Below are 144,179 nucleotides of genomic sequence, written 5' to 3' on the forward strand. Positions count from 1 at the left end.
ATACAGGAAGCACTTGTCAACTACCAGGTTTTAATGGTAGACAACCACCTCCTTCCTATATTCTCAAGCACTGACAAACAGTGGAGTGGACTTATGCAAAGTGATCTCTGAGAGTTGTTAATGGAGTGGTTTTACCATATTTTATTTAGGAAGGATCTACAATAGTTTGAGCCCAACACTACAACTGTTGTAGTTAAAACTGTGTTTGGTTAATCATGATGCTTTTAAGGGTTAGCTTTAAAAGTACCTTTGTAATGTCTCCTCTTCTAAGCCACAGGCACCAAAGCGAACCCTAGAGTATGTTGGATTGGCCTGTGTCCAAACTAACGCCTTATTCAGAAATTCAAGTGCAGAATCAATAATCCTGTGCATTTCTTGATGTTTCCTGGAAATTCTGGTACTTCTGAACAGCATCGCTTCATCCAGTTTGATCCAATTCCCTGTTGCATTATTGTTAATCAACAAAATATATTTTTAGAGGTAAGACCTGAATTTTTTTTAAGAATACCAGGTAGGAATTCAAACTTTCATCCAATTATCCACTAGTAATAGTAGTGAGATTTAAATGCTGTTGTAGTTATATCGCTTTAGCAGCTAACATTTAGTAGTTTGGGTGCACAGTAAGGTAATGCAACGTCTGTAATAATATATCTGTAATAGCAGGAAAACATACATCTCCCTTTTTCTTCAGAAGTAATAATGTATCTGTTTTCTGGACAGACACGTATTGTTTATTTTAATGTTCTATATACTAATTAGTTCTGTTTGGAGCCTAAAATAAACACACCTAAGAGTATAAATGCATTTCATTAAAACATTTTCTCTTACAAGTTTCTCTTGCTTAATGGTGAATATTAGGTGATACTGATGTAATCGTGGGATTAAGAGCAAAGAGTCTGAGGACTATTCCACTTGATTTAATTTTTGCCCACTGCACTGCAGGGAACCAGTGGGTCTTGAGTCATTCCTATCTTCTCTGTACTGGTTTTGTAAAGTTTATTCTAATTACTAATAAGGCAATTCTCTGTAATAATTATTATAATAATTAGTTTGAGGGAATTCTGGGAGCCTTAGGTGAACACTGTTATTTAGAATAAATGCTAAATTATAACATTGTAATTCAAATGTAAAATGAGATGTCCAGCCATTTTTATAATGTCAGGATAAGGTATGTTAGTAATAATAGTTCCTCATACTTAATACTCTTCATCTGCACATGATGAAAAATCTGTACATCAAAGAAGTTATCAAGGGGTGTAAACACTTTATACATTTTACAAAAGGGCTCTTTGAAGCACATAGACTATCAAGCCCAAATTTTCCAAAGCAGCTGCTATGTTGGGTGCCTTCATATTGGGGGGTTGACTTGAGACACGTTTCAGTTGAAAGGTTCTGTTTGTTTAAAGGTACCAAATGGTACCGTGGCATAACGTGTAATAGAAGTTACATGGCGTGATTTTTATCTATTTAATGAGAACTTCTGTGGAGAAAAGATATTCTATTAATTTCATATTTAAATACACTTTGATTAAATATTGTCATTTTTCATCCTGAATGGTTTTCAGAGTCATAAACATACAGTAATTTTTTCCTGTTTCAGGACCATCACATCAACTTCCCAAAGCAAGCATGTCAAACATGCAGTTCACTTTGTTGTTTATGAAATTTGGCTTTGGTCAGATTAGCAGTCCAGTATGCAGTTTGTTTACTTTTGCAGTTTTACAGTCTCACATTAACAACACAGTGCTCAGAAGGATGGCTTTCTGCCTCTTGCCCTGTATGCCTGTGACAGCCTATCTTCTACTGTGCCTGACCTGGGGAAAGTCCTCGTGTTTCTAGCAAAAGGCTTTTAGTTTTCCATTTATAGTTTCAGACTATCTGCTTTACCCAATGAAAAGAACCCCAGTTTCCTAAATTTCAAATGGCATGACAAGTTACTTTTAGGTAGCTAGAGACAGAGCTGCTGAAGGACTAAAACACTTAGGTGCCTTAGTTAGTTAAACTAACTCCTAGGCATATTTCCCTAGACTGAATTAAAACTGCAGGACCTAGGTTTCCTACCTAGTGCAAGCAGAGAGCGAGACAATCTATATCCTGCATCTGCTGAGTGCTTAGAGCTAGCTAACAAGAAAGACTGGGCACAGGAGTGTATTAGAAATCCTGTCTTGCTCTTGAGCTACATGCAGAATCATGTAGAGATGCCCAAGCTAGCCCAGGAGGAGCCAGCTCAGTTAGCCAGCACAGAGTAGCCACATCAGTGCCATGTTTGGCAAAAGCTAATAATATATGTGGCTCCTTAGGATTATTTCCTCTTTGTCCCATAATCATTTGATGTAAAAATGTATAAACAGTCTTGAGAAGACGGATTAGAGTATCTGGAATGAGATCCAAGGATTACAATGAGTCTGACAGTTTTAATAACAATTTCCACAGTCTGATTTCAAAGGTGTTTTCAGTGTGCATAATTTCTCTTCTGGGAATATATATCAGTTTTACTGTATCTAAGTGCTTAGCAAAGAAATAAATTCAGATTGCTGCTTAAAATGCTTTTTCTTGGATGAGAACAATGCAGAATGGAAAACATAATGTTGTCACTTGTGCATTTTTAGCTGACCTAACCAGCAGTTTTTGTTTGACTGTAAGCTCAGTAGTATTAGTGAAAACTATCAGTCTTTGTCATAGTACCTGATTTTGGGTTGCTCAGGGAATTTACTGATGCTTTTATGAAATTCTTGCATGGGCTCTGAAATGCTGCAATACTTTTTCAAATGTCATATACTTTCAGGACTGTGGAGCTCCTATTGACAGCAACAATTTTGTGTGAAAGCAAGGGGAAGAGATCAAGACTGATGGTGCCTAAGAAAGAGCTGATTTCCAGAGATTTATAGCTTAGTCTGTCATACAGACACTCTTAGATTTGCAGCAAAAGAATCTATTTCCCATCTCCAGCAATTATACATAAATACTTGATCAAAAAGGAAGTGGGAGGTGTTACCATGATCTATAAATCTAAATTAGACAACTTATGTTAAATGTATACTTACCAATACACACCATTTAGAGTTAGTGACAGGACGCTGTACGCTCTCACAAAACAGAAGAGACACCTACACACCTAGAAGAAAGAGACCTAGTAAATGCAAAACCACTTATGTAACAGATTCTTTATCATCCTGAATTGCATTCAGAATTGAAAAAAGGAAAGGGGTTACATTTCTTAGTTGTGGCTTCTGGTTAGGGAGACCTAAAAGACTTCCAAGCTCTTCTCTTGCCCTCCAAAATGCTTTTGTCATTTATCCTCTATTGCTCAACAGAAACAGTACTTTCAAGTTCCTGTCTCTTAGACAAAACACAGATAATATGTTTATTTTCACTCTTTACTTCAAAAGAGGTGATGTCTCAGTGAATCTTTACACTGAGTAGATTATCTAATGATACAGCTCTGACCCAGCAGCAAGACTCTAAATCCTGAGAGCAAAGATGTGAGGCTAACTCATATCAAACTTTCTCACTTTCTCTTACATTGAAACACAAAGAGTTACAAGTACAATAATTTATGTTAATGCTATTTTTTGCATATAATTTTATTTCTGGAAGTCTTCCAATTTCAGGAGAGTTTAAATATTCTCTCAGTTCTTCAGTGTTGAATGATCCCTGCTCCTACTTTTGGTGCTGCTTGGTTTTTGCTTTTTCAAATCCCTTTTTTAGTATCTTTTTCCACAAGTCACTAGTAGAATTTAATACACCAACTCAGGAAGCCGAAGAACCAAGGATGCCTGCATAAATCAATCTCTTGCTGAATAAAGGCACGAGTGATTTTTTTTCCTTAGCCATCTTAAATGTGGATCAGAAAACAGTAATCAAGGTTGTGAGAACCAACGTGTGTGGTATATTTTTTCTACTGTTGCATATCTACGTTCTAGTATTGCACGTTAATTAATGCACGTAAGGCATTTGCCCAACACTAACTTCATAGTTCTTTGCAACAGGTTCTCTGCTTCTGTAGAGGTGCTTACTGAAGGACTTGCTGCCACCCTTCTGCAGCTCTTTCTCCTATCCTCTAATTGAGTCCCTTTCATAGTTATAATTTGTCTGCCAAATGACTTATCAGTTGGAAAGGCTCAAGTCAGATACTACTTCCTTTTTTGCTTGTTTTTAACTGAGTGCTGCCAGAAGAAAGAAGGGGTTAAAGCGTGGGAGGCTTGCTAAGAAAAAGGGTTTGGTTAATGACACACAGGACTGCATCTCACACACCATAGTTTGTTTATTCTTCTGTAAACAGCAAAAAGAATTATCATCATCATGGTAAGGCAAACAGCACTCTTTTTTTCCCTCCTTAAACCCCACCAGAAATCTTTGGGTTAATGCATGATTAATTTTTTTAAATCATAAAATCAACTGATCTCCATTAGTTTTATAGAGCGTCTCTTTAACTGACAGATGCTACTGTTGACAGAACGGGAGGGGGTAAAGGTTTTAGTATATGGAAATAACTAGCTCTGGGGAAGAGGAGATGGGAGCAGGCATGCCCTTTCTGACATGCCTGTTCTTTTTTATTAACCTCCTTTCCCAAATACTCATGTAAGAATCTGTCCAATTTTTATTTGTTTCTTTGTCTTTCCTGAGCTTTTTCGAAAGATTTCTATTTATTTGATTTTGCATTATTTGCTTCTTTCAGTTTTGCTGGGTTTTTTTGATACATCCAATATCTAAATCTCTGTGTTTTGCACCTAAGAAATAATATGGGATTTATACTTACATCTGTGCTTCTTGAACTGATGATTTCCTTTCAAAAAATCAATTAAACATGCAGGCTTAGGACTGTCATTAGTCTATATGCTGTTGCAAAATGGTCAATTTTCAGTGTACATTTGAACTAAAAACTTAGTTTTACAATGAAAAAATAAACTGGAAGCAGATGGGTCCTGTTTCTGTTGAAGACATGAACTGCTTTGCTAAAATATCCTGACTTAGTAGAGAACAGAAAATACAGTTTGTGGAAAAATATGACTATTAAGAAAACTTATGTTTGTTTCACTTCACTTTGCTCAACAGTCTCACATTTATAGCTCCTTGGTTATTCAGGTAAGCTCCCCCATCTAGATAACTACATTCCCTGTATACAGAGCTCAGGTAAAGCTGAAATGGTTTAAAATCCAGCTATTGCTGTTTATATCCTCTGTAAGTGTAGCAGGCAAAGAGCTGGAAGAGGCAGGGAGTAAATTCCGTGCTAGAGTGGACTTGTTAAATTTAAAGTGCATTTCTTTCTCTGCCTCTGAAGAGGACACTGTCAACGTGGAATCTGATACATTTAAAAGAAATGCTAAAAAAGTTTATTGTGTATATGCCAAACTCTTGGTATTCGGAAGAAGGCAGTGTGTGGGTTAAAATAACGTAAGTCATACTTTTCATAATAGTAACCCCTCTTTTGTGGCTTTGTGAAGGGTCAGCATAAACAAGGAAAAATTATTATAGTGAATTGAAGTCATTCAAATCTAGTTGACTGACGGCAAGGTAACTGGTTAAGTTTAGAAATCATTTAGGTTAACTTGAAATATAATTGCTTTTTTCCCCTCAGTGAATCACAGAAAAAATAGTTTAAGGTCAAATGTTTTGTCAAGTATAATTTTTTCCCATGCTTTTTAAATAAGAACACAAGCAAAACCAGCAACCCTTTATTTCTGTCTACAACTCCTTCTCTCTCTGCCAGTAGTTAGGGCACTCACCTGTAGGAGAGCAGTATGAAATCTTCTCTCCGTAGGACTTGAAACAGGGACTTGAGTGGGTCTTGTGCTTCTCAGACTTTTCTCTCTTAGCTTTGATTTGTACATCCTTCCTTCTAGTTTTCCTACTAATATTTTACAGCACGTTGTGCCAGCAATACTCCAGATGAATTTTCAGCCTAACAAAGCCTGGCACTGCTAGTGTTGAATATTTGAGTCTCAGTTGCTGCAGAATGCTAGAGCCTGAAGAGTAGTAGTTTATTTATTTAAATGTTTTTGGCTAATGCACTTTTTGGGATATCACGTGACTGCTAGAACTCCAAGGGTTTCTGTTTCTCATGGTTGTGAGAATTACGATACTGTGATTTAAAGATACCCAAAGTTACTGGCATTCTAGTATGAATTTAGAAGGGTCCTACATTATCAGAATTGTTAAAGATAGAAGGGTCTCAGAGGTTTTCATGTTACTTGAAATCCAGTTATTTATGACCTTCTAGTGAATGATAAAGCTCAAACTTACTCTTCACTAAATATGGTTTGTTGCTTTTTTCCTCTGAAGATGAACATATGCTAGCAAATAAATGCATAAATTACAGAACTGTCCACACTAGAAATTACCACCTATTAGTTACCACAAAGTTGCTAATGACTAGTAAAAACACTACTTTTTTCTGTAATGTGTGCTCTAAGAAGTGTTTTCAGTCATGTTCAACTGACTCAGATGAACTAATCTAAGAAAATAACATCCAGTTGATCCCTTGAGACACAGCCTGAGGTTCTGATTCAGCAAATCACAGTAGCTTATGCTTTCTCTCCACTGGAGACCAGCAAAGCACATGTTTAATTACGTTGTTAAATTAGGGGTTTGGCTGTGGCAATTTACATTAGCTAATGAGAAAAAGCCCCAGCCAAAAACAGAGGAAATATTTTAATGCTAACATAAACAGGTATGAATATAAATACAAACAAGATTTACATTTCTTGGTTAAGAAGAAGGCATTTTGCTTTCAGATTAGAACACTGCTTTAAAGATTCATGCAGTGTACTTGAAACAGCTTCCTCCATGCTGTCCGAGGAATGGATAGGCAAGCCCTCTGTTTTTTTTAGTTGCCACCACCTTTGATCAGGGATTTCTGAAACGGCTAATGTCTCAAGGGTAAGAATGCTTGGCAGAAACACGTTGAAGAAGCCTGATCTGCAGAGCAAGGATACTTCTTGCTTTCTGAAAAATCAAACATTTCAGTGCTGTGCTCTAGAAATCAAGCATTCCTGTGCTGTGCTCTGTCAGGCTGGGCCCCCCTTTGGAGCCTCTTGAGAAGCTTGGTCTCTGTGCCCTCTTGCACTGGCAATACTGGCTCACCTACATTTATCTGAGTTAGAATACAAGCTCTTCAGGGCAAGTACCTGGCCTTTTATGTGTTTTGAAAGAGCTGTATATAATTAAGGTACTTTGTATGAAGAAATTACTTTAAAACAGTTTACATAGGGCAGCTATTTCAAGATCAAGAAAAAAATCTTTAGCCTCGTTCCCTGAGGAAACAAGGCTTATGGGACAGGACTGGTTGGCTGTCCCTCCTCCCTTCCATCCAACACCTTTTGAACTTGTTGGACAGTTTAAACTACATTTTAAAGGGGGAGACATCTCAAAGATAATTAAGTTCCCATGGACTTTATGAAAATCAGCTGCTGGGAAGAGAGAAATCCAGATCCACAGTTCAAATAACTAATTTTTTTTCCAAGCGTAATCTTGCAAACCCAAAGCTTGACTGCAAGTGTAATAATGACTGTCAGGTTGATAATGTAATCCCAACTAATTTAGAGGACTGACAGCTATTATGCATCCAAATATTAATATGCAGATTGACACCATAATGAAATTAAATTTCCCTTATTTTGGTGTTTCACCGGTTTTTAATACGAACAATACAAGCATCCTCCTCACACTTGTAGTTGTTATGAATTTTCAGAGAAAGTAGTGTCACTCATTGCTCATTGGCTTGCTTTAAGTGTTCCTGAAAATTTCATATTTTTATTTTTTTTAGCTAGCAGTGTTCATTAGTGTCTCCTTATTCTTTCCCTATAATTAGCTAGTACTGGCAATACATATGTAGAATCAAGAAATTAGATAGTAATTGGGCTGCATTACTCATGACTTTTGCATCTGATAGGGAAATTCATAGTTGTTTTTGTTATCGTAAAAGCACTTTAAGTGTCTGAGCTGTATGAACTCAGCGCAGCCCTCCATGTTCCTCTTTGAGTGTTTTGGTTCTACTGGTTGAAAGAAGTCAGCGAAGGGAAGGAAACAACAGACATCAAATTTTCTCATTTGCAGATTATTTCACTATCTCAAAAAACCCCCCCAACAACTCAAAAACTTAAGCTCAAGGTCATGATCATAGACTTGCATATGTGAAAGCTGCTGGGGGAAGATCACTATGCGTGCAGAGACAGGACTTCGTTGGTGGTACAGTTGCTTATCAGTTGTATAACACACGTAAGAAAGGTAGGGAAAGACAGGGGTTCCCATGGATTTCTGTTTGGTTGTGGTATGATAAGCTGACTCTACATATTCCCCAGTTTAGGTTTTCTGTATTTTTCATGTGTTTGGGCAAGCCTTGCTATTGTACACTGTTTCACTGGCAGTAAGTAGGCTCTGTGGGGCTCTCCTGGAGCCAAGACCCCCTTTCACAACTCATGTTTGGGGGAGTTTTAGAACAGAGGCCAAATGTTAGTCTGTTGATGAAGCAAAAGTAACTAACTTAATACTTTTTCACCCTGAGGAGGAAGTGACCGTGTAAAAAAAGGCCCTTATTTTCTTCAATAGCCAGAGGGCCAGACACGCTGCGGGCTGGGCCGCCTGGCCAGCCGCAGGTGGGTTGACCTGGTGTCTCTCCCGCCTCTGCACAGAGCCTTCAGAAGCGCCCAAGTGAGACTTGCGTGGTCCTTCCTGTTGAAGCTGTTCCACTTCATATAAGTAATTAAGCGTTAATTAGAAGAGGACTAGTTTGGCATTCATTAAACATTAAATACTAATTGAGCGCCCGGGGAGAGCGCCGGCACCATTAGGCCGCGGAGTCATTCTCACGCCGCCCCGGCCAGGAACGGGGGCAGCCGCCTCGGCGTGGGGCGCCCGCCGCCCCGGCCCCCTGCAGCCCGGCCCCCGGGCGGCAGGCCAGGGGCAGGCCGAGGCTGAGGCGGCAGGCGCAGACGGCATTCAGCCGCGCCCGCCGGCCCCGCCGCCCCGCGGTTGCGAGGTGGAAAATGCGGGTTCATCTCCCCGCAGGGCTCTGCACCGAGATCTCCCACAAGGGCCCCAGCCGTCGGGCGGTGCCGGCCCCGGCATGCTCACCAGGGCAGGTCCTGCCGCGGGGCTGGGGAGGGCGACGCCTGCTCCCGGGCCCTTGCAGGGTCTCGGCACCTCCGCGCGGCCGAGGCCGGGGAGGGCAGGAGGGGCCTCCGCCCCCGCACACCCCACGCTCCCGCTCCGCAGCTGTCGCGGGCGGCGGCAAGAACGCGCCCGCTGGCAGCCGGTGCGCCCGCAGCCCTCGTGGCAGGCGGAGACAAACCGGTGCCTCTCGGCCGCGCCGCCCCTTCCCCTCGCCCTGGCGGAGGGAGAGCGCCGGCCCTCGGCCGGTCCGGGCGCTCGTTCACGCCGGGCAGCCCGCGCTGCAGCCAGCCGCCGCGGCGGCGTGAACTGCCCGCGCTCAACCCTTGGCGCTTTTCCCTCAACATCAAAAGTTTGTCGGTTTCGCCCGGGGCGGCGTTTTGCCCTCAATAACAAGGAAGCCGCCGCAGCGCGGGCTGCTGGGGCACGTACGGGATGCGGCGCCCACTCGCGCCCCGCCGCCCCCTCGAAGGCCTCACCCGTGGCCGAGGGCGCCCGCTTTCCCCCGCTTTCCGCCGCCCCTCAAGCCTTCGCCCTCGCTGGGGGCCAGTACAACGCCACCGCCCCTCCCTCCGCGGCCGAGGGAGGCGGCCCGGCCAGGTGGGGCCGCTGCCCACGGCGGGGGCGGCGGCGGCTCGGGGCGGGCCGAGGCGCGCTGCGGGGACGGGCCGAGGCGGAGCGCCCAGACAGCTGGCGCCGGGGCAGCCGCGCGGGTAGCGGCGTGGTGGGCGGCGTGTGGGGCAGCTCCGCGCAGAGGCCGCTGAGGCGCGCCGGGCCGGGCGGTGAGTGTCGGGGCCGCTGGTGGGGCGCGGAGGCGAGATGCCCCGCACCTGCACTTGCACCTGCACCTGCGGAGCCGGGCGAGGATGCGGCGCGGCTGGGGGCGGGTGAAGTCCGCCGCGGCTCCTTCCTGCCGCGCGTCCCGTTCTGGGACGGGGCAGGACGGCGGCAGCCTTGGGGGGCTTCTCTCTCCCGGTAACGCGCGGGCCGGGGGCGGTGGCGGCTCCGCGGGGCTACGCTGCGCGGGGCGGTGGGCGGTGAGGTGGTACCGGCCCGGCGCCGCCGGCTGGGCCGGTACCCCGTAGCCGTCCCCGCGTGTAAGGAGGCGGCGGCGGGGACGTGCCGGCCCTGCGGTGGAGCGAGGGCGGCCGCGGGGCTGCGCGGAGGGCGCGGGTGCTTCAGCGCTGGGCGGAGGAAGAGACGCCCGGAGGCTGGCAGGCGGTCGCGGCGTCTGCAGCAAAAAATAAGTTTAAAATGCGCCGAAGCAGCCTCCCTGCTGCCGAGAGGGACCCGCTGTCCTCGGGAGGTCTGGTCCGCCGGAGTAGGAAATACTCGCGGTGTTTTGAAATAGGCATCTCAAAACAAGTATTCATCGTACCGGCATGTAAAAAGTGCTAATATATTAAAATGTAAATATGCATGTATACTCGGCAATGCTGTTGTGTGTTTCCTGTTTACCATGTTAATTAGAAGTTGTAAGGGAAAACTTCACCAAGAGTAATCCAGGGCAGTATTTGACCCAGTAATGCTCATTGAATGATGCAGTGGCTTTTATAGTTCTGGGTTTTCTAGCCCAAAACACAAGCCAAGTATTTATTGGACTTCATTAATGACAAATGTATGAATTGTAATACAACTTACGCCTTTGAAACTATTCTCTAGCAGCAAGTGTCAAAACTAACTCAGCCAGTATGGAGAGGAAAGTTAAACTCTCTCCACTCTTGTTTTTGTAAGGAAAATTTTGACCAAGCAGTTTGTCCCCAGTCTTGCAGACACCAGGATGCTTTCCTGTATTATTTTGGGTGACGTTAACTAATAGTGCAAAAGTTTGAGATTTGGGACATATAATGTGGGTATTGTTAGGCAACATGAGCGTACTTGTAAACAAACACAGGCATAACCATACAGATGGATCTTGGGTTTATTTGTTTTTTGAGGGTTTTGTTTTTCTTGTCCTTTTTTGAGAGCTAGTATTGTTCAGTAAGCTGTTTTGTTCCCATTCACTGTGTCCTTTTAATTTATAGGTGGTGCTAATGCAAACAAGTGTATTATAGAAACAATTTTGACATTAACCAAATGTTTGTTTGTTTGTTTTTATAGTCCACCTCACAATTTCCAGATTCTTCCAGAGAAGAGAATAAAAAGAAACCAGTTTTGGAAAGACTTGGAAATTTGTTTGGTACAGGGAAAAGGAAAAATGTCAGAAGTTCACTAGAACACACTTCACATCGGAAAGGGGAAAGGTCAATTTCTCCTCACAGAGCGCAGCCAATATACTGTAGGCACATAAAGGAAGGGCCCGAAGTTCCTCAAGTACAGAAGCAAGTGAGAAACGTGAGTGCTGTTTCTGAGACACAGGAGTATAATTGCAGTGGGGAAGTAGGACCGCTGTATCGCGATACCATTTCAGAGTGGAGTAGTAGAGGAGTCTCTTCTGACAGTGAGTGGTCAGCAGATTGGAGCAGCAGCAGTGAAACCATTAAAAACTCTGTCTTTGAGAGTAGCCTGAATGTGGAAACGCTGGAACTGGAGAAAGAATCCATCGCAGATATAAATAATTCCACAACTCCAGATTTCATAAAAAGCTTGAGAAATTTGTCTAGTGAAGACTTAGAAAAGAGTATCTTAAGCCACAAGCAGCTTGTGAACACGTGGGTGTCTGAGGAGCCTGGGCATGCAAAACCAAAGGATTTGCCATACGAGTTGGGATCTGCGGCGAGTGAACACACACATTCTGCTAGAGTGTTAACAGTTGATATCTATCTAAGGAAAACAGAAGAACTCCTTAATGAACCTGTGACTGTTACATCAGAAGAAAATTGTAGTGACTCGGACACAATGGATAAAAAATCTGCTAATAAAAGATCTGGAAAAAGGAGAAAATCTCAGTCGTCTAGTGACATGCCAAATGGAGAGAGAAATCAGACTGAGACTACTGCAAGAGAAGAATCTGTTTTTGAGGATGATGTCCCTTCTGAGGTGTTTTCAGACAAGATAATGAACTCGGAAAGAAAAGCGAAGTCTCCTCAACAGACTCCTGAAAGGAATTCCTCTTCCCCGGGTAATAATCAGGACCTAAAAGCTGGATCTGCTCACAAAGGGGCATCTAAAACTGAAGCTGACAAAGGCAAGCAGCAGATCTCAAACACAACCCCTGCAAGGAGAAGATCATATAAAAAGAATCAGTCGGACGCTGTCCCCATTTCCCCTACTAGCTTGAAGGGTCAGGTAAAAGATTACTCCTCAAAAAGGCAACCTTTAGCATCACCAGAGAGTAACCCAATGACAAAAAGAACTTCGGTGGAAAAGGGAACTATACCTGTGGCTTTTGGGGAAGATAGCTTGGAGTCTTCCAAAGTTTCTTTGGCTGATAAGACAGAAGACACTGCCCTGGTGTTTGCTGAAGGCAGAAATGAGACCAAGGCAGTAAAGCATGGTAATGGTTCGGATGGAAGAGCTTTCTTGCGTACTGATGGGATTAAAAATGGAGACCTGTGTATGTCATCTGAGAGACAGACGAATTCTGATTTAGACAGCTCGAAGCTGAAGAGTTTGGATACTTTGAGAACAGTCACGACAAAGATTAGCCTGTAAGTAACATAAACTAGTTTACCTTATCCCTGTAGCAGTAATTTTGCTTGCGTCTATGTTTAGGATTCTATAGGAGCACTAGCTACGTGTCTGTTATCTATCTAGATTATTTTCAATTAAGAACTGCCTTGTCTTTTTAAATTTATCATAATTACAGTTACCACTTAACAAGCACTGTAGTTTACATGTGTTAGAAAAATATTTTTTCCATTTTTTTTTCTTGATAGGGAATTTCTTTTTATGTCAATTCCATTATACGGAATAATTTAACATACATAAAAGCTGCTCTGTCGTCATCATCAGCGCCCCTGTTGTTGCTCAGATTAGCTCAGCTGTCATTGATCTTAATATAGTTTTGCCATCTGTAACCAACTGAGGACACGGCTGAAGATTTTGTATGTGAAAATCTTTGAATAAGGAATGTGTTCAAGTTGTTCTTTGAAACAACATGAGTTCTGCTATTATTTTATGAAGAAACATAGGATGCAATGCAGAACTTGATCCTTCAAATGATATGATAAATCACACTCCAGAAACTTGAATACGTATAGTTGCTTTTGTAAGTATGTGCAGGATGAATCACATAAATTTTTATGCATGTGAATAACATCAGGCATTTGCAGAATTATGCATATATTAGTTTGCAGGATTTGGTTTTACACTCAAAGAAATTGTCATCTGTCAGACAGAGGTGATCACTGCTTTCCTTGGGATTATAAAGAAGTGGATGGATTTATAACTTTCACTGTAATCACTAGTATGAGTCCAGCAATTGATTTCCTGGATTCTATTATGTTCTCTTCTACAGTGAATCATTTTATTACATTTGGCATTTCTGTTGTTTGATTGTCACGGCTATGTACTATGCGCTATTGCTTTCCTCATTCTGGTACATTCATTTACAGGTATCAGAGTACATTGAATCCTGTAGGTCCACCTGAGGTACACAGAGTGTTCAGAGTTGTCGTTCAGTTGTGTTGGAGGGATGTGAAGGTTCGACATTATGGCTTAAGAAACACATATGTTTCCATTCTGCTTCCCACATCTGAGAAGCATAGGAGCATTAGGAACAATTTCCTTTGCACAATTTGTAATACTCTACATCTGATTTGTTCATTCATAACTGAATTAAAAGCACCTAGTACTGAAAGCTAAATTGTGGTGGTCTTGTACATGGTGATGCTTTGCTGTCAGGCAGTATAGATCACAAATCTAAAACGCTAAAGTTTTGTATCTTCACAACTTCAAAGCAAAGGTAGCTGTCGTTTTTTTCTTTGTGTCACTGTCATTAGTGATGATGCAGTTATAAATGCTTGTGTAGCTGGATTTCAATTTTCTGGATATCTCCTTGGCTTGCTGTACAGTGAATTATCTTCTGCTGTACTCATAAAATAATAGACAAGTATCCATTCTGACAGATTTAATTTTAATGAATAAACAGCCTGTTCTATTTCACCTGATTTTGTGGGGTGTGTGGCACTCTGTGTCTTTGTGTGTCTTGGCCTTATCTGCTGCTATAGGAACTTTAGCCCTGGGTGGGGGCCACCATGTTGCATGCGAGGTTCCTGATGCATCTGATGGCTGTTACTGCAAGGTACCACACAGTTTATTTAGCCAGACAAATTGATACAGTCAGATTACCTGGTATAACTTGTAGTTATTCATCAGAACACATGAATTATAAACCGGGGTGTGGATTAAGCTGCTGTAAAATGGGAAAGGAAAAGATGGTGCCATTATTAGAAGAACGTGTGTTTTTTGTTCTCTTGTTATTGCTTTGAACTAGAGAATAGTTAACTTTTCCATTTTCAAAGGTTAAACAATTATTGTTAGATACTTCACATGAATCCCTTTCAGCTTGAAAAATACTCATTTACTCACAGACTCGTTTGCCTCCTATAAGATGGATTTTGTATAATCAAAGTTGTTTTCACTTCAAAATGCATAATGTTTCTTACTAATGACATTGTGCCAATTCTGGGAATCAAGTTTCTTTAGAAACAATTTTAAAAGAAGTCAGTTTTGCTGGTTCCCTGCAAGTAATGATAGCATTTTCTGTCTTTTCTCCTTTTATATCTGTGTACTGAGCAACTTGGAAGTCACAGGATACTTTGCTTCTAGCTTATGAAAGGGAAACCTATCAGGTTTGAGACTAAACTGAGGTTGATGGTACATATTAATCAGCAAATAAAACCTGAGGCAGTAGTTACTTTGATGTGCTTAGCGGAAAACTTGGCTTCAGTTGTCACATTTGATGTTCAGACATGGTTTTGTAGTTGCCTTTGCATTTATGCCCACTTGTTGAATTATTCTGCTCTGCCAACATGCCATTTTTCCTTGCTCACCTCAATCTGATGTTTTGGCATCAATGTTTTTTGGCATTAGTTATGTGCTTTACATGGTCGTTTGGACAGTATGCTTCAACTATGACTCACCTTCCATTTATGACTATATTGGGAGAGGTTTAGCTGCTTGCTTCCATAGGTTAGCTGCAAGGTGTAGCAGAAGAGAAGGACATCAGTATTTCTCTTGTGCCTGCTTGTTCTTGGCATTGCAGATCAGCAATGGGCAGTAGGAATCAGCCACACTGGGCTGTTTGTAAGAAAGTGTTTGCACTGTTAAGTGCATCCATCTTGCAATGTTTTTCCCCCATACTAGAGGGGAGGCTTAAAGGATACTCAGACATCTCCTCCTTTTAAACAAGCTTAGAAACTCAGTTCTTGCAATAAGGTACATCTTTTGGCTGTATTTAAAAATCAGTATTTCCTAGCGTGGAAAAAAGTGTAATGAAAAGATTAGTTAGAGGAGGTCAGCTGTGGTGGATGGAGCTCCAGGGCTGAGCTTTCTATTGCTCTTCGGTCTCAGCTGTTTTTCTGCTGCTGTGCAGAAATACTGCAGAATGTAAAATACTAAGTGCTGAAGTGGTTGTTTCTGCATAAATTTGCAAAGCTTGAAACTATACCTTTGAGGTGTTAGCTGTTCATTTAAAACAGGTTTTAGGTGTGGCTGATAACTATCAGCGTTAACCATTAAACTTGCTTGTGTTAGGGCGTACAGGGAGAGACGGGTTTTATTAGGAAGATACGTGTTGTTATGTTGAAATGCATATAGTAGTGCAAGTGACAGGCTGACAAAAAGATGGTATGGAAATGAGTCTGTTAAGATAACTAGGCTGTTAGCGATACCTCTTGAAAATACAGGTAGAAGGAGAGGATAAGTACCTTTTTCTGATCAGAAGATGACATGAAGGGTCCTGGTGAACAGCCAATTCAGCATGTGTCAGTAGTGCATCCGTGTAGCAGATAAAGGCTAAGTCTGTACTGGGCTACATTGGCAGGAGCATAGCCAGCAGGTCAAAGCAGAAGATATTTGGTGCTCATGAGGCTGCATCTGGGGCATTATATCGAGCTCTACCCCTTCCTCCTCTTCCAGCTCTCTTCTCCTGATACAAGAGAGATATTCACAAATTGGAATGAGTCCAGTGGTGAGCCATTAAGAAAGTGATGGCACTGGAGCATATCATGTATGCGGAGAAGCTGAAACAGCTTGATTTGTTCAGCTGAGAGAAGAGAAGGATATGCGTAGACCTCAATCATCTCTTGCTACCTATAGAGGTATTATAGAGAAGGCAGAGCCAGATTTGTCCCTGAGGTGTGCAGTGAAGGGACAATGGCCATGGTTGCAAGTTACAACAGTGAAGTTTCAATGGGATATAAGGCAAAAATAATTCATGGTGACAGTGGCTGACCTGCTGCAATGCTTCCCTAGTAAGGTTGTGAAATCAGGACCCTTGGAGGTACTCAGGACTTGGTCAGACAAAGCCTTCAGCAACTTGATCTAACTTTGAAGCTGTCCCTGTTTTGAGCAGGAAGTTGGACTAGCTGACCTTTAGGGGTCCCTTGCAACTTGTATTCATTTTCCAAAAAGAAAAATCATAGAATAATTTAACTTTTAAAAGTTTAGGAAGAACAGTCGTACTGCAAATGAAAAGTAGTATCTAAATATATTTAATTTTATGCTGTGTGATAGTTCCCTCCCTGCCTTCCGCCTTTCAGGAGTAATTTTTTTCTGTTTCTAGACTTAAATTTTCCAAGTGTGTTTTATCATCACCTATCTGAAATATGGCCAGTTGTTTTTAAGTTTACTATTTCCTTTTTTATTGATCACGTGTTCTTTGTAAGAGCCTTCCAGTTATGAACCAACGCGAGCAGGCTGGTAGTTACAGTGAGCGCTGTTGGGAAGTCTTCTCCGAAAAGACATGGAGATTTTTAGCAGTTGCTTTCTGTATAGATTCTTAGGCAGCTGATTTTGGGTTCCTTCTGCTATTTTAGTAAGTTCCTCATGCTTTTCCCAAGAAAAGAAGCTTGTACAATGGAGACTCTTGCTTTAGTAGGGTTTACTTTTTCCCTTGGGATGGATCTCTTGAGGAAGAGGAGAAAGGAGTGATCTCAGTTTTTGGGTGGCTCATGTTAACTCACTTGTACCTTACGCTTCTTTCTTGGGCTAAAGAGCTGTCTGAGAGCTCAGTTAACACAGTTTGTGTAGGTAAAAAAGAAGAAAGCACTTAAATACTAGAATCATCCATTGATTGATAGAGCATTTGAGGCCCTGGAGATTGTTGCTGCAAGCTAGTTTCTTTTCTCTCCCAGCATTGTCAGTTTTCATGTAGTGCAGTTTCTGCCTGTTCTCCCACTGCTGAGTGTCTCCAGATTCCTCTTTGGAGAACAGGCCTGCCTATGAGGTGGTGATGGGCTCCTTGACACTCCTGATACCTGACTGATAAATTTTGAAGACACGTGCCCTGCATCTTCACAGCTGTTCATACTGTTCCTGCAGTAGCAAGTGACATGGAAAAATTATTTTTCCTGGATGTAGATATTCAGAGGAAGGAGGCTTAAAACCCTCAGCTGCATGTCATCAGCCTTCTGCCATAGTACATGAGTACTATGTGCTATGTACTTGTACACGCTTCTCTATCCACTCTGATGGAGAAGTTTCTATAAGTGTTTCCTAACTCAAATCTTGTAAAATCAGCAGGGTTAGTTTACACAGTTGAAATTGTTAGCTGACTTTACCTGAAGGTAATGGGAGAGTCCTCACATGTGGTCTTTGCTTAGCCAAGTGGCGATGCAGTGATTGGGGACAGTTACCTTTTCCACCAGCACTGAAGCCAGAAGAGGTCTTTCATTTGATTTAAGGTTGCTTCTGCAGTGTAAGGGCTGCAAAAATCTGGGCAGATGTCTTCCAAACTTGTTGGAGAGGTATATTTAAATGCTAACCAACTCATTATCACCTTAATGAATTGGGATTTGTTTCCTAAACTCTGTAGGGAATTGCATGCGTATAATTTATTCTGCCTATTCACTATTAAATTTTCATGTCTGTCAGTCATAAGTAGTTAAGTTGTCTGCTTCAATTGCAGATGCTGTAGGCTGCTGTGTTTTTTGTTTTACTCAGCATTAAAGAACTACGTAGATTTTTGAAATATATTATCTTATTTAGTGTCTAATTTTTTTGTCGTTCATATAGTTACTCTTTTTTTTAGTCAACTCCTTTTGAGATACAAAAATTTAAACTGAATATGACTGTGGAAAATTTCATTGTAATGCTACATTTTATTGTTTTGAAAATTGTTGCAAGGCTTTTCAAGATTAATCAAAGATGTAACTCTGTATCACTTTGCCTCCTGTAGTCCAGCCAAACCGAAGAACGTAGAGCTGAATTTTAAAGCACCTACGAATCAAGACAGTTTAGAAAATGAGCAGGATACTCTTGAAAAACCAGTTAATAAAACTAGCAGCAACATTGCCAACAAAATTTCCTTGTTTGAAAATAAATGTGCTAACCAGAGCCAGAGGCCTACTGACATCCCTGCTTCAAAAAATAGTACTGTACCAAGCACATTTGTTGGCAGAGCAAAGCTGAAATTTGGAAAACAACCTAAGGAAAGTGAACAGCCTGATAAAACGTTAAATAAGCAAAGCAGTCGCCAGAAGTTATTTGAGAATGGCACACCAGAGAAAGAAAGCACTGTAGAATTAAAAGGCAAAAATGAAGAAGGCTCTGCCTCTTATGAGGATATTGGGAAGATAACAGAACTTAAAGTAAAAGCTGCAATATCCCTTTTTAACCAAAGCAGCAAAATTGATGCTAGTAGTGTCTCTCTGAAGCAACCCGATCCAGAATTAACCACAGCTAAAAAAGAAAGTTCACCTTTTAAACTGTCTTTGCACTTGCCCAGTAAAAGTGAAAATGCTCAGGATACTTCCTACCAAAGAAATAACACGAGCTCAGAATTCCACAGAAATGAAGAAAAGATGCTGCCAAACACAGAGGTTTTATCACCTTGCAATTATGATAAATATCCTCTACCATCTCATCAGGTTTCTAGATCAGAATTTAAGAAAATAGAAAATGGAGATAAAAAGGCAAAGCCAGGAGATTTGAGCTTTGCAGCACTGCAGTATGATGACAGCAGTCAAGATAGTATATTGATATCGGAGCACAACCTCAATACACAAAAGAGTCCAGGCAAAACCTGTAATGGGTCTGCTGAAGACGATAGCATTTTTGATTCCCCATCCGACATGAAGAAGTTTGCTGAAACGATAAAAAACTTGGACAGCTCGGTTTGTTTACCCCAGAAAAAGAAGAGGTCAAAGCTTCCCAAGTCCCCAGCACCCCACTTCGCAATGCCTCCCATTCATGAAGACAACTTAGAGAAAGTATTTGATCCTAGTGTATTTACTTTTGGTTTGGGACTGAGGAGGGAAAAAACACAAGATCTGTTACCGGCCCAACAAATTAAAATGCAAAGCCTGGAAACGATAGCCAGAGTCAGGCCCAAGCGTGCATCAACAGAGCAAAGTATCGTATTCAAAGCCCTGCAATCATGTAACAGGGAGGAACCTGTCTTTACTCAGGAAATAAATGGAAAAGAGAACATTGATGGTACAGATGGTGAAATTAAGAGATCCCGGCTTGAAAAAAGCTCCCTCTTCTCAAGCTTGCTGTCTTCTACATCTAAAGAAAGGTTTTTTAATCCTTCTGTCACCTCAGTAAATAACACCGCAACAGCTTTTACAACTGACTCCTCAGGGATGCCTCCTTTACAACAGGATGCTTCTGGGCCATTTGGCATGCCTCAAAAATCTGAGGTAATAAAAGATCATGCATGAAATGCAACCATGTAAAATTTTGTCTACCTGCTGAATGACTGTTAATTTTGATTTTGCAATTCAGTCTCTTTCAGATATGAAGTTTCCAAGTTTTGTGGAGAAGTACATGCAAGCTGATAGTGCAAAAAAAGAGCTAAGTTTACAAATGCCCAACTATGGGAACCCTGAGAAAAGTTTTTCCAGCTGGTTAGGGACAAGCAGATATGAATCAAATGTCCCCACTGGTTTATTAGAGGTGGATGTAAGTATTGTGTTATTTAAAATCTGCCTGGAAAGTTATCCAGCTTTTATATTTTCTATAGATGATGTGCATACATTGTTTTGTTTTGTTTCCCCTCTTAGGGACATACATAGATTATAAATACCTAGAGGTGAATGTAGGTATGGTACCAGTTTCATCTGATGTTGGCTACACATGAAAATGAGATGGCATCTGTTAATATGATTATGTTTCTTCATGGTGCCCTTATTTTGTGACTCTTCACAAATATATATTGAAAGTATATGTTAGAATATGTCTTCATACTTGATTTTGTACTATTTTGAAACAAATGTCATGCTAACTTCAGGTTTTGTTGTAAATTAGTAGAATGCTTTCTGTGAACTTCAGAAAACTTGTGCCTGCTTCTTCTGTTGACAGTAATCTCTCTCCTCTTCCAGCAAGACATTCGGCCATTGCACTGTTAAATGAGTAACAGGGCAAATTTTTTTTAGCCCTCTGTTTTTGTTCGCAGTATTCCCATGCATTTGATAGAAAATATATGTTCTTCAAGAACACTTTAAGAAGTGGATAGTAGTGATTATTGAAAGTGCTACTACAGTGGAGGAGCATCTATTCATCATGAGTGAAGGCAGACCTGCATTGTCCCTTTGAGGCAACTTTACCCTAACATGGGAGAACTTTGTAATTTCTATTTTTAAAATGATGAACCAATGCCCTGTAGTATCTGCTATTTCTGTTGATGTGGGCCCTTACTGTTACCTGAGAGGAAAACTATAATCAGGAGATCTAAGAACCATTGGAAGAAATATGTTCTCCAAAGTTTAATAGCTGCATTAATGTGATCTGTGGAATTGAAGCAGCATATAAGAAGTTTGAGAAATACTTTTCCAAAGCTAATGATTATCTGCTGTTACAGTTCTACTAAAAGGGGTGGGGGAGAAACTCCTTTCTTCTTCACCTTGCAGAAGGAAGTCATCCATGCTACCTTGCAATTTTGAGGATGTAGATTTTTCTCTCATGGGAATTTTTTAAATTAGTGTGGGGATGAAAATTAGGGGAGTTATTTGCAGTGGTGTAGACTTATGCTGCCAGTTAAAGGGGCTCTCTTACTCCGGATGGTCCTGCTTGGATTTCAAAACCTGAGTTTAAACGTAAATTACTAGTACTGATTTTTTTTTTTTTTGCTACTTAAACTGTTGTCCCTGAGCGGGCTTCAATTTTTCAGTAGAGTGTGGAGGCCTAATATGGCAAGGGGGTATTTACACACACAAGACTGCTCTTGAGAGAAGCCCCTTAGGCTCTGTAGGGTTCCAGGACTTCTGCAGCACTGTTGCTGGCTCTGAAGTGTCTTGCTCAGGTTAGACAGGAACTGAGAATGTATGATGTGTACCTACTGTGCGTCTTCCACTGACTAAGAAAATGATGATGCAATGGCTAATGGGTAATGTGAAGGAAAAGAGTGAGGGCAGCCCAAAACAATGACTTTGGCATTCCTTAAAACACAAAGCAAGTTCTAACTGGTATTGAAGCAGAGGCTAAAAAACCAGTCATGCTTCAATGAGTCTTGATGATGCCTACAAAAATCTGATGGTGGTTAGGAACTCTGTCCTGAGACCACTGCCTGCCCTGCGTGCTGACTAATATGTTCTCATTAGTTCCTTGCATGTGTTGCTGGTTATCTTAGGCTGCAACCTATTTAGGGGCAGGATCTGTTTGGGTTTTTTTGTTTGTATGAATAGTTCCTAGAAGATTGGAACCCTGTCCCAGAATGAGCACTCCTGTCCTTGCTAGGAAACCAAATACATAATTGCAATGCTTTCTTTATTTATTTTAAGATGATGTGATGCAACCACAACTTTCCCATATATTCTATATCATATAATTTACCACTGATTTCAACATTGTTTTAGATGATGTATACCTCAATGTGTTTTATTTGTTCTCAGCATTTTTAGTCTATCACTTATTGCAGTCTCACGCTCTTTGAAGAAACCTATCTTGTTACAAGGTGTTCAGCACAAAATCAATTATGCTAATTAGTTCATAAATGTATATGCCATCATGCCTTCTCAGTCTTTTCATATATTCCTTCAAAATTATTTCATGCTTTACGGTTACCAGACCTTTAAACTTTCTTTAATATCTTTATCATTTGAGAGCATGTACTTTATTAATGACAGTTTTTTTAAATAGTGTCTTGGTATGAAACTCCTGGAATATATAGGAGGCTGATGAGAAGCATTTTAAAGCATTTCAAGTCTGAGCTTAGTTGGCTTCAGTGAGATAATTCAGAGTTTAAAAAAAAAAGTGTGTAAATTTGTACACTTGTGGCAAGATATTGCTCTTCAGGAGGAAGAAGGAATTGAAGCACTAAGTACGTGTAGTTGAAGTGTTATCAGCTTTTTACTATTCAGACTAATTTTTATTTTGTTTCACTAGCTCTTTTTTTTATAGCTGAGCATCTTTATTGAGTATGCTTTTCGTTTGGGGTTTTTTTTGTGACTTTTGTCTCCCCTCTGTCTACTAGGCACTTTCAAGAAATGGACAAAGTAAAATCAATCCCAGACCTGGCAAGGTAAAATCGATTTTATTATCTTTACTGTTCCTCTCTATATTTAAAGCATGGCAAGATAGAATTATATGTTGTTGGTGTTTGGTTTTTTTTGTATTTTTTTTTTAATACAGCTGGTGATATACTGTGAATCAGACTATCAAAAAAATGCTATTGAAGTTTTCCATGATGTTCTGGATTGCAGTTCTTGGGTTCTGTCACCAACAATTTTAGTTAAAGTCATCAGAGGATGGTAAGATAATAATTTTTACTCTTTGTCATTGGTCTATCCAAAAATCTTTTGAAACAGAACCAGCATGTAATTCATGTTTTTCTTTTTTTTTTTTTTAATATAAACTAAATTTATACTCAACATGAACTTTAGTGTCAAACCAGCATGTAATTCACAGTAAGTCTGCCTTGCAAATGGCAATGTAGCATAGACACCTATGAGCAAGAAATGATGCATTTTACCTCTGCAATAGGAAGTTCTGGGCCAGGAAACTTACTTTGCTGACAAATTGAGTGAGTGTTACCATCTGGAGGGGTGCAGCATTTCACCAGGCATAGGCATGGGATGAAATGACAGATTCTGTCCAGCTATGCTGCCCTTTGACTCCTCTCCCCTTTATGGGTTCTTGCATAGTATTTGGATTGGGCTAGAAGGCTAGCAAAGGATTTTAAAGCCAGGTCTGACATGCGTTTGGGTGCAGAAGATTAATTCCATGTCCAAAGGTATAAGGTGGTGCCGTACAGATAATGGACTGTTTCTCTGATAACTCCAGAGGGAATTTTTCTCTAAAGCTAGATTGCCTAGGAGTAATTCAAAACAAGCTCATCTCCTACATTCTTCGTAGCATTAACAGAACAGCCATTATTAGTGTGGATAGCATGACAAGTTAAGTTGTGGCCAGGCTATAATACAGTCAAATAACAGGTTCTCAAAAGTAATGATCTGATAGTAAGCTGCAGAAACAAGGGCTAGCTGCAGTAGGAGGTACTGGGAAGCAAACTGTTTGCTGTTTAGCTTCAGAAAACTGGTATGAAAATTTTATCTTTGTGAACCAGGTCTTCTTTTCCAGCATGGACTAGGGGACTGGGGTTCCCCCCCCGCCCCCGCCCCCCTTCGACCGAGAGCTCCAGGGAAGGGTTTTGTATTTGGAGATGGATGTAGTTTTTATTTAGTTATATATTCAAACCTGCCATTAAAAATAAAGTTGTGCTTGTCTTCTGAGCGGTCTTATCCTTTGGCACATCTCTACCAGCCCCTGTGGAACTCCAGGCTGCTGTTCACAGGATCGAAGTAGCATGTCTGTTTATACATGACGCAGCAGTCTGCAGTGTCAACATTTTCTGACCTACAAATTGGTTCTGATTAGTATCTATCTCATGCAAAAGTCTGGTATTCATAGGCAGTAGTCTTGCTGCCCCAAATCATCAATTTAAACAGGTGGAGGAGTTTTTGATGAAGTTACAGAGTCAGCAGTAGACATCTTTGTTTTTATCATTGCTTTTAAAAGTATCACAGAGACCAGAAATGGCTTGCATCAGCAGTGTTGGGCGGATAAGCTGTATTGGGGTGGCGGGAAGGGCCTGGAAATAATGCGTCCTGTGAAAGGATTTGTTAAATGAGAGCATGATTTTTGAAAACCACACTTGATAAAGCATTATTAAAAATGAGAATTTTTTTATTTTAAGCTGGATACTCTATGAGAAACCAAATTTTGAAGGCCCCTCTATTCCCCTGGAAGAAGGAGAGCTGGAACTCCCAGATATTTGGGGTGCAGGTAGTTCTGAAGAGCAAAATGAATGCAAATCTCTAAAGCCTACAGTGATTGGTTCAATAAGACATGTTGTTAAGGCAAGTAATATAAGTAAAGAAAATTTTGTATAGATCTTAATGTTTGGTGATGTTTTATATTGATACAAAGTATGATTGGTGTATTAGGGCACAAGTGTAATGTGAGTTGGAAGATTGTTTCATGCATTTACATGTTGAATTTCTTGTTTAATCACAAAATAAATGTGGGGGCTTTTGCACAATGGGGATTATGGTAACATCCACTGGAAGGATAGGGCAGGAAGAAAACTTAAGTGTTTTTTATTAGAATAGCCTCCAAAATGCTATGTACAGCATATGCTTTTTAGCCGGGTCAGTCTCTCAGGGAAAATATCCCAGAAAACCATCAGTAATTCCACAGACTCATATTTTCAAAAGATGTGTGGGGGTTTTTCTTTTCTTTTTTTTTTTTTTTAATATAAGCCAACTTTACACTCAACATGAACTTTAGTGTCAAACACCAAACCTTGTTTGATACTCAAAAATAGCCCTGTATGCACCGACTTATCAGGGAGTTTCACACGTGGTGGAACAGCCTTCCTACATGCACTTTTAACCTGCCATTAAGTAGTTACCTTTGCAGGTTGCCAAAACAAGCATGAGCTATAAAGCTACTTGACTAGGAAAGGAAAAAGGAGGAATATATATTGCTTGTAACTACAATTCTTGTTTAAATTGCAGTTCTCTTCAAGAATGGCTTGCTTGGTGTTACCTTAGGATTTAATTTGCTAGAGGAGATGTTAACTGGTGAAAGAAGATGCATTCCTGACTAGATGGCAGAAAGTAAACAATGTAAATGCTGATTAGAGATTGACTGACTGTCTTGGTCCAAACAGAGACAGGCAAACTGCCCTAGTTATACTTTTATTATAGGCATCTAACAGCAGTAGTAATTGACAAGGGGGGGAAACAAAATAAACAGGTGTTTCAAAACTGATTTAGTTATCCACATTAATTACAGAACTCGCAGCACAGATTAAGTGATTATGGCAATCTTCATTTCTCAGGATTACAGGGTTTGCAGAATTGATTTGTATACAGAACCTGAAGGGTTAGGAATCGTGACTTCCTTTTTTGACGACACTGAAGAAACAGGGGTGTTCGGCACCACTCAGAAGACTTGTTCTATCAAAGTACACTGGGGCATGTAAGTGCGTAGGTCTGTATGAACGTGTACTGCTATGAAAGGAATTTGTTTTAAACCATTGCCTGCATGTATCAGACATGCAAGCAGGCTATATTTATTCTAGTCCTATATTTTGGTAGTACTTGTTGACAGTAGCATTAGTACATCATTGTAATGCTTCACCCTTGGAGAAGCTGACCTCTTAAAATGCTTTGTTAGAGCTAGTTTTTCTTCTGCTTGCATGTAGTAAAGACAGAGTAACCCTTGTGTATTTGTAGCAAAGGAATGAGTTTGCCTCTCCTGCTCTTTCTCATTCAGGCAAACTTATCGTAAGTGAGAGTGAGGGGATGAACTGTTATGATAAGATCACATTTGCTACTTGCTTTCCTCTAAACCTGAAATCATTGTACTAAAAGAAGAACATTTTGAAGCCCCTGTGTTACAAAGTAAGACTTAGTGTCATGTGTGGACTCTGGAAAGCATTCTTGTATTTCACAGTGCATTTTAATCAGTGTTTTTATGCTGATGTTTAGGACATGTATGTTATGTCACCTGAAAATATCTAGCCATCTGAGCTAGGAGTGTAATGTCTGTCATGAACTAAGCAAGCTTTTACGGGAAAGGAGACCTCTAAGGAACAATCCAGACACTGTACCAATGGTAGTTTTGATAACTTAATAAACAAACTTGTAAATTGGTACTGAAGATATGCCTCACAGTGGTACTGGGAAAAGTATGCAGAAGAGGAAGGCTGCTTTCAGAAAAGGTGAGAGTGTGGAACCACTTTCAGTGATGTTGGGTCCTGCAGAACATTTTACAGGGTGTACAGACCTTGGTTGTTACCTGTTGGCCATGTTGTGTTTGGGCACTGACAGCATTTGCCTGCTGCAAATGGCCTATTTAACTATCAAAAACTGCCCAACTAAAGACAAGCATTACATACCACTGCAAAAATGCATTCAAATATGCCACATGATGGATGGGGCATTTTAGTTGTTGGGTAAAGGGTATTTTATCTGATTAAATCTTTACACCTTGATTTGGGGAAAAAATGAAGCACTCGGGTATATAGGGAAATTTTCAAGATGTCCAAGTAGTTGGTTGTCTGACAGGAGGTTATTTCTGTTGAACTGCAAGCTTAATCCAAATTACATGTCTGCCAAGAGTAATTAAATCAGATATGTTATTTGGAGGTTGATTATTAATTGACTTCATCTACCTCTCCACTTTATTTGTGTCCCTCACTTAAAAGCATTCTGTGAATAGTGAAATTACAAAATTTTTGGAAAGGAAGCAGAGCCTGTGCACATCTCTCAGACTTCAGACTGGTCCTTACTTTGCGTCAGTGTGACAGTGTTTTTTGCACTAGATCTGTGTAAACTCTTACAGTCTTAATTTCTCTCTGTTGCATTTGGATCCCTTGAGAAAAGGCAGACTAATATTTGCACCAGGAAGCAAAACAGACAGTTGAAAAATAATCTTTCTCAGATGTCAGTTCATTAGTCCAGTGTAGAATGAAGTCACTTCTGCCAATTGCTTGCATGAGAAATTCAGAAAATTGTTACTGCTTTTTTGCATGTTGCAGGGTCTTGTCTTTCCTTTAGTTTACAGGCATGACATAGTTCACTGTATTGGCAGTTGAGGGAGGCTCTGCTTCTGAGTCACCTTGCCATGTGGGTGTGGTTGTATCTTCTTAAGGTTTCCCAGTGTTCGTGCTTAATTGTTGTTTACCAAAAGCTGCCAACAAAAATGAGTCAATTCACATTTATCTTCTGATTGTACTCTCTCCTTGGTGTTCCATGTGTTTAAATTCTTGCAATGAAGTTGAGGGCTTACTGAGCGGTGCGACTACAGGACACACACTATGTCAAACGTTTGGCTATAGACAGCAATAGAACTAAAGCTCCTTGTTTATTTCTTGGAACTGTATGCCTGCAACAAAACTACCAACTTGTGCCAGTTTACATCAGCTTGGAATCTGCCTTTTAAGCGTGATAGAGTGATGGATTATTTTAACATCTTGAAAGTTACATCTTTCAAAGCAGATTTAGTAGCAGATACAAACCATGAGGAAGTAGATTTCTAAGGAGTTGTCAGGTTTTTCTACATATCAGTAAATAATATAAGTTTAGAATTCTCTATTGAACAGATTTTGCAACAAATCCAAGTCTAGGTTAGCAGAGATCTTTCAACTTCTTGAAAATTGGTTCTGCATATTTTAAAACTATTCTAAAAATAATACAGAGTAACCTTAAGTCTTGAAACTTTAGTCTAAAACTTGGGTTGCCCTCAGATAGGAGAGAGTGAAATTCCTAACTGTCTGTTCATTGTACTGATTTTTTTTTTTAGACTGTTCAAAAAACCACATGCATTATTGGTGGTTCCTGCACAGGCACAGAAGTTTGCCAGTATGCCAGCTTGAAGTTGGCAATTTTGATGGTAAAGAAACAAAGTTTTATTAAGGGTACAATGATGTTTTTTCTAAAGTAAACGTATTGTCTTGGTCTTTACTGTTCAGAAATGTTCTGGAGTTTTTATCTTTTGCTTTCCTCCCCCCACCTTCCCCACCTTTAGATGGCTAATTTATGAAGAACCTGGTTTCCAGGGAGTCCCTTTGATGTTGGAGCCTGGTGAATATCCTAATTTAGTATTCTGGGAGAAGAAGGAAGCCTACATTAGGTCCATGAGGCCCTTGAAAATGGTAAAATACTGTTATTACTTGCAAGTTACATGACCTCTGTTTATGTGTTAGAAATAACGTGTTAAGGTGGCTAGATTTTTCAAGACTCACAAAAATGTAACTCTTTAGAAAACAAGATTTTAGTCTATAAAATTCTTGAACTTTCAACATTTGGTTGCATCCATTTCTGCCTTTAATCGGCCTTCTTATTTTCACTTGTGTTCTTCAAGGAAGGTTTCATCTTAATTCTGTCTTTTTATGAAGAGTTGATGACTTACAGTTGCCTGTAAGTTGTCTAACTAAGTATAGACAACTTATTTTTTTCTTTTTTTTTTTACCTCCCCCTTTTTTTTTTTTAACAGGGTGGTCGCAAAGTTGAATTCAGTGGAGAGCCAAAGGTAAAAGTCAGTATTTATTTGATTGTCCACAGGTATTTTACAATACATGAACTACACATGAGCAGATAAATATATCTTGATCATGTACCAACTACTGATGGTTTAGTGGCTGGTCCTATTGTATGTGACCACACCATGAAACTGCAATTTCTGTCATGTTTATGCATCCATCACACACATATATGACGGTATTAACAGCTATCTGTATAATGCAGATGGGTAACAAACATTCAAGCCCTCATGTTGCATCTCTAAGGGAAAGACCTCTTGAAGAGACTAGAAAGATCCCACTAATTAGTTTCATAATCTTGCCTTCTCCCTCTATGTGCCCATGCAGAAGAAACTGTCTGTTGTCAGAATTTATCATGCTGTCTGCAACTTTTCTTTTACTTCATTTCTGCTACAGATAATCATTTATGAGAAGCCTTTCTTTGAAGGGAGACGTGTGGAAATAGAATCAGAGATCTTTATGCTTCATGACAAGGAATCAGAAGAAAAGACAAGACTTCCACTTACATCAGTAGGATCCATGAAAGTACTGGGAGGAGTGTAAGTGTGGGAAAACAACAGCAGTGTTTCTCCTTCAGCTGAAGTAGTAACTCCGTAGGCTGGAAAGTGCAGTGGGACAAATTCAGTACCCGTTTATTTTCCTAGTTTTGGGGTCTAGATATATGCCTGGGTTAAAACTGCAAATAGTCACAGCCAAAGAACAGATTTCACACATCTGTATCTGCTCCATAACAACATGGAGTGGCAGTTGTCTGTTTTCACATGGAGACTCTGTTGTTGTTGTTGTTGTTGTTTAGTTGGGTCGCTTATGAGAAGCCAGGGTTTGAAGGCCATCAGTACTTGCTGGAAGAAGGAGCGTATCGGGATTGGACAGACTGGGGTGGCTATGATGAACAGTTGCAGTCACTGCGACCGATTGTTGGCGTAAGTTCCAAGAACATGTAGTAGGCATTTCCTGAGTGCACTGAGATGTCATGTCACATTTTCCTTATGATGCTTCTCTTTGTTTTAACAGGACTTCACAAGCTCCCATATGATAATGTACAGTGAAAAAGACTTTGGATCAAAGGGTTCCAATATTAATGTGTTAGGAATTATTTCCAATTTGAAAGACACTGGATATGGGCTGAGGACACAGTCTATAAATGTGCTAAGTGGCGTGTAAGTGATATTTTTAATCACTGTTCAATTTTAAATGCACTATTCTTTTTAGAATTTGATAGTATTTGCAGATTTTTTTTGCAGATGTTTTTTGGCACTCTGACTTTTAATGTCTGTGTGGAGTCTTCAGATAAAATTTTCTGCCCTTGACTGCAGAATGTGAAAAGTAGTGTTTGTGAATATGTACAGTAAATCGGTTTTCTTCTCATGATAAGATCAGATGGTCTCAGGAAATGTTAACTTACTGATACACAAAGTATGAAAGTATGACATGACATTTTCATCAGAGAGGTAGAAATAGCTTGTTCTCGTGTCTCTATTTTTTTAAAGCGTTTCAACAGCAAAATTGTTATGGAACTAATTTCCAGTTTTGAATCTAATTTCCAGGCTTCTTGTGTTTGACCAGAGGCAAATTCCTTGCTCTTTCTCTCAGTTGTGTGTAAAATGGAGATAACTCTTACCATGCTCACTAATACATTCTGATATTAAGGAGACTTTAACTGTTCTGAAAAGTAACATTGCTTTTGCAGTGAATACTATAGGTTAATAGTGTTTTAGTACCGTGGTGTTGGTTTTTATTGTTTTTGTTTTTTTTTTTAGCACAGTGGTTCCCCAAACTTCGCATTGCCATGGCCATTAACAACTCTTACTCTTTGTGCCATATATGTTGTCACATGCGGTTGATAAGTTGATAGACTTTGCTGTTTGATTTGTTCAGTACATCAATTGCAGATTGAGTTTCACAGCCTTGCAGACTGCATCAAAGTATTTTGGAAATACAAACAAGTACTAGCAATCATGGAAATAAAAAAAGTATTAGCAATCATGTCTCCAAATGTACAAAATTACTTAAAGTAGCAGAACCAAAAGAGTATGAGACATACAGTCTCTCTCCCTGCCTGGTATGCAGGTGACTTGCTGAAAGCTCTGCCTTACCCAGCCACACCCTAAATCTTCCTGTGTGTTACCTGTGTGGTATCTCTTCAAGTTTTGTCTGGATGAAGACTGTAGAATCAAGCTCAGTGCATTCCAGGGGAATGCTTTTAATTTTTATATGAATATGGTGCGACAGCAGGGTTTTTTTCTGCCTGGTGACCTTTGAAGTCACTGTACCCTTTTGTCTTCTGTAATATGCAAGAGAGATTCGTGGGAAAGAGTCACCTCTGAAGGCTGGGAAACAACTTGTGGGTTACCTATCGTGTCCTTTGTGTAGTTGTTCTAGTAAATGTCTGTTGCAGCTGAGATAGGAATCATACTTGAGTTTGAGTATTCTAGCAATTACGAGTGACTCCAATACTCTGATGGTAAAGGCGGCTAGAAGTCGTTACCAACAAAACTCTTGTCTTACAGACTCTGCTGCGGCTCCTGTAATCTCACCTTGTAGTCTCTTAAAGATGTAACTTGTAGGAGTAAGCTTTTTAAAAATTTAGGTTCATTGTTCATAACAGGTGACTAGCACTCAACTCTTAACAGTCTTGTATGACCCTTTTGTTTCTAAAGAGGTTGTGAGTGTTTCGGGGTTTTGTGGTGGTGGTCTTACTAAATGCTAATGTGTCAGAAAGGTTGAATGATTCGCATTGTCATGCTTGTTAATCAAATGCTTTATTTTAAGTGTTAAGTAACTGTTCAGGTAGAAATTTTTTATATCTTTCCTTCCAAGAAATCAGTCATAGAGTGATGAATAATCCATTGAGCAATTTCCTGAGCTTAGACTGTAATGTAGTTGATGTCATAGTGAACTGTGACAGATTCAGTAAAACCTTGTCATAATATTTTGAAGTAACCTTCCTGGTATCATACTGAAAATACTTAATTTAAAAAAAAGTAAAAAATGTAAGAAGCCCTGAACCTTTCATAGCAGTTTTTTAACTACAGGTATCTGGGGTAAGTAGTTATAGGAGTAACAGATAACAGATGATCTGTATTTCCCATATAATTAATTTGATTGCTCTTTAATTTAAAGGGTATATCAAAGAAAAGAAGGCCTGACACTGCAGTGCACAGATAGTACTGAACAAGTTCTAAGCTAAACTGCATCTCTAAACTGTATGCTGAAAACAGCCCAGCTCTGCATTTGGGGAGTGAATATTCCATTTTAGGGTAATTGAGTGCTAGCTGCATTAAAATTTTCAGCTATTCTGTTTCTGAAGAATGTTTCCAAGCAATATTTTAACGTCTTTGCTAAATCCGTTGTAAAGACATCCTGAAAAAAATATCCTAAGGTGATGAGAAGTGACTTCTTTAAAAATGAAAATGTTTTGCTCTTGAGCATTCTTCAGAGATTGGCCAAGCATAAAATCCATGATATTTTATTCTTCTGCCATTGGGGCGGGAGAAAGCAATCCAAACTGAAAATAGGAGAGGCCTTTCTTCTTTTAAGTAGGGTTTGATCTTTACTTCCAAATTGGCAAGAATTTTAAGTGGCGGAAAATGGAAGTATTTACTAGCAACAGGTAACACCCTTTGCAAGTTTAAGCAAGTACTAAAGTCAACTGTTGTACAATTTTGATTTCCTCTCTGCTTAAAAACTCTTCAAGCTTATATTTAATAGTGATCAAAATCACAGGAATTGCATGTTTGAAATATGCCTTTTCTTTATCCATAAACACACCAAACTTTTGCCAAAAATACTGAAAAAGCCCCTGTGATTTAGTTGATCCTTTTAGAACTTGGTGGAAGAACTTTTCTAGGTTTGTTTTTTTACGTAGGCGTTTGTTTTATTGTGGTCCTGTAATCAGCCTGGTTTTCCCCTAATTTTCAAGCAATTAGTCCACAGTGCAGATTTGGCTGCTTCTAGTGTACGTATGGATGATATTAAGGAAATGGATGAAAATTATGGATGGATTAAATTGAGGAAATTAAGTGATATTAAGGAAATCATTAGGTGATGAGTAGTTCATATACAGGAGCCAGAATGTAGTAAATTTCACCTAGATGCACTCGGGAAGGTAACATGGGTGAAACTAAAGAGGCATGGCGTACAAGAACAAACCTCCACTGGGAGCTGAAAAGGGCCGAAAAGCCCTTGGGTACCCTGTGGGAGAACATTTCAAACAAAGCTTCCACTTCCCTCCGTCTCTGAACCGAGCTGAACTGACATTTGAAAAAACCTTTCAAGGAGTCATGAAATTAAAGTTTGTGGGTCCCAGGGATACTAGGAATCACAAGCATGAAGGGGTATGATAAAGAACCTGTTTTCTCTCTTTCCTATAAACAGAATTTTATTACCTCATCCTCTCTTTTAATCATGCTACAAATCTGCAAGTGCCAGTTAACTTCCTGGCCCCTCCTGGTCTATCTGGTTAGCATGTACAGGCCAATTTAACCCATTGTCTCCATGTAGTATTTAAGTGTTGAAGATTGTGGATTCTATTTCAGACCTGAAGGAGTGCTTCTGTGCCTGAAAGCTTACTTTTTACAACTATGGCATTTAGTTTAATGAAGGTGTTGCCATTTCTTCCATAGCTGAGAGAGAAGGTCTTTCCAGGACTTAGGTATCTGTCCTATCCTAAAATGAGTCTGAGCAATGCAAAAAGGGGGATTACCCCTTTCAGCTAACGTTAGAAGGAGCATACATGCTAAGAAGTGGCCGATGTTTTAAAAGATAAAGTTAGGTAAGATGAATCCTGGGCTAACCATGGGCAAAGCTGATTTTTGGTAAGTTATGTGTGTTTGGGTTCTTTTCTTGGCTGTTCTTCCAGACCCTGTTTGGAGCTGTGCGTCCTAGACGTCGTATTTAGAAGGCTTTGGGGAAACATACTGTGCGTGTAATAGTGCTAACAGTATATAAATGACGCTTTTCTCTATGCCTCTGGTTCCAGGGGCACGGATGGTGCAGAGGAGTGAAGGTCTCCAGCACCACCCTGCCAGCAACCTGGGATGAAGCTGTTGCTCAGCCTAACTAAGGCAGCTTGCAGGGCTGGGATTACAAAAACTGTTGTGTTAGAAGAACTCACTCCCTGTGGGGCAGGGTTGTTGTTGCCATGCTGCAGAGCAGTACTTCAGTTTTTGTGGTGCCTGGCAGCTGGGATGTGACTCTCTTGCTCAGATATGGAGGTGATGTCTTGCTCTCCGGGCCTTTATGTTAAGTCAGAAGTTGGATTAAGGCAGTGCTCCTTCCTAGGGATAGTCTTGAGGTCTGACAGGTTTAGCTGGTACTGAATTCAGCTGCCTGCCCTTGATGTTGTTGTTACTACTCTCAGCAGCTTGTATGGGCTTCTGAATGAAGTGGAAAAGCACAAGTATTTCACCGATAAGCTCTGACTCTAGAAACTCTCTAACTGCATGGGCTGACTTGCATGGGAGAGTGGTAATTATTTAAATCCCACTTATTTCAACATAAACATGTGCAAGAGAGACACGTTGATTACTTCTGTATTCAGGCTTCTTTTTAGATGGGGGAAACGAAATAACTGCTATCGAGAGATTCTTAGGAGGTATCTGGCATGTTTTATCATTCACTTAATATCAGAAACACTTGTTTACATAGATGTCAATCAAGTTAAACTGTCATGCACTGTAGTTGTACCCTGGCATTTGTGCATTGGAAAATTTAATGAACGTCTGCTAAAGAAATTGGTTAAGGAAACCTCATTTTCACAGCTTTTGGTATATGTGGTATACAGGTATAGACACACCTGAGACATTTGAACTGTCTGCTCAGTTTATTGTACATACCGATGTCTCTCTGATGAATTACTATGAGGTGATTTTGAAATGTGCCTTGAAATATGCCTTAAGTAATTAGTGCATAACAAGTTAGAATAATTGATTATGTCTGAGGCAAACCAAGAGATGTGAATAGTGATAAATGTGAATCAGTATATGAGTATTTGCCATGGACAAATAATACAAATTTCATACTCTCAGCACATACATGTTGATGCAGCTTTATTTCAGTTTGAAGTTGTCCCACTTCTTACATCTGCAGAGACTCTGGCATTTGTTCTTGGAATAAAACTGCAGCTTAATAGAATCCAGTTGCTTGACACACGTAGATCATTTTATGGTGAATTTCGATGGTGAGAGTTAGCCTCCACTGCAAATTATAAGTTCCGTATAATTTTACTGCTATATGATGTGAAATTTGTGTTGAAACACTATAAGAAGACTGCACTGAAAGTGGGTTTTGGCATAACCTAGCATACACTCGTTACGCAACGCATTGGCTAAAATTAAAAGCTGGTTGACTGTGAGTAGAAGATTATCTTGTAGAACCAGGAACCAGCAAGATGTCCTGATCCCTGCACGAATATAATGAATGAAACTCAGCTGTTACTGTGGCCAGTTCTAATATCAGCACTCAAAGACAAACAAAAAGGATGAGTTTAAAAAAGAGCCAGAATGTAATTATGGGAAAGTTTGGGAAGTCCAGCAGTGAAAGGCAGCAGAAGTTATGTAGGTTATCACAAAACCAAAGGTAGTGCCGAGGAGGGAATGCTTTATCTGGGCTTTCAGTATGGAGCCAGGGTTAGAAGGACGCTGTAATAAAAGGTTTATTAATGTAGTAGGCTATGCATAGCAAGACTAGCTGATAGCAGGTACTTCAGACTAGAAATAAAGCGCTGCAGGGGTAACTGACATTGGAGAGATACACTCCAATGTAGTGATTTGGTTGCTTTTCTAATACTTCAAATGTGTATCTCAAAAGTTCAATGTCTTTCAAAAAGGCATCTTCTGACTGAGACACAAGTTATGGGCTTGATGCAGAAATCTGAGTTTGTGACCTGTGTCAGGCATGAGATCTGACTATAATAATGGCTGTGAATTTAAATACATTAATCTGGTCAAATTTGTGATGGTTTTAATGCTTAACTTTCAAGGATGTTCTTCCTGCTGATGTCTGTGATTCCTAGCAGGGAATAACCTGCTCTCATTAGCATATATGCCTGTTGTTGCAACTCAACTTTCTTTTGGAGTGTGTGTTTGCTTAAACACAGCTGAACTGTAGGTACAGGCAACATTAAAAATCAGTATTCCTATCTTTACTGCCCAGATGACTCTGAAAGTTAGTTTTATCCAAAAAATTGTATTCTGATATCTGTCTGTTTTTCTAGGGAAGAACTTGATCTAGATAAAGTAATAGAATTGTGAAACATCTCAAAATATTCTTACTGGAGACAGCTTTTAGGATATCTAGCAGATGATGTATTTGAACTTGTGGTCTGCTTTAGCTAATTCACTCTGATTCATATCGATATAGTAGGGTGAATGGAAGTGAAATTTGCATTGGTTTTGGAGTATCAGATACACGGGTTTGTTTAAGGAAATAGCATGACAGTTTAGCACTTGAGGGGAGAATTTTTTTATTTGTTCTTACATTAAGACAGTAATTTATATACACATCTGTATTTTGGGAAAGTAGTGTGACTTCTACCCATTGCCCTCCTCTTCTGTCTCTCTTAGGTGGGTGGCTTATGAGAATCCTGAGTTTACGGGGGAGCAGTATATACTGGCTAAAGGGCTATATCCCAGCATTGAGGCATGGGGGGGAAAAAATTGCAAAATATCTTCAGTTCAACCCATCGTTATGGTAAGGAGTTCATTTTATACTTGTTTTGCAAGTTTCTCTGAAGTATTTGGAGCTATACTTTTTCTATCAAATTCAGTTTATTTACATTCTTTAAATGATAATTAATAGTAAACTTTTGTATGTTTGTTATTTTACCACTGTTTAAAATATTTTTTTTTTCCCCTCCAAACTTTTGCAGGATATTGTTGGAAGCAAAAGGGGTAAAGTCAAGGTAAGATACTTCTCTAAGTGCATGAAACATACTGTGTAGTGTCTGTAACATGTATAAATAAAGAAATGGCTTTTTGTCTAGTGTAACACCCACGTATTTGCATAGATGGTTGACTAGTCAGGCAAAGAATGAGAACTGCAGGTGAAGGAAGGCTGCTTTCCAAACCTCTTAAGTAAGGCACATTAAGGCCCAAGGAAGGTGGGATTTAATACACAGCTGCCATTAGAACTTTCTCAGGGCACAGGCAATGTTTTGGTTCAGCAAGCGAGCTGTTTTGGGGTATCGGTGATTGCTCTGAGGAGCTGGAGCCCGCAGCCCTCTATGCAGAGGTGCAGGTACCTGGATTCTGTTGCTGAGGCAAGGGCTCTACAAGTTAGATGATGTTGTTCAGGGTACAGTTGTGACTTAATTCCTTTTAAACCTAGTTCTTTGGTTAACAGTTCTGCTAATGGTGGTTGCACTTTAAGGGAATCTCTTTCACTCACAAATACTGCTGAGTTATGCTTAAAGTGAATGCCATCTTTGTCAATAACTAAGAGAAGGAAACGGGAGGGAGAACTTGTCTGTTCAGTGAGTTAACATATTTTTACGTTGGACTGTCTCCTATGTGTATGCACTAATACGTAGTTTTGACAGTGAGGCTAATGGGTGGCTTTTTTCATCCTTTCATGATTCTGAACCTTTTCATGTTTGTCCCTGTACAAAGTTACTTTTATTTCAGTCAAAATGGTGAGTATGTCATGGAACAAAAAACTAGGGAGAAAAGTCTTAGCTGTCTCGTTTTGCATTCTTGATTAGTAGCATGCCTCACTGGAATCTCCTGCATAGGGATAATGTATAAACTATGGGGAATAAAAATCTCAAGGCTGCTTATTTTCAGCTGTGTGCATGAAAAATTATTTACATCTATGTATTATGTGCCTATTAAGACCTTATCCTAAGGAAACAAAGAAGTAATGGCTTGTAGTCAACAGACTGCATCCCTCGTCAGCATGTTCCTCTTTGGAGAACGCTGTACATGCCCACACTCGTATCTCTGTTAAGAGTGAATAAAGCTGGTAGGCATGTGATAATGTGAATGACTTGTGTGTGATCAGGGTTAATTATCCTCTAACCAAATTAGCAGGTTTGCTGCTTAGAAGTTTTTTTCTTTTTAACAAGGACAAAAGACTGTGGGTGACGTATCCTCTCTTATCCTCTCAGCAGAGAAAGAAGAACTGACATGACTGTAACTATAGCTGTAACAGGCACATAAAGCCCATCTACCCTGGGAATATGTACCATGCCTGTTGGCATGCTGTCTGAGTACTTTGCCAAGATTGTGCACCATTCATGTTCTGAGAGACAGATAGTTTTAATTTAGTGGGAAGACTATGTATTTTGGAGATTAAATGGATTAATAATCTAAACCAAAACCATTTATGGCCCTTTACTAAAGATGTGCCTATTCTGGCCATTCTGTGGGAATTTAAAAATATTCTCCAGCAGATAGTCCAAGGAGCTCTCTTTGTTAGTGTTATTTTAATTATTTTGTATGTTACTGAGTGATTTACAGCCGGAAGTAATTTTTGGTATTGTTACCTTGCTGTCTTGAATGAGGATTGCAACACTGAAGAGGTAACAAAAAATATATGTAACTGAGGAAGTCTGGGTGTTTTAAGTATGTTTTAATCTAATTATAGAAGTAATGGTAGAGACATGTTACTGAAGGCTGAAGAATGAATTGTTTTAAAATATATTTATAACTTTTTAAAGGTCCAGTTATTTTCAGAGCCTGAATTCAAGGGTAACTGCCAAATATTTGAAAAAAACACAAGATGTATTGGTTCATTTGCTGTGAAGTCTGCAAAAATTTTAGATGGCAGGTAAGTTATATTGACTGAATATTGCAAAATCACTAAAATGGTAAAAGTTTTTTAAAAAGCAACCAGCTTTCTAACACCTGAAGTGGTTTCACATATGGGGACTTACAACAATGCTTTGCAGTTTACACATCAATCTTTAGCTTGTCAGGACAAAATGTTGTAAATAATGTTTCTGTCAGTAGCTCTTGCTAAAGACTGAGAAACACTGGCATCGTTTTACTTGCACAGAATTCTTAACAGGCAATTTCTTCTTCCTGCAGCTGCATAGTGTATGACCAGGAAGAATTCTCTGGTAACCAGTATGTGTTAGAAGAAGGAATCTATCCTGATCTGACGGCGATGGGTTGTTCACCCCAAGCAGTTCCAAAATCTTTACGGATTATAAATGTTGTAAGTAAAGCTATTAGAAATATTGTAAAGTAAAGATAAGTACACTGATGACTCTGACCTCCACATTTTTTGCAATACTAAAAATGCTAGAGACGCACAGACAGCAGAGGATTGTTTTTGTTGGGTTTTTATTGTTGTTGTTTTTGGTTTTTTTTCTGTGCAGTAGCAGTTAAATGTCCTAGCTGCAGTCATTTTTTTTTTTACCTCTGTGCTGTTTTTGCAAAGGAGAGGACATCACAGAAGCAGCTGCCTGGGATCACTGGTCTTAATAATAGCTTATAAAAGGTCTTCTGTAAAAAGTCAAGGATGTGTCAGATAGACTCCTTATTTCCCAGCAGGAGAGACCACTTAGAGTGTGTTGAGAAATGTCAGTAGGACAGTGTGAAGAAATATCTGTACTGCGGACCTTGTTTTTTATGCATATTAAAAAAGCAGACCTAACTAAGCAACTTTGCATGAAATACATGTAATTATAAAACACTATTGGTATCATCAGGGAAATGCAATTTGAGTTAATCACAAAATAATGCACCCTTTAGATAAAGTGAAGCAACGCCCAGTGCCATTTGGCAAAATCAGACAATGTTATTGTTATGTATGGTGCATACAAACTAAACAACATTTACATATTTTGTAACTCATCAGTGGCAAGGAACAAGTTTGCTCAAGCCTATAACCAATCATTATGATGGATCACTTATGGAATCTGCAAGTATCTTTTAAGATTGAAGTAGTTACTAGCAAAATGTGGTCAAGAATCCAGGAACTTACAGCAATATGAAGAGATGGTACTCATTTTAAAAAAAGGAGGAGTATGCTGTTGACTCTCTTCTTTGAATTTGGCACTCCACTGTAATTTTGGTAACCTGTCAGTGATGTAGCAGTTGATGAAGGAGAACTAAAATGCGTCATCCTCTTTCATGTCTCTGGAGCATTTTGATGTACAGTGTAAACAAACCTCTGCAACAAGTATGTCTGCCTTCTGAACTCTTTGGCTGTTCAGTAGACAGATCCCATTAAAAGCAATAGAAATGTTTCTAGCCAAGCTTGGTGGGTGATCACCATGAATAGGTCATGGTGATCACCATAGGCTCTTTTGTACGTCAGTATTGAGTTCTTGTGTTTAAAATGTTTGTTTCAAGCTGGAAGGATCAGCTTGATTTTGGAAGATTTATTATTTGTGACAGGGACTGTTGTGTTAAAACAGCCAAATGCCAGTTCTGTGCCTCTTTAAGCTCTTGTAACTTCTGAAACTTGTTCTAGCCCTACAATTTATCAGACTTCAGACAGTAGCATGGAGCTGTATCTGCAAGTCACGTGCTGCTGCTTCAGAGGCTTCCTACCTGCGGAGAAGATGAAAATGGGTTGCTTTGCTCAGCAGTTTATTAGCAAACCACAATACAGAGAATAAGAAGTTAGGTGGAAATGATCATATTACACTGTTCATTTTTCATAATTTTACAAAAGCTTGAATGTTGTTATTCTAGATAATGGTTTCACCTGTCAGATTTATTTTGGAACTGTTTTTTTGGCAGTGCCAATCTCAATTCCTCCCCACCATCTGCCGTTCCCATAACTTTCCTCGTGATTTTTCTGTGACATTTCTATACGAGAAGCACCTTTGCTATTTTAATATGTCACGTTACTATACTTACCTAGTTTAACTCCTCTTTGCAGGGATGCATTTCTAAGGGACCATAGAAAAAGGAAGTGAAAGGGGTATTTGATAAACTTGGAAGTGAAAGTTTAAAAGGGCTTTTGTTCATAAGCTCAAGGTTTTTGGTTTTTTATACCACTGTATCTTTGCTTGATTGTGGTTGCTTTGCATGCTCCACATGGTTGTGCTGCAGATAGAAAATAGCATTTTTTCTTCTTGAATTTGCTACATGTTCTTTTTCCTGAACATACTATAAAAGCAACTGTGAATGTGGTTTATGCTTGAACAGTCATGCTGAAAATACTTCTTTTTAATGAGCAACTCTGTGAAATAACTAAATGTAGATATACAGGAGCACCAGCTTTATACAGTGCAGTACATGGGAAGTACTGAAAGAAAACTCGTGAGCTGACCTTGCACTTCTCTCTGTGGGGAACGTTTTATATAACAGTGTTGCTGCTGAATCTAAAAAATGCCCAGAGTGGAAGGTGTGGCAGAAAATTGGAGGATTTCCTTTTCTGTCTGTGTGTTTTCTTTGTAAGTAGATTATTTGTGAAGCATTGCATATGGTTCAAGGGCTGCTGCCTGACCAGTTGCATGTCTTGGGGTGCAGGTGCAGGTCTGTAAACGGGCTGAGGGGTCAGAGACACCGGGACATCATCATGGTGTGAGTGTTCCTGTTGGGCTCTTTACCCGTGATGACGCATGACAGTCTAACTGGTGTTAACCTTTCATGGTGGGGATGAGCGTACTCTGATTTTGGAGTAAGCTGAAAGGCCTCTCCTGGCATTTTCCGCAGCCTAGCAGCGTGCATGTGATCAGGAAGCATAGCTCAGCTGCTGTGTGATAACCTCGACTGCTGTGGAGGTAATGGTGACGCTCATGCAACGTTGTCATCGGGGCCCTTAAGCATCTAAAGGAAGATTAAAGAGGAATTTAAGCACTGTCTAGAAATTGGTAGACATGAGGTCTCGCCTAACAAAGTCACACAGAAGCATGGATATCCGCTGCCATGTGTGTACGGAGCCACCTCTGCCTTGGAGGGCCTGTTTCCGTGCCTGAGGCCAGATGGGAGTCTGTCGAAACTTCGCATCATGTCGGGCGTTCCCGATCCGGTTGACGTGTTTCGAGCATGCCGAGCACATGCTGGCAGGAAGGAGCTCTTTTGGCTATGGCGTTGGTTTTATGCAGCTGTTGCTGGAAGACTTGCGAGAAAGGGAGTGGCGGGGTCATTTCTGTCTATGAGTGTAAACTGTAACACCAGGACACTCGGGCTTAATTGACTGTACCCTGAGGGATTTCAAACCCTTACCTCCCAGCTTCCAGGGGAAGGCCTTAATTGTGAGAGGTTGTTTCCAGTCCACTACAGATACCTTGCCACACAGAAAAGAGTCCAAGGTTCGTTATCCAGAAGACATTTAAAACGGATTCAGTGATGCAGGGAGCTTCATGTGGGCAGAATCCCTTTGACACCAGAAGCATTTTGACAGAGAGGGAGAAGAATCATCTCCTCACAGCAATTTGGAGGATTCAAATGTTACAGTTTTTGCTTGAGTCATGAGTTTCACCTCAGAAGTATGAATCTTGAAGCTTTTTGTCTAGTCAGAGATTGATGTTGCCATAACCTACTATAAGAGTTAAATATGAGAGCAGTAAGTGATAAGCAGTGCTGACAAGGTTGTCATCATTTGAAGCTGCAGAAGTCAATATTATCTTACTGTTGTGTTCAGGTCTGAAGATGAAAGTTCCTACAATGAGTGGGGTTTAGTGCAATGGAAGAGGGATATGGCATTAATTAAAATGTATTTTAAAACATACTTAAGAAATTATGCAAGAATCAACCACAGAGACACTTGTGTGTGCCTTAAGATAAGGAAATTTTGTTCCTTGCAAAAAGATCCCTTGTGTGTTTTGTATAAGGGCTTTTTATGACTTCTTTCATTTCTTTTAAGTAACCTGTTGCAGAGCAAAAACATTATTTGGGGTCTTTGATCTTAAACAATCAAGAAGAAACCTCTGAAATAGAAGGGCTATGTGGAGTAATGATATTCACAGTCACCATCTGGAGTTCTAACATCCTATAAAAGTGCTCATCTTCCTTTTGCAGGAGCTGTCTGAGCCGTGCATAGCTCTTTTTGAAAAGGTGGGTTTCCAAGGAAAGAAAATGGAATTCAGTACAGAAATCTTAAATCTCCAGTTCCTGGGATACAATCCTCAAATAGCTTCAGTTCAAGTCCTTGGTGGCGTGTAAGTTTAAAATCACTTTTTGATTCTTCAGAATGATGTACTTAGTCAACAGAAAAATTACAGGTGTTAGAAATCAAGGAGTATAAAATTAGAATATCATAATGTGCGCAGTGCATTAATGCAGTTTCTTCTTACAGAACCTTTTCACATCCTGTTTCAACAACATGTTATCACTGACTGGTGCCCTCTGCTAGAAGTTGAAATGAATTTGAATAAAGCTCACAAGGAAACTGGTGTCTTCTCTCATGCCATATTGTAAAAGCCAGCTTGCATAGCATCCTTAAAACCAACTTCTGTGCTCTTGGTTTAGGTCTCAGTCATAAAAAAAATCATTCGGTTTGTGATCTTGTCATGTGTCATAAGTTCAAAATGTTTTAGTAAGTCTTCACGTTCATCCTTTTACCTAGATGTTATGGACACAGTGGTACAGTCAGATCATGATCTGGCCCCTTTTGGCATTAGAATTAATCCATTTTACTTCAGGAATTGGGTCAGACTCTTGGTTGTAAATCTAGCAGTTAAATTCATTTAGCTATTTTTAAGCAGTTGTGTTTTCTAAATTTACTTTTGAAGCTCATGTAAAAAAAAGTCTGTGATGAAGTTTAAAAACTGTCTGGAAGCATTTTGAAAACTACTGTGCTGTCTTCTTCCAGTGTTCCAGCAGATCTGTTAAATTTCTCTTTGTGTTTTTCCTGTTGTTAACCTCTACCTCCAAGAAACTTGCCCAAGTATATGATCAGTTTTTTTCTGACTTGAAGAATGTGACTTATTTTTTTAACGATAGATCCATGTTACTGTTGCTTTGCATGTAAATGTGTTCTTTTGAAGAGGTAAATTTCCAAGGTGTGTGCTAGAGAGATGCTGTTGGATAGCTTAAGACTGCCCTCAAGTGGATAGCTAATACCAGATCTGTAAAGTAAACCATTTTCCCCATCTGGATAAGCTGGTCAAAGGGTTTCCTTCGCACACTGAACTGAAGTTTGAGACACAAAGGTCATAAGAAAAGGTACATGCTCCGTATTCTTAAGTCTCCTGCGATTTCAGTATCTTTCGCCATAACCACAATATAGTTGATTCTCACTTCCCATAACATGATATAACATAAAGTCAAACATCAAGTTACTTCTTTGCCAAGAACATGGTTACCATGATTCCAGGTAATGGAGTTGTGAATTGTGCGTATTTCCTGTCCAATGAATATATATGTTTTTTCTAGTTGATCACTGGAAACGTGTAGAGTATGATATGAAAATTCTGATTTCATTATAGCAGTGTCAGCTGCTGCAATGTGTCAAAATACAGGTTTCAGAGTGTCCTTGCCCCTACTGCCTCCCTTATTGAAGGGGTTTTCATCTTTTCCTTTGCTAAGAGACGTCTGTTTATAATTCTCTTAATTTTATACCTGGGGATAGATGTGTATTAGGCTGTGAAAAAGCACCAAAATTAAGGTGATTGTGCTTCTTCTGGATATAGACATCTACTGACAAATCAGTCAGAGGAAAGGAGGTAACAGGAAAATGTGCACATTAAGTGCTCATGTACTCAAAAACCTATGGCTATTGGACAGTCCCAGAAAATCAGTGTGAGAAAACTCAACAAATTGCACTGTATTGCAGCCTATTTCAAAGCCTAGTTGTAATTCACTGCCTGTGCCAATAGTAGAGAAGCAGAAGTCAGGTTCTGACAGGTTGCTCTCAGTATGGTTGTAAGCATGGTTGGATATGTGCTAGGGGATGTGTTGGATGTGACACCCATCTATAAGAAGGGCCAGAAGGAGAATCTGGGGAACTGCAGGCCTGTCAGTCCGACCTTGATGCTGGGGAAGGTTATGGAGCAGATCATCTTGAGTGCCATCACGTGGCATGTATGGGACAACCAGGTGATCAGGCTCGGTCAGCATGGGTTTATGAAAGACAGGTCCTGCTTGACCAACCTGATCTCCTTCTATGACAAGGTGACCCGCTGTGGATGTTGTCTACCTAGACTTCAGTAAAGCCTTTGGCACTGTTTCCCACAGCGTTCTCCTGGAGAAACTGGCTGCTCATGGCTTGGATGGGCATACACTTCACTGGGTAAAAAACTGGCTGGATGGCCGGGCCCAAAGAGTGGTGGTGAATGGAGTTTACTCCAGTTGGCAGCCGGTCACAAGCGGTGTTCCCCAGGGCTCAGTACTGGGGCCAGTTCTGTTTAATATCTTTACCAGTGATCTGGATGAAGGGATCAAGTGCACCCTCAGTAAGTTTGCAGATGACACCAAGTAGTGCGGCAGTGTTGATCTGCTTGAGGGGAGGAAGGCTCTACAGAGGGACCTGGACAGGCTGGATCGATGGGCCGGGGCCAATTGTATGGGGTTCAACAAGGCCAAGTGCCAGGTCCTGCACTTGGGTCACAGCAACCCCATGCAACGCTACAGGCTTGGGGAAGAGTGGCTGGAAAGCTGCCCAGCGGAAAGGGACCTGGGGGTGCTGGTTGACAGCTGGCTGAATATGAGCCAGCAGTGTGCCCAGGTGGCCAAGAAAGACAATGGCATCCTGGCTTGTATCAGGAATAGTGTGGCCAGCAAGACTAGGGAAGTGATCGTGCCCCTGTACTCAGCACTGGTGAGGTCGCACCTCGAATGCTGTGTTCAGTTTTGGGCCCCTCACTACAAGAGAGACATGGAGGTGCTGGAGCGTGTCCAGAGAAGGGCAACGAAGCTGGTGAAGGGTCTGGAGAACAAGTCTGATGAGGAGCGGCTGAGGGAACTGGGGTTGTTTAGCCTGGAGAAAAGGAGGCTGAGGGGAGACCTTATCGCTCTCTACAGCTTCCTGACAGGAGGTTGTAGAGAGGTGGGGGTCGGTCTCCTCTCCCAAGCAACAGGCAGTAGGACAAAAGGAAATGGCCTCAAGTTGCACCAGGGGAGGTTTAGATTGGATATTAGCAAAAATTTCTTCACTGAAAGGGTTCTCAAGCATTGGAACAGGCTGCCCAGGGAAGTGGTGGAGTCACCATCCCTGGAGGTATTTAAAAGCTGTGTAGCTGTGGTGCTTGGGGACGTGGTTTAGTGGTGGACATGGCAGTGCTAGGTTTACGGTTGGACTTGATGATCTTAAAGGTCTTTTCCAGCCGAAACGATTCTATGATTCTATGAATGCTAAACAAAATTTTTCTATCTGTTTGTCTCCCTGCCCCTGCCTCCTTCAGGTATTTGGAAAGAAGAAAGGTGCTCTGAAATAAAACCTCTATCAAAATACCCTAGAGAACTTCACCCTGTTGCAGTTCCAGTATTTGCGTGTTGCACTCTGCATCTCTAGTAGTTCTTTCCCATGTGGGTCAGGCCTGTCCAGATTAAGATACACAGAACTACTGGTTCTGCACATGCAGCAATCTAGCATATACAGCATATGTAGCATATACATATATGCTCCTTGAGGAGTCACAGTACTTCCTGAAAAGAGATAATATTTAAAAGTTGGGTTCTCCCTTTGAGACAAGAAAATGCTTTGTTTCATTCAGCTTGTAATTTTTAAATAACAGGACTTTAAAATGTGAACTCCAGTGTACTCATCTTAATGCAGTTGATCTAAATCAGGACATGATTTTAGTATTTTTGAAGACCTGTTAAAAATGTCGTTTGCTTTCCAAAGCTAAACACTACTACTTTGTGGGACACATTTCTGTTAAACCCGTGTATTGATTTCAAAGCAGGATTTGGCAGTAAAAGCACTTTGTCTTTTTTTTTTTTTCTTTTTTCTCATAGATGGATAATTTATGAGCATAGTAATTACAGGGGACGTCAGATGTTGTTATCACCAAATGAAATTCCAGATTGGTATAAAGTGAGTGGCTATTGTCAGATAGGTTCTCTGAGACCTTTACTGCAGGTGAGTAGCCTCTGACATGAGATTGTCAAGTACTAATTTATATTTTGTAATGGGCTTGGGGGGATATTATACAGTTGAAAGCAACGTTACAGTCTTGATGCATGTCACAAGCTTCAGCAATGGCAATTGTGTAAAGAAATTGCTCTACAGTTTCGCTTGTAATAAAAGCTATTTGATTATGCTATGTGGCTTTGCAGTTCTACTGCTTGAACTTTTCATTAAGCATACTTTAAAGCAAAGTATAGAAGACAGCATATAAGGATTGGCTAAATTATTTTAACAAATAATGGCTATAACTACTATATGTAAATCATTTTAAGTTGTTTTATAATTAGCACCCAAACTGGTCACTGGCGTACTGTCTGTACTACCTGCATTATTTTTGGAATAACAAGAAAATCGGTCAATAAAAATGGATACTTCAATTAGTAGTGATTTTTGTGTTGATTTAGGGGGGAAGGTCCTTCCCTGCTTATTACTTGGCAGAATAATTTGCAAATCTAATGCAAAATTTATTCTTGTGGTGTCCTTTTCATTTTGTTCTCTAAATAAGGACCATGTGATTTGATCCAATGCTACAGCAGCCCTGTGAGCTTTAACATTTGAGGTTCTTGCTGAGCCATATTTCATTGAGGAAACAACTTTTTCTAATTCACAGATTACTTGTACCTGTAACCAAATGCATTTGCTTGCTGTCATAGCATTGTCTTTGTATAGCCTTAAGCAGAGTTAGGCATAATGCATTTTGCCTGCCCTGGCTGAGAGCTTGTCTGAACAGAAATGTTCATGTGTAACAAGCCGCAGCATGAATGTGCAGTGTAATACTTGCTGCCAGTGAAATAAGCAGCACTGCACAAGTACACCCTTCATGAAAGCTAAGAGCATCTATACAAGAAGTTAGCAGAGAGAAGTTAGTGCTACTCTGAATTAAAAATTCTTAGGTTTCCACTGTGTGCTGATCTCGGTGCATAGGAAGGCCTAAAACTCTCCATGTAGAATGGCGAGTTCTCAAAGCTTGGCTTGCCCTTGGCATTTATGGACTTTGGAATTAAATTCTAAAGTAGAAAAGTTAAGCTTTCTGAAAGAAAGGCACAGGGTTCAGTGCTGAACAGTAATTGGTCTGAAGTTAACCAGAGCAGGATGGGTTCTGCACTGAGACTGTGGTTAAAGAGTTCTATTGTTTTCTGCAGAAACGCGTGTACTTCAGGCTTCGAAACAAGGAAACGGGAAAATTCATGTCAGCTGACGGAAACTTAGACAATCTGAATCTTCTGAGAATACAGGTTGCAGAAGATACAGACTCAGATGATCAAATCTGGGTTTATCAGGATGGATTCATAAGGTGCCGGGTGAGGTTCAAGTTCAATGTGAATTTTCTCTTTTCCTCTCCAGTAGTAGGGCTTTCTGAATTCAATTCCTACTGTATCATCTTAATATATTGTATAGGTTTATTCAATTTCAGCTGTAATATAATATTTTTGTAGGGTTTTTTTAATTGAACTCTGGCTTTTTCAGGTGATACAAACTGGTTGTCTGATACCTTTTTGATATAATTGAAATTTTGAGATATTTTAGTTATGGTTTACTTTTCCCCTAAAGAATGGTAGCCTCATAAGTACAATCAACACCAGAAGATCATAGTCTTGCTCTTCATGAGCTCTTTCCACTCTCATGCCCTCTTTCTCCACAGTGAAAATATCACAAAAGTGTCAAAGCAGGGGAGACCTTTTCAAATGCAGACCCTTCCTGATAATTTTTTGAACTATGCATACCTTGTGGTAGGTCGATTAATGTAATGTAGGTTATATCCTCTTCTGTATTCAGGTAAGCCTAAAGATAAAATCCTACTCTTTTGGGTTTTTTGGGTTTTTTGTTTGTTTTTTTTCTGGTTATCCCTGTATTTGTTGAATTCATCCCTTTTCCATTCCTCTGTACAAGTTTCAAAATGAAGTCCTACTTTTCTCACAGTCCATAAAACTAATCATGTGCGAATTGTCATTGAGGTGAGCAGAGGTATGCGCAGTTCATAATGTTTAAGCATGAACAGTCTTAGGTAGGGATGCCAGCCAAAGAAAATTAAGTTACTTTAATACTGTTAAACAGCTTGACTGCAAAGAATCATGTGAACTTTTTCTACAGGATTTTATAACTTCAAAGGAGCTATTTATAACTATGTCATTTATGCTGGAGGGAAGAATCTTACTGTTAATAAGCTAAGGTATTGTTTGGACATGTTTACAGGACACATGCAGTAGTAAAAGGGATTTATGTAGACAGCAAAATGATACAAAGTAAGCTAAAAGCATTAATATCGCATACAAAAGACTTCTCTCTTGACAGTGCCTCTCAAACATTTTACTGAAAGTATCCCTATCGAGACAGTGTGGTATTATATGGCTTTGGATAAATGCTCTTGGGTTTTGTCCCCGTCTCTGTATCTCATAAAGCAGTTTTTCTGTGCACAGAAAATACACAGGTCGTGCTGTATAGCAATCAGGTAGCTTAGTGCGGAGTGCAAGCTGGCAACATGGATCTTGAATGACTGAGTTCTGCCATCTTTCTGTTGAATGGCAGTAAATGTATTTTGCACAAAAAAATTGGGTTTCGCCACATTTTAGAAAATTAGGCTCATGGGTGGGTAGTTATGTGCACGTAGGCAGACATAGGTCATTGGAAGAACTTGTGCCTTTCTTCCTGTTAGCTTAGGTCATCTCACTGACTGAGTCACGGTACCTCGCGGTATGCCTGAGGTTTTCAAGGAAGGGCTGTTTTAGGTAGGTGGGATAACCAGTAAGCAGGATATGAAAGTTACTCTCACTTTATCAGAGACAGATATGAATAGCAGATATGAATTCAGGTCTCCTCACTCTTCATGAGTTTCTTGGAGATCGGTGAAGTAGTGGCCTAGTGGACCTAATGTGTAAGCTTTGAGTCTTCCAAGTCCCACTAGAGAACATTTTTAGATACAGATGAGAATTTCAGAACTGCAGAACTAAATCAACTTACTTCAATTCTAGGTTATGATAGTAAGAAGTACTACTTTTTCAAAACTGTGCATTCAATAATTTAGGGCCATATCAACAATGGCAGATGGGTGTTTAATCTGCCACTGAAGTTCATTCAGAGGTTACAAGTTGGCTTATGGTGATCTACTGAGAATCACTGTTTACACAGAATAATTAACTGTAATGTACTACTAACACAGCCTTAATATTCTTTTCAAGTAAGCTTGATTTTTGCCAATTCTTTTTTTAACCATAAAGACATTTGCAGAGTTTTGAAATCAGGTAATACAAATGACTAGGAAAAGAATATAGGACAAAGAAGAAAATATTGTTGTGGTACACTGTGAAATTCATACACTCGATACTGTGCAGTTATGTCCTTTATCTCAAAAGGTTATTGCAGAACTAGAAATTATTAAAGAACAAAAAAAGAATGCGCAGAGGAGGTGGAGGGCTTCTATGCAAGGAAGAGACGAAAGAGCTAGGTCTTTTTAGCCTGCAAAGGGGGAAGTTTGAGGGATTATGTGATTGAAGTCTCTGCAAAAATAGCGTGGATAAGACATCCCTTAAAATAAGGGGGGGGAAGGGGGGTGAGGAGAGCATCAAATAAAACTAGTAGTTGCCTACCAAATTATTTTTAAATTTTATTTGTTTTTAATAGTAGTAGTTGAGATTTGGAACTGCTTGCCACAGAAGGGTTATGATACAGAAGGGTGTTCATGTAAAAGGGTTACACTGATCTCAGTGGGTAGTGACTAAAAAATTCACATATGGGACAGAAACTGTCGGAGTATTAAAGGTAGCAGCTCTGCATGGAAAAGTCTCTGGGCTGGAAATTGCTGTAGACTGGGAGAGATTACCTACCAGGAACATACTACATACAAGAGCAAAGTGAATGTAATCTTCATGGCATCTGTTACTGGCCACTGCCAGAGGCAGGTGCTAATTGTACCTTTTGATCTGATACAGCATGGTTACTTTAATGTTCTTGTGTAGTAGAGAGTGTTAGCAGAAACAGGAACAAAAGAAAAATAAGTAGTCTTGAGTTTGGGGCAAAATACATTCCTTTAGGGAAAGTAGTTCCTAGATTCTGTTCTCACCTGCTGACATCTCTCCTATCTGATTAAAAAACAGTGGATACTAGAAGTAAGGCTGTTTTGAATAATTGCTGTTGCCTTTCTGATGATACAGATGGCAGAGGATTGCTGCTTGACAATTGTTGGAAATCTTATAACTCCTGGGTCTAAACTCGGTCTGTCATTTGAGCGGAATGAAGACAAACAATATTGGCATATTAGTCCTGATGGCAGGATTTATAGCAAAATGAAACCCAAGCTGGTTTTAGATATCAAAGGTAAGCAAATGTGTTATCTCATTACATTGTGTCTTAATTACATGGTATTTACAGTGGGATAGGCACTAAACGTGCCTATAAATTAAGGATGGTGTTATAGTTACTTTAATCTAGAATCAAAAAAGACCTGATTAGCTAGTCTGACCTCCTGAATTATACAGGCCCTAGGACTTCATTTCATTTTTCTTACATAGAGTTTAGTAACTCACAATACTTGCTTATCTTGTATTCCCAGTGTCCACTCACTGTAGATATCCTCAGTTAATTTTACGTGGCACTGGGTGATGTGAATACAATTATTTAAAATTCTGAAGCAAGAAAAACCTAGCTTCTCATTAACTTTAATTTGTATAGAGCAAATTTTCTCATATAGTAGTTGTAGATGCAATAGCCAAAGGATATTAGGAAAGCAAAGGCAGGCTTGTATACTGATGTGATTAGATGCAAACAGTTTTTTCATTTGTTTACTAATGGCTATACCTTTCTTGCGAACAAGAGATTCTGCTGTCTGAAAAAGCAACAAATGGAATGATTAGCAGAATTAGCATAATCAGATGTTCTTACACAACTCTGCATTTTTGGGTCGGGGGAGTAATAATTTTCAATAGCTGTTACTTTTTTTAGCTGTTTTAAAATTAATTTTGCATTGATGCTGTGACAGTAATTACAGCAATAAAAAAAAAAATAATACCAGAGTCAACAGTCAGCACTTTAGAACTAAAAAGGACAGGACTATCAGAACTGTGAGAAAAGGGTTATCTAATGTCTGACCATAATACAACACTGGCACAAATAGTCACAAATTCTCTTTACTGCCATAGAAAGCTAGTGATGATTAATTATGAACTTATCAAAAAAGACTCCAGTTCAAGGGAGAGTCTTTAGTCACAATGACTCTGCATACCTTTTTCTAAAGTCAGTTCCACGTTGCACCAAACAAGCAGAAATACTATAACGCTGCCTTGTCTTAATTTAATCATGTTAAAAGCAATTAAGTATTCTGCATTTACAATTGAAAAACTTCACAATGGATAGGTCTGGTGATTAAAGTATAGATGCACTCTTAGTTTTAAAAAAAAAAGTAAATTTGTATGGTAAATATGAAAGAGTAGGCACATTTAGCTTTTACTTGAGAAAGCCTAGTAGGAACATTACCTGTTTCTGCCAATTCTGCTGATCCGTTCTTGACCACAAATTGAGCATTAATGAATTCTTCAGCAAATGAATGCAGTTGATCAACTGTGCAGTTACCAATGCCACCTTGTGGATATACTGGCATAGCACAAAGCTTTGTCCAGAGCACCACTCTGTCAAAGTAAATAGTCTCTTGTACCACTGAAAGAAATCCCATCTTATCCCATTATAACATGTTTACATTCTATCAGACACTGCTTACAAAATATTTTTTGTGCTCACAGTGTAACTGAGCTATGCAGTTAATGTTATTTTTTGTAGCTGCTCGTTAGGTTTTTTTTCCTATGGGAGTATTTGATCTGGTATTCCATTCTTTTTCCCATCCTTCTGAAGAACTTTGCAAGTATTTCTGCTGTGTATCTCTACTGCTTTTTAGTAATTGCCTGATGATGGCAAGGAGAGAGATCATGTTGGTGTAAGCCTTCTCAGAGACCTTTCTGATTTGGGACAGTGGCACCAGAAAGCCTCCTCCAAATTCCTGAAGCGGACAACAGCTAAGGTGCTTGAGATGGCATTTCCTTAGTACAAAAGAGCTGCTCTCAAATGTGCCTGCCCGTGCAGGACTCCAGGTGCCTAGCATATGTCTTTCTGAGATCTGCTAGAATCCAGGTTTATTACACTCATCATAAGGTTTCGGCTGCCAGGCTTGTCTTTTGCTCATTTGGGGAGGGTGAGGCTATAGGGGTGCAGAATGAAAGATGGTGTCCGTAGGAGTGTCCTGGTGTTCTGTATAAATGGTTGGCTCAGATGGCTGCTTCCAGTGCGAATACTACCTGCTATTGCAGGTGTGCTGTACTACATGAGATGCAGGTGTCCTACACTTCTGCAGTATGTACTAGATCTGAGAAAAAACTGTCAGTTCTGACTTTCAGCTCTAGTTTAACATTGCTTTGCTTCCAAGTTTCTTAAGTCAGAATACTAATGGTGCTCTTCTATGGGAACACGTTTGGCATTGCATCATAGGAGTAAATTAAGCCCCTCTAAGAAAGGGTTATATTTTGCATTCAGGCATGTTCAGCAGCTAGTGGAAACAGCTGAACGTTGGGTGATATTTTGTGTGTGGTGACTTGTGATGCAGCTGGTCAAAATACAGGATTGTAATAGCAAAGAGTAAATGAGTACCAGACCTTGTCCCTGGTGTGGTCATGCTGGTATTGTCTGTTAGCAGCAAGACTTGTTTCATCACGTAAACATCATCTTTAGAGCAAACTGACAACTGTTGGGAGGAAACTGAACAGCCAAGTTGGACTTTTGGAGAGTGACAGTCTTAAAGGAGCTACACCTGACTATTGTAGTGTTCCTTCCTTTCCTATCCAGGCTGAAAAAGCTGAGGTACTGAATTACTGAAGGGGTGGAGAGGAGCAGGCAGGCTTCCTTGTTTCAAAATTAATTCCAAAAGCAGGCAGTGATGAAAATGAGTTTGTCTTTTCAGTGCCTTGGGGAGAAGAGAAACTGTCTACACCAGCACTTACTAGAGTTGCCCTGAAACCTAGAGTACACGTCTCTTATTTCAAAGATAATCTACAGTCTTTGAAATTTTTTTTTACAGGGGGCGCACAATATGATCGCGACCATGTTGTTGTCAACACAGTCAACGAAGAAAAGTTAACGCAGTATTGGGAACCACTAGTTGTATAAGCTCAAACAAGCAAAGATGACGTTTGAATTAGCCACTATTCCAGCTGCTAGACTTGGCACTGCCATCTCTGAAGGATACAGGATCAACAATGAGACTTTTGTCTTTTCTTTGCAATTTTAAAAAGGACAAGCAACAGAACGATTTCACCTCTGTATCTAAGATTATCCCTATAAAAGCTTGAGCATGTCTCAACCTTTTTTTTTTTTTTTTTAATCATCACAACTCTATGTGAGATAGAGAGCAGTAGTACACCTCGGGCTAGAGTGGAAGAACTAAAGGTGGGAGAGACCCCATGGAGTTACAGTTGTGTCAGTGAGTAGTTAACCCAGAATAGTCAATAAGCATAATTTTAAATTATTTTTAAAAGGGGTTTTTTTAACTGAGAGAAGGGCTAAAAAATAATTAAAGCTTATTTTGTAAAGGACAGGAGTGCAGTGTGTAAGTGGGTATAGCAACTTGGACCTATGGCTGTAGTATAGAGAAATATTCACTACTGGAAATTAATATATTTGGTTCATTGGAACAAACTTATGTTTACTGAAAGTTTAAAGACTGCTAGCACACAGCACATCCAAAGAATTTTTAACATGTGGCTTCAAATATAGGTAGTATGCTAATATAGTAAGTCCTAAACTAAGAAAAAAAAATCTAGATTTTTCTCATGTAGAGATGATGTAAATTAGTAGATGTTTGTTAGAAAAAGAGAGGGCTGGCAAAAGGATGCATCGGAATGTGAAGAACTTGCCCATTTTCTAGGCTGCCTAACTTTTTGAGTTACGGGTATTTTACTTCTTTGCCAAGTCAAATTTTTACCTTTTAAAACAGTTCCAGTAAGGATAGTCTTCCTGAAATCCAAAATCATACAGAAAAAGAGAATTCTTAGCGAAAGTGTAACTAAAGATGATTGCAACAGTACCTAAGCACTGTGGTTACTAAGTTTTTCAGCCACTGCCTGTTGGGCTTACCATCAAGAATGCCAGCCAGACTCCCAAGTATTTCTGGTGATGTTGGAGAGCAATGTCTGTGGTGGGCTGCTGGCTCCCGGTTGCTGCTGGGCAGAAGTGTCAGCCTGCTCTAGTAAGGGGCATAGCCAAGCCTGGATACGTGCCCAGTCACAAGGGCCGTGCCCGTTCAAAGTGTTACTGGTTTAGTAAAGAGCTTGTGACAAGTAAGACATACTAATGACAGCAGGAGGTTCTTCTGTTGCCCCCTCTTAACCTGGTTTTGTTGGTTTTCCTTAATTGTGTTGGCAAAAAGGTAAAATACAAACAGTCTTGTACTATGCTGCTGTGTTTTGTTCTGGCTTAGACCAGTGTTATTACAAGCTGCTCCTAGGAGCATCCAGGCCTTTGTCTTGCATAGTAAGTCTGTTTAAAATTAACATTTTCATTACTATTGTATTGCCTCAAAGGATACTGGTGCTTTTACTGTTACCACCCTAGAAGAAGTGCCTTACGAATTTTTCTCCTTTTGTACAGACGTACTGAAGTTTTGTTGCTCTGAAATGTGCTGCTTTTAGTTCTTCATAGAAAATGTGTTGTTATTGGTTCCAAACAGTGGTACTTTGTCATATTGATGTGCTCTTGCTATATATAATATAGCATTTTACAAATAAATTTAAGTTAGGTAACTTTTTATTGAAATTATTTTTAAAGGTAGAAAGGTGACATTTTATGGTTAGTTTTGCTTCTATGTGCCCTTCTCGGTCCATAATGCCTCTGCAACAGCTAGCTAATGAGGAGTGAATACATGGTGTGGAATAGCTGCAGGCTCTGAGGCATGGATGCTTCTCCTATACAAGCATGTGTTCAGTGCACTTGTACATGGGTCACAGTTCACATGGCTGCTGCTTCTGTCCCCTGGTGGGAGCACTGCGTGACACCGTTTGTCCATCACCGTAGCTGCACCACAGTAAATGTGCAGTTCGCAATTAAAAGGTTACCACTTCCCTTTGATCTAATTGCATAATTGCAGGGGAAGTCATTCCATAGCCTGTCTCTGGCAAAATGGTAAGTTTAAAAACAGACCAACAGACACATGCCCCTCAAGCACTTCACCACCACCAGCAGTGATAGGGGGCATGGAAGGAACAGGGTCTCCTGATTACTGACAAAATCATGTCTAGCCCACCTGTATAAACACTGTAGTCAGCTGAATCTATGCCAGGAGTTAGGCCATTAGAGTAATTATCAGTTACAGATTGATTTTGTTCCATGCTTCTACTCAGATTAGTTATGCCATGAGAGATTTGCCATATCAAGATTAAAGTACTGGTCTTGAGACAGCAATGTGACCACTTAATACAGGAAAAGTTTACAGATTCTGAGAATGAACTAGATTGAGTAATAACATATATTAATAAAGGTGAACAGAACTAGGAAAGGCCAAGGAAAAAAGGATAGCAAAAGTTTCGTATGGACAATTAGGTAAGTGTGCCTCACCATTTCAGGACTTGGCTAAAACATCTGGAAAATAAAAGCTCCAAGATCTACAAACTGAAAATGCTGCCAGCTGTTCCTCTTATCCTAAGAGTGAGGGGTGTTCTGCAAAAGTCACAACTACATTCTTAACATGGTTTTCATATAGAAACACCTAAGGGACATTAGTATTTCTTGTCTGTGTATTAACAGTTATTAACAGGCAGAGTATGAAAGAATCAGAAGCTTTTCTAAAACAAGACCTTTTTTTTTTTTTTTTTTAAATTATGCATCCTGTGTGAGCTTTTAAAGAAGAAACAGTTGCTACATTCCAATCCATGTTCAAGTGTAATTTACCAGTAAAGGACTGACTGCGGGCAGACAATGATTTGAGATACTTTATTTTTTACTAATTACATCAATCACTGTTTTTCCACGTGCATGTCCTCCTTCCAATTTCAGAAACGCCTTTGGAACTTCAGAGAAAGAGAAGACTTGATCAATAACTGGTTGAATCTACAGAATAAAGAAAAAGTGTCACTATATTAGGAGTAAAATAATGTATCACCTTCACACTTCAAAACTGTACGAAGAAAGAGGGGAGGTTTCTTTATAGTATTTAGGGCAGAAGTTGCCAAATTATGTAGTCACTAGGTTTTAACTTTTTTCAGGGACCCCTCTGCATGCAGAAGGCTTTCTGCTGCTCTTTGCCAAAGTTTTGAAACATCTCTACTAGCGCAGTTCAGAGGCCCTGGGACTCTTAACAATAAAGTCACCATGCAAGGCTCTAACTTCTAAGCCCCTTTAAAAGCTGACACTGTGGGGTTGAACTTCTTGTTGTCCACAATGATACACTGAGGAAAAGGAAGAACATTTTTTTTTTTTCTCATATTTCTCTACTGGTTTTCTTCTTAAACCCAAGAATTTTCAAAAAGTCACGTGTTTTAATGATACCTATGAATCTACTGCCTACCTGCATCAGGACATGCCTCAGTACCCTTAAAAGACTTGGCCACAAATGAAGTACAAAAAAAAAAAGTCCACAAACATTTGTTGCTGAATCATTTAGATACACTTGAAAACTCAGCCACTGTGTATTCCAATAGGCATACATCATTAAGCCCAGCTTGCATCAACTGCTATTTTGGCATTAATATTGTAGAGTAGCCTTCTGGATTGTTTTAGACTCACTTCTAATAATGAAGGTGAAACTACCCTATTCACTGTCCCCGTTATTAACTAAGGAGCCCAAAAACCCTACAAGCATTTTCTTTAGACATCATAGTGTACTGACAGAGGCACAAGAAATCCCAGCTGCTTCTGAAAAATACTTGTCACTGCTGGTCCGAGGGAAGAGACTTTTTCTATCATCAAGTTCTGAGTCAGACTTCCAATGGCCAAAATAAGATCTGTGTACAAAAGTACCTCCCACACATCCTCCCAAAGGTCCTACCTACCCTGAGGTTGGTCTCTTACCTTGGCTCCCCTAACACCAGCCCAATGCATGTTCTTGCATTGATGAACTGATCCTAATCCGCTTATCAGTAGAAAACATTAACAGGATGAGTCTGCAGCTAGCTCTTGCAGGGATGAAGATTTGAAGTAACAAAGATCCAAACACCTTATTTACTGTGCTAGAAAAAGATCCTTGTTACTTGTGTCAGCGAAAAAATAGCTTCAGGCTTTTTCCTCACAGCTACTAGCATGCACACCTTCTTGTTGAATACCCCAGAACTGGTAACTGCCCTCTCCTGGTAGGACATTGATCTCGCTAAATAGAAAAGAAGTACAACAGCAATAAGGAGACAAACAATTTGCCAGCATCAGAACAGTGCCATCTTTCAAAAGGCTTGCTTACTTTTACCAGAAGGCAAGGGGTATTTATTCAGACATGCCGCTTAGAAGGTGAATGTGCAGCGCTACCAAGGAAAGGTTTTCATATGCACGCATTTTCCAAGCGGCAGCACTGACCACCCAGCACCCTTCCCAACAGCACAACAAATGCAATCTGGTAGTCGTCTGTGCTCACGTAGGTCCTTTCCTCAACTCTCTCAATTTTCTCTTTATTCATACACAGTGCCTTGCCTTAAAGTCCATTCTTTGCATGAAAATAACTACTGTTTTTGCTTATATAATAACAGTAGTCCAAGACATCAATAATCTAACTATTACACTGCAGTATCTCCTAATCTTGTCACTAGATTTTCCACTTTGTTTTGTCAAGGCAAGCTTAGCAGTAGTGTGAAACTTTACATGGCAGAAAAGTAGGAATGAGTGAATCCCCTCCAAAGAAAAAGAATTGGCAGCCAAATCACTATGAGAGTGATTTTTATGAGCCAAATCACTATGAGAGCAACTGTGCAAATAAATATATTCACTAAGTAAGTGCCTCAAACTTGCCATGCTGCAGGGTACAATGCCAGGTAATTTCTTCTTGTTCTGCCAGGACAATCTCTGTAAACAAACCTCTACCAAAGTGAGTAGTTAACACCCAGCAGAGGAGCCAGAAAGATACCATGTAACACTTTCTGCTGCTCAACTCGGGGAGAAACGCAGGGCATGAATGATCAAGACAAAATCATGTTTGGTCAGCATCCAGCACAGAATAGAAATGTTGTCTCAGGCATCAGCAAATTCAGGGCCACAGACCCAGGGCAGCAAAAACACTGAATGAGATAATGCCTTTAGGTAAACTGCGATCCGAGTAAACCGCAGCTGCTGTGACTATCAGCAGGAGGAACACGCTGCTCATCAGTAGTGACTGTTTTGAGGAAGACCAACCCTTGCTTTCATAGCAGAAGCTTGGGAAAAAAACAATGCAGTAACCTTGTTGATCCAAGCACAAGTGCAGCACTTGTACAAGTACTTATTGTTAATGGCAGTTACATAAAAGCTGTGCTTCAGTCAAGGAAAAAAAAAATACAGAAACTCAGCCTGCTGGAGCATGGACACACGACCCTAGCAAAGCAAGAGGCTGGGAGGAGGTGAAGAGTATTTGGGGAAGAAAGCAGTACAGCAGCACAAGGGATGCGAAGCACAAGGGATTCCAGGGAAAGGCAAAAGTTAATTCCAGACATGTGCAGCAACTGAGAAGAAATGAACGCGACACTTCAACATTCTGCTATCTGCAGTCATTTATTGTAGGCTGCAGCTTATAACCCTGACAGAACGAGGTATGTTACGTCCTCAGCCTATCAGGTAAAGTTCAAAGCATCACATTTGAAAAGTGGTGACACAGGGATTCAGAGGAACCCTGAATTCAGCCTCACAGTTCAAAACACCGTGTCTGTTGCAGCCACCACACAGTCAAAGCCCATCTGCTACATTGATGTAACCTCTAGCTCCATTTAAACGCTGGCTTTAGGCAGTGCTATAGAGAGACATGAATACTAAATTGATGATCCTGACAATCTAGAGCATTAAACATTTTATCTGGCTGGCTGGTCAGTCCCATTGTTTGAATAACCCTGAAAGGGCTGACCGTGTTGCAGCACAGTGATTCACTCAGCCTTTACCATAATCCACTGACTAAGATAAAATTTCTTCCTGTGAGCAGGCAAACAAGTAGGGGAGCGTCTGCTGTTTGTTGAATGTGTGATAATAAATGGAGATTAACTGGATAATAAAAACACTGCCTATTTACAGCCACACATCATTTCCTTGCCAGAGGACACCTATTTGATCAGGGAAAAAGGGATTAAACTAAAGTCTGGGAGAGAAAGGATTAACACACCCGCATTTAAATGTTTATGTGAAAACAGATTGGGCCTGAAAGGTATTTTCTTCCTCTTCATTCTCTCCGATGCAGGACATACTATAGAAATGAATCTCAGGTCTCTTGAAATGAACTCACGTGTTCGGAAAAATAAAGAGAGTAATTGCTGATGCTGATTAAGGCTATCCTACATAGGGCACAGAGGTGGCATCACAGCCAAGCCACCTCTGAACGCAGCAGGCAGTGAACAAGGACTGGCAGGAGTTGACTGGTCAGCAGGAACACACTTCTGCTAATGGCAAATTCAAGCCCACCCTTGGAGGTCCCCATTTCTGTGGTAGCAAGGACACAGTGTGAATTGATCAGGAGGGGACCAGCGAGAAAACATGAAGGGAATGAAGACGGCTTTGACCCTCATATTAGCAACAAGTGGCTCCAGTGAGTGTGGAGCTGCTTCCTGCCGCTGGAGGGAGAGCTAGAGCCTTGAAATTCTCAGGAGAGAGACGAACCGAACCTCAGAGGCCCTCAGAGCAAGCCTAGTTCAAAGCAGAAAAGAAAACAAGTCCCCTCACTCCAAGGGCAATGACAGTGCATTGGCTCTCCCCCAGGTTTGTAAAGGATGGCTGTGTCAAAACTGAAAGGCAGCCTTGCTTTGCAGAGTGCCTCCCTCCCTGCTGCTGCCTCCCAGTGCACACACCCTACTTATGCCTTGGTAAGTAGCCATGAGTCTGCTCGTGGCTTGCGTACACGCTTTGGAAAAGATACTTGCATGTGCACAGAACAAGAGCTGTGATGTCCTCCACCAGACCTCAACATCCTCTTGAGGGCTTGCCATAATGGAAGAGGACTGCTTGCCATTTTGACTAGCTGAGTTAGAAGATAAAGGCTGTCTTCCTCCAGAAATTACCACCATAGCCAAATGTGGTGTATGAGCACAAATGCACAAATGCAGCTTGATACTCTCCTTTGGCCTCCAGTGAGTCTCCCTTCAATGTCAACAAGAGACTTGAACAGAAATCATTACAAAGAATAGTCCCTGTCCTGTTACTAAACATTTAGTTGTCCATTCAGCACTTATATTGTCATCTCATGGAAAAAATGCTGGTTTGGGACACTGCTGTTTCTGTCATTTCTTCCCTTTAGCTGAGCATCTCCTTCTCTGCTGTACTCAAGTTCCATGTTCTTTGGGTCTTAATCCCAGCCCTTTCTTCATCCTTTCTTCCCCTTAAAATGGCGTGTAACAATGTATGCTGAGCTTCATATTGCTTGCCATCATTAGGTTCTAGGGTCAACCCTCACTGAAGACAAAGATTAAAAGTTCTTATGTTATGGAACAGCCTGCTCTGGTCACATGTTGTATGGGTAGCTTTGCAACTATACAGTACTATGCTTTGGATTAACTTGTATTTCAGAGAATACACACTTTCATCCAAGAGCACATTAAAAGACATCTGGTACATGATATTTCTGTCCCAAATGCCTAACAGAAGTAAAAATGATCCAACGATCCAGTCTCATACACCCCTAAGAATAAAGGTGGTGCAGTGGTTAAGACACAGGAATGGAAGGCATGTCTCCTGGGGTCTACTCCTACAGTCATCTTACAAACAATTGTATTATCAGGTTTTGTTTGTTTGTTTTTCAAGCCGAGGTACATTGTTTCATATCAAGCCTCTAACAGCAGCCCACAGTAACTCATGAGTATCATCTACAATTATTAAAATGCTAGAAGATAACTCCCAGTTAAGCAGGCTATCAGGGTATGGTTCAGTGTAGAAGAAGCTTAAAAAAATCTCTAGTTCGTTAATTAGCCCTGGCAGAACAGCTTCTACAGAACACAATGAAGAGCAGTAAGAAACTGGAACAAGCCCAGAATTGTAGTGTGTGCCAGCCTAGCCCAAGCTTAAATCAGTAGAAGTGAGGAAGATCCTGGGTTTAGTTACCTACTGAACCATGCTAAAAAACTATTAACTACAGGAAAGAGCAACTCTCTCTTCTGGAATCCCCTAGCAGTCCCATTCATGGTAGTTGTCCTGCTATTTATGCTGATAATTAAATCAATCTGGGGCAATGCTACCATATAATTAAGGCAGATCAAACTTTAGTACAGTTATATATATATAAGAGTATATATATATTTATATATGAAAGCATATTATATATTATACATATATTAGAAGAATAGTCCTGCATGAGCTGCATCTCCCCAGGTCTCAGCAAATTAAACTCATGACAGACAAGAGCTGTCTTGTTGACCCTGCATTTCACCACTGTGCTGGACATAATTCCCTCCTACACTAGGGGACTAGAGCTCAGAACACTAGGACTGACTTTCTACAGAATATGCAATTACATCAGGCTAAAGCAGAACATTTGATTAAATACCTGGTATATGACGAAATTTTTCCAGACCTCATCGTGGTTTATGTGAACTTACATATTCAAACCCTATCTCTCCACAGTATGCAAAATTTCTATTAGTCTTCTTCACAGACATTTTATGATGTAATCACACAGCACTTTCATAAAGAGCATAAGCAAGCTACCATGTCCTGGAGGAAGAGGAGCAGATGTGTTTTAATAAAAATCACAGTGGTTTTTTTGGTGGCCGTGACAAAATGCAGATAGAGGTTCCTTTTGGAAGAGAAAGGACTGAACAGAGCTTTTGGCAACCTCTCCTTGATCAACATCTCTGGGCTCCAGCCAACCTGGCAAGCAAAAGCACTGCAACAAGAAAACACAAAATTAAAAAAAAGAAAAAAAAAGAAAAAAAAAAGTGCAAGCTTTGCAATTTAGCATGGAGAAAGATGGTTGTCGGAACAAGTGTGAATGACAAAAGAGAGTGGGGAGAAGGACTGATCTGTAGTCAGTTTAGACATTTAAGTACAGAATTGCTACCTTAGTGTCCTTTTTCAAATAGGGAGCGTAAAGCAGGCACCACCCAAGGGTGAGTCACCTCGAGTACCTTAAGATACCTTAGCACAGCCATAAAGACAAAGACTGGAATTACTGCAGAGAAGGCCACATCTAGAGATGCCAGATTTGGAGAACGTTCAAGGACTTAGTATGTTACATTAACTGTTTGATACTCATACAGATGAGAGAAATCTGCAACAATTGTGCAACAAGGTCCAGGGAAAAAGCTACTTGCAGAACTGTAACAATATGAATTGGAAGCAAATCAATACACACGGGTTAGGGTACAGAGTCAAGAAGCTGTGATAACCTATGCTAGCAGGAGGAATGTAAGCCACCCTAAATCATCACCATCCAAACAACTCAAAACCCAAGTAATGTCAAAGTGGATCACCATATCAATTTGTGTTATTTACTTCCTGAATAGCAAAGACCAGTAATAGAAAACAATTGAATTCCACATTCTAACAGGGTATCTCAGAGCAAATCACCGAAGGCAGATAAAGGGCATTAGCTCTCATTAGTAGATAGAGAAATTATGGTAGCAAAAGGTTATGTGATTTGTACAGCACTGCATAGCAAGACAGCAGCAGGACCAAAGAACAGTCAGCATCCTGCCCTCCAAACCACAACAGCAGGTGCTAAGTCCAAAGCATCTAGTGTCTTCAGCAAAATGTATAATCAACACTTCACACAAATTACATGAATATAGGCATGCAATTGTTTTTCTTATGTGTGCCTGTGCTGGAACATTTATCTAGAAAGCCAACAACACAGAGAATTATCTATTCATTTCATGATCAGAGACTCTACTTGTCCTTTAGCCTTCCTTCTGCAAAATCACCTTTCACCCATCAGCCCATCTGATGCAAATCTGCTCTGGAGGAAAGAGCATTAAGCCACCAGAAACACTGCACGCACACACCTGCACTGCATTTAAATGGCACTGAATTAAAACAAAAATTTCAAATTTCTGTAGGGCTGCATGTTAAACCACATCCTATCATGGTCCAGCAGGAACATACAACATACTTAGTGCTACCCCTTATGACACTAAGGGGTCTTTTGCACCTGTCTTTCTCCATCAGGCTTTATAAAAGGCAAAGTAAGTGCTCAATTATAAGTTAGAGGCTTTCTACAAACTTACGTAGTTATATGAGTTTGGTATATTTCCACCAAGGACTAAATGGCACATCCTTAGAAAGGAGGAAAAAGTTAAGCAAGCAGCAAAACCCAAGACTGTCAATGTTAAATCCACAACACTGACCACAAATACATCAAACTAATTCCTAACAAGCCTTTCAGTGACAATGCTGGCAGCAGAGACCAGTGACAATGCTTCAGCAAACAGTGTGCCAGCAAATCGCTGTCCTGAACTAAGGCTCTGTTAATTTCAGTTGCCTTTAGATGAGAACCTTGTAATTCACCAGGAACGTTCTGCCATGTGAACAGACGACACACCAGCTTCATCAACTGATTTGGTGGAGCCCACGTTAAGCCAGTCCGTACTGGCTCGTAATTAACTGTCAGAGTTCAACCCACAACAGGGACTTCCCAGCAGTTTAGAAAGTAGCCGATATCTCTAAAATGTGACAAGGAAATACTTGATTTTGTCCGTGCCTACTACTGTTGCAGCAGCCTCCTAGTCCCTCAGTCTCACAATAGCCTCTTTGCAAGATGTCCAGCTGCAAGGCAGAGAAAACAGCTCATAAACTGAAAATGGTTTTACAATGTTTACCTGACATGCAGGTAAATTACAAAAGGAAAATTATTCTCCTTCCTTGCACTACCAGCTCATCAATTCCTCTCCTTCTCCTTCTCCTTAAAAAGCCTGTTAAAAGAACTCCTCCTCATAGCTGGCATTTTGCAAATCTCTATTCCTTGCTGCAAAGATAATCCATGTGAAAACCAAGTATCTTTAAACAAAATGCCCTTTTTGCTTATTCTTCATCCACTGAAGGACTGAGATTCCTTTTGCTTTCACAAAGGAAGATGATGGACTCATCAGAAGTAAAAATCTGTGTTGGTGCAAAAGGACTGAAAGAAAAAACAGTAACAAATCAATACGATCTGTGACTGCTGCAGGGGTATGCTCTTCAAAGCTTCACTTACTGTAACATCATCTCTTTAAACCATCAGCTCTTTTTAATTTCCTTCATTTAAATCCCCCCTCATGATTTATACTTTCCTGAAAAAAGCCTCTCATTTTCAGGAGCTCTCCAATTGCTCTCCTATTCACACTTCATACAATCTCAAAATTAAGATGTCTGTAACAGAAAAGACGATTCACTGAAATTTCAAAATAACTAAATCTGCATTACTCAAAACTGTATTCACTCAAAACTAAGAAGTTCAACAACGTGAACTCACTTTGCTGGCTTCCCCAAGCCTTCTTGCTACACTTTTAGTGCTTTCTGGGTTTGTTTTTTTTTTTAATTCTCATTTATTCTCTCCTATTCAAATATAAACATTTCTTTTCACTTAGTTATGGGAAATCATGGTACACTTCCTCCAGTAATTCTCTCCTGCCTTTTTTCCAAACATCTACTCTTCTGAATGGATGATCTGTCCATTTAAGAGAACTCTTGTGTTTAGGCAATGAACGTCATAGTCTTATTAACATCTGTCTAAATGGAACGCATCTGGGTCTTATAAAATACTGATGATACGACAGGTGTCTACAACATTTTACAGGATAGAGTAAAATGCTGCTAGAATAATGACTATGCAGATAAAGTCTGACATTATGACCTGTATTTGCACAGAGAATAAAAGACCAAGCAAACATCTTTGTCCTCATGATCATCTTACAACAGAAAGTACATCGGGACATTCATATATGTATGACGTACATTTTAAATGGCATTGCAATTCACCTGTCCAGATTATTAGGCAGAGAACACCAATTAAGCCCTATCTCTATTGCATAAACAGGTGTTTCCCAAGAGGCCTTCATGGGCATATTCTGCATTTGTTTTGCATACAAGGTAGGAGCAGAACACAAAACAAGTTGTGACTGGCTAAGAATCAGGACAAATGGTAAGAACAAAGACAAGGGCATTTCTGTTTCTTAGACAATTATAATTTAGTAGTGTGATTGGATGCAATCACAGGATGAGGAGCATCTTCTAGAGTTTCTTTCTTGACCATGGGATAATGCCTACAGCACTGGACATAATCCAAAGCAGTGGTGCAAAGCTGTAGCCAGGAACACAACAGCTTATTTGCTGCTGCAGCCCCTGTTTATGAGTAGGTAACTTTTTAGGAAACGCAGACTTTCCACTGGCTGCGTCAGCAGCACACTGGTCACGACAGAGGAATAGGAGTGGCTGAATTGAGGAAGATTTTTATTCTTATCAGCAGCACTAAGGTGGCAAATAGAAGCAATCAGGCCTTAAGCAATCAGGCCTCAGCAATTTATTTACTCTTCTCCAAACTCTGGAACATAATGCATAGCAACAAAGGAGATCAACACTCAAACTTTGAGAGACCTAAATTTTACTAATATGCACAAATTCTGAGCACAAGATGGCCTGACAGTTCACATACTGGAATTGCGAGCAGTTGTGGCAGACTCTGCTTCCTCTTCTGCTTAGGTACCACATAGAAAGATTAACAGCAGTTGTTTGTATTCTCTACCCTGGGAATTTTGGCAACATGAAATTATCCAAAAGAGGACACTGCCAGGACCTACAGCACCACACAGTCCAATAAACAGGCGATCAACTGCTCACTCACACACACATTTTGTAACAAGCTCATAAACCTAAAAAGATCAGAAAAGCAGTAATCTATCTGCCACTTCATGCCTTTCCCCCAAGTCCACTAAGAGATTCCCCGAAAGCTTATGAACACTCACAATATTCCAAGTCACTGTGCTGAATTAGCACAAACATTATACTCTGAAGCACTGAAGTAATGAAACACAAGATTCTTGTCACGACCCTGCCAATGCAGATGATCTATGACCTGCAATAACCTGAATATTCTAGTTCTGTGCACATTATGGGCAGGACTCCTGATCGTCCAGGCTAGGCAATTTTGCATATGCAGATACACACAGTCATGTTCACTCTGACCAAATGAACCAAATGAGGCCTCATATAATTTTCAACACCAGAGTTCATGCTAAATTATTCCCACTGGCAAAAATAAACAATTGCTGGACATTCTTTCCTCATAACTTAGTAAGCTTTTAAAAACAGGTAGGGTGGAGAGGGAGAAGGCAGCACAGCCTTAAGGATTACAAACTCTTAAATTTCATGCTGTGCTGGTTTTGGCTGGGATAGAGTTAATTTTCTTCACAGTAGCTAGTCTGGGGCTATGTTTTGGATTTGTGCTGAAAAAAGTGTTGATAACACAGGGATGTTTTAGTTACTGCCAAGCAGTGCTTACACAGAGCCAAGGAGTTCCTGCTTCTCACCCCACCCCACCAGCAAGTAGGCTGGGGGTGCACAAGGAGTTGGGAGGGGACACAGCTGGGACAGCTGACCCCAGCTGACCAAAGGGATATTCCATACCATATGGCGTCATGTTCAGCATATAAAGCTGGGGGAAGAGGATGAAGGAGCAGACATTCGGAGCGATGGCATTTGTCTTCCCAAGTAACCGTTATGCATGATGGAGCCCTGCTTTCCTGGAGACGGCTGCACACCTGCCTGCCGATGGGAAGTAGTGAATGGATTCCTTGTTTTGCTTTGCTTGGGTGCGCGGCTTTTGCTTTACCTATTAAACTGCCTTGTACCTATTAAACTCTCAATGTACGAGTTTTCTCACTTTTACCCTTCTGATTCTCTCCCCCATCCCACTGCAGGGGGAAGTGAGCGAGCGGCTGTGTGGGGCTTAGTTGCCGGCTGGGGATAAACCATGACGCATGCAAAACGCAGAAGTTAGGAACTGGAGCAAGTCAATTCTTAACTAGTTTTCCTCACTGTGACTCTCTCATTTTATTCTCTAATTGTGAACTACACCAGTTTTGAGTCAAAGCAGCACCTCTTTCAGAACAAATAGCCAAATAACTGTTACTGACATACCTTTCCAGAATCAACTAGTTCTGCTATTTCATCCAAACTTGGGCCACTTGGCATAAAAAATGCCCACCGATAATGGACTCCTTTAAAGAGATGCTGCAAGAAAGATCACAAATATATTAAAAAATCATGAGAGGAAACTGAAATGGGAACTAAAATTAATGACAGCAGCACTAGAGAAGTAACTTATGGAAAAGACATGGAAATTATATGCTAGTGTCTGAAAAAAATGTCACCTAAGCATGTGGATTAAATGTACAGACAGGGATGTTGTATTACCACAATAGGATCAGGGTGAATTTTGTGTCCAATTGCACAAGTCAGCTAGTTGAGAAAAACAACCACCTTGTCTCTGCAGCTACAACAGCATTATTTGTTATGTAACAGAGAAATGGTGCTATATGTTTATAGGCATTCACAAAGGGGGTGAAATAAACCCAGCAATGTGACATTTAGAACCTTCCACCTCAGCGTCAGTGATTAAATTTTCCACCGTCACATCTGCCAAAGTCCTCACCGTCCAATGACAGATGGCAGCTCACGTAAAAAGCATTTTGTGAAGATCTCACAAGGACAAGTCAAGAGCACCTCCTCTGAGTAAATCATAATAGGAATAAGAGGGCCAGATGATTTTTAATACATGGCATACAATGCTCCTCATCATGGAAACATGCACACTGAGAAATAATATTACATTATTTCTTCCCAGCCTTTTAATTTTGTTTTTGAGCTTTCCTTTGAAAGTATCGGTGCAAGACTTAGAATCTCATTCAACCATGCCACCACAAGAATACCATGGCAACTGCCTGAAAAGCATTCATTTGGAGAGCAAGTACACATGTTGAGAGAAGAAAAAGAGAAGTTCTAAAAAGCCTCACTGATCTGGCTGCTGGCTGAATGTTTTAAGACCCACTTACGAAAACTAGAAAAATCAGTATCACCATCCAGACACATGAACATGAAAGAGATGAAAGACTTTCTAGCCACCCTCAACCACTTTTATTACTCTCTGGTGCTGGAATAGGATGAAGAGAATCAGTCATGGAACAACGTTTTGAAAGAAAGCCTGACCAGCCTAAAGCAAGTAGCAAAATTACCCTCACTTCAACAAGGCAGGGATTTGCTCTGTTTACTATGAAACACTAGCTGTCAGCAGGACTCACTAGGGAGGCCATACAGAAAAGGCCACAATGAAAAGCACAATAAGGAATCAAAACTTCAAAGCACCCCAAACTACCACATACACCAATCAGCACCACCACATTTTTTTTTCAGTGCAAGAAAGAAGAATAAAAATGCATCTGAAGTATACTTAATGATATATGAGGAAAATAAGACAGATGAGCCACATGACTAGCATCCAAGCCACAAAGGAAGCCACTAGAGTACCACATAATATTAAAGTATATAGGATTTTGTCAAATACCTTTACAGTTTTGGAACCAACAGTGAATCCTGTTTGTAACATGCCATCAGCCACTCCAAGTTTGTCCATATTGATCAAGAAAGGTGTCACTAAGGTAACGTATGTTGCTCCTGACCATTTCTTCAGGAGATCTAGAGCCCACTTCTCAGTCGATCCACCAACATTATCTAGGATGAAATCAAATCTGCAGACATGTAAAGAACATGTTTAAAATCATCATATGGGGAAAATAATTTCATCATAATTAAGCTAATTCATATCAGAAATTGGCTAGTTTACATTTTTACATATCACCGCAATGCATTAAAATAACTGCCTGCCAAGACAGTAGCAAGAAAGTCCCAAGACTTCAGCTAAATCCCAGCTTTACTGTACAATGGGAGTTAAATTGACAGGTTATTGCCCATTCACTGCACAGCAGACACAGGCTATTTAGATAACTTAAACTGCTCTTAAAGTCCAAAAAGCAGACTCTTAGATGCACAACTAAATTTTCTATTCGCCTAAACCCTTCTAGAACTCTATCTCTTCAGCCCTCCTACTGAGACTACACTGGAACAGTCTTGAGGTCTGGTCCTAGCATTGAACAATATGCTATGTGCATGTAAAAACTAGTCGGGACTCATGCCCTGACTAGGAACATCTCCTGTACAGGCTGTACTCAGGTGAAAGTTGGTTCCAGTGGCCAAAGTTACATAAACAAATTACTCTACTAACCCTTATCTCCTCACATGTTTCCTGTGACCCAACTCTCAGCTTCACTTCTAAGTCTTTTTTTACCTCCTTATTTGTTTTGGGACCATTTTACCTTTACTGACAGTTCTTTTCTTCATATCTCCCTACTCAACGTAGAACCTAACAATGGAAAGGGTCTAAAACCTTCCCGCCGTGGAATGGGTATGTGCAGCCTCTGGCAACATGCCACAGTTTCAGCGTTCCTTCTCATTATCCCAGCATGTGAGTCTGTAAAGGCTGAATAGGGCAACAGGGAGCTATGCACCTATTCTGTTAGATGCACAGCTCATTCTCATTTGTAAATTTCCAGCAATCTCCAGATTGCAATAGACATGTATACACACATACACCAAATCTAAATAACCTACAAATAAGAGGGAAAATACTTTATGCAAATTAAATAGAAATGTTCTTATCTCTGGACAGACAGTTTTCCTGCCTGTCTTCCAAGCATATGATTTCATGTTACAGTTCAGTCAACCTAAGAGTTAGCTGCCAACAAGAGAAATTAAAATCATGAAGACTAATGCTCCAGGAAAAACTAGCTCACCATGGAGTCTGAAGAGTCAGTACAACTGAAAAGGGGAGGGAAGCAGGGCCATCCCCCTCAGTATACCTGACTATCGATTGGCTTAGCTATATCATAAAACTGCACCCTAAGACAGTGCTGTTGATAGCTCCTAAAAAGGGTCACCTGCTAGAATGGGTGTCTAGCATTTAAGATGTTGAATTGCACAAAGGCAAATTTAGCACTGCTTGCGAACTGCTTAGTTAGTTGCTGCACATCCTCCGCATACAGACAGTGCCTGTACCCTCGCAGATGACCTCAGGCCTGCTGACAATCACACCACAGTTAAAGGGCACGTGCCTTCTTAGCACAGTTATCAGTAAGATTCTTTCATAGATTGAACAGCTTCTATTTCCCCTCCCAGAAAGTTAACTCAATCTAGCTAAAAAGAGCAGTGTAAATACCATATTCAAATACAAGTCACAGTAGACTTAAGTTTAAACAGATGGAAAGATTACAAAAGCAAAAAAGACTTCAGTTCTAGAGAAAACCCCTAAGCTAATTTAAACATAACTGCTGTGACAAGATAACTGTGATTGTTTATCAGAGGCAGCCATACCCAATGTTACAGAAGAGAAATTTACTCCCAGTTGAGTTGCACAGTGACTAAAGACCTTCAGGCAAGTCACTTAACTGCTTCATGACACAGTTCTCCCCTCTACAAGATCAATTTTACTATTTACTAACCTCACACAGGATTTCTGAGACTTATTTTAATTTATTCATGCTTTGTAAATGCTCCAAGATCCTTGGATGGAAGCTGACAAAACTGCTCAAATCACAGTCATTGAAGAGAAGCACGTGAAAGTGAGCTTGCCTCCACAAGCCCAATTAACTGGCTTAGTCTTACAATGAAATCTGTGCTTGGGATACTCACTTGGCAAACTGCATTCAAAAAGGGCCGGGATTAATTTGCTTTACAAAGTAACGCTTTAGAAATGGGGGGGGGGGGGGGGGGAACAAAACAAAAAAAACAAAAAAAAGGGAGTTCTGATAGATTGGAGTCAAGCAATCAAAAGGCAGAAGGTCTGACCCCCAACTCCTTCATCTCAGTATTAAGCAACACAAACACGTACAAGGGTAATGTTTTAAGTTGTTCTTCCAGATTTCCAGATTTGTAATCAATCACATCATCCGCTCCAAGCTTTTTCATCAGTGTGCTGGCATCATGAGAACAAACTGCTGTCACGTGAGCACCCCAGGCCTTCACTAGCTAAAAACAAGTATAAAAAAATAGAAGTCCAAAGTTTAAAATTTAGTGAAACATTGAGAACAACTTAAAAAGCCAAAGTCTCATTATATTTATATAACAAGTGAGCAACTTTAGTAGGGAGTGGGGAGACTGTGTTCCACCACAGGGTAACTTGTCACACGTCCCACAGACAAACAATGGTTAGAACTTATCAATATTTAAGGAGGTTTTGGGGAAGGGGGAGTTGGTGTGGAGGAAGGAGGGTGGTTTTTTAATGCCACTTACAGATATCAGGTCTCAGGATAAATAAGGCTTCAAATAAAATACTCAGTTTGCCATCTGAATTTGTCAGCTAAATGTGTACCAAGAGGTATTGTCCAAGTTACCAATCTACAAAACTGTCACCAGATCAATCATTAAATATTTTTAAATATTGAAAATGAAAATATTTCATATTCCTACCTGCTCATTAAGTATTTCATATATCTATCTCACTGTAAATAGCTGAAATATTAATAACGAGAAAAAGAAGGAAGTCATCTCTGATTTATCACAGGGAGGATGTCAGGTTAGCTTCTACTCCAAAAGCTAGAGCAAAGTAAAGGATTTTTGGTAGTTATTTATCTCTTTCGTAATCTAATTTTTCATTCACAGTAATCTTTTTTACATTTATTCTGGATTAATTAATGTAGTTTACTCAGGATTAATCAGGTAGAAATCGCAACTAGTCAGTGGCTGGTCAGCCTTTCGTACTGATCTAATTTAGCCACCTGCTTTATCATGGATCAAGCAAATAGCATACCACTAAAAATTCTCCTGTAAGCCTCTTTAAAACCACTGTGTTTATGGTCTAGTAACATGGAACGCAGTGATGCAATCACCCAACTTCTGTATTTTTTTCATATTCTCAAGAGAAAGATGTTTCAGCATGAGATGACACCAATTAGAATCAAAATCCCCAAATTAAATGAGAGCATGAAAAGAGGATGTTCCACAACTAATGGATCAATAAAAGAGCATGTTGACTCTCCAAAGTTTAGAGCTACTGGAATGAAGACAGACAAAAGGGCAGCAGGGCAAAGACAGTGAGGGAAAGCCAATCTAAGCCACTGTGCTTTACACACACTGCACGTAAAAGCCTGGTGCCTCTTGTATCATTTGACCACCTACAACAGTTATGGTAGATGATACATTCTCCATCATTTTTTCTACTCATACACCAAGTTATTTTCATATTTATGGAGCAGAGCTGACTGAAAGATAATGAAAACAGGCTACATATTTCAAGTTACACCGGTCAGATTTCCTGCACGCAAACTGTGAAACGCTATCTTTCACTACCTACACTCACAACTCCTTTCTTTGAAAGTCCCTGCTTACTACTTTAAACTAATACAATGTAACAAATGGAAAGCAATAAATCTGAAAATATTTCACTTTTGGAAATATCGATCAGATTCATCAGACAGATCGATCAGTAGCTTGCTATTCCACTGTCCTTCCCTCAATTCCCTTCCGTTAATTTTTTTTTTCAGGTTGAATAGTTTGAAGATGCGTCCTGGGCATGCTGGTTTATATTACCTGTATAGCAAATGTACCAACTCCTCCTGAAGCTCCTAATATTAATACTCTGTAAGAGAAAATTAAAATATATTAAATAGTTCTTTAAATAAACTCTATAGTAACTACGTATTCTAATGCTTCTTATACATCTGTGACACCAAATTATTTTAAGCAAAAGATTGTATTTGTCATTCAATGTTACTTACTGGTTAACTCTTCAGAGAGCCAGTAAGGTGACTTAACACTGCTCATCATGTTTCCTGTGCCAAGAGCATTATCTCAGCACAGCCAGAGACTCCCTCACATGTGCTTTCCACTAAAACCAGGCAGTGGAGCTGTGAGGCAGTAACATTTATCATGCAAAAGCCCTGTCCCTGTCCTCACTTTCCCAAACACAATTGCTTAGTTTGGGACAAAATCAGTTACAAGTCTTTCTGTCTCCCAGACTCCACTGTCATATCTCCTAAAGAAAAAATCTGATTCACCAACATTTCACACAAATTGGTGTTATCTAAGAGAAAAAGTGGTTTAGTATCCCATTATTTAGGGAGACTGGGAACTTCAGAATATATGGAACATAATTTTCCCATATTGAATAATATTTATCTAAAACAAAGACAAAAATACAATGAAGTCGCCTCACCATAAACAAGTTCTATTAAATTAAGGTATGTGCCTTTTCCTTTAGAAAAATGGCAGTAGAATTTTTCTAGTTCAGTACATCTCAACAAGAGCCTGTAAATGCCAGGTTGTGGAAACAGGCACACAAGCAAGAAAATTAAAGAGTATATTACCAAATTATTAGCAAGTGAGATTTCATTTTAACTAAACACACTACCCTAAATTTGATAAAAATGAATGCAAGTTTAGTGGTGTGAGAACCTTATGCTAGCAGCCTAATCACTGCTCAAAAATTTCATCTGGATATTTTATTAAATAACTAAACTTCAGAAAGGGAATTAGTAAGAAAGCCTTGCTGCCTTGCTGCTGAAGCTACAAACAGTGCTTGGACTTTGAACCCATCTGCTAATTCTAGGACAAAAGGAAGATGCAAGATGAAGTCTTGGCATAGGACTGGGGAACATCATGTTTCTCAGAACTTCTGTTTGCCAGAAAAATTTCAGTATCTTCAGAAGCTGTTGATGTTCCTGTTTTAAATCTCACCGTGCTGGATGTTGAAGGAAATTGCTTTTTGCAGTGCAAAATTGTACTATACAATCTGGAATCTCAGTTTACAAAAATTCTTTGAAGTAACCTAAGAGATTTGGCTTTGGTCACAGTATCCATTTTAAAATTCTTCCTCTTTTGTAACTTATCAGCTTCTGTTCCCTCCTATTTCACTGATCCAAGCTGCAAAATTCAGATTAAGAATTTGAAACCACAATGCCTGCAGCTTTTAAATCTGCCAAAAAGTACTTATCCTCAGAACCATGCTTCCAACGACAGATGCCTGAAGCAACATTCATATTTAGATTTTATTATACTTGAAAAGGCTCAGGGATGCTACACTCAAGATACTGGGTTAAGCCCATCTTTATCCTTACAAAGGACAGTCACAATTAAATCCTTTCACAAAAACCTTGTCAAACTGCCTTTCCAATTTTACTCCTTGCTTAAAGGGTATTTCTTCCACTACAAATTTTGGAGAAAGCTGTTGTTTTAAAATGTACATTTTGCTCACGGATTTACCTACATTATCAGTTTTGGGGAGCTGCTTGGCTAGGACTTTTTTTTATTTTCCTCTTCAGTAAAAGCCCTTGAGATTCTTCAGGTAGAAATACTTTCCAGATTTGGTTTGTTCCTATGTTATGTGGGCTATTTTCTCCCAAACTTAATTATTAAAACTCTCTCCCTACATTGTGACTTTAAGAAAGCTCTTCGCTTTAGAGACAAACTATGTGCCACAGCTCAACAGATCAGCATTTTTACAGCACTGAGGACAGCAAGACACATTGTTTGGCACAACACAAGGAAGCGGGGAAGCGTTTGAAGGTGCAGGACCTGTTAGAATGGTACTGAGGGACCACAGAAGGTGGAAAGTGCCAAAGCAGGCACAGTTTTGTTTGCATTGCCTTGGGAAAACACAGCCAGGAGAAAACATATCAGAGAAACTACCTGTTTCACTGCAAAGGTGAGCTCAGGAGTAAACTAACATATAAGCATGTGCACGAGGGAATAAACTAACAAATTATTTGACCTGAACAGAGATCCAAGAGAACCAATTCTCCCAAAAGAACAAAACAAACGTTCATACCCCAGGCTTTGCTCCCTTCTGACAGAGGCACATAATTCAAGCCAGCATACACCAAGCCCCCTATGAGGCTCTAACAGTTCAAATGATCAGAGTCAGCAGATCTCTCCAGATGAGCATACCATGGGATTTGAGAGTTTAGCCCTTCTCCCTGGGACCTGCTTGGAACTATGGTGTGGTCATAAACTAGCATCAGAGAGCCAGGACCTGTTTCATCTGTGTGTCCCCACCACAAAAGACTCAAGGGGTGGGGAGTGGGTGGTACAGATCAAGACTAACATTTTCTCCAGATTATAAACAACTAACAATTTTCAGTGGCTCAGCTATATACCAAATAAAAAATGTTATATTTATTGTATATATATAAAATTGATATATTTATTTAAAATTAAATTCCATTTAATTATGCCAACAAAACATCCCTAAGAGATTTATTCCTTTATCAAGAAGCATTTACCCTATCAAGAAGTTTTACAACCTACACTCACTTTGTACTTCTCAACAGATAAAATAACACACAGACTTTGAAATAAATATTTTCTTGGGGTATTATATCATTCAAATTTTCATTGTAACAATATAAACCAGGACTGTATGTTTAATAGCTTACAGTAACAGAATCTAGCGTCTCTGCCCAGCATACTTAAACGTATAAAATATGGACTCTGTATTTTACATAGAAGACCTTTACTTAACATAAATGTTTTCAAGAACTTCTCAAATTGTCAGGTTTGTTTTTATCATGTCTTCTGTGAATACAGCAAGCAAGATATTTAACAGCTATTGTTGAACAAGCATACCCCCTTTCTACTGAAACAGGACACTGGCACATATGAGAAGCTCTCCAGGTATTATCCACAGAGAACTTCAAAACAACAGAATCATTCTGAACATTTTGGATAACAAGAACATTCACTTTTAGCTTGTGCATGAATATTGACGTAAATTACAGTGGTATAGGATAAAAGTTATGGAGAAACGTGAAGCAGGAGACATCAAGAACAATGTGAGCACGCTTCAGGCAACTGGTAAAAACAAAATTTGTGACAAGTTGTGTGCAGATGCAGCAGATGCTCCTGTCAGATCAACATACAGTCAGACGTTGGACTGTTAGCGAGTATTTCTTGTTAGCCCACCCTTCCACCTTAAAGAGGCAAAGAAAACAATACACACCAATAGAAAAATCTCGCTGTTTCTAAGATGTCTTAACACTGCAATAAAGTATCAGTGAAGTAGCTTTCATCAAGGGATACAGCTGCTCTTTCAAAGTAAGACACACTCTTGTGTGTATATACACCCTTCTACATAGCTATTTACATACACCTACAGGAGACAAAAAGGCCAACATAAAATCACTTATGTAGGTAACTTCTTACCAAACATATTAAATTATTTCAAGAAATTAAGAAACATGAAAATTCTTGTCTTTTGAAATTATTGCCTTGAGGGAGTAATCTGAAGTTCATGGAATATACTTTTGCACAGCCTCTTCAATGCATTTTATGTATTTTCCTACAATAAATTTTTCAGGGGAAAAAAGCTACCATCACGTAAGTCATTCTCTACTGTTTTTACAATTCAAAACTTCTAGATGGGAAACATCATAATTTTATAAGTACATTAAAATGTTTTTTGCTGACAGAGTAATTAAATATTTATTGGGAACATAAAAGTAAATGTTAAATGTAAAGACATGATATAAATGCAGTTTGAATTTCACTTTTAACAATCTAAACACTTACCTGAAGATTGGAAGGATACTTTAAACAAGGTTAGCCTATCAATATATCTTTAGGTTAATTCTATTTACGTGTGAAAGTTAAGATAATAAAAAAAGTCTAAATAGTGAAAAATAAAAGGGAAGGCAACGTACCTAGAATTTTATCACTAGCTGGAAGTTAATTTCAATGATGTCTCTTTGAAATTGCTTTAAATTTTGCAATGTCATTTTCTCAAAACATTGTTTATCTTTAGAACAAACAACTACTTGATATTTTCATGATGAAATTTACCATGACATATGAACAAACACTCAATCTATTATCTTCTAAAGATGTGCGTGAAGAATTTCAATAAATCTAGTGTCCTTTGCAATGTGTTGCATTACAACAGTAACCCCCAAGATAAGAGGAGGTCAGGCATCTAGGCTCCTATTGCCGAATAATCACTTTATGACCTAAATTTTTGGTGCAGCGTAGTAATTTTAATGATTATTTTTCAATTCCGGTATTTTTACTTTTGCCCTTCTTTCCATTCTGAACATTTTGCTATCTAGTTACACAAACATCCAAAGGCCAAAATAACTGCAAATTTCAATTGTCAGGAGAAAAATGGTATCTGCTCCAATCTTTCAATGCATTTTTCCTCTTCTGTCCTCCATCTGCCATTGTCAGATTAACAGGCTGATAAACAAAGCCAATTTTTCTGTTTGATTTGGCTGCTCGTCTTGCACATTTTCCTCTTCTCTTCTGCGTTCCCGACCTCATCAAAGTTCTGGCCTACATGTCAAATGAGACCCATTTTTTTCTAAAAATCTGGAAAAACAGTCTATTCCAAATGGCCCACACATGCAGGTACTGAGTGAACCACACCTCTGTGGTTGAGAGGGCTTTTTGTGACTTGCCAAAATAACTCAGAGAGGATATTAAATCTGGATAGCTATCCTAGCAGGAAGAAAGGCAAAGTCCCTATAAATTCCCAGACATACTATCCTTAAATTCTCTACATAGTCCTATATATTGGATATACATTGGACTACCTCTATATAGTCACTATATAGAGGAAGCGAGCAGCAAGTGCCTAGGTACACTTCAGTTAGGGTCCTTGTCTGAGTCTCCCTCTAAAGAAGCCTCTCCCTCAGCAGTTGTGTAGATTGAACCTAGCATCTTCAGGCCAGCTGGAGTCTGTGAACGTTATGGTATAACAGTCTTCATCACTGTTGGACATGTCTTAGAAGCAGCTAATCAATACAAAAACGAAACACTAAGTTTTAGCACCAGAACTATTTACTTACCTTTTCCCGCTACAATTACTTTGGTTTAGTCCTCCAACTTGGTTAACTGCAGACCACGCTGTGAGACCTACATATGGTAAAGAGGCAGCTTCTGTGTGACGGAGACGCTTTGGCTTAAAAGACACCTGAAATAAAATCAATCGTATCTAAGGCACACAGCAGATCCTACGTGACACTGAAATACTTAAACAAGCTTTACTGAATTGCAGATTGTGTATTCTACATTTTCAACTATCTTCATAACTAGCTGGAGTCTAAATCAATCCAAGCACCAAGAAATACACAGTTACTTAGACACTGAAGAAAAAAAATGCATGTCTTTACAATTTTGGGGTTTTGTCAGCCACATTTTTGAAGGTTTACCTCATTTCCACTAGCTACCACAAACTCTGACAGAGTGCCCTGTTTCCACGGAGGAATTGCTGCCCACACCTAAAACCAAACAGAAAACAACTATCAATTTTTGTGACTTTGTACATGATGGTACCTACACAGAAAAGTTTTCTTCATTAAAGAAATCTTTTTTCCAATTTGCAGAATGTCTTCACTATTGCTTATCAGAAACCAGTTTTAGCTTACTCTTTACACAAAAAACATCACAAGACTGACTAAATGAAGGACTGCAGAGCTATGTAAATAAATTGTACCATACTGTGTATAAGACATAATTTTTCAAAAACCCCAAACTACTTCCATGCCAAGAAAGCCCAGACTGGAGGGGATGGAGTGGGGAGGAATTTGCTATACCAAAACTGAATTTGCTATACTAAAATAGAATTTGCTATACTAAAACTGGTGAAATGTGAAAGCAACTGGTGAAGGTGAAAGCAAACAATATCAGTATTTATGGGGGGACTCACAAAGTGGTTCTTGGGTTATGCCAGAGTTCCTATCCTAAGTAAGTTACTCAAGAAAAAAAAAACAACTGATCCCTTCCTGTTAAAATTCTATCGTCAGTCAAAAATGAAGCAGCATCTTGAGTGTGCGCTTATAAATAAATAAATTTCTCTCTTGCTACCACTGAAATGGACCAAAAATTAAAAAACAGAAGGGAAATTAACTTGCAGAAGCAAGTCTGGGAAATACTATGTTTTTCAAAGAAAAAAGGTAGGGAAGAAAGCATTCTAGGAATTTACTGCCAGATAGTCCTCATTCAGAGTGCAACAACATTAAAAAAAAAAGAATTTTCTTAAGAGGAAAATAAAAGCTGAACATCTCATAGTATATTTTAACTATACATTTTAGAAAAAGAGATTGGTGGTATCACCTCATCTCCAGGTTTGAAATAAGACACACTCAGTCCACATTCCATAACAACACCAGAGACATCTCGACCAAGTGTTAGTGGAAATTCATCGCCCGCGCTTTTGAGTTTCAAGGGATCCCGCTTCATATTTAATGCAGTTGCACCATAACCACCTGCAAAACATGAAATTAACAATGACACACCATGCTGAGTTTTCATTTATTAACTGGACAATTCCAATTAGAAAGCACTGTCTGTACCTAATGTGCCTCATTTCTGTTATAACTTAAGCATGCAAAAAATCTGCAATATTTTACACTTTTACAGATCTTACAAATAAAGAGCAAATCCCATTCTCGCTTATTTGTCCATGAAATGGCTCTCCATTATAAAAATATTTAGTATGTGATAACACTGTCAGAAATTCTAAGTCGTCCACTGGAAATCCTGGAAATGCTCCATTTTCTAACAGCATCACATAGCTACAAATCCAAAAGAACTCCACGCTTTCCATTTGCCTTTTCAAATAAAGTACTGTAAAAAGCAACATGAACATCACTGTAAAAAATATTAAGGCATATGTCCTAAGATGAGTAACCTGAACTTCTACTCAGTAAGCAATAGCTAAATGCTGCGAACTCTCAGAATTACCCATCTAATAACTGCTCAGCCTAAAAAAAGTCTGCATTCGGGCATGTATGCCCTTTCAAGTGTCTGGACAAGTCTGCCTAGGTGCTCTATTATGCTAGAAAGTGTTTTAATACTGAAAAGAAAAGAAACAGACACAAAAGCAGGCACCTCGAAAGCAGGATGAAAATGTAGTTTCTTCCAAATACTTTTACACTGACTGAAAATACTAGTTGCAGCGCAGAGTTCAAGTGGGTCATTCAACAGGAATCCTCAGATAGCAAATGTCCTATAATCAAACCTACAACTATATAAAAAGATTTTTAAAAATTCATTTATTAGCAACCCAAAACACAAATTACAGCTCTGCCGGCAGGCTTCCTGCAGATATCTCTGCATGTGCTACTGAATCTGATTTGATATGCAAGATCACTTCTCAACATGAAATACAAGGTCTTCTACTACCACAACTTCCTTCTTGTGTTTCAAACCTTGAAAGTGAGGAAAAAATCTGATTCAATGTGTCAAATGCAAAGAGTTGGTCAGTGAAAGATATAGATTTCCTAGGCAAGATGACAGCAGGTATCCAGATGCCAATTCAGGAAGGCCATGACGATGAACAGCACGGTTTGGATTAGGTCACACGTCCCGACTTTGTGGTAACGTTGACCTTCAGCTCCATTCACCTCAAAGAGATGGGACAATCCAGCACCTCTCAGGGGAATGCTGCTCCTTGGAAGGGCTAGTCTCTTGGTCAAGAGAGTACCAGCACCCAGATGGTGGGGACAGGGAGAAGGCCAGGAGATAAACCCAACCATGGTTATGCTACTAACAAAAGGAAGCTGACTTGTGAGCTGCAAGCCTGCGGAGGACAGCAATTAGTCGCTCAGATTAAAAGCTTACCCCCGCAACACCCACACTCTTGTCTTCAGAAAGGCAGTGGCTTTTTGCACTGTTCTTCCCTAAGAACTTGACAGAAATAAGTTTCCAAGAGGTGCTTTTTCCCACAGGGCTCAGGGCAAGACGTGCTTTGAGGCAGCCCTCTTGACGCTGCCGAGACAGGTGCCCACCGGGGCAGGCCGGTGACAACGTCTGTACGATTTTGGACGCCGGGGGCCATGTGGAAGCTGCGATCCAAGCACACCCGCTGCCATCACGCCAGCCTGGCCCCGGCCGCTCGGGCCCGGCACTTACTTCTCATGCTAAGGTCGATGGGGTTCAGGCTCGCAGCGTGAACCTTAATGATGACCTCGTTCGGGAAGTGTATGGTGGGGAACACCATGTTCCTGGTGAAGCGCAGCACCTCGTTGCATCCGTACCGGTCTATGACCCAGGAGGGCATGGCGGACCGCGCCCGCGGAGAGGCGCGGAGGCCGCGGACCGGCGGCTGCACGCCCGCCCGCGCCGCCCCGCGCAGCGCCCGCCCGCTCGCCGCCCCCCGCGACAGCATGGCCGGGGGAGCCGAGCCGGGCCGCGCAGCCGGCGCCCCGCGGGATCGGGCTGGGACGCGGCGCTTCCCGCTCGCCTCCGCGCTCAGCCGCGGAGAGCCGACCGGCCTGCCCTCCTCCGTCGCCCCGGCGGCATCCGCGGCCAATGGGCGGCCGCCTTCTTGGCGGCCCTGCCAATGGCGCCACTCGGTGTTGCGGCAAGATGGCGGCGCCCAGGTACCGGGGCGGGAGAAGGGTCGCGGCGGGCCGGCGGGCGTGAGGCGGCGGGAAGCGGGCCGCCATGCTGCGCGCCTCCCTCCGCGAGGTGAGTGGCGCCAGCCCGCCCGGCGAGCCGCCGCGGCGCGGGGAGGGCGCGCCGAGGAGCGGGGTGGCGGCGGCGGCGGGGCGGGCTCGCAAGGTGACCGGGGCGAGCGGGCCTGCCGCGGTGTCTCCTCGCGTCCCCCCTCCCCGGAGCCCGGGGCAGCGGGGGACCAGCCACGGCGGGGCCTGGGGGAGCCCTTCCCGCGGGCTCCTTCCCGAAGTGGCAGCGGGGATCGCGCGTTATCCCCTTAACGCCCCGAAGCGGGCTGTGTCACCTGGCTGCCTTGAAAGGGGGATTGCGCTTTCAGGTCTCGGCAGCGTTGAAGGAAGGACGTGTCACTCCGACGGAGCTCTGCCAGAGGTGCCTTTCCCTCATCAAAAGCACCAAGTTTCTTAATGCTTACATTACCGTAGCGGAAGAAACTGCTTTGAAGCAGGCTGAAGAGTCAGAGAAAAGATACAGAAGAGGTATGTTTGCTCCTACTTGATGTCAGTCCTTAAAAAGCTGTTGTGGAGGAGCTGTGTGTTAGATGACGCACGTTTTCTTTTTAAAGCAGGGGTATGTGCTACTTGTTTGACTATTAGGGGATGAGGCTTGCGGTGAGGCTTCTGTGGGTGCATGCTCGTAGGTGTATGCTTGGCACCCAGTAGTGCATTCGGTTCAAAAATCAGAGGCAAAACCTGGACCAAACCAGGCACTGCTGATTAAATAGGCTCTGTGCTTCTTGAGCAGCGCTGCTACTGGTTGCCTCTTCTTTCCCTCAGCAGTTTATTTTGAATTGGTAGCCAATAGTTACCACGAACAGGAACATGCAGTGGTCTTTTGCAGGCCTGTTGACTGGGGTAGGCAAACACCTGGCTCAGCCTATCAGGTTTTCAATTAAGAAAGCAAATTAAAATAAAGCAACTTTGTTAATTGCAGGTATTGGTTGGGGAACAGAACAGCATTCAGTCCTGTTATCTGCAGCATTTAGAGGCTGACCATCCTCATTTTCCTTTGCATTTCCCAGAAGACAGAAAAGGGAAATTTTTACCTAATAGGGTACTTTTTTTCCTTCCTGGGTGACACTTGCTGTCTCTCTGGCAGCTTAAGAAAATTGCCAGCCAGAGTATTTTGCTTCCTGACAAAGGCCTTTTAATTTTAATTTTTTTTTTCTGGATGGTGGATAATTGATCATTTAGGGAAGATTTTCTCTGCTTCAATCATTTTTTTAGATCACCTCTACTGTGTATGTCAGGTAGGCAGAATTTATGGCTCCCAGCCTAGGGATGGAGTAGATTTAGGCAGCACCTATGGTGAAATAAGCATTATGTGGTCACATTTGAAGAGGTAAGCACTCCTTTGGGATAGCTAACCTATATGAAAGCAGCTGCCTGTCTTGCAGGCTTAGACACATTTGCAGAGCTCTGCTCTGCGGGGACAGGACTGGTTTGGGCAGAATGCTCCATGCTAGAGTTAGAATGGAAGATGGTTCTTGAAAATGTAAGAGACAATCATCAAATGCTAAGTGGATAGCATTCTTGCTTCTAAAAAACACCCAAAGGGACATGTAAAATAAACTGTAATTTATGAGAAGGCTATACACATAGCACACTTTGCTTTAATCTCTGTTGTCTTTGCAATAATTCCTAATGCAGGTCAGCCGCTGAGTGTTTTAGATGGAATTCCTATTGCAGTAAAAGACAACTTTAATACAGTTGGCATTGAGACAACATGTGCGTCAAACATGCTAAAAGGTACAGTAGAGCTTTTAAAGTAAAATCAGATCTCATTTCAGAACTCTTGCTCTTCTCTTTTGAGGGTTTATGGAGTGGAGTCTTCCAGAAATCTAAATATTTTCAAAAAATGAGCTGAACTCATTTGAGAAAATATGTTTATCTAATTTCTTCTGCCAAGCTCATCTGGTATTACAGATGCGTCTTTTTCTTGTTTAAGCACGTTATCTCCTTTATTCATATAGTTATATGCTTTTAACAACACAATGTTTATTATAGCCTATATACTAAAAAATAGAACTGTTCTATAGTTCGCATTTTGCTTCATGTTACTTTTAGGTCTACAGGAGAGCAGTCAGTACTGTTCTGTCTAGCAAAATCCAAATACAGTCTTTTTTTTTTATGTTTTGTTTTTTGTTCTGTTGATAATTGTTGACTTAAGTAGTTTTTTCATATGTCTGTAGGAAGAGTAGACATTAACAATTCTTTTTTCTATATTCCTGATATACAAACACATTCTATAAGGCTTTTTTATTTTTTTGAAATTTCCTAAGCTCATTGTTTCTGTTAACATGCCATGAACATTTTCAAGGCGTTAGAATGTTTTCATAGTAAAAGCAAAAGTAGAAAACATTTCTTATACCTGTTTTATTCTGCACAAAGGAAAACTGAAAAGTTTGGTGGAAGATGGCTCAAGTAAATTAGCAGAACCCTAATCTGATTATGGGGTTTTTTAATAGCAGAAGAAACAAAGTATGACTTTGCCATTTTAAAGAGTGTTACATTACCTGAGATGCTTTTCCTTAAAGCACGTTCTCAGACCCATTGTGATTGATTGCAATGTCATGGCTGAGAGTATTAGGAGTGATGTTGTCCTTGTTGTTCCTTTTGAGGGTGGGGGTGGAGAAACCGCTGTCAATATTCACAAAAGGAATCGGTTGCTACCTAGGATCTCATGTGAGTGTCATGGTTCTCATCCTAGTTTATATGAGGTCTAAGTGGTCAACGGTGCACATGTCTGATCACAGGACAGCCAGTTAGTATTTCAGCTTGTGGTTAACCATATGCTCCTTTATCTCATGGTAATGGGAGATAATTCAAGATAGCTTAGCACTTTTCTGTAAAGAGCTGTTTCTCATTTCTTCTAATTTTAGACAGTTCCTGCAAATTGGCTGAATGCAGTAATTTGCTACCCTTGTGGTAACTTGCTTATGTGAAGTCTTAGGTCCACACTCTAGAAATGTATAATCCAGAATTACTGGGTTGTAAATTATGGAGAATAAAAAGACATTGCAAACAAAACAGCATTTGGTTTACTTTTGCTAAATTTTGGAAATTACTCACGTTATCTTGAGGCAAAATTTTGGCACTGTGAACTGACAATTCTTATGCATAAATAATGACAACTTTGAAGAGTTCAGAGTAGCTACTTCTGAAAATGAGCTGTATCTCACCAATTGCTCTTAATTTTTATGATTGTTTTCAGGCTATATTTCTCCTTACAATGCTACAGTAGTTCAGAAATTACTGGATAAGGGAGCTGTGCTTTTAGGAAAAACAAACCTAGATGAATTTGCAATGGGGTGAGTGATGTTTATTATTTTTAATGTGTGATTGCACATTGAATAGAATACACACCATCTGTTCCGATCTACCTGTAATCCTTAACTCCTCTTTCTGTGAGGTTATAAAATAATGAATGCTTACCTGTGAAGAGTATATAGCGTTGCATGAATTTCTCCCTGAGCATTTATACTGTTATGTAAATGATATAAATGCTGAGCTTTATGAACATAGTGTTTGACTATAGCTGTGTTTGAAGGGGAGGAAGCGGTACAGCCTTTGCAGAAGGCCAAGGACAAGCAGACTTCTTTCAGATCCAATAGTGTGTTAGTAGAATTGATTACAGCACCAGTTAATTGCTGCCTTTTTCTCTCTCCTTACTCGTGGTTTTTCCCCTTAGCTAATTATTATCATGCCTGCGATGGCAGTCACTGCCTCTGCTGGTCAGCCACTGGAGTAATTTGTAAGAGTACTCCCTGATTTGCTGCAAACAGGCTAATCTAGAGCAACACTTTAAATTGCCTAAGCTAATGTTGGTGACTTTTTGTCAGGAGCATGTTGGGAAATGCTCTCACAAATTGATTCTCCAGCAAATCAGTGACGGCAGCCAAGCTATAGCAGGGAACAGCACTGGGCTGTTAGGGATGGGATTCTCTGTCACCACAATTGCTGGGTCTGGAAAGGAATGTCTGGGACTTTAGTTACCTATGAGAAACAGTAAGTGTTGTGTTTTGGCTTTGTTTTTATTTTACCTAAACCAAAGACAGAGGCTTGATTGGGAGTTCACATGGATGGGCTGGAAATACTTTGACGGTATTGTCTTGGATAAAGTAATTTCTGTGTCAAAGAGATACTCTTCAGAGGAATAGCAGGGAAAAAGCATGGGAAAAACTGATTATGCAGTATTACAACTGGTCTAAGCTCATTAAAGCACAGGATACTCCTAAGAAGGATTATCCCGCCACTGGCCTCTCATCTCTGGTCTGTGCATTTGCGTGGTCTCTTATGCTAGCAGCAACATGACTGCACCATGAGTTTGATCAGGGAGCTGATCCAGCTGAAAAGTGATAATGTCTCAGTAAGGTTAGTTTTCAACTGCTGTGTCAACTGCCACTCTGATGATTTGGGTAATAACACTGGCACCCTGGAGTCAGGGGAAACATGGGGTGGAGGTTGTGAGGAAGGAGGAAAGTACCCCCCACCTCTGCCTCTGGCGGCAGCTCACACTTAGGTGACCACAAGCTGACCGAAACCAGTTTCTGAGAAGCTAGTCTAGCACTCTGAACCAGCAAACTGTGGCCTCAGGAGAGGGCTACAGAGTGAGTAATAGTGTGTTATTTACAGAGAAGTGCTTGTTCCTGCTATTGCGGGGTTTCCCCCCCACCCCAGCAGCATGGTTTTCCACAAGACTGTGGTCATCTTCTTTAGCCTTTTCCAAATGCAGGGTTAGGAAACCAGAAGACCTTTCTTTTGAAGCAGATGTGCAGCTTTACTGTTACATAGCTTAAATCAGTTTTATATTTTTGTGATTACATTATTTTCAGTGGCATTACAAGAAGTTAGAAGAGGTGCAAGTTCAGATTCTGTGTCAGAAAGGGATGAAGATCTATAAACTTTACAATTCTGTGTAACATTGTTGAAGTTGAGTGCACAAGGATTTATGTACACCAGTCTTTTTGTGTTGAAATTAAATTTGCTAGGATGAGGGATGAGGAATTGGATAAAGAAAAAAACTTGGTGAATGCAGTGTATCATCTGTCGCTTCTGTCTGTATTTGTCCTGTGTCTGACTATCTTAGATCTGGGAGTACGGATGGGGTATTTGGACCAGTCAGAAATCCCTGGAGTTATGCAAGACAGTACAAGGAAAAATCTGTCCCAAAATCCCATTCTGAGGATGAAGAGTCTAACTGGGTAATAACAGGAGGGAGCTCAGGAGGCAGTGCGGCTGCTGTGTCATCTTTCACATGTTTTGCGTAAGAGGCTTTCTAAAATTGTTTTTTTATTAAATGTCTCAAAATATGTTGGAAGGTTTTAATATTGTAATTTTCTCATAATCTAGTTTGAAGTGGGAGGGTTATTGGCACTGGCGTGCAAGGTTTTATTTCAGCATCCCTAGTTTATTCATGGCATATCATGAAGCCAGAATGAATCCATGTAGGCAAATTTAGGCTTATTCATTTTGAGTGTTATTCAGCGTACTGCTATGACCACTTTCCACTGCGTGAAATAAAATTATAATGGCAGTAAAGGAACAACAGTTTTATTGTTAGTCCCATATGCTCTCTTAAAATTAACATGGAGTTTGTGACACATCCTCTTCCTCAATAAGTGAATTATGCAAATACATGCTGAAAATGTAATTCAGCAGATTAGGAGATCCCTTAATTTGTAACAGTATAATAATCTTTCCTCCCCTCCTTTGTTTTTATAGCAGAGTTATGTAATAATACATGAGATTTGGGATCTAAAAGCTTTCAAATCCCTGACTTAAAAGGATACACAGATGCTTACTACACAGATACTTACAAACTTGTCTGTTTTAAAAAGTTAGATGACACTTCTAGTTTTTTGGGGGTTTGTTTTGTTTGTTTGTTTGTTTAAGGGATTTAAACAAGCTAGAATTTTTTTTTTACAATACTTATTATCTGCAAGGAATAGCAACACACTCTTTAACAAGTCAGTTGTCTATGCTGTCTTCCCCATCTAACTGTTAAAAGCAATCTGATCCTTAAAACTTTACACCTTTCATTTTATGCAGTTTTTAGAGCTAGATAGTGGAACACATTTTATAGAAGATGGTTTCAGTTGTGCTCTTAACTGGAAGGTGTTTAAGAATGCTCTTTAGTTACTGTGTCCTTGTTTACCCAAAGACTATATTATAAGCATCTCTTTTATTGTTAAAATATTTTCTGCTAATGCTGATTACAGCTTTTTTAAAAAATATTATGTTTTTATATACAAACCCCAATTTATTTTATGATTTTTTTAAATGATACCTGTCTTCATCTCACTGCCCTTTGCTAGGATGTAGTCTACTCAATATTTTAATACTGTTGAAACAGAACTTAGTGTAGCCATTCCCAAGGACTGCTGGTCCTTGTCCTGAGCCAGAATGGGCTGATCCTGATAGGGTCTGGCACCTTCTCTTATGTTGCTGGGCATGCTGAACTCCCATTTTGTACTGCTCAGCACTTTGTCAGATCAGGGAGATTTTTCGTCCAGCTATTTTATTGCCTATAACCTATTGTATATCCACTCTATTAGTTTCTTTCAAGCATCAGGAATGCTGCCAGTCTTTGTCTTTTCAATTTGAGATTTGGATGTACAGAAATGTTACAAAATTGAGGGTGTTTTATATCAACACAAAAGCTTTGAAAAAATTCCACTTCAGCAAAGTCAATTGAACTGGTTCAGCCATCTCAGAAACAGATGCCTATGGGAAAAGTCAAATACCCACTTCAATAAAAATTATACCTCCTTCTGAAGTTTAATTTATTTTTGGCAAAGACTTGGATGAAAACTGTTTTATTTTTTAAATGGTGCTTGAGTTAAAATTATTAAAAACAAGAGAAGAGGAGGTTTCATTTCAATATTAATTTCTAATTCCATTACAATTTTTGAAATAAAAATCTCAATTTAGAAAGAACAAGGTTTCACCTGTGAAAGAACAAAAAAAAGTCAACTTAAAAAAACCCAAACCAAAACAAAAAAAAATTTAATGTCCTAAAATTGTACCTAAGCTACTGTAAGCTGGGATTTCTGATGCTATGCTTTGTAGGTTTGGAAACAGGAAAAATATCTTAGACTTTGAAAAGTGTGCCCTCTTATTAGGGGCAAGAAGCGTACTGTGTCGCTATTTATTTGTATACTGGAAGATGCTGCTTCCCAGTGTACTGGCTACTGAATAAATAAGATATCAATGTCTGAAAATCATACACTAAATCACGAGGCGTATCTTTCGGAGTCCACAGTATTGGAACAGACCAACAGAGAAGGCAGGAGTAGATATTTAGGGTCATATTCAGATGGCCTAAATTCTACCTATCTGCCTCTGCTTTGTGAAGAGAACTGGGCTCTCCTGATGGCTAATTCAGAGACCCTAAGAAAAATAAGAGAACAGGTAAAAAATAGCAGACATAGGGAGCAAACTGAAATTTAGGCTGTGTGATTATGACTTCTAATCTGGAAGAATTCACACATTTTTAAATCCATGCATTTTTATTATTTGGAAGTGTTCTGAATTATTTGATTATACTAATGATAATCCTTTTGAAACCATAGAGCCTTAGGGTCAGACACAGGAGGATCTACCCGAAACCCTGCTGCTCACTGTGGTGTAGTAGGTTTAAAGCCAACATATGGACTGATCTCTCGCCATGGTCTCATTCCTCTAGTGAACTCCATGGATGTGCCAGGAATCTTAACCAGATGTGTGGATGATGCAGCAGTTGTGTTAGGTATTACTACTACATGTATCTTTGTATACAACATATCTTTATTTACAAGATTGTCGCAAAACAAATTGAATTCTAGCTACCCAATGTACCTTTTCCTGTTCTTCATATGTCATGCCATATTTCAGGTTCACTTGCTGGACATGATCCTAAAGACTCTACCACAATTCAGGACAACTTTAAGCCATTTGAACTACCCAATTTGACTGATGTCAGCAAGATCTCGATAGGAATTCCGAAGGTAATATTTAAGTCCTGTCAACAGTTGTGGACAGGAGCAGCAAATAGGACACCTAACAAAAAAACATTTGTGTCTTGCCCACCATCTCCCAGTATCTCATGATTTAAAACAGTGAAGACAGTACAAGCAGCTCCTGGAAAAGAGCAGCATGTGCTCTGTTGCCTGTGCAGGCAATTCAGAGTGAACATATGCTCATGCATCATCTAAAACATTTTGTCGTCGTTGTGGGAAGCACTGTCAGGAAGTTCCAAGAGAAACAGGGAACTTCAATTCTTGGTTCTCTCTGTTGCTCTTTCATCAGTCACCTGTATAACCTCAAACAAGTTGCTCTTAGTGCCTTCTCACACAGTGAGGTTAGTACTGGTTTGTGCAGTGCTTTGAGATACTTGTCTAAATGGCACTGTGTTAATACAAAGCAGAATTTTAAAGGCAATTGAATGGCACAAGGAGCTGTGATTCGCAGAGTTCTAATAAAGATTGAAAGACAACCTTAATCAGGCTTCTGATGTATGCAATTCAATCATGTTTGTAACTATAAGGATACTTGCAATTTAGGCACAGCATTTGGGACTTCAGCCTATTTTTAATTTAGTAGAGGCTCTGCCTTCAAAGAGACAATGTGAATAACTTTTATTGTTTTGATTCTCAGTATTTGAACCTGTGCTAGAACATGTATACCAAAAGATTTAATTTGGTAACCAGAGATGCCCACTGACCAATTATTCAGGATCTACAAAATGCAAAAATTGTATGCCTAGAAAATTCATCAGCTGCATAGTGTTTAGATTTTGATAAATCTAATATAGTGGTATTGGTTAATTATTCATATCCTTTGGACAGTTGTTTTCTACTGCTACAGATTATCCTAAACAGATACATGCATATATTAAACATGGGTCATAGCTACACAGAAATTGGACAGTATTATGACCCTGGTATTGTGGGTTAGAACTGAAATAAGTATCTTCAAAAATAGGGAATTTTAATAGAATATCTGTAACTTAGCTCTTAAACAGGAACATAGCTTATCTAAGTCTTCTCCCAACCCCTTGACTGTAGTTCTTCTTTGGTGGGTTGTTTTGTTTGTTTCACTGAGGCATGGCAGTTGCCACTGATACGCTGTGGCCGTAATTTATTTTTATCTTTCCTACTCACAGCAGCCCTAGTATTAGGATTTAAACCTGAAGATTTTCTACCCATGAACTGCAGAGCAGTGCAGTACAGTCTCCATGAATAGACAAATAAGTGGATAGCTGGGCAATTTCTCCTTCAGAAGAAACTGCTGAAATTCCATGGTCTGCAATATGTAGGTTGGTCCTACCGAGATGAACATAACATTCTTCAGAAGACTGAATCCTATTAATTTAACACTGCTTGATTGTATAATATTTAGTAGATGCAAGAAGCTTTAATAAGTACTTTAAATCATATAGTGGTGAGGTAATAGTTTCAATATTTTTAGCAAAGAGTATTTGCATTTTGGTTGCCATTAGAAGTAAACCGGTATGTAAAATCACTCCTCTTCTTGTTTTTCTCCAAGGAATATCATGCACCAGGGCTTTCTAGTGAAATTCTGGCGCTTTGGTCAAAGGCTGCCGACCTCTTTAAGAATGCAGGTGCTAAAGTAATCGAAGTGAGTCTACCACACACTCGTTACTCAATTGTCTGCTATCATGTGCTGTGCACAGCAGAAGTGGCATCAAATATGGCCAGGTTTGATGGACTGGAATATGGTAAGGCCTTTGAGAAAACTTTTTTCTAAGACAATAGAAACATTGCTGGATGCCATTAAAAAGTATTGGTTTTAATAGATATGCTTTTCATGGTTGAATGCTTGGTGTTATTTCTCCAAGATGGAATAGAGTAAAAACCCTGTCCAAATAAAAATGAGTAAATAAATGCATACTTTAATATATTTCACTTCTAGACATGTGAGCGTCTGGGCTTAAAATCTGTTTAATAATTCTATAATAAAACAGGAATATACTTCATTGTTTTTCCAGAATAGTAGCATGTCAGACTGCAGCACACAGCGGCCTATTGTATTACTATGTATAACAATATCTTACGTTGTTAAATCTTAAAGGATTACAAAAAGTATTAATTCCCAAATTGCTTTTTCTTTTCAGGACACCGTTCTGACATGAACAAGTCCACAGAAAGTATGTACGCTGCAACACGACGAGAAGGCTTTAATGATGTTGTAAGAGGAAGAATTCTATCAGGAAACTATTTCTTGTTGAAACAGTAAGCAGAACATCTTGAAACTCAAATTTGCCAAGTTAACAATTTTTTAAGCAAATGGTGATTAATTGTTCATCATTACATGAAAAAAAAAATGTCCTTACACCAGTAGCTACTTGTATTATTATTATTGCTTTAGCTATATAATACCTAGTGAACTGTTAATACTGAATGAAAATGTTTTCCCTTAGTCTTACCAGTGAGCCTCCTGAATTAAATAAGTAAAAGAACTTAGTAATTTTTATTTTTTTCCCCTACCAGAGTATTATTGGCACACATTAGTTAAATTAAGCAAAAATCTATGCTATCATATGACATTGAAATCATACTGAAGCCATTACTGTTGTAGTGTTGAAAGTTCTGTAGCTGTTAATCTCATTAAAACTGCATAGAAAAACTGCTGGTACATTCTACTGAGGTCTTCTAAAGCCAGAAGATATGGCAATTAAATTAACTGTAGCCCTTTGCCTCTGTATACAGGGAAAGGAAGGCACTGGCAGAGGTACTGAACTGATGTCTTAAAAGACAGGGGTTTTTTTTCTATCCAGCTCATGTAGAGAAGCTGATGCATGGATCAATTTCACTTTTTTTCCTTAGTTTTCAATCCTTATCCAACAGTCCTAATTTATGTTAGTAAAAGTGCTGTTTTTCTCTGTCTTAATTTGTTCAGATACAATATGTATATTGTATACATATACATCTGTATATGTTCTACAATAACAGAAATATTAGTCGTGTAATCAGTCTCAAAGCAAGTGCACTACAGAAACAGCTCTGTCAGCAAGAGTATTCATCAGATGTGACTTCTAGTTGCTCTCAGACAGGAATGTTGTCAGTCAATATGTAACAACCAGCTTTTATGGAATGCCGATATTCCTGCCAAGTGTGCTCCTTCTGGTTATAACTGTCCAGATCAGCTTTCCTAAGGCTACTTTAAAATTCATGTAGTTCACTCTTCTGTGAAGGAATATACAATTGGCTTCCATCGAGATTGAACAGGAGAGTTCTGTTCCTGTCCGCAGTAAATTACTTTTGAAGACAGAACCCAACAGCTAGGATGATTTCAGAAATGATCGTAGAAAAGGGGCTAATTCCCATGATACAACTTCTTAACTTGAATCTGCTGTCTATTATTGATTATAACCATTTTCATTGCAGTTTTTCAGAAACATGAATCTTTAGATTACTCTAACAAAGTTGGTTTTGAGCAGTTTCAGTTGTTTTATCTACAAACACTTGTGGCATGTAGTAGTTGTTAATAACCCCTTCCTTTTTCTTTTTTTTTAATAGCTGTGGTTTTAGATGGCAATTACTTTTGAAACTGAATTTCTCTGAATTTAAGGGTTCCACATTTACCAGTTCTGCATATGAAGTTAAAAGGAACAATAGACATAAAGCTGACTAATTGGTTTCTGCTTCAGAATTGTGTAAAGACAGTTTAGAATTCCATAGGCCACATGTTTACATTAGAAAAAAAGGTTAGGGAAAGATCAGGTCTTTATAGTGTTCTACAGAGAAGTATACTACAAACACATATATAGTTTTAAGTCCCTTTGGAGTCCTCCGTAGATGATGGGACTTTTTCACATGCTTTAAGTATCTTGCTGGATTGAATCCTAAATGATTAATGCCTGTTTTCCAGGCCTGCTTAGTTTGGTATTGTTTCTAGGGTTTACTGTGCTGCCCTGCAGTGAAATTCAATAACAGTTTAGTTTCAGAAAGGTGATAAAAGTGTTGGTTTGATTTTTAATTAATTATTTTAAACTAGGGTTTTGTTTTCCCTTCACCTTTCTTCAGCAGGACGCCCTCATCTCTTCCTTCTTTGACAGCTTCATTGCTATGAGAGCATAAACACCATGTTTGATGACTAAGCTTCTGGTATATCAGAACCTCAAGTACCAGTGTTAGTCTTTTAGCCAGAAGGAATACTGGGCTTGTCTTTTCTACAGTAACTGAGAAAATAAGTTCTGTATTTTTGGAATTAGTGTCAGGCCCTTATGTCCATATTTCTTTCTAGGAACTATGAGAATTACTTTATCAAGGCACAGAAAGTCAGACGTCTCATTGCCAATGACTTTGTGAAGGTTTTTGGGAGCGGTGTTGATATTTTACTCACTCCTACCACTCTGAGTGATGCAATGCCATATATGGAATTCATCAAAGAAGACAACAGAACCCGCAGCGCGCAAGATGACATCCTAACACAGGCTGCAAACATGGCTGGTGAGCAGGGACAGGAATTCAGCTACAGTTTCCCCTGTCTAGTCATTTTTAATGTCTGTTCCCTTCAGCTATTTATCCTCTTCTTTAGAATCAAGATACTTCCCCTCTGTCTTTTAACTCTTACAGTGATAACCAGGTATAACGATAGCTTATTTATGAAATGCTTTAAAATGTAAGACTAGATTTTAAAATGGGTGGGAGCTGCAGATAAGATGAATCCATTCAAGTTCCAGAGACCGAAATCTCTTCCTTAGGAGAGTTGATTATCTTTTCAGGGGATGCTGACTCTTTAAATCACTCTAATTCATTTTTTGTGATCACCTGACAGTATCCTTAGTTCATTGCCTGAAATTATTTTAACTAGAATTGTAGAATACCAGGTTGGAAGGGACCTCAAGGATCATCTCTTCCAACTTTTCTTGGCAAAAAGTGGTCTTTTTCCTCTACATAAAAACAATTCTAAGAGTAGAATTGTTACAAAAATTACTCCAACTGGATTTGTGTAATAGTAAGTCTTTGCATGTGTCTCTTTTCTTTCAGGACTGCCAGCCATAAATGTTCCTACAGGTCTTTCGGAGAGAGGCTTGCCACTTGGGCTTCAGTTCATTGGACAGTCATTCCAGGAGAAGCAGCTTCTCACTGTAGCCAAATGGTTTGAAAAACAAGTAAAATTCCCAGTGATCCAACTAGAAGTGAAGAGGCACGACCACGGTGCCTTTCAGCATCAGAAATCTGCTTCTTTTTCATAACATGGGACTTGCTAGTCAGCTAAAGCAAGTGGGGATGGGGATGGTCTAAAAATGTATACCTGCAGTTAATTCTCTTTTGCAGAAATAAGAAGCCATTTTAAGGAGACCATATACAGTAATGCAGGATGGACTCATCACAGCTTGTTACTATGTAATTAAGGCAAAGTGAATCATTAAACATGTCTGTTATTAAGAACCCTTTCTAACTGATATTAAAACCACCATGTCGAAATTATGTATCATATGCCTGTGGAGATGCTTTTTTTCCATCCCCAGAGGGCGCGTAAGGTATCTGGCCCAGGTTTGTTAAAGAACGAACCTGAACCTTCCTGTGAAAATTGCATCATTGCCAAAGGATTGGTTTCCTTCTGGAGCATAGACTTTTGTAATGGAACAACCAGACAAGCTCTAAGGGAACAAAGGTATCAAGGATCCGTTCACCAACAGGTAAATACAAAAGGAAATAAGGGAATAACACATAGATAGTTCACTTAAAAAATCCCTTCTAGCAAACTCATGCGGGAGGTGAAATAAACTCCAGGTTTACAAATCATGGCAATTACTCTGGTTACGTTCATTGTAAGAATGATGAATTCCAGATTTCTTCTGGGGAAAGATGCCTGCTAGTCCTTGAGTAGTTATTTTCTTCTTCCTTCATCACTGTTCTTTATAATCAGCACTTAATTTCTTTCTTAGTAAGTATTCATTTTGTCTTCTTCAGTGTTACTCTCCATAAGAGTAGTACAACCTATTCCTTCATGGATGGTCATTCAACACAATAGTAATTTGAAACAAATTTCAAACCCATAATGTTGGTAGACTGGAAGACCTACTAAACAACTAATAACCTGTTGTGAATGTTGTAGTTTCCATTTTTCGAAAGTTGAAAAAGTATGAAGGATAAATTGGTAGATTTGTTTTTGCATCAGATTTGCTTTCAGTCATAGTGTACAGCTTGCACAGATGTAAAAAAGTGCAGGGTGGGGAAAACAATTGTGACTTAGTCTGATATGGTAACGTACAGAATCTTTCTGAATTACATCTTGTCTTAGACCATACTGTCACCTATATAAAAAAAAAATCACCTTATTTCTAAAAATTGCAAATGAATTGGTGAATTTTCCGCACCCCAGGGTGAGCTATTCCAATACCTTTGCCACATGATTAAAATGGTATATGATTAAAAATCCCCCATGAATAAAATTTAAAAAATAAAATTACATTTTTAATTTAAATATTAAAAACCAAGATATACCTTGTTTCTCGTCTGATGCTATCTGGCTTGTTTACATAGAATAGTATTCAAGGAACTTGCTTTTTCTCTTAGTGGGCAATGATGAACTGGGGATCCCAACAGATGATTTTCACTGCCATCTTGTCCAATAATTTAGGTAAGCTTTAATCATACTGTCACTGTGCACGCTCATAGCAGCTTGCTGACTAGAGCTCTCAGTGAGGTTACCCATTAACCAAGTTGGAATACCTGGATATATACTTGAAATACCTGCTCTTTGATTCACAGTCAGGTCCCAAACCCATACCTGCCACCTGCTTTTTCTAAAAGTAAGGGTTGGTGTCTTCTGCTGAGAGCTTGAGATAAAGTCCTGCCTGCGGAGAGCATTCCTGAAGGGATGTCAAGAGCCTTGGAGTGTTACTCACAGAAGAGAAGAAGCAGAGAATTGTGCTGTCCTGTGGAAATTCATTCTGGACTGACTTCTGGTCCAGAGGAAAATGTCTACTTACGCTTGGCAATCTTTCTCTTTAAATTTCCCCCAACATTAAGAGAAATCTGATGGAAAAAATGGATCAAGGCAAAGATCCCCATTCCATGTTTGTCAAGCAGCTAGAGGAGGGGTAGGTGAAGGGAAACTGTTCTCACTACTGTTTTTTAAAGCAGGGCACTGATTCCAGTCTCCAGCATCCTCTAAACAAGCATTCAGATAATCAGGACAATTGGCTGTTCTGACTCTAGAGTTTCTTCTGTTAGTAGATTTCTGAGTACAGAATAAGTATGCAATGAAATATGCAGTGGAGACGGTACAAACGAGACAAGCGGGCTTCTTCCCCTCTCGGCTGTTTTGCATTTTTAGGGACCACATGCCTCTTTCTGCCCTCCATTATCTAATGCTGGAATTTCACTAAGCTAGAGGTGAGGGCTTGGGAACCAGCATGGTCGAGCAGCATCAGGATATAAGCAACAGTTCCTCAAGTCTTGCAAGAGGATATCTAGAGACTTTTGCTGTCTTCACATTACAAAGCCACCTCAAAGTGGCCTCGCAGCAGTTCCTGAAGTAGCTCAACACCTTGGCTTACCTGTAAATATAGCGGTTGTGAGGGGTATCTCTGAGCAGAGCTTTATGCAGCTGCTACCAGTGCCAAGTCATGGCTCCAGAGTTATAAACAGTAAAGTTCCTATGACGGGTAATTAGACTCTCAAAACCCCTTGTTACAGAAGTAGAGAAACTCCAGGGAGCAGGAAGGTCTGGGGGTAAAAAAAAAAAAGGGAACAAACCCCTGCCTATACAAACATTCTGTGCAGCTGTCTTGAAAAACAATTTGCTGAAATGATAGAGTTGAAAGTTTTACGGCATTGCAGCATAGCCACAGCAGGGGGTAGGTGTAACCTTAGTACAGACTGAGCCCAGATAATTCCAGTGCTTCCTGAAGGAAACAAAAGCTACAGCTTTAGCAAACAAGCCATCTGCTTAAATCGTTGGGGGCGTGACATTTTTTCTTCAGGTAATGAGAAACTGTAAGGACATTATATAGTGGAAAAGTTATTTTTGAGAAGAAAATTAAGAGCTTTTGCTGTAAGATGTTTTTAAATGCAACTGCAATCCAATGTTACAGTTCATGCAGTTTCCATGCATGTATTTTTCCCCTCACCCTACTTAACAGACTCACAGTAATGAGACACTGAAAGCAAACTTTAACCTGACGGCGGCTGCTTCTGTTCCCGCGTTTGTCAGTTTTCAGGTGTCGGGCACTCAGTAGTTACTGTGACATTGTAGCTTCCCCTTACATAGCACTAGTCACTTCTCCATCGCTTTTATGATTGTCCTAGGAACTAATCGGTCCAGAAAGCTGCAATGGGGCTTTGTAGCCTTCCTGGGGTGTCTCAGGGGTCCCTCCTCCAGCTCTGAGAAGCAATACTGAGAGCAATACCACTGCACTCATGTACAGCAGATGGGCAACTGAAAAATGATAAAGAGGTGTGCACAGCCTGTCTAAAAATCTAAGAGACTGCTAGGGTTATACGGCAGTCATACTTCATGTTAAACTGGTGCCCACAATGCCACCGGAGAGGGCAGGGAACAAAACAAAAAAGTCAGAGGAGCAAAAAAGGTTTATCTAAGTTTGTTATTTTTCAGTATGTCTCCCAAATAAAGAGGAAGGTATCCAATTACAGGAATGTTAGAAAGAGGCAGGAAATTAAAAACACTCACAATCATCTTAATTAGCTTACCGCACCTTTGCTTGACTAATGTCCAGATGCAATTAAGGGATTCCAAGTGAACCTTTTTTTTGTAAACAGAAGAAAGGTTTTTTCCCACCCAGCATGGGCATCCTCCCGTGCTCGCTGTTGCACAGCAGTAAAAGGTGTCTTTAGCTCAGCGGTGCAGGGCATTTGGAGAAAGCAGCAGGAACCCAGCCAGGCTTTGCCTGGTCCTGCGTGCAGTTCTCTACCTTGGTCTACGATCCGATACCCATACAATCAGGGTGTAAGTGCTGTTGAGGGTCACAAGCAAATGCTGCGGCACAATGTGTGATGAAATGGGCTTCAAAGTGGTGGGAACTGAAATTTGTTTAGCTAGAGGGGCTGTTTTTGTACATCGCTGTGTTGGTTGGTGAATGGATTTGTGTGGCCTGCCTCACCGCGCTGCTCATAGCGTGTGATGGACAGGCAACGGAGACTCCTGGGTTAGATGCCCCTCTTCAGGGGAGGATGCACGGTGGTAGGAGAGGAAAGATTGGCTGAAAGGCTGCTGCAGGTGGGTGTAAAAGATGCAGCGATAACGGAGCAGGAGCAGAGAGGGGGAGGTGGTCAGTACTGGCTGGCAGCAACTGGGCACCCGCCTGTACTGTGAACTGGGACAGCTGCTGGGTTGCAACTGCTGTTTGCCAACACTAATCCCAACGGGGAGACAAGCTCCTGCGCTGCAGCGTATGGAGGAAAAGCACTAGGCACTTCCTTGTGCCACCCAAAAGGGGACGTTTCAGCTTGGGAAGAGACACAGAGAAGCACAGAAAGGTTGTCTAGGCAGGCTGTGAAACACCAGGAGGTAGAAAACACATGGAAGAGGGGAAGGATTACGTGTCATAGGAGCTGGTAACTCCTTGGAGAAGCCAGAGACTTAGGAGAGGAAGATTGAAGAGATAAAGGACACAGGGATGAGGAAGCAGAAGTATTCTGGTGGAGGGGCCCCAACTTCATGTTCCTAAGTTGAAATCTTTGAAGGTGGGTACCTTTGTGAATTGTACCTCTCTGAAGTAGAGAGTCTGCTTGATTTAGTCCAAGACCTGAGTGTTTAAGACTTGCATTTGCAAGCTTTTAGTCCCAAAGTGAGTGCTATTCAGGCACACATAATGCTTGGCACAGGCACACATAATATGTGCTTAACAAAAATCAAAAAGAAAACATGTTATTAACAATATACTTCAGGAAGCCTAGGAACACACTGCAAAAGGGACCTCATGGGCTCAATTTCTCTTCATATGTAACTATTTCATACAGTCATCTCCATAAATGTATTAAAATCTATCTAAAGAGTATTTTGGTTTCTTTCTCCTGTTAGTATTCCAGAACCTTTTGTTAGAAACTTTAATCACAGCCAAGCCACACACACCTATTTGCTCAAGGCAATATTGTTCTTTTGTTTAAATATACCTTCTTGTTCTTTGTGTTTAATTCACTGTTGTATTTATAGAGCACAGCTGCATTCTTCCTTAGCCTTTATTCTGCTAGGACGAATAAGTCAAGCTCTTCCAGTTTACTCCTGTACGTTAGGTTGCTCAGTGCTATTCCCTGTAGCCGTTCACTGCACCTGCTCCAGCTGAACTCATCTGTCTTCCAACATGGGTGACGAGTACTGTAAAGACAATTCCAGGTGCAGTTTTACAAGTGCAACAGCATTAATATTTCCCCATTGCTCCCGAAAAATTCCTCCCCAGAACACTCTGGAATCGCACTTGTCTTTTACTCAACCACATGACGCCACACCAGTAGCTTAAAGCCAATTTATGATTAACCAACGCACTCGGGGCTTTCTCTGCCTCCGTTGCTTTCAATGGATAAGCATTTCTGGTATGAGCTGAGAGCTCATTATTAAGCCTCTAGGTTTGTGACCCTGCTCTCCTCGTTACTGCTATTCAAATTATTGGTGTTTTCCAGTTTTTCCTGTAGAGCCCAACTCCCCGCTGTTTTGACAGTAATGCCCAGCTTCATGTCATGAGAAACAAAGAATGTGTCCCTCAAATAACTTTACTTATTGCCATAACTCTACCCTCATTGCAATCATTTTCCAAGCCGTTGTTGCCAATGGACTTAGAGGACAATAAAATCCAGCTTCTCCTATGTGGCCTGTGTAAGTGTCACCTGTGCCCTGGTGAATCGTGACAAGGCACTGCCTCTTGACAGCAGCTGGATACAGGCTGAGGAGCTGCAGCCACCGTTAACAAAAAATTGGGGTTTTGGTCCTCACCCTATTCCATAAATGGCTTGCTTCGAAGGCTACAAGCAAACAGAACCCCGTTGTGATAAACACCGTGCAAGGCTGTCAAGAAAAGAACCTGCCCCTCAAAAAAGCTTGCATCTATTGCACATCTATGCAACCCCCTCCATAAAAACAACAACAAAAAAACCCACCCCAGGATAATAAGCTATTGTGAACAAGAGCTGCCTTTTTGCTTTGTATCCGCAGCAGTGGAAACATAAGAGCCTGAATGATCCACTCTCAGTTGCGAACAATGGAAACATGCTGAATCACTAAAACCAAACCTTCAATAGCCTTGTCACTAAGACAAACTGCTAATAGCAACAATGAGGCTTGGAACAGCTTGTATGGAGCCAAACTGGCTCTCGTACTTCAGCTGAAGTTCATCCAAAGTTGAAAGGGGAAGTCTCCAGATGGTCACTGCAACCGGGCCTAGAAGGAGGGGCCATTACATTACTTTCTAATTCATACACAAAGTGTAGAATTTTGTTTAATGCTTAAAATTAAGACTTACCCCAGAGGAGTGGACGGGATAAACCATGAAGGAAAATGGCAGCACTTAAACAGGGAAGATGTTACTACTTTAAAAAGATACTGTAGTCATAGCACTTTGGCAGTTAGTAACTCAAAAAACAGGGGAAAAGCACAATTGTGTGTTGCAAAGTTTGTGCTGTGCTTTTTTCATACAGCATGTAAAACAATGCCATTTCTTTTATAGAAGAAAACATCTAACTTCACAGTATTTAAACAGACAAGCAACAAAATCCTCTATTGCAGCCCCGGTCAGGAATGCGACAGGCAGGGGGATGTCCGTGTTGTCGAACTGAGCTGTAAGCTACACTTCATTCTGGGTCTTCCATTTTGGGTCATATTTGTGTCTGTCCCCTGTGCTACACAACCACGCTGACAATGCAGACTTTCCCAATACAGCCTGGCTCAGGGAGAGCACGAAATACCTCAAAAAGACTTTCAGAGAGAGGCATCGGCTCCGAGTCAATCTGCCCGCTCCCAGGGACACCAGCTTGCCTGCTGTGCAGACAAGCAGTGGTGGGAAGGTGCTGGGCTCCATCAGCTTGGCCACACAACAAGTCAGAGAAGATATTTAGGAGGAAAAGCTGCCACTGAGAGGGCTGCCTACTACACCAGGGCAAAGGCTGTCTTTGGGGAGACATGAGGGCGGACCTGGTGCCTCTCCAGAAGTGTTGGCCCATAGAAAAGCTAGTATCATATTTAGGAGAGGGGCATCTCTCAGGACTGTTTTTTAATAGATCTGTACTTACAGTTTTCAAGCATAGTGATGATAATTATTAGGCTTTGTAGGTTCCAAGGACTCAAAGCTAAATTTGGGGTTCTTCATTTTCCATCCCAGTCTTGAATCGTGAATCAATCACAGGGTTCAAAGCACCCATAGCAGCACACACAGAGTCAGTGTGAGGAACATATAAAAGCCACAAGGGCTATGTGAAACATTGCCTATTCAGTTGAGGTGAAAACACATCCCAAGGCATAAGGTCTTCCCTGGGGAACGTGTCTAAACATCCTCAGGGAGGAACAAGAACCCAGGTCTTCTCAAGCCTGTTTGATTTGGGACTTACAGCATCCAGTGGACAGAGTCACCCTCAAAGCCTGAAAACATTCACTCTGTGTTGTAGCCGTCACGGCTGCACACCTTCGCCATGAGACCTTCTCACTTGACGGCAGCCCAGCAGGACCGCAGCACGTCCTGGCAGGAGGGACTCCCTCACACAGCAAGCAAATCTGTGGCTGTACTGATCTTCAGCCAAAGGGAGAGGAGATTACACCTCCTAGTATCTCTTCCGGGGGATGAACTCAGTGAAACACACTATTCTTAGACAAAAACACTCCCTGTTTTGTCCCCAGAATATGTACCGAGACATTGCAGGTGCCAAGTGTATTTCTCCCACCTGGCATGTTTTTCTTGAAAATCAGATTCCCCTTTTCTAGTACATGCTACAAGAGGAAAGGATGGTGGTGGGGAACTTGTAGCATGCCTTAAAAAATGAGAGGAGATGAAATGGAATACCAAAAGAGAAAATTATTTTTGCAAACAAGTCAGCAAAATATTCTAATGCGTTTGCTCTTCAAGCACAGTTACATTTGCAAACAGCCTGATGGAAGGGAGGTGCATTGCTCCAGTTCCACCATCTCAACAAGACTGAATTGGAGCACTGAAGGATTAGGACTTGATCTAACATGCTTTGAACCTGGTGAAAAACAGACTTCAGCTGAACCTGCACTGAAACTAGCACCCCAACTGAAAATAAATAAGGTAATTATTTCCCTTTCTTCTTTAAAAGTGAGACTTAAGACAAGTTATGGCATAAAGGAACTTTAGGGAACTATTGCTCTGCTCTGTGCAACCTTTGCGCTTTAAGCGTAGAGGACTTCTGACTCCTGCTCTTCCAGTCTGACACTTCGTTGCCACTAAATTTATTCCATTTAAAAACAAGATGTCCTAATGAATTTGGCCAATAAACATGGAATTCATTGATAGACTGGAGATGGTGGAGGAAACCTTTCAAAAGTGAGAAGAAAACTGGTTCTACTTGCTGTAAATGGAATGGATGTGCTGTTGTCAAGAAGAGACATCAATAAACACTGTAATGTGTGTGCTGGCCTAACAAAGGTGTCCGAAACGTCCTCCTCCTGCCAGTCTTCACTCTGAAAGCACAGACATTCCCTAAACCATCACCTGTGGCTTTCATGAGCAAACTCACTAAAGAAACGTGACGTTTCCATGCAGTCTAGTATTACCAGAGCAAAAGTGCTATTGAATTAACAACACTTTAAAGCCATTTTAGAACGTATTTCAACCTTATTGAAGATATGAGAATTTAACTCATCTCAAACTCCGTTTCTCACAGTCAGAAATTACTGTCATTGCCTTAAGCATCAGTTAGCACAGTGGATGGGTGGGGAACAGGAAGACTAAATACTGCTTAGTTATTCTGTTGATCTATTCCATTTTTAAGCCTTTTTTCTCTAGGACCTGCTGCAAGCACTAGCCTTTACCTGTAATTACCATTAAGGAACACTGGCAAGAAACAGTCCTGAAAAACTATGAACTCTCCGAACATGAAGATGAAATCTGAAAATGAGTTTCATTATTCATTAATAACCTTTGGAGATATCTGACTGTTTCTATAAGGCTAACATTGTCAGGTCCCTGCTTATCAGCCACCTCTTATAACGACATTAGAAAGCTCTCAGATTAGTTTGACAGGAAGCATTTTTCTATCAGTCTGTGGACACTCATCTTATTTTCAAAGCGTTATCAGTCCAGTCCCCCATCACGGTTTCTATTCTTTTTCCTGGGACTAAAACCCAACAGGCTTATGATTGGCCGTGTCCACTGAAATGCTAACAAACAGGTTCAACACCGTAGCTTCCTCCCCTCCTTCCTTGGGGCTTCGCCAGTGGCAACGCCAATGCTCACCACAGCCTCGCAGCCCCCCTCAGTTTCCTGGAGGGAAGTTACGCATTGGCAAATGTTTAGCTGCAATTTAGCAGTCTCCCAAATTATTACAGGAGGGGAAGATATCATACAGTCGTATGCCAGGGCTGTAACATCCCTGGTGTGTATCTATAAAGATCTTTAAGTCCTTCCTCTGCTGTTAGTGACAAAGCTTTCGTTTCGCCAATGGCAGCGGTAGGCAACCAGGAGCACAGCTGGGCTGAGGAGGGAAGGTCGATTTTTATTCTTAAGAAAGCTTAGGGCTCAAGTATTTAATATCCTACCTTATCTCAAGTGTTTAGTATCTCATTCTATGGAAAGAGCTGTGTCAGCTTTTCCAGTTAGACATTTCTCTCTTGTATTTGTCACTCTCAGCTTCCCCATTCTTCTACTTATTAGATATTCACGAGGAGGAGGATTATTATTTTAACAGCTCCCTCTCAGCCAGGATGTTGTTGTTTTTCTTCAAACTAATGTAGCCTTATTTTTTCCCAGTTATGGCTTATTAGGCAGCCTGTAAAATATTCTTAGACATTTTCCAATTATCATTTACATTTCTCCCCCCAACTGACTTAGTTCCGAATTGTTTTCTGCTTTGTGAAATTGTATCAGCTAAAGCTACTGATTTGCATTTTGTTTGCCTTCAACAAATGTAATCAAGTTATGAACATTTTTTTTTTATTTATTTTACCACTGATTTTTAGTACTGTGGTTTCTCCCCTCTGCTGAGGCAAAAGTCTAGTGTAGCGTTGCCCGGGTCTCTGGTACAATACTTTTTAAGCAAGAAAATTAAGAATGTTATTTAGTGATTCTGAAGATGCTTCAGTGCTGGCAGCAGCAGACTGCCAGCATATGTCATTTGGATTAACGTCCCCCATGAAAACGCAACTTTCTTTTTCCTCCTATACATTACAGATAGTAGCCGAAGGAGCCAGTCATCTGTTCCTCCATAAAAATGGCTGCTCTCTCACAGACAGCAACTCATACTCCATTTTGCACTTTTCATGGTGGGAAATCAATCTATGAGATCATTTCTTTGTCATTTGTCACTAGTAAATAAATCATGCCCTTTTTTTTTTGGTCATAGCGTGCCATTTCTCATCCCCTTCTGTCCACTAAACCTTTCTCAAGAGATTATAACCAGTGATTTAAAGGTTTCAGTCACCAGAAATTTCCCATCAAGTTCCAGCAATACCATCTCTATCGAATTTATGCTCATAAATGAGCAATTCCAGTTCCTCTGTTTATTATCTAGGACCCTCGCATTGGCTTAAGCAGCTAAATAATTTATCCTTATCATGTCCTTGGGCATTTGGGTTGGTTTTATTCACCATGGCAAGGTATGGGGTTAAATGGGTGCTTCTTTGTTTCCCCTTTTCACTTTTTCCTAAGGCCGGGGCTGCCGGAGGTCCCACACTCTCCGCTGTCGGTCCCTTTCTCACAAAGGGGCAGAAGCAGCGGAGTTTTCCCCAGCCGGCTCAGGGGCTGCCCGCTCACCAGAAACCCTCCAAGAAGAGGATCCTCCCTTCTCCCCCGCAGCCAAAGGCAGGAGACATTAAACAAATTTATGGCTGCAGCCTTTCTTCGGCATGCACAAGTGGTTTCTGTCGTTGCTCTGGTTAATACTTGACCATGTGCTGCTTTGCCTCTCCCCTCCCCCCTTAAAAAAACCCCCAAAACATTGCCCCGTGAGTAGTTTTGCACCTCAGGGGAGGGTAGACAGGAATGAACCTTGAAAGCAAAAATCATTCTTTGTGTGTATCCATATCCTTGCCCTTAGCTTTCAACGTTTTATAGGAAACGTGGCGTTAAAAATATCAGAGGTCAGTTAAAGGTTGAAGTTGGTTTATTGCGCATAAATTCAGGCATTAATGGTGCAGTCCTGTCCTTTGATTTCTAGTACGATACAAAATTTCATCAGGATGGTTATCCTGCACAAATAATCAAACCCGCAGAAGCCCATTCTTAAAAACGGTGCTGCATCTTATCAGAGATGTATTGGACACCAAATGAGAACGGCTTTAGCAATCTCCTGTCAATGCCTTGTAAAATGGTCCTTTTCCAGGATGTGCTTTAAAACAGGACCAATTATTCTTACAGATTGTAATACAAATCGTGGTGTAATTACTACTTAACAGCAATAATGAAAGAAAGTGAGAAAAATAGTGAAAGAAAAAGAGAGAAAAAGCAATTTATTCAAAGTAATTGCACTTCCACCTATTTATTTAATGTTTGCCACTTTCAAATCTTGTCATCTTGCCAGTACAGTAGCACAATGTTCTGCTGCTAGTCCTTTATATATCTTTGTAGAATAAAAATCTCAGCTGCAGTATTCCCTTACTCTCAGAACAGAAATGATTCCTTCCTAATCCAAATCTCCTAATGGCTCAGCATTTTGTGCTGAGAGATATTACAGCTTCTTGGGAGATCAAATAAGCAACTTTTCAGTTGAGTGTCCTAAAGGAACTATTGTCTATACAGCCACTTTAAAAGCCAGGACTTTTTTTCCTCCCACATCTGAAACGTTTTCTTACTTAGGAGCTGTTTATCGCATTCTCTGTAACCGCTTCTTACTCAGTTTGCTTAGCCCAATACAAAACTCACATTTAATGACCTCCTTCTTATTTCAAATGCCTAGAGAAACTTGATTCAATTCAAAGCCAATACCACTGCAAGGCTATTATAGGTCTGAAAGATTTCCTTGCAAGTCAGTTGGAAGAAAGAAAAAGAAATAAATAAAAAAAAACCAGTCTAGAAAATTGGCCCCGAGAACAAAGGTACAGGCTGCGTTAACAAGCATGGTTGAATGACATCCAGGATTTTATACTCTTTTGTCAATACTCCATGGAGCTCAGGATCCCCCAGTTCTCCAAAATTTAAGGGCTTGGTTTTGTTTTTGGATCTATGTCTCCAGATCTATGGCTATGAAAACATGAAACAAGTGCAAATCGCTACAGCGTTAATTCCCAAAGTTGGCTGCCAGACTAAATCAACGGTGTTCGGAAAGCGTGAATTGCCTCACGCATTTCAATGGATTGCTTGGTCACCAAGCTGCAGAACCATTTGGATAATGAGTTTTTTAGCTGTTTCATCACTGATTGTGCTACCAAAAACATTGAGAAAAATGTATTCCTCTCTGTATGCCAGTTGCTTTCTAGCCAGTGGTCAAAACCCTCCAGGTTCATCCTTCACAATTCCTATGGCATATCGATAAACTGGCAATATGGACATTTTAGATAGCATGAAACCCGGGCACAGTGTAAAACAGTGAATATAGAAGAAACATCAGGAAAGCAAATGTATGAACATATTGTTCACAACTGTGCAGAAACTCATCAATTTTCAGAGCGGCTGCTTGGACTTTCCAGCCTGCCCTGACCTCATGTCACAGCAGCTGGGAGCCTTGAAGCTGCCTTCAGATCCTGCTTGTCACCAAGCATGCAGGTGGACCTGGCTTGTGTAAATTGGTCTGTCTGCAAAAGAAATGGTCAGCTTTACATTTCAATGAAAAAGCTTATGCTTTTGTCTGCTGTGCAGGAGTGGAGATGGAGAACCTGGACTTGTTTGCAAAGTCCCATGTTAGTAATATGTGGCAGGATGAACTCAAAGGTTTTAAAGCCTGATTTAAAGCCAGACTAAGTTGGGAAGGGTTCAATTGTTTTAGTTAGTGTCATTTATTTTTGGCTGGTTTTCTTTTTAAATACAACAACCCACTGCAGGGCTTGTTACCTGTTGTACCTAAGTTTGTGTGTATTTCCTCTTCCTCATGGGAACAGCTATGTATTACAGAGCACCTATACAGTGTTGTAGTAACCATGTCTGGATCTGTGGTTGTGTAAGGAGCAGACAATCTGCAGAAAGGCCCAAGTACCTGAAATCTTTGTTTTTCCAGTGCACTGGTTGCTCTAACAAGGGCTATTACTTTTCTTTGTAAACCTTGCTTGCTTTATACTGTACCCACATTAATGAGCTTGTGCCACTTCATCTACCATGACGGGGCATAGCAGAATAAGCCATGCTCTGTAGGCATGTCCTAAGGAGCGTGAAAGGTGAAACTAGAACAAGTTCCTGCATTTTGGAGCTGCATTTTAAGCAACGGCTACTTCCTGCCTCCTCCATGGCCAGGCCACAGACAGGGCGATTTCTTTCCTAAAGCTTTTAATGGTTTCCAAAGAGCTGCTCTGATCAGCCTGCCTTGCCCACATCCTTTACCAAAGTTACTGGGGACCGCTCACGTGAGGAAACCTGCTGGCACAGGTAGTGAGGATGCAGCCAGTCCTCGGCAGCCTCCACAGGGGCCGTTCCTGACCTGGGATCGTGGTTATTTAGAATGAATTACTCCGCTTGGCAAGCGAAGAGCTCATCGCTTAGCAAGTACCACGCATGCTGTAAGGAAGTTTTTTCCCCGAATCTGGCACCCCAGGCCCGCTCAGCTCCATGTTCAGCCATCAGACCTGCCCGACGGCTGTAGCTCTGCACTCCTCTGCCAGCGCTGCCGGTACCCCCAGCAGCAGCACTGTCCCACAGCCTCTCTTTGCCCCTCTGCAGCATCGCTAATCACTGACCCCCAGGTCTTTCCCCGGGGGCGTGGGGGCACAGACATACCAGCCCGTGCATCCTTGCGCCCAGGCAGTCCTCATCGCATTCTCCCACACGTGATGGGTTGTGCAAGCATTTTGCCCTTCCAGATCAAATAACCTGACCTAAGGTGTCTCACATGATGGGACACAGGGAAATTGAGAAGTCTGAATTGCTATGGTTTCACCTTTCTAAAGTGAAGCACCTGAACCGACGACATTTTTATGCTTCTGAAGCCTGGGGACCTGCATTTTTTGGTCATCCCTCCAAAAAAATGCAGTAGAACTGTTCTTCACAGAAACAAACTGGGAACAAAAAAGACCGACACCAAAACAGAAATATTGGTATTGAGAGCATACATGTATGATTTGACTGAGAAGGAATAAGGTCTAACTGAAAATACCATGCAGATATCTCCTGATTATCTCCAGACTAAAGTCCCAAAGCCACACTGCCGTGCAAAACATCCCATCCTACCAGCGAATGGAAAAGCCTCCCTAAGCGCCCACTGCATGCTGCAAGCTAAGCAAAACTGAGCTGCTGACTTTGTGAACATGCACTCAATGTGATGTAATTATCATATCATTTTGCAGTGCACCATCAAGAATTTCAGCAGGAAGAGCTTCGTCTTCTCTGCTGTGCAACTGAAAAGCCAACAAAATGCATCGTTCACCTTCTCTGAACAGCACTGCCACTGTGAGTTTTAAAGTGACAATGACTAAAAGGATCAGTGCTTATTTATTCTTAAATCATTGCGTCACATTTACTTGAATTCAGGGAAGAAATAAAGCCTTTAATCTTCTAGCAGTTCACCCAACTAAAAAATATAAATAAGCTGGAAATATTTTTGAGAGCGTAAAACTGAAATATGCTTTCTTGCCACCTCTCATTCTGTTCTCAGCTATAAACTGAAGAATCAGAATATTATGACTATGATTATAATATGATGGTATTTTTATCCAAGGCGGGAGGTAAATTTCCCAGTACTGCCTTCCCATCCCAGTCTCAAGGATAAGAGATGTAATGGGAACCAGCTGAACTCCTGCTACTGCCTGTCAGACTTTCCTCTCGCATCCCAGGACCTGTCCAGATTTGGGTTTCACTGCAAGACCCAGCGTGCTTCTGACAGCTCTTCCTGCAGGTGCTGAAGCAGCTTTGACTCTCCGTGATGTGGATAGCAAGTTCACCAAGCAACTACGTCAAGCGTATCTTAATTTCATTTGAATTAGCACTTCATTGGCAATTATTAGCTGCCGCAGCAAGTTCAACAGTCACCATTTGCTGCTTTCTTGCAGTGCCCCACACCCCCGTTGCCACACTTGCCGCTGTACCGTCAGCAGAAAGAGGCCATTTTCATGGAGTGCTGCCTCTGCCTGTGTCCCGCACAAGAGCTGCTCTCTCCATCACCAGCCTTTACTGTTTCAACTTTAAAAATCTTCCTCTGCCTGTCTCGTGCCTTAAGGCCAGGCCGGTGCACGCAGACATGCTGTTTGTAGGAAGCCATACCTCTGTTGCGAACAACAGGGCTGCTCTGCGAGGTGAGACATGCTAAAGCTCATGCAGCAAGGGCTGGAAATGTGCAAACAAACAAAAGCAACTTGTACAGGCCTCTTTCTTCCTCACTGCTGTTACTGTTGTTTCTTATGAAGGCAAAAAATGCCAGGACTGAGCCCTCTTTGGGCTGGAGCTTCCTCCCGGGGGGGCTCCCGGACGAGCCCCATGCCTGGAGCCCTGCTGAAGGGCAAACAACTCCGTGGCACCAGCCCCTTCCTTGCAACGCACCCACAGACACGTACACAGGTGATGTGTCACACACACGTGTGCATTCATCAGGAGACACAACCATTAGCTGTTGCTGTCCCTACCATGAGAAAATATTTTTACTTTCATTTAAACTATTTGCTGCAGCAAAAAGGGCATTTGTGAGCCACAGGCAAGGAGGAGTAGTGTATAGACACTGGGGTTGTGACCACGTCCACTAAATGGGCTGGCAGGCCGGGCTGTGTCCAACTCGCAGTGCTGCTAAGGAGACGATACCTTGCTGGCTGGAGTGTTTTCAGTCCCTGCTCAGATAGCAGCCACAGCATCTTAATAGCCTTTTTCTCCTCTGAGCATGCAACGCAGGCTTACTAGAGCTCCTAATGGTGCACTGCGGTTTTAGCAGCCCATTACTGCAATGGGACATGTTCCTGGAAAAAAAGTTCAGCCACGACTAATACAAAGGTGTTGACCCTGGTTTGGGGCCACCTGGGGCAACGCTGACCTCTCGGTGTGGCTGCTCTTACGGGCTTACTTTTAGTTCAAGTTCCCTTTGCATCTCTCCCCACATTTGCCACCACCTGAACTCTGTTCCCAATTTGCTACCCACTTGTAGAGATCCCTCTGCCATCTCTGCCTGCAACCCCTTTTGCCCAGGATGTCCAGCCCGTGCCCTACCAGCTGGGTTGCGCCAGCATCCCACCATCCCTTAGCTGTCCCAGCCAAGCTACCAGGGTGGCTGTGGGGCCAGTGCAGACCCTAGTTTAGGTGGCCCTAGGGAGAGACGTGCCTCCCTGGCCCATGCGCTCTGTGGCATGACTGGCCACTGATGTCCAGACAGGGCACGAGCTCCTGTCTCCCGCAGAGAGCCCGTCTCCCCTGGGAGCTGCGGCGCTGCCAATGTCACCTTACCCCTCATTTCTTTTTCCAGATCATTAACTGTTAAACAGGGAGAGAAAGCAGAAGCAAGTCCCACTGCCCTGAGAACAGCGTAATGTCAAAAAGGGATTGCTACATATCGCCAATCCTCTGCTAAAGCGAGTGTAGGGAATATCTTTGCCAAAAATAAGCAAGAAGGGCGAGAGTACTTCTACAAAAACCCCTCCCCAGGCCTTTTTGGCTTTCCTCTGCCAGTGCGTGCCTGTATGTATCAGGCTTTGGCAGCAAGTCCCCACTGATTTTGCCTGACTGGGTGCCGCTGCAACCGTCCCCTGTGTGCCAGCGGCTGTGCGGAGGCGGCGGGGCAGCGGGCACAGCCGGCACGACTGGGGTGCCCGAATGGGAGAGCAGCTGCTGCTGGAGGAAGCCTGGAGGCAGGCGCGGGCAGCGTGGCAGGGCAGCGTGGCAGAGCAGCATGGTCAATAGCTGGCTCCAGCTCAAGATTTTCAGTGGACTGCAGTGAAGTCTCAAGGTACCTTTGCTACTTCACCTTCATCCCAAAATCTGATTTTCCATCTTCTTGAAATCCTCTCGAGAACACGGAAGTTTCCCTGCTGTAGTGGATGGCTGCCTCCCCCCACGCCACCGCGGTTTTCAGCACAAACCAGTTTCCAATTTAATGTCCCGAGTGGGAATTTCCAGCTGTAACCTGGCTGCACTCAGTGCGGCGAGCAAGCAGGCTGACTTGCAGCCACATGATTTGCTCTTGACATTGAACTGTTTGTTCTTTTCACATCCTGGCCACTTCTGCCGTGCCTAGGCATCACTCATAAAACATAAGGGCTTGAAAACATAACCTCCAAAAAGCTGCAGAGCTGTTTGGCTTGTACTTCTCAATGACTAGATCCTTTTCAACACTGTTAGTCTTTGTTTCTAAGGGTTTGCGTATCCCAAACACACCGCGCTGTTGTATTCTGGTCACACAGCTCATTTAGATGCGTGAGCCTGCGCTGTATTCACCCAGCTCCCTACCTCCGGGCACCAGCAGCCTCAGATGCAACTGTATTGATCAAAAAAAGATGAAACCAGGGGCATACCCAGCTATCAATCTTCCCTGACCTGCAAGGACTGCTGATGAGGATTTTAGAAAGTCCTAGGCAGACTTTCAGCAGCTCCCTTTGATTTTAAGGATATCAGAAGATGAAGGTACACCTGCAGGAGGTGTAGAGGAGCAGAGCAGGAGAAGGTGAGCTTTGCCATCTGCTTCGGTAATGCATTATTCCCTCCTTTAAAGGCCAGCCAACATCCTGGGTTAATGCTGAAGGAGACAGTGCCACCTCCCCGCACCTCTGGGACCGCGTGCCCTCCTGCAGGCACCAGGAGCAAGCAGGCTCCATACTCTCCAGTGCAACGGTTGCAGCCACAAGGAGTGATCTAGTCATTGCAAATACATTTTTTTGGAAGTTTTTCTTTTGCTCTGGCAAGAGTCAGGCATTGCCTTCTGAAATGGCCGAAGTACAATTCTTCAGTCCCATTTCTGGCACCATACCAGGCTTAAATAAAGATGAGTTATAACACCAAGCCTTGCGAAAAGCATTGAGAAAAATGCTGATCAGGAGGCTTTGTGTAATTTCTTGGCAAAACTTGAGAAGGGAAGGATGGTTTAATTTTTATAGATTTATGGTTGCCTATAAGAAGGAGAAAGGCTTGATGTGGCTGTGGTTCAAATAACTAATTTTCAGTGAATTGTTTCTGCATCCTATATCTTATCTGATTGATCCCTATAAGTATCTTGAGTCCTTCAGACAGAGTCTGTCCTCTCAGACTCAGTGCCAGATTCCAGTATGAATGTTCAGGAGGGAGAGAATATACAATATAAATCCCAACTGAATCAAATTTCTGCCTCTTCCATTAAGACCACACTGGCAGCAGTTGCCAAAGTCCTTGTGTTACCCACACTACAGCCTGCAGCCAGTCTGAAGGCAAAAGCAACCTCTTCCTTCATCTCTTTAAGCACTCCCCTGCCATCATTACAAGTCCTTCAGCTGTAACAGTGTATGACATGCTTATTTTGTTACTAGTTTTGAGCCACTGGTTAAAAAAGCCAGACTGGTCAACCAACAAGTCCCTAAACATCTGTACTATACTTTTAAACTTTTATATTAATATGCATATTTGTTCTCATTAGAGTTACTGCCCACATTCAGTTAGAGATTAAATAAGCCATGATAAATTAACTTTAATTTCCCCATTTATAAATCAATCAGTAAACTTTCATTCATTCTCACTCATTCTGGTGTTTTCAAAGAGATCGTTCTTTTTCTGTCTTTGCAAGCTAGTTACTATTATAACTGGTGTTATTGGGAATTAGCTTACAGTGTAAAGGAGCAAAGACAATCTTGCAGTTGTCACTAGTTAAATGCAACAGAAATAGCAACAAGATTGCACCAAGCACTAAAACAAAGTCAGCGAGTGGATTAGTTGATTGCCAAAGAAGGCTACTAGATATGACCTGAGGAAGTTATAGGCCACACAGCATAATTTCAAAATCTGAAGTGTTCAGCAAATCACAAGATAACTAGAAGTTGACAGAACACTGTCAGTAAAGCTAGATGCCCCCTGGTAAAGTATGGGTGAAGCACAGGACCTATTACTATGAATAACATAAAAATGCTTTAGAATGTATTTTAAAATTAATATGCTTGACCCAGCTACCCCATCTCTTTTTTTTGTGCTCTTTGAAAGAGGGAAACAAATGGATTAAAATCTGATCCTGAGGTGGGAGAACATGACTCTGAGAATGACATCTTGCCAAAGATGGTGAACATCTCAACACGAGACATTGGCTGTCAGCCATGAACACTTCTCTGCTTGAAATGAAAATCACACAAAGACAAGTTGCTTTAAGAAGGGCATGTGAGACTCTGCGTAACTCTGTGGCATGCATACTTCTTTTGATATTTAAGAGGTAGCTGAATCCTTCCTGGTTATTCTCGCCCATCTCTAATCCAGATGGCCATTAAAGGCTGGTTTTATGAATCTACTTTCCCTAGGAATAAGCCATTAGTGGTTGCCCAATTCGTCTCCAGAGGGTGAGGGCCACTTTTAGAGTTGCTTTGACTCTGCAGTTGGGCCACAGAGGAAAGCCCACATTTGGGGATTTCCACGCTCAATCTGAGAGTGAGAGGAAAGCATGTCCATGAACAAAGGCGTCAACAAGCACCGGCTCCATGAGGTGCCTCGATGTGTGATTTAATAGTTGACTCATTGCTAGTGACACAGAAACCTCAGGGCTATAACCCAGGTGGCACAGATTTTTCAGGGATTTCTATGAAGGCTCGCTCCTTTTTTTGAAGAGGACTAAAGACCAAACTCTTGAGGGGGGTAGAGGGGAAAGGACAAAAAAGAAAACAAAGCTAAAAGGATCCTAGGAAATAATTTACCAGCCCTCCTCCAGAGTTAAATGCAGTACATGTATTTAATTCCTGATACTTGTCTAATCTGCTTTACACAGCTGGAAGTCTAGAAATTTTGAGGGACTTCTTAGGTAATCTGCTCCACTACTTCACTAGTTTTACCATTGGAAAGCTTTTCCCATTGCCTAACCTTGCTGTAAGGCGAGATATCTTTCTTGTCATATCCACCTCCAGACAGAATAAACTATTCATTCCTCTTTGCAAAAGTCTTTTTCATTGACAAAGTTTAATTTAAGAGGGATTTTAGGAAAATGTTTCTCAACAGATCAGGTACTTTTCTGGCAAGTGTACATTTTATGCACTCAGATACAATTACCTATTACCTGAAGTAACATTTATCCATTTTAGATTTTTAAAAAATCCATTCCTTATACATGCAATATAAATTAGTTCAAAGTTAGCCTCAGTACAACCGTTATTTATCAGTTTTCCACAGTATGTCCAAGTCAGTTTACCCAAGGGTAATATTCTTTCAGCTATGACATCAGGAGTAGGTATGAATGTAGTATTTATAGACTTTATTGAGTAACCAAGAAAATGAGCTTTTACAGACAGATAGAAAATTATACCATTTCTGAAATCAATACTCCCATAGCATGTAAACACATACCCCTTGGTCTCTCAGTACATGATAACCCGCACAGCAACACAGTGTCCAACCTTCTGTCAAGTCTGTAAGCTCTAATAAGCAGTAGAAATGCCTGAACGCTACACTGTTTTTCTGGAGAAAGTGGTTGAATTAAACTAAGACAATTGTTTTCTGAAATCAGAAGGAAGTCAGGTATTTCAGAGCTAGTATAGACTGTCACATAAAATGCGTTTGTATCTTACTGTGTAAGTGTATGGGTATAATTATAACCAAACATAAGTGTATGGGTTCACTTATAACCAAAATATTTATCACCAGTTCTTTAATGATCTAATGTATTTATAGCAGTTCTTCCAACATATCACAGTCAAGATGTGACTATTTTGATTTTAAGGCTATCATAAAACATTTGGTATGCTGTTAAAGAGAAGCATTATGCAATTACTGAAAGAGTCTCTTCATCATCCTTAATAAACAAAGTTTAATTATTGTAGACTTACCCAATGTGCAGAAATAACTTACAGGAGCTGTAAAATATTTTAAGATCCTGTTCACTGAAGGCTAGAGAGATAAATATCTTACTAGGGTGTACCTCAACATTTCCATGCATTGAGAACTGACAGAATGATTCACAGTTTTTTTCTTAGGATCTGCAGAAAAGCAACCAAACGGTTTTGCTGTATCAACTTCAGGAGTACGTTTGCCCCCTGATTTAAGCTGCCTATGATCTAGAAGAGTAGCTGGAAGCAAGTATTGCTTCTTACTGTGTACTAATTTGCAGACAAAATGTCTTTTTCCAAATATTAACATTAGCTGTAGGAACTGCAAGCAGTTGTACATCAGTAAAGCTCAAACCATCTGTCTGTAGTGCAATTTTTACATTTTTAGATATTCATAATGCTGTTTCATTGAGGTCTTGAAAGTATTCATTTAGAGAGCACACAATTCTTTTCTACCTACCCAACAATAAATGTTGGAAACATTTGGATATTTATTTCCAGGGTTTTGAGGCATCAGTAGCCACAATCTTTAAGTGTTTTCTAAATCGAAAGAGGATCATGTTATTCACAGTAAATGAAGCTCTCACTCTAAAAAGCTAGACTGCTTCAGAAACGGGTAGAAAATGTTATTGAATTTGCTGTCATAGTCAAGAGATTTATATGAATGGCTGCAGAGCATACGATTGCTGTTTGCCACTTTTACAATGCTAATTTTTGTTGTTCTCTCTAAGAACCTATTGAGTTTTGTTTGTAGAAGCTATATTACAATCATTGTTTCTAATCTACTCTGTTTTCCTGCCCTCTTACATCTGACAGTACCCCATCAGTCATAAAGGAATATTTTCTGCATGTGCTGGTAAGCCTTATGTCCGTGCACCTGAACTGACCCGTGCAAAGTAATTCCTCTGCTCAGGAAGGCAATGCAGAGCATTTCTTCCAACACAGGCAGGAGTGGACATGTTGGGGGAAACACCACCATTGTACTCATGGTCATGATCCATGGAGACCAGTCAAACCAAGGACATGTATTTCAAACTGGTCTTGTTTCACAATCAGCCTGCAGGCCATGGATGCACTCTATTTAGTCAATATTTAAGTCATGAAAAATGGGATTAAAGTCACCCCTAGATCCCGGAAGCTCAAGCATTTAAGCATTATCACAAGTTCTAGTCTTTTGCATAGGGTGTAGCTATTTTAGAGATCCAAGTAAATTTAAAGCGTATTTCGGTGTGGAATTAATGACATTTCAGATCCTTTGCAATGTAAAATGTTGTTTGATCAAATTCAAAGGACTTGATGTCACAACAAGGAGGGGGCACCCAGCCTTCTGTCACTGTCTGTGGCAGAAAGTCAGAGAACCTTTCCAGATAAGTAAAACCCTTCTCTGTCTTTTGCCCAGCCAGGCTCTTCAGCATTCAAGCACAAGCCTTCGGACAATGTCCATGGAGCCTCCACTCCAGGTCTTCTGAAAGCATCCTCCTCCTAACGTCTTTTCTGAACTCTTGCTCAGTTCTCCCCAGCTCTGAAAGCAACGTTTTTCTCTTTCCAGTTCCATGACCAAGCCGTGAAACCCTGATTTTACGACTTCCCTCCCTGCTCAGAAAGTGCCAGTAACGTAGTAACTCTTTATGGGCTGGGGGCCTCACCTATTTATAGGCTGCGAGATGAACATTTCCAGAGGGCCTTGTTATGACTTCTGCGCAGAAGTTTCCATGCCATGCCTGAGTGAATTGGCATACCATCACACTCTAGCACAACACACTTCATGAAATGCTGAATTGACTTTTGCAATAAAGCATATTACATTTACATAGCCACTAATATTAACTTTTCAGAAGTTCTCCTCCTCACAGAAGATTTATTTACCTGGGGTACAGGTACAACACTTAATGCCTAGTGTAATATAATAATTTCATGGGTAAAGTCTGTCATCCTCAGCTATGGTTTAATAGCTTTTTATTTAGAAGACAGATTTTCTTGGTTTTATCCAAAGTCTGGGGCTCCTCACACTGCAGACAAGTGCCTTCAGAGAAGACAGATCACACTGAAGATAGATCCTTAACCCATAACTACAGCATGCCTTAGACAGAGTTTAGGAGGCTGATTTGGTCCACTCTCAGTTACACCACAAAGAAGTGGAACAAGGGATGCCCCTGACAATAAGCAGTGGCTGATCACGCACCCTCAGTACATGGAAGTACCTTCTCCCACTGAGCCCAGATCAGCCCTAACAGATTCTGCAAGCCCTCCTGTCACACAGCTCTGTCTTTTGTTCAGCTATGTGTACAAGGGCTGGTCAACCGGCTTACCTATGAGGTGCAAATATAGCCTCTTCATTGTCACCTGCCATCTGCATGTGAGGGACCTTCCCCTCTCTCTCTCTGGGTTACAGAGGAAGCACCCCATACTCATAAAGCCTGGCTGGCAGTGGCAGCTCTCTGTCCCAGGGTATGTCTGAGCCCTTCCAGCTGGGTTGTCCTGCTATGGTCTCTCCATGCACTGCAACGACTGCTGTCCATGTCCTGAGCTAATGACATACAAATACCCTACACAACAATGGTTCTGTGAGCAAAGAGGAAATGATGCTACAAGAAGAAAGGAAAAGACAAAAGAAGAAAAACTAATCCATTTTTCAGAGGTCATGAGAAGTGAGACTCCAGATTATTTCTGTCTTCCAAAATGCATCATTAATTTTGAAATTTTTTAAATAATTTCTGTAGTGCTTTTCTGAAAAAACATAGCTGACCTCTTACAGTAAGATTCATGCAGATTCTAAAGCATGTGTTGGATTATTTTAATCCACTAAAGTATTAATCTAAGACTTCATTTCTCAGGATATTATGGACATTTGAAAGTAGAAGAATCTGGATTTCAAGACCTGTTACTAGGAACATGAAGCCAATGTACATCAAGCCTTATGAGTTGAGGTCAGTAACATTTACTGAAAGTAATTATTCACAAGTCTTTTTAATAGATTTTAAATCCCAGAGCAACCTTTATATGAATTCCAGCCTTTCCTAAACAGCAGATATTTTACTAAATTAAAGGCTTTTTATAACTGAATAACCACTCATGCTTATGTAAGCATTTTCAATGGCCTTATGCATTTTATTTCTGGTATAATTCTTCTAGTTTCAGCACTAAACTTTCTTATGACCACCTTCTAGGCTAAAGAACTCTCTATTATAAGAACACTTATCACCACAAGGTAATGAAAGTTTCTGGACAGCACACTTGTTAAAACCAGTGTGCCGGGTGCAATGCCACAAGTATTGTAGACAGCAGTAATGAATTACTGAGTTTTGACCAACTTTACAAACATTAACCTCTAGTTTCATTCAGTTTTTGTTTTACTCCCCCCCTTCCCCCAAAAGCACCGATCAATTGATGCACATCCTGGCCCTTGTGTTAGAATGGATACAAAGGACACGCAGTCTCTCCTGATGAGGGAGCTGCGGAGGACCCCATGGAGATCCTTTGCTGTCGCCTGGAGAACAACCTCCTCTTCCAAGCAGGACAAGGAGACGTCTCCCAGCTCCCAGCACAACACCCAGATGAGGTTCTCCAGAGCTTCCTTGCCCTGGTTTAGTGGCAAATGTGTCTTGGTGACAGAATTCTGCCTGCACACAACAGTGATAACCCTTGGAGGTCATCACAGGGGAGTCATAGAAACTCACCCTGGGCTTTTTGCTTCTATGTCATGCCTAATAAGAGACCTACATGTCAGTCTCTGCTCACATTCAAGCCTATATATTAATTTTAACTTATGTGAAGCTGCAGCTGAGGAAAGAATTTTTTTCTGGCATACAAAATTTAACAATCCACCCCATAAATACCACTTTATAAACCCCATATATCTATCCAGAGATCTTCAGATTCTAGTAATTAAAAAAAAATAAAATACACACGTGCATGCAGACATAACTTAATTCCTGCTTGCATTCCGAGGCAAAAGCTTTGACCAAGAAACACTGGATTTCAGTGACACTAAGCAGTCAATTCAGTGGTTCTCCTGTTACACTCTGGAGTCTGTGACTATTCCTGTCTTTTGAGAAACAAGGTACTGAATATACACAAAAAGCAGCTCCACAGATGAGTAGAATGGCCTAATACTTGCAGACCAATCTTCAAAATTTTGTGCATGTGAACTACTGAACACGTACTCCTGTACTAGAGACAGATAACAAGGTTAAAAGTATAACACACCAATGTATCCTGAAGGTATGAAAAGATCTAACCTTGTATGGAAGTCCTCAGTAACTGAGAAGGTATATAATAAGTTAAGACAGATTTAGTATTACTTATTCATCTCCTTTTCTAGGCTTAAAATAAGATTTATAACTCCTATACAAACATCTTCCTGACATCTTGGCACGTAAGACAAACTATTCTAAGAGAAAAATACATTATAAACAAAGAGAAAAAAATACAGATATAATCAATCATACTCAGTTATAATCTAATTCTCTAGCACTCCACCTTCTTCTCCACCTCTCCCCCAATGTAGGGATGATTATAAAAACCTCTAGCAAATTCAAAATCAACAAGAGATACTTCAGGTCATATCTGACCAGTGTAGGATTTGCCAGGAAACAAAACCAATACACAAGAACATTGTCATTGAAATTCTAACTACAAAGCAAAGTTTTCATTCCCTGCTTTCTTGGGCCATTTTGGTTCTCTTATAGAAAATCCAGCAGACAAATTTATTCTCCATCAAAAACCCCTTACTTTTCCTGTGATTCCTTACTCTCTCCTGGCCAACTGATTCGAAATCAACAAACGTTGTTTTAGAAAGTATATAAAAACCTATTTAATAGGAACATAAATCAAGAATTGGAAAGAGAAATTAATGAAAGCAAAACATACTAAGTAAGACCACTATTTTGCCAAAAATATACAATTATGAGACTAACATGTTTTCTTAGGTGACAGCATTTAATGGTTTTAAACACAGATTGAAAGCACAGTCTTAACTAAAGACTCAGTTATATAGTTCTTTCTGCAATTCTTTACATTACAAAGATTCAAGTAATTTTACCCCAAACTCATACATTTTCAAATGAGTTAAATCCAAATTTCAAAATTTGCATATTTAATCTTCTGAATTATTACCACCAATAAAAGACTTGAGGATAAAATAATCTTCTATTGGCCTTATTGCTATTCTGACAAAAGTTTAAGGTATTACAAAATACCTTGTTTGTGGTATATTGCTGTCTTCAGACAGAAACCATATGCTTCACAGACATACAAGAAACTGGGCAGCTTTCCTGAGCAGCATCTCCACCCTATATGACCACAGTGTGGGAGACTCATTGCCTTACTGTCATAGCACAGGAAAGCTCTGTGCTCCAACAGGCTCTTCAGTAAGAAAGCAATCCTGAGAAGTACCATAACTATGTTTCCAGCCATTTTGTTGCAAACTAGTTTTCTATTGCTTCCATTCAATTCTTTGCCCCAAAGTACATTCTTCATGCAGGTTTTGTGAAGACTAGTGCATACTGAACCTTCTTCTATCCTACTATTTCTACTTCGGAGACATAACAAGGAAAGAAGGGTGGTGATAGAGGCTACTCTAAATGCCCATAAGATTTTCAAAAGCCTGCTGAGATTATTTCTCCCTGAAGAGAGTTTCCAAACACATTTCACCATCCTTTCAGTTTCCTGCAACCCCATGTCAGCTAATAGGATTGCCTGTTTTGCACAGCAACCACCTTTATATCTCAGTTTTCAGCACTTTCTGAGCCTGCCTTTTCATGTAGTTTCAGTCAAAAATGTCATTTTAATTTTGAAACAGCCAGAGACATCTTAAGAGATGAAACTCCTTTGTGCAGAAGACTTCAGCCTTTGAAAACAGTTTTGTCCCCAGCAGAATTCAAAACTCTCTGTCAGTATACAAATACTTAATATCTCCACCAAATACCACCGAAGAGCCTCTGCTTGGCCAAGTGCCCCAGAGCTGTGGAGCCTGGAAACCCCCAAGCCCTACCACTGGGTATCTGCCAGAGGAACCAGGAAAACAAGCTGTCTGGAGTCAAAAGAGAGACAAGAGGAAACTTGGTTCATGTGGACCCAAAAGTCACAGGCACTCAGGCTTCTGGGTGTCCTCTCCAGATCCAGCCATACAGGTGGAAGAGGTTACTCTTTCCCAGGATTTTCCTGCCTGAGCACTCCCTCATACATTTAAACCAAATTTAAACAGTCAAGCCCATTATTCCCCATCCACCCCTTTGATTTGCGAGGATTGATTTTGCAGGACAGGCATTAGGGATCACTTGGCCAGGAACTCACCTAGGGAGGCAGCCCATGGCAGAGGAGCTGCAACAAGCCCTTTCATCAAGCACAGTGGTCCTGGAAGAAAATAGCTGTTTGCGGCTTCCACTGAATAAGAACCATCTCCACATAACATTTTAATTTTGACAAAAATCAATAAAGTCTGCTGAGTAGGTGTTCTATTGATTTTTTTTTTCCTAACCAGCTGTACAATTGCTAAGAAACTGATGCACTGTCAGACATTTCGGTGAGTAAGTAATGAATAATTGGCACTTAATCCAACCAACTGACACATTAGACAGTCTCTGAAAGCCTGTTCACAGTAAATACTGGTTTTGAGTGGGGAGTTGCAGGTACAAATATTCCCAGTGTGAGTTTCTTGATTCTTTCTTCTTCAACTATTGCCTCCAAATAAGCTTGTCTCTCCTTTATGTACATTGCAACATTTTAGTTCTGTGACATTTTCATCCTGTGAGATTTTCAGCCTAAAATATTAAATCCCACAATACTTGCCTGCAGAGATGTTTATAATCATTCATAGGTCTTTATAATCTTACTAAAGTGTTTGATTCTGCCCAGAGAAACATCTAGGAATAAGGTTAGTGTGTGATTGATAAACAGCTACCTGTCAACTTTCCTCAAATCAAGTTGCATATGCTATAGCCAGTGACGCATTCCACAGCTAATGTCCACAACCACACTGGTGGCATCATTTGAAACTTCCTGAGAAGAGCAGATAGACACAGAGTTTGAGTTTTGCATATCTGGAACCTTCAAATTCACTTTCCCAGGAATATATTGTTTCTAATATTCCCTTCCTTAGGTGCACTAGAATAACTGTTTAATGACAAAAAATGTAGGACTGTATTGGAATATGAGTCCAAATGATTATGTGAATTACCTCTCCACTTATGCCTTGCACAAAAGAGGATATTGAATGGTAAAAAAAAAAAAAAAAGAAGACTATAGCTGTTGGCTTGGATGATCAATAGTTCATATTCGTGTAAATTATTTAGGAGAATGAAATCTTCCTTGTATGAGCAACCTTGGCAAGGAAGAAGACTCTCTCTCCAAGTATCTTACCTTGAGACAGTTGTCTGTCACATATGTCTAATGTATCTATTTAGCTTAGGGCATCAAACTTTCATCCCTCCAGTTTCTGTAAGGATGAACAAACCCTGTTACTTAGAGCAAAACACAAATCTCACTCCATGCACACCTCATCTCCGTTGTTTTTACTGCAAATGTTTGAAGCAGTTCATTGAAGAAAAAGCTATTAAGGAACAACAAGCCCTCATTTCCTTTCAGCTTGCAAGGTAATTAGACTGGCAAAGCAGTTACAGTGTTAATTTATTCCTGGCAGATAAATTAACTGCTTCTTTGCAGACACTGGAGGAATGACTCACATCATTAACACAAGTTTATTAACTACAGTCTTTCCCCTTCCCTGCCTCCCACCTTCTTCTCCTTTGGGCATAAGACTAAAACTAGAAGGTCAGCTTCTAGTCTGTGTTTCACAGTGTTTTCAGGGATTGTCTCTGTCTTCTATCCCCAGTCCCAGGGTTCAGCCTTGCCAACGTTTGGGAGTGGCTTCTGCTCCCAGTGCAACCGATGGGCTCCGCTAGGAGCCTGGCCAGGGCCTTAATCCGTTCATCGTTCTTCACGGTCATAGCAGTCAGCTAAATATCAGCAATACCTTCTACACCACAGCAGCAAGTCTGCCAGGAATGTTATTAGGATCTGATTTTTAGGTGTTTTTACACAAAACACAGCTAGGAAAGTTTCCTACAGACTGAAATTAGAGGGCTGGGTCCTTCAAGCAGTCATTCACACAAGCAGCCCTTACCTGCAAGCTTCATCAATGGCACTATTCACGTGAGATTTTACGGTTTACGGGATTAGACACTGTATGTAATGTCTCAGGCTGAGATGCAGCCACACACCCCGTGCATGGCTGAAACCCAGCCGCACAGCACAGCCCTTCTACCCTCTCTCCATCAGCAGCTGAGAGATTCGGAAATACAAATATTAAAAATAAAAAAAGTGAACGGAAGTTGCTTTTTAAATCCTCAATTTCGTCATCGCTCAGAAAAATCCAACTGTTTGTGAGATGTATGCAGTCTCCCTTTAAGCCCACCATGAAGAATTCAGCCTTCGCACAGGCCTGCATTGTAAATTGTGGTAAATAAATTGCTGCTAGCCCTACATAACCGGTGAATTCATTTTCTAGGCTTGCCAATATGACACGTTTCAACAAGAGTTACATTCAGTTTTTAAAGGTATCATGTTAATATGTTTGTATAATTTTTTTCTTATACAAATCCCAGCAGAGACGGGAACCATTTTTAAGGACCTCCATCATTGCAAATGCCGCTTTATCTTTGTCATGGGACACCTGCTTATCCGCAGGCCCTTTGCCTCAGCGAAATTAGCCTCTTGCCACATCAAGAAAATTTCAGGTTCTGTTGGTTTTTAGGTTAAACAAGATGGTATGGCAACTCTAAGTAGAACCTGTTATGCTGGCTCAGGTCTGCAGGCATGGTATGCGAGTTTCAGGTGCTCACTTAAATTAACAGGGATGATGAAGGAGGCACTTGTACCTTAACTCTCTCCAGCCCTTGTGGGAATAAGACTATTAGAGCCTGCATTTCGCTGGTGACGCTACCGTGGCACAAACATTAATTCTCTGTGAGTTAAAATCTTGGTTACTCTCTCTCTCAAAGGAGGTGTTCACCTCGTCTGCTCTCAGACAAGCTTCTGCAGTACAAACACTGCAGTGGGATTTGTAGCGGGTTCTCAATCCATATGCTGCCCACTGCCACCAGTCCCAATGGTCCACCCCAGTGCCCTGGGGTATGCCAGGCGCAGTAGGTCTCTGACCAAACTGCCCCCCAAGCTGGACCAAAGGAAGGCAACATGAGGTCCCTTCATTACTCACAGGAGAGCACTGGGTGCTGGTGTGGGCAGTATCTTTGCAGGGAAAGCCCTTTCTGGACTACCCGTGCAGGCTCTGTGGGATCCAGCAGCAAACCAATCTCTTCAGCACATAACAGCTTAATTCCAAATCCAAACTTCCAGATACCCTTGGAACTGCCCAGAGACATCTGTACAACCAGTGTTAAAGACAAACCTTTCCACCCTACTTTGACACCTAATTCCACCCCCAAATTCTAGTTCTGTTGGCCTTGAATGATAAAACACCCCAACCCTTAGTCCCTGCCATGACCATAATCTGACTGCTAGCCCAGACCACATGTGCTTTTTAGTTGCTCAATAGCATCAGTAAGAGAATTGGCAACAAATGAGAAAAGAAATGGCACTGAATACAATGACCTGCAGCACACTTTTAAAAAAAATTAAGCACCAGGCCCCAAAAAGATTCACAGTCATCTGGCATAAAGCCAGCACCAGATCATGCTGAGGTAACAGGATTACTGCTTGCACTGGGATTAGGGCTAGGTTAAGACTTAGTATTTAGGAAAGCAGAGAGTGAAGAGTTTGATTTATGATAAGGAGAAAGCGATACAAGTAGTGTATGGGGTGGAAGGCTTAACTTCAGGTTTTAGGTTGAGCAGGGTTTAGGGTTTCTGACAGTAGGGTCCAAAGTTTGCAGCCAAATCTGAAAAGTGCAAGGACTAGAGTAAGGCCTGTGTGTGAGGACTAAAGCTTAGCTCAGGTGTGAGCAGGGCTCCTTTGCTTATGGGTAGGTGTGAGGTAACAGGGGCTGGACAGCAGGGACGCAGACAGTTAGGACAAGAAGCAGGAGAAAACTGTTGCTGTTCACAGGAGGGATGAGAGGGCTGCTGCTCCGCTCTTGCTGATGAATTAGGGAAGGTTCAAAATGTAGAGTGTGGAAGATGGAGGAGGTAGATGTATTCACAGAATCATAGAATCCTAGAATCATAGAATGGTTTGGGTTGGAAGGGACCTTAAAGATCGTCTAGTTCCAACGCCCCTGCCATGGGCAGGGACACCTTCCACTAGACCAGGTTGCTCAAAGCCCCATCCAACCTGACCTTGAACACTTCCAGGGATGGGGCATCCACAGCTTCTCTGAGCAACCTGTTCCAGTGCCTCACCACCTTCGTAGTGAAAAATTTCTTCCTTACATTGAATCTAAATCTACCCTCTTTCAGTTTAAAGCCATTACCCCATGCCCTTGTGAAAAGTCCCTCTCCAGCTTTCTTGTAGGCTCCCTTCAGGTACTGAAAGGCTGCAGTAAGGTCTCCCCAGAGCCTTCTCTTCTCCCAGCTCAACAAGCCCAACTCTCTCAGCCCATCTTCACAGGAGAGGTGCTCCAGCCCTCTGATCATCTTCGTGGCCCTCCTCTGGACTCGCTCCAACAGCTCCATGTCTTTCTTGTACTGAGGACTCCAGAGCTGGATGCAGTATTCCAGGTGGGGTCTCATGAGAGCAGAGTAGTGGGGGACAATCACCTCCCTTGACCTGCTGATCATGCTTCTTTTGATGCAGCCCAGGATATAGTTGGCTTTCTGGGCTGCAAGCACACATTGCCGGGTCATGTTGAACTTCTCATCAACCAACACCCCCACGTCCTTCTCCTCAGAGCTGCTCTCAATCCATTCTCTGTCCAGCCTGTATTTGTGCTTGGGATTGCCCTGACCCACGTGCAGGACCTTGCACTTGGCCTTGTTGAACTTCATGAGGTATGCATAGGCCCACCTCTCAAGCCTGTCAAGGTCCCTCTGGATGGCACCCCTTCCCTCCAGCGTGTCAACTGCACCACTCAGCTTGGTGTCATCAGCAAACTTGCTGAGGGTGCATTCAATCCCACTGTCCATGTCGCCGACAAAGATGTTAAAGAGCGCCAGTCCCAATACCGACCCCTGAGGAACGGCACTCATCACTGGTCTCCACTTGGACGTCCATCGAGCTGTTGACCACAACTCTTTGAGTGCGACCATCCAGCCAATTCCTTATCCACTGAGTGGTCTGTCCATCAAATCCATGTCTCTCCAATTTAGAGACAAGGATGTTGTGCAGGACCGTGTCAAAAACTTTGCACAAGTATTGCCTGTTGCCCTAAAGTAACAGCATTATCAGGATGGAGAATGGCTTATATTTGTGTTGGTCCAGGTAGGGCTTACTGGAGTAAGTCTAAGGATATTACTGTATGAGTCCACAATAGCTTTTTAAATCACAGCTGTAACGTGCTTTTAAAGTTAATCCTCTAATCATTCCCACTTATTATGCACTGGGCTGTACTGCACACAGCTTTGGTGCATGTAAATAGACTCCTTGCAGACAAAACAAACCTGAAAGGCCCCCTCCAAGTGTACTGCCACCCTTAAAGCGGACATGTGGGTCTGTAATTCTGTCTTGCTAATGCACCTAGGTCTGCAGGACAGTCTGTTCTTGGAGATTCCTAAACAGGTTTTAGCAACACCACAAGCTGCAATGGGAGGCATTGTTATTTAGATAGTATTGTGGGTCCCAAAACAACCTGGCCAGATAAACTGCTATTGAAGGACCTGAGAAAAAGCTGACCTTGTAACAGAAAAGGTCTTGCTTGTATTTAACCTATCTCAGTAAGAACATAAACTGGATGGAGGCAATTCAGAGACTGTAAAAAGTTAAAAGAAATGCTGAGTGAGAGTAAGATATCCATAGTAGATGTGATAAAACCTCTGACTGGATGTAAAAAACAGTTTTGCATAGCACATAGGAGCTTGTAAAGAGTGATTGATGAGGAGAGATGAGTGGAGAAGAAAACTAAAGAGAGAAGATCAGGATCCAACATCAAGGAGCACTGCCAGGACCTGAGAAACAACACAATAACCTGGGATACTCTATGGCGATGTGCAAAATCTGATCAGCTTTCATTTAACTACAGTTGTGCTTATTTGTAACAGATACAAAGTTAATCTAACATGTGCCATAGTTGTTGATAATAAAGTTACACCCTAGCTGACTGGTGACTGTGTGCCACTGTATTTGCACTTTAAATGTGATGGTAGACCACAACAGCTATTCTTCCACTGTAGGGATTTGCTTGCCCCCTCCCCGAAGAGCTGGCAGCTCTTTCCTCGTCTGGCTGGCCCAGCTGGTGAGCCACGGAGGCTGCAGCACATGTGGAGGCTGATGCAGCTCTGCCTGCCCCCAGCCAGGCACTGGTTGGACTGGATCCCAAGAAAAGCACCAGTATTTTCCAAGAACTCAAAGAAAGCAAACACCTGGATGAGTTCATTTCCCATTCTCATTACCTGGAAGTAGAGAGTTTGGAGAACAGCTTCAGAGATCTTCAACACAACATTGTCGAGAGTGGATTTGCCTACCCCTGCCTGCTCAACAGACACCCCCTGTAGGAATCAGTGGCCATGAGGTTTCATGGGGAAATAGCCACTCTCTAGAGCACAGATGCAGATCTCAAGCCTTTATCTAGTAACAATGAAATTGTAACACCATCAAGGAGCCTTGCCTGTGGCCTTTGTAGATTTGCACCCCTTGCTGATCATACCTTGTCTCAAGGACAATGTGATCCACCAGACCAAACTTCTCTCCTGGGCTCAGATCCTCCAGGTAGCCAGCAACAAAGCAGCCATGGGCACAAAGACTCCCAGGAACTCATTGTCCATGTCTTCTTCCTGAAACAAAAGGATGTCAAGGAGTCCTGCAAGCAGTTCATCTGGGGTGTTTTCCTGGAGCAGCTGCCGTATTTGTAAGATTAAGCCCACCATTCTCCCACACAGTGTCTTTGGCCAAAGACCAAACTCAACAGTGGGGCAGCAACCGTGGTGTCACTTGTAGGGCAGGAAGAGAATGAGCCAGAACAGAGATAAGGCATGAACATATGCAGCAGTGGAAGCAAGGTTCATTTCTGCATGGTCCACTGATGCGGAAAGCAAATGTGGTCAAGAGAAGGACAGAATAGCTTATACATTTTTTTTCTTGTCCAGGTAGATACTTCCAGGCTATTGTTAGGTTTACAGCTAGAACTGGTGCTAGAACTGGGTTGCAAAGAGCAGGCAACTGAAGGTCAAAGTAAAATACAAGGCACTCTGAGCCAGAATAAGGGCCAATGCTGAAATCAAATTGTTCTTGCTGTAACAGGGATCTCTCCAGCCCTAGGCAAGTCTAAGTTCAGGATGGGCTTAGAGGTGTGGCTCTGGACTGGAAGGATCAAATTGCTAGGACATTTGCTGGGTCCTGCTCATTTTTCCTTTAGTTTCAGACTTCTGGAACGCTCGTGAAGAAAGGTTAGGGTATTCCTTAGGGTTACAATTACTGAGAGCAGGAACAGCTTTGTCATGGATCTGTCATGTGCAGAGGAGTGGGATGGAGATTCATGCTGAAAAGAGGAACTGGCTTAAGGCTAGTCATGACAAGTCCATCTCAGTAGCTAAACTGATTTTTATGTCTCTTGAACAATTATTTACACCTAAGATTAAGACTGGAGAGGGGATGAGAGTTATGGAAAAAGGCTGAAGATCTCAATTTAGTGGTGTAAGGTTCAATGACAGAGGATGAGATGTGGGGCCATGTGTGAGAATGTTTCTAAGTTCAAGGGAGAACTAAAGAGAAGAGGCAGCTCTGGGTTATATAATTAAGCCAAGATTCAACTGAAGAGCTAGTTTGATTGACAGATACTGAAATACCTGTGGACCAGACTGCTACCAATAGGAAAGTATGATCTTTCTTCTTTTTTGGACAAGTTGTTTATTATTATTAAGCCTGTTGCTAGGGTTGTGGTTATGTTTACGGTTAAGGTTGGATTATAGAGAGCAGAGGCTGAATGACTTGGATCTTGTCAGGCCTAGCAAATTAGGATGAGGACCGGTACCAAAAGGAAGCAAAATCCTTATGAATACATCTGCTACTGGGACGTGTCTTTTGGTACAACTAGCATTAGGAGTGTGGTTAGCATGTGGCTACTGGACAACAGTGGTGGGGAAACAATTCCTCTCTACTATTCATTTTAAATTTGAGTGTTTTACAAGACTCATTGACAAAACTGTGGCTTAGGCTAGTCCTATATACTAAATGTATATAGTTCTATATACTAAAACTTTAACTTTATTCCCACCCATAAAGTTAGGCTTTAGTCTTAACATAGAGAGGCCTAGCTGGAAAAAAACAAACTGTCTAGTAATGGTCCTCATTGTAAGAGATCGAGCCTTGAAGACCGTAGCCATGAATATATGCCTTCAGGTCCTGCTGTTAATAACTCTACCAGCCCTAGCACAAGGCAGATTATTAGCCCTTTACCCAAACACAGAAAATAAATAAAGTATACACACACAGGCGCATCATTTATATATGTGTGTAGAGCCTTCTGGAGGAGGCTGAAGTAATATGAAGACCATTCTCCACCTCTTGCACAGCCCTTCATCCTAGACAGAGTCTGCATGTTCTTGGATTAAGCCAAACTCGTAAGGGCCTGGTACTCAAAAATTCAAACTCCAGTTGGTATAGTTACAGACTGGATTATGAATCTACAAAATCTACACCTGCCTGATTCCTAGACATGGCACCTTTAAGGATCCAAATAGTCAAACTAGTATTTCAGGCTCTGCTGCTTCCAACCTTAAAATTGATTGTATCTTTGAAACCCTCATGCAGGCTGTAGGGAAGCACAAAATATTCTTGCCTCCTGGCACAAGCCCGTATCTTAGTCCACAGTGCCTTCTGTATTGCACCTTTAAACATCGCTCTTCTGGCCCTGCTGTCTATTACACTAACCTGATGTCTGGACATAGTTAGAGTCCCAAGATGCTTATCACAGCTTGAAAAAAGAATGAGCTCTTCCCCTCTGGCTCCCAGTCCTGACCCTAAACTGCCACTTAGATATCTACTTTCCATCAGGCCCGGCTAACCATAACCTCCGCCTTAGCTGCAGGCCACAGAAAGACACAAAATAGTCTTCTCTTATGAAACCAGCTCATAACCTAGGCCAGAGTGATATTCCTTCTACGGCTAAAAGTCTAGTTGTCCAACCCAGCTGTCCATCACCTTAAGGAGGGGTCAAGCACTGACCCCAAACTTAACTATTACCCTGAAAATGCCATTGGAGCCCTACCCCAGTCTCCCTCCAAAAGTCATTTTTTGTCATCCATAAATATCTAACATTTGTAGGTCTGACTGATCTGAACAGTAAATGAAGCCAAAGCATAGCCTTAACTACACCCCAAGTGAACCCTACCCCACATTATTAACCTGTCTTTCAGTCACCATTCCTCAGTTCTATACATGATTATCTGGCAAGACTCAGTAATAAAATTAACTCTTCACATCTCCATCTCCCAAACCCGAATCCTGCTCTCAGTTCCAACCTTGGCACCAAATAAAACTCAGTGACTGCTAACGTCTTCAGAAGAGTTTTTAATATTTGTTGCCTCCTAGAACCAACCCTAGATGCATCACTGTAAGCCTTGCAAAGTCTACCAGCAGAAACAAACTATTCAGTCCCAGACATCCAGAGCCATAGACTGACAGTATTTTTGGATTATGAAGATGCTATAAACTAGATGATGGAAGCCATCAGATTCCCACCTGCACCAAAACAAAGCATAAATCTGTGATACCGTCTCAGCATCACCTTCAGCCATAGGCCAGTGAGTTTTGCAGGGTAAGCAATAAAGCTGAGCATTCAGTACTTTGTATTTAAAAAACTCAAACCCAATACTAGCATTAACATAGCCAGAGACCCCTCACAAAAGGCATGCTCCAAATGAGGCTTCCTGGAAGATAACTTAGGTTTCTTGGGGGGGATGGTGAGGAAACAGAAGTCATGCCCAAGCAAACAAAACTCAACACAGTTGCCTGCTAGAGAGGTCTCTTCCACTTACATATGGTTGGTGTTGACTTAGCGTTTGAGGGAAATGGGGTGTTGCAGGGTTTCACAAACTGGTTTTGCTTCTCTTGATTTTGCAATACAAGTATAGACAGTATCAGAGGGCATCTCAGCAGTATCATAGTTTAGGTAGTTTTGGTATTTGCACCCATATGGATTCCCAATCAATTTTGTTGCTGTGACTGCAGGCAAAAATCTGAAGTTACTGATGATGGGGGACATTTAACTTTAGGTCAGATGTAGATAATTATACTGCAGATGTCTAGACACTCTGGAACTCCTTTATATCTGATGGAGGGAAATGTGTAATTTGAAAGAGCAATTCCTCTGAGTTAAATTTAGAAATCTACTCTCAGATGCCATGAATCTTATTCATCATGAATCTTTTTCATCTTCAACTATATCTCTGTCACTATGAAGACAGCTAAAGGTGAGTAGCTCAGATGTAGACATCTACATTTAGTCAGATAAATCTTCTAAACTTGCTTACTAACCTGCAAGATCAGGATCTTGAATGATCAGCAAATCTCCATACATGCTGCCTTTATGGCATCATGATTTATAGCTTCATGAAAAGGACTTTCAAGGGCGTAACATAACATGAGATTTCTTGTAACTATTCTAAGGAATTTTTTTAATTATCTTCACTTCAGAATTAAATCCATCTATGAAACAGGAGAATCCAGTATAATTAAATGTTTGTAATAATTACAAAATCCGTTTAGGTCCACTGGTCAGGCGGCAAAGACTGGCCTAGCGAGGCTGAGACTCAGCAGAGCAGTGGCAATTTATAGCATATCAGCATCTGGCCTGGGATCTCTTTCCTCCCTCCTCACGAGAACAAGAGGAAGGAAACTAGAAGATCACCACTACCAGGAGTGGTTACGTTTCATAAAGTTACCTTTGGGGAATGCTTCAAAGCAAATAGTCCAGCTTCTGGGAATTGTAAAAATGTTCCTCTACTCTTCAGCAGGGTTTAGTCAACAGCTGTACATAATACCTACTTCTTACATATTATACTTAATTACTTAGCTGAAAAGAGCCATCTGCAACACTAGGATCAGGATTTCTCAGCTGGTACTTAGAAAGAGAAAAACTCTTTTTTTAATGTTCATCCTTTCCCAGCCATGGTTGATTAACCAACGAGATTCAGTATAATGTATGGGGGGAGCACGGACCTCCCCTCCTTCCATAGCGTCTGATTACGGGCCATGCAGCTGTGAGAGCAAATGGTTTCTAAGTATAAACTTGGTGCCTATTCATTTGCCATGGACCAGTCAGGAGGGTGATTCACAGCAACAAGTATATGTAATGTAGTGATATTTCAATTCTATCGTACTACCAAAGGCATGTAGCTTCTCTGTGAATGACAATTAAGCTAGCCAACTGTATTTTTACTTAGTCTTTAGTGCCCTACCACAGCTTTTTTCTTACTTTGCTACCAATTAAAAATCCACACCCCCTCCAAATATATTAAAATTGTCATATACAATACTCCAAGCCATACTGTCTTACTGAATATTCAAGCGGGGATGAGTCATTGCCTGTCATTGGAGCCAAGAGTCACACTCCATTTATTTTCCAGGAAGCAGAATTAGTGCCATATGAATATTCAAAACCCTACCCATTAAAGGAGTGCTACAACTACATGAACTGCTACAGTGCAGCTTGAGTAGATGTGCCTAAGTTGGCTGGCTCAGGTGCTACATGTAAAGTACCTGAAGTAATACTGAGCCCAGCATAGGCTGCAAACCCTCCTTAGACCAGGGACAAGTGCTCTAACTTCAATGCCATGCTGCCACAGTTATACTATCAGCTATGCCCAATTAGCTAGCCTAAAGCTGTATTTATCTCATTTCTGACTTCGAATCACAGCCTTCTCATCTCTATTTTCTAGTTTAAATGGATTAAATAAAGAAAAGATGAACTGAAAGAATGGAACTCTTCATGCACTTTTAAGTCACGGCCAATACTTATTGAGGAACTGTTGTCCTATATTCAAAACACACATTATATTCCCTTCAGAAGAGAAATTAATCTATTAAGGAGGAATTTAAAGTGCCCTTGGAGATGAGGTGTGCTTCTTCTTGTTTGCTACATGCAAGAGATCTTTCCTGTCTGACAATGGTAAGTGGGAAACATTTCTTCTTCCCAAACACTCTTTAACCAACTCTAAAACTATCCTCCGTAAACAGGTAGAGACATAGCCTCTTTGAATTTAGATAACCTGTGGAATATAGTACAGAGCTTGTGGACCTGAAAAGCAGCCAGTATCTTATTTTTTAAGATTGCCAGAGGGATTATAAGAGTTCAGACAATTACTTTAAAACCACTCTAAGGCAAGCAAGGTTAAACTAAAAGCAAATAAAAGTATCTGTTTACAAAATTCAAATGAACAATAGAGGTGAACGGTTTGTAGGAGCAAATACACAGGAATAAAAAGGAAGAAAAAAAAATATATTTCCACCTAGAGTTTGGGTGATGCTTAAGGATGCCAGACCCTCCGTAGAGGTGTATGGCAGCCATCCATGATGGGTGAGGAGAGGGGCCAGGGCACTTCTTCTATGGGTCAGTGAATGGTGAAGTGGAAGTAAGGAGAGGAAAAAGTCTTGAATATAAGCAACTGACACCTCGAATACTGTGTTCAGTTTTGGGCCCCTCACTACAAGAGAGACATGGAGGTGCTGGAGCGTGTCCAAAGAAGGGCAACGAAGCTGGTGAAGGGTCTGGAGAACAAGTCTTATGAGGAGCGGCTGAGGGAACTGGGGTTGTTTAGCCTGGAGAAAAGGAGGCTGAAGGGAGACCTTATCACTCTCTACAACTACTTGAAAGGAGGTTGTAGCGAGGTGGAGGTCAGTCTCTTCTCCCAGGTAACAAGTGATAGGACGAGAGGAAATGGCCTCAAGTTGCGCCAGGGGAGGTTTAGACTGGATATTAGGAAATTTTACTTCACTGAAAGGGTTGTCCAGCATTGGAACAGGCTGCCCAGGGAAGTGGTTGAGTCGCCATCCCTGGAGGTATTTAAAAGATGTTTGTATGAGGTGCTTAGGGACATGATATAGTGGCGGTCTTGGTAGTGTTAGGTTTACGGTTGGACTCGATGATCTTAAAGGTCTTTTCCAACCTATACGATTCTGTGATTCTGTGACAAAGGTTTGGGCTGCAGAGGGAAATCCTGCTTCCCTTCTATAAATGGAGCCCGAACACTGTATGGGAAGTAGCCCTCAGACAGAGCTGCTGTGAAGCATCCTACAGATTGTCTACCATATTATATAGACTGTAGAGATATCTTTAGAGTTAGGTCTAAGTACACTAAGGTGTTACACTAGTTATTCAGACTGGGATTTTTCGTTGTGCCCAAGGCCCATCAGCAAATCACTTGTCTGTTTTATTCTGTGTATGATGGAAATTAAATTACTGTAATCAGGTCATGATAACAAACATTTTGATTTAGAGCAAGTATGGAGGTAGCAGGTTATTACTTTCTCCAAGACAGAGTTTCCCAATCACTTATTTACAACATATTGATTATAATTTTCAAGGCAAGTCCCGATTACAGATTTGCCTGGAGCAAGTTCTCTTTGTTTCACGCAGCCATCTGAAGAGACACCTTCTACTAAAATTCCGTGCAACCAACTTTCAAACAGACTTGGCAACATCTTCAGTGAATGCACCCCATTCCAGTTTCTCTGCTTTGGGGGAAAGCACTGAAGTGCCAGGGTCCCTGTGTGGTCCAGAGATTATAATGATAACCATGGAATAACTTGATGTTAACTAATATCCGAAAATCACTCTTAGCACAAGCCAAGAGAAATACTTTCATTTGCTTTTATGTTTATTTGCAGAAGCCAAAAGCAATAAGGCAGTTCAAAAGCTTTTTAAAGACAGAAGTGAAAGAAACACATATTTAACCTACGTAACTAATCTCTATGTATCTATCAGACCAGCTGTATCTGAGTATTTGTCATTTTCTTGCATCCCTCAAGATATGAGCTCCAGAGAGAGTCTCAGCTTCTCGAGCCTGTTATTTCTTTTCTTTTATTTCCAGGTCCTTTCTTGGGGTTTCCCTGAAACTCTGTTTGCAAATCTTCTCCTTGCCCTTGAATCATTCTAATCTGCAGTTCATTTAAGGGGTAACTTTGATAATGTGTCTCCCAAACCCTTGCCTGGACGATAATCAGAGAAACAGCCATCTACAACCTTTTTGAAGACATACTGTGGCAGTCATACTGGGGGACATCATTACTTGATAGTTTCTTAACCACTTACCCTGCAATATCTTTATTGACAGATGTTTGGATAAGCACAACAGAATGTTAGAAACTTCTTTCACGTAAAAGTATTTCCCTGACTTGATACTATAAGCTTTATCACAGCTATTCATCTAGGGGTTTTTTAAGTCTCATTTTAATAAGAAAACAATTTAGTAAGTAGTGTCATTTTCAAATTCAAGAAAGTCTTATCAACTTTTATTAATGGACCCAGGGGCAATTCATGGTTAGAAAACAGAGCTCTGATTGCAGAGACAGTTTCTCCATTTCTCCTTTCTTACCAAAGTCTTTTGGGTGTTGATAGAGAAAAAGCAGTGCTCAAAGGCAAAGTGGCAAAATGCCATTAAAAGATAGAATTTGCATTTGCTTTCAAGAGAATATAGTTTTAAAACTATATAGTTTTAGATCCTACTTCAAAATTCCTTCAAAATTTGTTGTTGTTATTTTAATTAGCTCTTTGCTCCATTCTCTTACTTGAAGTATAAAACCTGAAACTATTCAAATTCATGGAAAGGCTAACAATATACATTAGTTTCCTTTTTTTCCCCATGTACCACTGCATTCACATTTAAATATGAGCTTTAAACAAAATGCATTGGAAGTGAAATACAGTTGAGCATTCATCCTTGAAAACAGAACAGAACTGCTTACAGATAACTTAAAAGTGCATGCATATTATGTTTGGCTTCCTCAGGAGTTATCAGAAGGATGCCAGCTAGTTTGTACCAACTATTTCAAAGTAATTTAGACATAATGGATTCTAAACATATGACACAGTGTGGGGGAAACTGGCATGTCTGTAGTCAGTTACTAACTAAAGGAGGAGGAAAAAAGTATGACAACTGCTTGTCAAGACATTTATTCCAGTGACATCTGCCAATGCTGAACCAAAAAAAGAGCAGCATCAATGGTGTGTTCTTCAGATGTGATTTTGAATGTAAGAAGTGATGGTAAGTGGTGGAAGCAATTTGCTTCCATTAACGTTACTAATAATTTTTTAAAGACCCATGATGTATTGACTTTTAGCTTGTGTAAAAGTCAATTACTTGCACTTGTGTGCAAGTTCATCAACCTTTGTGCCACAGCTTCTTTTTATATAAAAATGGGGGGAAAAAGGGAAAAAAACCCAACCAACCAAAGAAACTTCCCTCATGCTCCTTTATAAAAGAATGAGATCTATATAGGATCTTAGCATCTCAGGGTAACAGCAATCTCATATAAAACACTGGAGAAGCAAAGAAAAAAGGCACATATGTCACAAGTGGATCTGTAACACAAGCTGCTGTTCCAGCACAGTCTGTGACTGTCATTTGCAGATGACAGCTCTGTATCAAGCTTCAAAACCTCTATTCTCAGGTGTTTTCTGCAGTCTTCTTGGATTGCTGGAAGTTATGCAAACATTTGTAGTGAAAACTTTTTTGCTTTTACAAGGAAAACTGCACTTAACACATAGCCAGGACTGCCTCTCTTCTGCCACTCCAACAGGAAGGTGAGCGCCTTCTCAATCTCCAGTCCTGCCGTATAGCACCAAGCATCCTCCTCTTTCCCTCTGCGGCAATGGTCTACATAACACATTCGATCCGTCTGCCACAGCCACTGAAATTGTAGCCCTAGCAGTGAACCAGGATTTTAATCCCAGGGTCCTATTCCTACAGCACAGCTTGGCTGTATATGGGGACACTAAAGGAGAAAGGCTGCAGTTCTCCCTGGGATATGGCTTTCATTTCCAGTTACGTTTTTTTCAGTTGAGATTACACCTATGATTAAGGCTTCTGAGAAACAGAGATGCCCAAGGAAGCTTTAAATGAGCTGGTTTAGGTACTAGAAGTAGCATGGGTGTAGAGTTCAACTTGGTGTAGCTTGTGTATACAGGGAGTCGCCAGCAAGCACAGGCTGCAATCGGTGCAGGCTGAACTTCATGCTACTGCACTCAGATAGCATCTGCTGAAAAGGAAATGCACATTTAGGACTGAAACTTGGAAACAATTACCCCGACTGTAGCAGGCTGCTCCGCAGGAAGCACTCAGACATGTAATATGGTGGCACGTAAATAATGTCTAGCTCGAATAGTGGTTGCTGTAGCTCAAAATTGGTTTAGTGTAAAGTACAGGTCTGAGGTTATCTTTTTAAAGGACTGCTGAATTTTTTGTTCTTCCACACCTGAAGGTATAAAAAGGCAACTCACCACAGATTTGTAAGAGGAAAAACATAAGCTGTTTAAAACTCTGTTTTCTTATTCAGCTTCACATCTTACCTTCTTGTACACTTTCCCAGAAGCTATTTATCACCTGAATGTATATGCTATAACTTCTTAGCTTTAGCAGGGAGAAAAACAAAAGCGCTGAGCTTTCTCAGACTCACCCTGTGAAAACTGGTGGACATTGAAAGTGAATATATTAAAATTTCAGTGCCAGAGACACGCTGCACAGTACTTGCCAAATAGAATGCCATAGCAGTCATAGGGAAATTATCTTTTTAACAGCATACTGTATAATGTCTGCTGGCATGACTCCAGTCCCAGCAAGTCATAACTAGAGGTCACATGCTCTGGATGCACTCTTGTCCAAATTTTGTTTTCCACCAGGTCTAATCTCTAGTGAAAACCAGAGGCAAAACACATTCATTGTTTTTGCATTTCTCATTATCTGAAGAGCAGAAGAACAGTCATACTGGGGGAGCCCACAGGTTCATATTCTGCATTGCTCCATCTCCATCACTGGCCCACACTGATGCCCAAGAGCAGCAGTATTTGTACCTGGATGCTTCCTTGGTACATGCCCCAGTCCGCTACTCAAGGGTCTCTGGGGTCAAAGCTGGCATCTTTGCATATTTTTCCCCAGAATTTATCCAGTTGTATTTTGAACAAATAGAAACATCTGACTTCCATAAGGTCCTGTGTCAGAAGTTCCCCAGTTTATTTTCATGTTTCCTGAAAATTATTTGGTTTTTTTGTTTGGAACATGCCACACACAAGTTTTTTTTTATGTCTCCTAGCTATTGTGCTGCAAGATACAACAAGCAGCTTTTTCTTAGCCCTCTTCCTTGTACCCACTAGCAATATTATAGATACCTGCCAGACCTTCCCTCAGTCAACTGGTTTCCAGGCTGAAAAGTCCATGACTATTTAGTCATTCCTTGTTTGGTTTCAGCCCTTCACTCCCTCTTCTCTGCCTTTCCCAGTTCTATTATACCTTTTCTGGGAGCTGAAACAGGGTTGCTGGAGCACAACTGTAGTATGCAACAACATAATTTAAAAAAAAAAATCTGTTTAGTCCCCCCTTCCAAAGTTTCCTAGCAATGTCTGCAATAACCCCAATGTCTCATTGTCTCATTTCTGCATGAAAAAGGGCAGCTCAGATTCCAACATCATAAAATTAGAAGTGGTTTTTGCCCTCACTTCATATTTAGCTATGTCGAATTTCAGCTGCTGTTTTATCACACAGTAGTAAGAGATACTTCACATTTAGCCCTTTCCTTTACTATCCTGAATATCTTACTGCTAGTTTGGTCACATTGCCTGTTCAGACCCTTCACTGACCCCCTCCACCCCAGCATAAAGTCATATAAGCCTCCACTGGTTGGCATTCAATGTGAAAACTATCCAAGACTCCTAACTTCTCTTCCCTCTTCATTGAGCTGCAACCATGAATGTCCACAGCAGCCTAGTTTAAAGCTTTGTTACATCCTTTTGGTAGACTAAGCAGCTGAATCTCCTACATCAACATCCCTGATGACCTCTTCAGAAAAAAAGCTCTGGTACATTTCTGAGAAATAAGCTTTTGCAGTGCTTGCTCTTCCCCTATATATCATATTTACCCATGTGTACACTAACTGTTTTCTTTAGTGCAGTTCCTCGTGATTTGCCTGGTACAGACACAGCATATGTATTTATCTGTAGTTTCCCAGATCTCCTCTGAAACACCTTCAAAAATTGGTGTCATAGTTAAAACCTTCAGTTCTTCAAATACTGATGAGGTTATAAACAAGAGGTCATATATCACAGTTAATTTCTGCAGTCCTTTAGAAAACACAATGTGGTATTAATAAAAGTAAGCTCCCGCGCTTCTGACACTTGGACATTTCAGAGGAATTTGAAGTTTCTGCTTTGTGCCTTACCAAATACCATTTCTATCACTGTGGACGCCTTTCATTAGGTGTTCTTCACCCTCTGCGACTTCCACATTGGACTATTTCAAGGTCTTGTTCGACCAGAGTATTTTTTCTAAGAAATTAATCTGCATTAGGGGAATCTGAATACTGGTACTTCTGTCTTGCGCTGTCTCATGCTTCTAGTGTCTTTTCTGCTTTCCTCATCTGTTGGCCAAAATCAATTAAAACATTAAGACTATTTAGTGCTTGTGAAAACTGCCAGGCTAAGAACAGTCATAATATTTATCCACAAACAAGGACTGCATGGGCAGCACCAGTAAAACACAACTTAGCCTTGACCTGAAGGAACCTGGAGTGGAAAGTGAAATCCATCAAAAGATTTTTAAAGCCAGCATGACAGGATCAAGTCAAACTTCTAGCCTAACTCAGGTCAACCGAGGTTCTGATTCACTGCAATTTTTTAATCTTCATTGCTGCATTTGAATGCCACTTTGCAATGCCAGGATGATGCCAATCAGTTTGACCCTCCTATTCTCTGTAGTACTTGCTCTGACTCAGCAGTCACACTTACCAGTGGGACTGTGTAATTCCCCATGTAAAGGACAGATATTGCAGCATGATTTTTGAAATAACTCTTTCTCAGTCCTATTTCTCATTTCCTAAAACCCCGGGGAATATCTGTTATTCAGGGTTTGTGAGTGGGTTGTTGCAACCTTAGAATGAAGTACATCATGCAACTGTAGTAAGACTGCTGAAGCTGACAACCCTACAGAGCAGCAGTAAGTGTGCACAAACTACATCACCCAAACTAGAGCCACACTTCTCATCCCACGAAATTCTAGGATCTCCCTCTTCCAAGTTCAAACTGGCTGGCTGCTTCTATAAGTTCTGCACACTACTCCAGATCAATGGGACTGGATTCTGAAAATCCCATTAGAGAAAAAGAAATGTCAACAACAGAATTAGAGCCGTTTCATTTCTCCCCAGAAAACAGAAAATGAACATTGTAAATTGCCCATCTATTACTCAAATGCAAATGCTTGAAGTTCTTTTCTCCTCTGCAATTATAGAAATTGTTCCATGCAATAAAAGGTTATTAAGGCAACACTTAATGGCCTTATTCATAATTCTAAGCCAGGTTCATTTAAAATTTAAACCTACCAGGCTGTTTGAATGTAAATCATGATGCTCTAGAGTATAAATAAAAAGTGAGAACACCATAAATTTCAAGTATTTTCAGACATGTCTATTCCCATCATTTCTGTTACATCAGTTTTACCGCTCACTCTCTCTCTCTCAATTAGACCGGTCAATATTCTTCTAGCAATGGTCTCAGTGTGTTTTTCCCACTCTTGGTTGAATAACTCTCCAAATACTACTGTGGCGGGGGAGGAGCGATTGCCTTTCCTAGAATCTTCTTACTTATCAGTGTGGACATCTAAATGGTCTCAGAGCAAAAATTGATGCTATCAGGCCATTACAAGACAGCCTTCTGAGACCATTAGGCAAAACCCGATTGCAGGTCTGCATGCACAGAAGTAGTCAGTAGTACAGCCATTCTCAGTACAAGGACCTTTAATCTTTTCCTGTTTAAACTTTGGTCTGAATTACAAAAGGGGTTGGGGTTTTTTGTTGGGTTTGGTTTTTTTTAATGGTGTTGTGAAAGGCAGAAATCAACACAGTAGAACCCAGTTTATGATTAACTTCAGCCAGACTATGTAGAACTTATCTCAGCCCATAATTAGCATGGTTATTTTTTTGGAATACCTCCTGGTAGCAAACCTGCACACACAAGTAAATAATTTCTCCCACTCTGAAGCCTTTGCCAACTTCACTTGAGAAGCATCTAAATTATTTGAGCCAAGAGATACCAACATATGAAAAGGACAGGAAAATAATGAAACACTTTAATTTTTCTTTTGATCTCAGGAGCAGAAAGGTTTCCAGGAACAGAGCATAATACGGTTCACTAGTTTCAGTCTCACAGACAGCACACCTACAGTTGAAAAAGGTCTTTTGATAGGTTCCATTACAAATCAATAAGAATTGCTCCACAGGGGGTTCAGCAACTACTGGAATACATCCAGTTAGTTGCTAGGTAGATGCATTTATTTTTGTCTTCTAAATCATTTTTTTCTTTCCTGGATGATCGTTCTGTACAAGGAGCAACGTGACTGAACAAATGAATGCTATTACAGCCAGGGCAATCTTTTTATTCAGGTAAGTGTGGGCTTCTTCTCATCTCTGCAGCTACAGACTGATGAGGCGAACTGCGCTTTAAATGTCAGTGTATGATTACTTTATCTCCTCTGTCCATCTCTCATGAAATACAGAAATTGAAGACTGACTGTAGAGTATCTCTAGTGCATATGTGGAGAGAACAACAGTTAAGCTCCTTTCCTGAGGGATACTAGGACCCTGTGTTCAGGGCTGAGCCTCTAAGAGAAAGGCCATGAAGATCAGAGATGTGATTCTTCCTTCCCTATTTATTAACCAGCAGAAATAGCCAGATAGACAGAGGGCAAAGCTACATCCCACAAAGAAAAGAAGTGGGAAGAAGAGGGACCGCATTATTTTTACTACTTAGAATAGTTATTATGCTGTAACACAGAAAAATATTATTTTTACAAGACAGCTGAGAAGTACCATGTAGGACCTAAATTCCCTTAATTTATCCCTGGACCAAGAACATCATCTTAAAGAATACTTTAAGAAAGTTTTTCGAATTCCAAAAGCAAGTACCATAGGGTCAAGTTTGGGTGCAGTGATAAATAGCTGCTCCTCATCCTTCTACACTCAACAACGAAAGGGATATGGATTGCAGGTTTCCTTTTGCCTGCCATTGTACTGCTACTGCAATCACATTATTCCTTTTAAAAAACAAAAAACTTAATTCAGTCTATATGAGGAAGGTATGACTGGAAGCAAACACTGTATGAACAAGGGTGCACTTTGCTCAAGATTTTATTTCTTTCTTTAACGATCCCTGCAATCCATACCCAGGTCCAAATCATTCTGAAAACTAACAGAAATGAGTGAACTCCTTCAGAAACTTCCCTGAGGAAATTCCCTATGGAAGAGGGACAGAACTCGCAGGATGCTACAGCCACTGTGCTACAAACCATAAGCATGTCTTATCTTTATGGTTTTTAAAAGCTGTTTTTCAGAAGCAAAATGAATGCATATTGAATTCTATAGAGGGATTAAAAACATTACAGAGAGAGCTTTTCTATTAAGTAATATGATTACATTTCACAAAAGAAGAGCTCTAAGCGCTCTGT

At 40.7% G+C, this 144,179-nt stretch overlaps 3 protein-coding genes across 3 annotated transcripts; 2 read left to right on the plus strand and 1 right to left on the minus strand.

The window, feature by feature from the left end:
- The first annotated feature begins 11,931 nt into the window (after positions 1-11,931).
- CRYBG1 (crystallin beta-gamma domain containing 1) lies at positions 11,932-55,250 on the plus strand. The gene is made up of 21 exons (XM_072857875.1): positions 11,932-12,698; positions 18,392-19,856; positions 19,942-20,118; positions 22,628-22,675; positions 22,786-22,904; positions 24,350-24,512; positions 25,499-25,638; positions 28,192-28,318; positions 28,660-28,695; positions 29,102-29,244; positions 29,502-29,628; positions 29,720-29,865; positions 36,271-36,397; positions 36,576-36,608; positions 38,364-38,473; positions 38,734-38,863; positions 42,628-42,767; positions 46,507-46,630; positions 47,821-47,979; positions 50,827-50,989; positions 53,733-55,250. Exons 1-21 carry the CDS (start codon positions 11,947-11,949, stop codon positions 53,819-53,821), a joined length of 4,518 nt encoding a protein of 1,505 aa, XP_072713976.1. The 5' UTR covers positions 11,932-11,946; the 3' UTR covers positions 53,822-55,250.
- A 1,373-nt stretch (positions 55,251-56,623) lies between these two features.
- On the minus strand, positions 56,624-82,102 carry RTN4IP1 (reticulon 4 interacting protein 1). Its single transcript, XM_072855598.1, has 9 exons — positions 81,716-82,102; positions 79,916-80,067; positions 79,012-79,080; positions 78,649-78,773; positions 73,403-73,451; positions 71,706-71,842; positions 69,327-69,510; positions 67,904-67,996; positions 56,624-56,755 (listed from the first exon to the last, which is right to left on the minus strand). The coding sequence occupies exons 1-9, from the start codon at positions 81,969-81,971 to the stop codon at positions 56,639-56,641; spliced, it is 1,182 nt and encodes a 393-aa protein (XP_072711699.1). The 5' UTR covers positions 81,972-82,102; the 3' UTR covers positions 56,624-56,638.
- Positions 82,103-82,130: 28 nt separating this feature from the next.
- On the plus strand, positions 82,131-95,696 carry QRSL1 (glutaminyl-tRNA amidotransferase subunit QRSL1). The gene is made up of 11 exons (XM_072855597.1): positions 82,131-82,273; positions 82,578-82,737; positions 83,908-84,006; positions 85,472-85,568; positions 87,347-87,523; positions 89,832-90,007; positions 90,133-90,245; positions 91,786-91,978; positions 92,375-92,492; positions 94,507-94,712; positions 95,253-95,696. Exons 1-11 carry the CDS (start codon positions 82,250-82,252, stop codon positions 95,459-95,461), a joined length of 1,572 nt encoding a protein of 523 aa, XP_072711698.1. The 5' UTR covers positions 82,131-82,249; the 3' UTR covers positions 95,462-95,696.
- The last annotated feature ends 48,483 nt before the right edge of the window (positions 95,697-144,179 follow it).

The sequence above is a fragment of the Ciconia boyciana genome, chromosome 3, assembly GCF_034638445.1.
Source record: "Ciconia boyciana chromosome 3, ASM3463844v1, whole genome shotgun sequence".
NCBI lineage: Eukaryota > Metazoa > Chordata > Aves > Ciconiiformes > Ciconiidae > Ciconia > Ciconia boyciana.

Coding starts and splice junctions, on each gene's coding strand:
- QRSL1 (XM_072855597.1), top strand. CDS start 82,250: ATGCTGCGCGCCTCCCTCCGCGAG. Junction 82,274..82,577: donor TGCGCGCCTCCCTCCGCGAG/GTGAGTGGCGCC, acceptor TTGCGCTTTCAG/GTCTCGGCAGCGTTGAAGGA. Junction 90,008..90,132: donor TGATGCAGCAGTTGTGTTAG/GTATTACTACTA, acceptor GCCATATTTCAG/GTTCACTTGCTGGACATGAT.
- CRYBG1 (XM_072857875.1), top strand. CDS start 11,947: ATGGATAAAAAATCTGCTAATAAAAGATCTGGAAAAAGGAGAAAATCT. Junction 28,319..28,659: donor CCATGAGGCCCTTGAAAATG/GTAAAATACTGT, acceptor TTTTTTTAACAG/GGTGGTCGCAAAGTTGAATT. Junction 29,245..29,501: donor ATGAAAGTACTGGGAGGAGT/GTAAGTGTGGGA, acceptor GTTGTTGTTTAG/TTGGGTCGCTTATGAGAAGC.
- RTN4IP1 (XM_072855598.1), bottom strand. CDS start 81,971: ATGCTGTCGCGGGGGGCGGCGAGCGGGCGGGCGCTGCGCGGGGCGGCG. Junction 78,774..79,011: donor TGGTAGCTAGTGGAAATGAG/GTAAACCTTCAA, acceptor ATTTTATTTCAG/GTGTCTTTTAAGCCAAAGCG. Junction 69,511..71,705: donor CAACTTAAAACATTACCCTT/GTACGTGTTTGT, acceptor ACATGTCTGCAG/ATTTGATTTCATCCTAGATA.